General features: G+C 44.4%; 3 protein-coding genes and 1 long non-coding RNA gene across 6 annotated transcripts; 2 read left to right on the top strand and 2 right to left on the bottom strand.

Annotated features, from left to right (window-relative positions):
* Positions 1-28,687: 28,687 nt before the first annotated feature.
* Positions 28,688-28,972, top strand: SMIM36 (small integral membrane protein 36). The gene has a single exon (XM_050981574.1). It carries the CDS (start codon positions 28,688-28,690, stop codon positions 28,970-28,972), a length of 285 nt encoding a protein of 94 aa, XP_050837531.1.
* A 4,069-nt stretch (positions 28,973-33,041) lies between these two features.
* On the bottom strand, positions 33,042-52,461 carry LOC108962672 (uncharacterized). Of its 3 annotated transcripts, none has more exons than XR_007779011.1 (5): positions 51,299-52,461; positions 51,098-51,200; positions 42,632-51,004; positions 39,643-39,852; positions 33,042-35,429 (listed from the first exon to the last, which is right to left on the bottom strand). It is a non-coding gene; the product is annotated as an uncharacterized LOC108962672 (long non-coding RNA). The 3 variants fall into 3 exon arrangements; XR_007779013.1 differs by lacking the exons at positions 33,042-35,429; positions 39,643-39,852 and adding exons at positions 40,044-40,701; positions 41,461-41,650; XR_007779012.1 differs by lacking the exons at positions 33,042-35,429; positions 39,643-39,852 and adding an exon at positions 40,044-41,650.
* A 324-nt stretch (positions 52,462-52,785) lies between these two features.
* Positions 52,786-70,141, top strand: MMD (monocyte to macrophage differentiation associated). Its single transcript, XM_030232901.2, has 7 exons — positions 52,786-52,950; positions 58,970-59,051; positions 65,275-65,435; positions 66,188-66,262; positions 66,662-66,763; positions 67,149-67,218; positions 67,962-70,141. Exons 1-7 carry the CDS (start codon positions 52,922-52,924, stop codon positions 68,160-68,162), a joined length of 720 nt encoding a protein of 239 aa, XP_030088761.1. The 5' UTR covers positions 52,786-52,921; the 3' UTR covers positions 68,163-70,141.
* Positions 70,142-77,807: 7,666 nt separating this feature from the next.
* HLF (HLF transcription factor, PAR bZIP family member) lies at positions 77,808-113,517 on the bottom strand. Its single transcript, XM_009094373.4, has 4 exons — positions 113,201-113,517; positions 111,650-111,985; positions 84,918-85,138; positions 77,808-82,011 (listed from the first exon to the last, which is right to left on the bottom strand). The coding sequence occupies exons 1-4, from the start codon at positions 113,304-113,306 to the stop codon at positions 81,796-81,798; spliced, it is 879 nt and encodes a 292-aa protein (XP_009092621.1). The 5' UTR covers positions 113,307-113,517; the 3' UTR covers positions 77,808-81,795.
* Positions 113,518-118,802: the final 5,285 nt, after the last annotated feature.

Consider the following 118,802-nt stretch of genomic DNA (forward strand, 5'->3'; position numbering starts at 1 on the left):
ATTTGAATGGGCATCTTCTCCCAAGGAGCAAGCATTACCTTGCTTCTCTTGGCCCCTCTTTTTGGAGGAATGGTTTAAAATGTACCTTTTCTGTTCAGGAAGATTTTTCCTTCTTCCTTTGTCTCTCAGTCTCCCATTTGATGCCCTGAATGCAGCAGTGCATGCTTGGCATGCAGTGCCTGCTCTTCGAATCCTTAATGCACATAGGCATTCCTATGGGATGCAGCATTCACTCTGAGATTTGCACCTGGAAGATGTGGAAGATACTTGAAAGTTAAACCCAGTAAGGGGGAAGTGTCTGTGCTCCCTCCTGTGCCACCCATATCTGGTAAGAGATGATTTCTTGGCAGCTCCTGTGTCCCTGGGATTGCCTTCCAGAGCTTCCTTGGGGGCAAAACCAAAGTCCAGGGACCAAAACCAGAAAGGAGGGCAGAGCTGTATCTGGCTACAGCAAACATGGGCCATGGGGTCCCCAGGAACTCAGGTTTTCCTGCTGGGCAGGCTCCTGTACAAAGGGAGGGGCTGAGGCCACTGAGGCCATGCTGTGTGTCACCTGTGCTGCTGCCACACTTCAGCAAAGTGGCTTTAACCCCTGATCTGGGTGACTTTTACTGTCCAGACTGGGGAGTAAGTACTATCTATTCTTGTCTCTCAAGCTCTTCCAGTCTCCTGGGGCAGGTATGTCCCCTCTTAATGCCTGTGCTCACATCCAGAGCCTCGAACCTGCTCTCCTGACTCCCCCAGCCCCTCCAGAGTCCAGGCTGCTTCTATATAATAAATAAATCTCTTTTCTTTTGCCTTGAAAGGAAAAGGGCTGAGGGCTTCCTAAACCCAATTGGGCAAATTGTTTATTGTGCAGATTTCAATAAGGGTTTTTAAAAGGAAGTGGTCTGTAAGCCCTGATAAACATTGTGCAGTAGATAGCAGTGGGGAAGGGTTGTGGTTCCATCTGGATGTACACACAGCCCTGGGCCTCTCCTGGGTCTGTGAGAACAATGAATTATATATATCATGTGCTACAGGGCTGGCTCCTGGGCTGCTGACATCAAATCCCAAAGCCCCTGGTACCAGGGGCTGTTGGGGATGGGTTCTGGGCTGGCAGGACCTGTGTCTGACCTGGGACAGCAAGGATGGCAGCTCTGTTGGTCAGGGGACACACTCAGTGATGCTGTGGCTGGCTCACCCCCAGACTCCTTAACTGTGTGCAAAAAGGTGAGCATTGAGTGGGGAATAAATACAGCCAAATATTGGCCCCCCAGCCCAAGGTGGGTGTGTGTTTCTTGCCCTGCTGCCTGTGCAGGTTCCCTCCTAACACAGTCACAGCAGACTGGGGATCCTCCTTCACAGCTGACAAATCCCAAAGACAATTTATTCTCTTGTTTGCCTGGCCGAGAACTATTTACATAATTATGTGCTTGAAGAGTGGGGTTCCAAATAAAGACATGATTTTGGATATAAACATGCATTATCTTCAGAGCATTAAAAACTCCCACAAAGTAAATTTCTAACTCTAACAGCTTGAGTTACTGTGTGTTTAGAGAATTAATAATCAGTGGAGGCAAGATGGCACAAGTGAAGTTACAGCAGGAAAAGTTCAATATCAAAATTACATAAAATGTTTTCAACAAAAGATTGCCCTTTTTTCTCTTGTTAAGAAGGATCATCAGACTTAGCTTAGTGGTTATATTCCAGGACTAGTAGATGCTTATTTCAACAGTTGGTTTTCTACCAAAACTATTTGTTTCTCATTAAAATATAGGTTATCCTTTGCTTTAACTAGCATCTTAAAAGGAAAAAAAAAAAAACAACATTGAAACAAAAAAAAAAACAAAACAAAACCAACACAAAAAAACCACAGAACTGTTGTGGCCAGAGCAGAAACTCATCTGGAAAATTTATGAGAACCTCATAGGATGTTGACTTGTATTGGCTCTGAAGTCCTTTATGTAATAGTTTCACTCTTGTATTGAAAATTATACATCATCTGTATTCCAGGGTTTTTTCCAAGTTGTCCTGGGGAAATCCCTGGATATTGATCAAGTTCTTTTGACAGATGAGAAAATATCTAGAGTGCTAAGATCTTGATGGGATAGCTTAAACCATGAAGTGCCTGTTCCTGTTAACCCATGTTAAAGTACTGCCCTTCACTGTGTGCAGCCCCACAAATTCTGGTGAAACAGAATGAGCAGAAATTACTGCTGTGAATAAAGCTGGAGTTGGGCACAAGAATTGCTTTTGGAGGAGGCTGAAGGTGTGTCTGATGCAGCTGCCGAGGGTCACGGTGCAGATCACAATGAGCTCATAGGAAGCTCTGTAGTTTCTCTTGGTGCACATGAGAAGTGTTTTTTTAGGAGTGTCCTCTCCAGAGCTGGAGAGCCATGGAGGCAGAATGCTTAACTTGCATTTTGGAGGTAGAGCTACAGCTCTCCCGGGGTAGGGCTGGGAGCACTGCAATCAGGACTCCTGCCCTCAGCGTGATAGAAGAGGCAGAGGGGAATGATTTTCCAAGTCACTCACTCCTAGGAGCTCTGCATTTCCATGTGAGACAGGCAGGCCTGGCAGGTCCTGCTGCCAGAGCGTGGGCTGGAACAGAAACCCCTCCTTAGCCTGTTTTGCAGACAGGAGATGCTGGGTGGCTGCAGGAGCTGCTTCGGGGTGTGACTTTTTCTGCCTCCCAAACCCAGTGTTCTGAGGATGCACAAAATGCCCCACAAAAGCAGTCACAGTCCAGAGATGGGGCAGCACAAGGGCCCAGCCACCACAGTGAGCAAGAACCTGTTAAATGTGAGCATGAAAGAGTGTCCTCTTGTTCAGGGAGTTCACAGGAAAGGTTGAAAAGGTTGGGGAGGAGGTTTCACTGTCACCAATGTACTCATGGAAAAACAGGACTGAGAGACTGAACATCTTACTGGGGAGCAAAGGGAATTATGGGCAAGGGGTGGTTTCTGTGTGCCCTGAGTGCCAGCCCAGCAGCGTGGGCACAGGGCAGCAGCAGAAAGGAGCAGAGCTGTGCCAGCACCGCATCCCAAGCGCCAGGGGTGGCTGCAGCCCCGCTCAGTGTTTGTTGTGGGGTTGCTACTGGAGTCTGTGGTCCAAGGGAGTTTCTCAGGCATGTTGGTGAGTCATCTGATACAGGAGGAGCCTGAGACAGGAGCTCCACGTTGCCCCTCACCCAGCAGTGGATCCTGGCTGGTGGCTGCTATTTAAATCAACAGCAGAAGTGTCAGTGCATCTGAGACATTTTTTTCAAGATGGCTGAGGAGACCAGGAGCTGACAAATGATTCTTCCACTTCTCCTGGCTAATTTTGGATTAGCTGCATTTACAAACAGGTGCAGAAACATCCACAGGTCCCAAAACTCCTCAGTGTGTATCTTTGGGGTTTCCAGCACCCAAACCTGTGGAGGGCAGAGCAGTGAGCTCAGGAGGGCTGGTGCTCCATCCTTTGCAGGCGTGTCACACATCACTGGGTGGGGGTTTCAATCCACATCTAATGATCTTTAGAAGGAAGCAAAGCATCTTCTGCCCTTTTTTGGTGTGAACTGTGGATTTGGCTCAGTTTTGGCCTGGTGCTTTATGGCAAGGTGCCAAATGCAGGCTGGGTTTGTGCTGGCCACAGCAGCACAGCTCCCGGCAGAGCCTGTGGGCACAGAGGAAATGACCCTTGATACAGCCTGTGTCCAGCTGGGGGGAAGCTTGGTGTGGTGAAATGGATTTTACCATGATGAGATGCCCAGGAGCAGGAAATCTTCTGGTACAGACTCACCAGAGCCTGTTGGTCTGCATTTGGTGCCAGGAGAGAGGAGGCCAGCTCCCACTGAGAGGTTGGATGCCCCATCCACAGAGGGCTGTGAGGCTTTGCCCCAGCATGGAGCAGGAGCAGAGCAGCTCAGGGACTTCCAGCTGCTCTGCTGAGGTGTGTCTGAGGGAGGTGCCACATCTGCAGCACTTTCTAAGAGCCTGGTTATCTCTGAGGCATTTCCAAAGAAAATATTCCATTTCCCCGGCTTTGTGCTGGCACAACTTCTGTGGAAAGGGAAAATTAAAAACAAACAGAGCTCCTTCTCAGAGGGCTTGGTGCAGACCACAGTGCTGTCCCATGCTGCTCACGTGGCTGTCACTGCTGGTGGGGACCAGACAGGAGTTACTGAATGGCTGCAGTATAACTTGGGGTTTTTCCCCACTAACTCTGTGCTTTCAGTCCCTACCTGCTTGGGGGAAGAGTTTGGCTTCTTGGCTATCCCTGAACCTCATCTCAAATCACAGAGAAGAAACATAATTTCCTCAGGGATAAGCAGTCTGATAATTTTTCATCTTTTATCATGATTCCCATGGACCCTATTTTTTTGGTAGTTTTTTGAGATTTTAAGTCCCTATAGATCCACAGCACCTGCAGCCTCTTCAGGTTTGTGAGCCCTTTCTCATCAAGGTTGGAGTTCTGAATATCATCTCTTCCCCAGCATCCTCCCTGGGCTCCTGGTGCTCCTCTGTCCCTCAGCACATAGCATGAATTCAGTCCCTGAGTGAATGTCACCAGTGTAAATGGCAGGGAAAGGGTTCTTCAGTGGCTTTTCTCAAGAAATGTAATCTGTGAAATGAGGCACTGTGAGGACACTAATAGAGGGTTTATGCATGTGGTACTGAGGAATGGCTGTTGGTCAGTCTGACCTCCTGTACCTCAGCTGTACATGTGTTTGGGGAAGGCAAAAACCACAAAATACTCTGCAATCAGGTCTAGCCTGAAGCCTCAAGAGTTAATGTTAAGGTGAGGATGTTGACAAGAATTCAGAATTTTGGGGAGAATACAAATGTTTTGTATTCCATTCTTGTTTTCCATACTCCTTTACTGGGTATTGATTGAAGGAGTCTGAAGGGAGCCAGTGCCCTAAAATCAACATGCTGTCAAGTAACAACCCATGAGAACAGAGCTCCTCAGAGCTGCTGCAGGCCTGGGCTGCCCTGGGAACTGTACAAGCCTAAGAAGTCAAAAGTATTGACCTGAATAAGAATGAGACCATTTTTGGCAGCTGAAATTTAATGTGGAGCCTGGATAAAAGACTTTCCAGTTCACTGGGCGTAAATGTGAATAACTTACTGTTTCTTGGCTGAAATCATGGTGTTAAGAGCAGGCAGCAGCATTACACAGCACACTTTTCAGTGCAGATTTCAATTTTGATACAGCCCCAGTGGGACTATAGAAAACTCTGCCCCATTATGTTTCAGAACAATGGGATCACTGCAAAAGAAAGACATCAAGTGTGAACGTGCCAAGCTGATTCCTTTCCAACCTCAGCTTGAGCAAAAACATTCAGGAGCAAACATCCACAGATCTTGAGGTGGGCAGAACCAATATTCAGATCCGTGTGGTGTGACTTTTTTTGGCCTTTCTTTACGTTTGTAACCTAATTTTTGCAAGGATGACACATCACTTTCTTGGCTTCTGGAATGCCATGAATGCCATGACACATCTGCCAGAGCCCTGAGCTGCTGTGTGAGCACCTGCAGCACCCTGGGGAGGGGTTGTGGGCTGGAATACTGATCCATCAGGTCCTGAATCCAGTGGTGGTCACTGTTGTGAAGGTATTAATTAACTTTTAAAAGTTATAAATTAACTTTTATTGATGTTTGGATGAAGATGTGCATTTATACTTCCATGGACTCTTTGTGTCCAGAGCTGATGTCTCACTGCCCTGGCTTCCAATAGCTGAGATGTCACTCAGTGGTAGCCTTGTGACTAAAAGTGAGATTCCTCTTCCTGTATCCATTTTCAGAGAAGTTAACAGTGAACAAACAGGACAGGTACTGTCCTGTACACCAAATAGGAAGGTGTTCAGTAACATTTTGTCATCTGTGAGTTGATCCAGTTGTTGCCACGCTGTCACCTTGGAGTGAGCCACCAGGTGCAGTGACCCCTGGGACAGGTACTTACAGTCTCTGACAGCAGGAGAGAAACCAATGGCAAAGATGTAAAAGCTTTCTGAGTACAAGCCATCCTCACAGGATTATGTCAGGAAGGTAATACATGCTTTGGAGGGGTAAAGCACCAGGGAGAAAAAAACTGTTTAAACAGGGCAACACTGGCACAAGAACAAATAAGTGTAGTTCTTGGGGGAATACTCTTGGGAGAAGATCTCTAACCATCAGAGAGTATTTCTTTCATTCAAGAAGTGTGGGAAAGAAACTGTTGGTTGGGTTTTTTGCCCCCCTAAGATGAAGTTCTAGGTGGATGTGAACAATTATGTCTGCAGTGCTGAGGATCCCTTACAGAGCTGTGCTCCTCTTTCAAAGGATAAAGGCAGATTTTTGTCAGTTAATTTTTGTAAAGAACCCCCTGTGCAGTTCCTTGAAAGCCCAAGTGATAGTAATTCCAGCTTTGGACAAAAGTCTTTTGATTTCCAATAACTTTTTGAGTCTTTTCAGAAGAACTGAGAGCAGCAGCCAGAGAGTGATGTACAGCACATCTAGCAGGGCTCACTGGCATCATTCTGCACTTTGCTTTTCCAGTGCTAACACTAGCAAGTCATTGGAAACTGAAATTTGCAAAGAAAACCATGTCAATAGGTAATAAACTGTGGGGGGGAGAAGGTAGTAAATCTGTCAGGTCTGATCTTTATAAACCAAATGATGAAATCCTCATCAGAGAGCAGTGTGGGTGGTTAACACTCAGAGCTGGCATGGCTCTTGCTTTTCTGAAATGTGAAATTTCATCCCACAACGGGACACAACTCCCAGGTGTGTCCATGTGCTCCAGTTGTACTGGAATGACTCAACAGGAGGCACACAAGAGACAGCTGTCCCTGCTTGCTGTTCTCTTCTCCTCAGTGTTTGCAGAAACTTCTTCCTTCAGCATCATCCTGGAGCTCTGTTCCTCACACGAACAGGACCAAACTCAGCAGACACATCTCAGAAGTTCATGACTCTGTCTCTAGGTCACCTTGTGCTTCACATCCTCCTAGCTCAGGCCCAGGGACACATCCACATCTCCCTGTGGACCAGACTCTTTCTTTCTTGGCTCTTTCTAACCCATAATTCTCTTCCAGGCTTTTGGCAGAGCAGTTGCTAAAGGGGTCTCCCAATGTTCCCTCTGTGCCTTGCCCTGCCTGCCCAGATAACAGCCCAAACATGGCTTGCACTTGTTTTCTCCTCAAAAGATGCCTTTGGACTTAGGCTAGAACAGGCCAGGACTTGGACAAAACTAGTCTTTCATGAGGGGGGGAAAGTTTTCCACTTGCTGAAGCTGAACTTCTGTGCAGGAAAATGCTGTTTCCAACTAAACTTTCACTGTAGCTCTTTGATCCAGAGTGGAATTTCTGGACAAAATTAAAGTTCACGTGAGGCCAGTTCTTTTGTTTTCTTTCCTCAAGATGTTTGGCTCCTTTGAACCCTTTGTTGCATCGTGGAGGCACCACTGTGCCTGGGATCTCTCCTTCAATCTGCTCTCAGCTGCTTTTTCTCTTTCTCTGGCTGGCAGTTCTCATTCCTCTCATTGGGATGAGCTTACCTTTGTCTGAAAGTTTCTTCATACTCTAATCCTTTTAATCTCAGCTTTAGGTAGTACCTGCTTTAAGACAGGGTGAACAAGCAGTGTGGAACAGAGGATGTGGAAACTAAAATGTCTTGAGGTAAAATCACTGATTGCAGACTTCCACCCCAAATACCTCTCTGCTCCATCCTAACCAACTGAGGCTCAGTAGGTTTTCTTCCTCTTTATCTCAGTAACATATTTGGAATTCCCATTAAAGTTCATAATTTCTCTGAATGTACTCCAGCAGCATAACTCTATCAACACCACACAACTATCTAAAGTAAAATTATCAGAAGTACACAAAGAATTGTAAACAGGCAGGTTTAACTTAATTTAAGCAGTCTCTACTCCAGATAACTGAATGTACAAGCCATTGCAAGCTTTCAGGAAGTCTGATACATCGGAAGATATTTTGGTGTGCCTTTACAATCAGATTTCTTCCCACAATGAGACTGATTTTACTTCAACTCCTGCCTCTTTGTATACTTTCTTGTAATGATAAATGACCCAGCCTTGGAGATGTTTACAGTTCTTAGTTCACTGAGGGTGGAACAGATGGCAGCACTCACATCTTCCAGTTGTTCTGAAAATGCTCTTACTGGCTGTGGAGAAACATTGTCAGGAGGGGATCTGTGCTAATAAATGTTTTTAGGATGGAGATGGATTTTAACAAATTTTTGTAGCCATGTTCCCTCTTCCTCTCTCCTTTTATTTTCTTGTTTCTTTTCAAATTTCTTTTTCCAAATGGGCTGAAAGAATAAACCAAAATGCACTATATAAGCTATAAGCACATTGGGAAATGAGCCAGAAAGTGATAGGATAAGTCTGTTATTAAAATCAGGTCATACCCTGAAGGAGATTACAGCAAGATGAGCCAACATAAATATACACTATATTTCTGTCATATGTCTTTGTTACCCTGGGTGGCCTGCAGTCAATTAACAGGGCAAGGAGAGAGAAGTAGAATACATGAGTGTTACAGGATCCTAATCCAGCTGGTTGGAATCCAGTTCTTATTAACCAACTAATTTATATTCTTTCTCTGAAGCAGAGGTTGATGTTAGTCTGCTGTAAATCTGGAGGAACAACTACAATTCTGTGTTTTACTGACTTCAAGTCCCACAGCCATCAGCCCCTTCTCCTCCTCTCTTGTTGAATGTTCCTAATCGCCTAAATAACCAAGGGAGGTTTTCAGTGAAACAAGATAAGAAAAGCCATGTTAAATTCAATGTGAATCTTGCACAGCCCATGTATTTTATGGATTTTAAGACCTTGATCCCTGGAAAACCTATAAAGGAAGGCTCACAGGGTTTTGAAGGCAGATGCAGAATGCTGGGAGACATTAATATATTGGCCACAAGTACAGAGAGTGTTATCTCTTAAGATGTAGAGCCAAATTATGGTTTTCATTAAACTGGTGAAAGTATGGAAAACACTGCTTCCAGTGCCATCACTCACGATTTGCTCTTGATTTAATAAGAAACAGAATTGGTTCCAACATTAAGCCATCAGCCCACTCAGAGTTAAGCTCTGTTGTTAGTCTGTGTTAATGAAAGTGTAAGCCTGAGGTTTGCTTGGGGCAAAAACAAGGGCTGAATGTGATCTCCTCTGTGTGGAAAACTCCAAAGATGTTCCCCCTAATGTGGGACCTTAGAGCATCCTGTGGGAAGCATGCCCCAGCAAGGTTGCTCCAGCACAGGAATAAACCAGGGATGCATCACCCTCTGCAAGGCTGTGTTCCAGCAGCAGCTCAGGGCCAGGCTCTGTGGAACAGCACCACACACCTGGGGATGGCTGCCAGACCTTCTCCAGGAGAGACACTTTGCTTGTCCCAGGGCAGCTCAAATTCAGAAGGGACTTCTCAGTTCAGGGGATTTAGGAGTTGATACCGGAGAGCAGCCTGAGGTGAGCGTGTCCTGCAGGGGGGGTTGGATGCTGACACAAACCAGGGCCTAAAGGGAGCAAAGTCTGGCTTCCCAGAGGGGGGAAACTGCCCTGCAAACGGGGGTATTTTATCTCAGCTTGTAAGTGCTGTGTGGGGTGGGGCTGGGAGCTGCAGCCTGCAGGGTTCCCCTTGAAAGAGGGGGGGAATCACAGCTGTGATGAGAGGTGAAGGCTTCTTTTATCCTCCATTGCAAATGCCAGTATGTTGGCACCACAGTTTCCTGTTTGAATCCTGGCAGATCTGGGAAAAGCGGTTTTAATGAGCCCAGTGAAGGCACAGTAGGAGTTTGGGGCCACAACAAGCCTCATGCACAAGGTGCAGCTCTGTTCTCCCAGGGAATTTACCCTGCTGCTGCCAGCACTGAGGGTTGGCTCTGGAGAGGACAGTGGGCAAGGGGAGGCTCTGCACTCATCCTGCTCCATTCTGTGGCTGTAAAAATAAACACTGGGGTTGGGGGAGAACCCTCCGAAAACATCGCTCTCTTGTTTTGCTTTGCCTATCACAAATCTAAGCACAATATTTTCTCATTCTTGGGCCTGTATGAATTTCTGACAGTACAATTGGGGGCTGGAGCACATTGTCTGGAGGAGCTTACCAAGGAAATCGAGAGTTTGGTCAGCAATTGTAAATATCCTCCCCTAATTGAGTTTGTTTGTCCTGCGGCGTGCACCGGCGTCACGGGCTGTGGGACACCCTGGCACCAGGTTACTGGTGGGAAAGATCCACTGCTCAGATAAGGATGGGAATAAACTCCACCCACAGAAATGCCACAGAAAAATCCGTGATTTATCCATTAATTGCTTTAAGGGATGGTGAGAGTGAGTACAACAATGGGGTATTGACAATAAAGTGCCTCGTTGGCAGGAAAAGGGCTTTCCCCTTGCTCTGAGGCTTTAATGTGCTTGTTCTTTGGAATTACAAATTGTTTGCAAGTCCTGTGCTAGCTCAGGGATGCAGAATGAAAGACAAGCACCCAGCAAAAAAAGCAAATGTTGGAATGGGTGTTTCCTGCTTGGAATGAAGCAAAATCCTCTTCTTGCAGTGAAATGCATCCAGCACCACAGGCTGGGAGTCTGTTTGTCATGGAGTGACACCAGGGATTATTTAGGGGATTTTAAAGTTCTTTTTGTGACCTGCTTCTTATTTGTGATACCCTGGGTATTCAGCACATGGAAAAAATCAGTTTATGAGAGAAAAATCATTTTCAAACCCCAGACACTTTCTAAAAAATTACACATAAAGAGTTTCAGACAGCAAGGGCTGTGGGGAGAGTGGGTCTGGCTGCTCCCCCTTGGGATGCCAAGGAAATGAAGAAACAGTTGGGAACACCTGAGTCACAGTGACTGCTGGGGCTCAAACAAGAACAAGTGCTAAAAAATTGCTTGAGCCTCTTTTGAGTCTTTTGAGAGATGTTCCTCAGTCACAGGGCTTTCACTCCATTCTGTTCTCACACACTTACATGATGCTGTACCCTGTCTGCTGCAGAGGCTGGGAAATTGAGGTATGGTTCAAGATGTCAAAGATCCCAAAGGATCAAAATCCTCAGCAATGGCCAAGTCTTGGGATATAAGTGATCGTGGGCCAGTTAGTGCTGCACTGCTGAAATCCAGGCTGAGCCTGCCTGCTTGGGCATTCCCAACGGCACCTCCTGCTTGTGCTGGCAGCACTGGATTGCTTTACTTGTGGGAGAAAAGGAGCTTTTTTCTGTGCTCTTTGTCTTCAGGTGCTTGCAAAAGATGGGGGTGTTGCAAGGCAGGGCATGCCTGGGGACACTGGCAGCCAGCAAGGAGCCACCTGGCCCCGCACATGGGCAACCCATGGTAGCAAACCCCTCTGTGAAGGGTTTTCTTCCCACAGCCGTGTATAAAAGGTTTCCTTGCTGAGGAATACATTAATAAATCAAACCCAGCTTCAGCAGAGTCACTAAGGAGGACTAGGTGGGATGCACGACAAGAAATATCCCTGGGGCTCTTGGAACTGTGCCATCCCTTTGGGCCCATCAGGGTGGTCCTGCTTCCATGGGCAGGATGTCAGGGCTTTGCATTAAGTCTGAAATGGCTTTTAAAGAGACTTTCTCCATTTCACTGTCAAGCAGAAGATAAAGTTTTCAGTGCTACAGAAGTTGCCCTTTGCATGCAGTGGGTGTCAGGCTGCAGTTCAGTGCTAAGTCACACTGTTTCCACAACCAGGGCAAGAATAAATTGTGCTCAAGAGATGTTTACCTATTGGGAGCTGAATTCAATATATGTTCCCTTGCTGATGAGTCAGAGATCCAAGTCTGTTCCCCATTACACATGAAAGCATGCCAGATGCTAGAAAGCATGCCAGATGCTGCTCTCCAGTAAACCAGGTTATGCTGTGAAAGTGAAGTTGTTCCAAATTTGCCAAATTTGTATAATTGAGAGCAGAATAGGGCCAGGCAGCTGAGCTGGCAGCAGTTGACTCAGTGCATCTTAACCAAGGAGACTGTGAGCAACTGGCTGGGTGTTTTATAGCCCCTGGAAATGTTCTCCACCTGGTGCACAAGGTGACTGGAAGATGCTTCAGCCCTATGGTTTCTTCAAAGCCCTCATGAGGGACTTTGATATGATGTCATGTGCATGTGCTTGATCCCAAAACAGGGATGGGAACCTCTGGAAGTGGAGCTGCAGAAAGCCCTGTAGCCATTGCCACGGGCAGGACTGGCTGGTGAGTTTGCTATGCTCAGAGAGCAAATGTGGAGATACCTCAGCTCTCAAAACCTGCAGCATCCACAGGGTGGGCAGAGGTGCAGGACAGAGCCTGCTCTGCTCCCTGTAGCACTGGTGGGACTCTCACAAACAGGAAATAGATGCTGATGCAGATCTGATACCATGGTGCTGTGCTGAGAGAGATAGCTGAGGGCTGGGGGAGAAGAGGCTGGGCACGTTGTGTATCCACAGTTCCAGAGGCAGGGCTCTATTGTTCTGTGCTCTGCAGAGGCTGCTCCCTGGAGGATATCCTGTCTGGACAACTCTGTGCCAGTCTGCTCTGTGCTGGTGGAGGGGCTGGATGGTCAGCCTGGAAAGAATTCAGTAATGCCTTGTGAAAGAAGTGATTTATCTGCAGCAGTGGTGAGTGAGCAAAGTCTGAGATTTTGCCCCTCTTGCTGGTTTCTATCAGTGTGCTCATTATCCCTCTCTTGGACATCCCTACGGGCTGCCAGGCACTCAGAGTGCAAGGATGTTTCACTGTCAGTGTCCATCCCCACTGCCTCCTGAGGGGAACACAGCCACAGAGGGAAGCACCCAACTGCAGCAGAGTAAGGAACCCCAGCCCAGGGTCTCCCTGAGTTCTGGTGCAATTTGGAAAATGCTCTGGGAAGAGCTGTTTATTCCAATGGAACTGACTTGTGAATACCCTAGCTCTGACTTACCTGTCTGCTTTGCTGGATATGAAAAAAGCCCAGAATATTTAGTATACCATTTAAGATAAATAACACACCCAGTTGTTTTGAACATGGATTTCACAGAAGACTGGATGGTTTTGCTCCTGCTGGCTGCTTCCAACAGTGGTTTCAAGGATGTGCTCTGCTTGTGAGCCAGCATGGTCCTCAGAGAGAGCAGCTGGTGGGACTCTGGGCAATCTGAGCTCCTTGCTGATCCTCTAACTCATCTCTTTGACTCTGGTGCTGCCATTTGTACCAGCAGAGCTGTGTATGAGGGGCTCTGGGGGCTCCCAGTTAGGAGTGATGGTTGGGATGGGATGGGACAGGAACAGACCCTTGTGGGGCAGCAGCCACCAGACTCTTCCCATCAGCTCTCTGTAAACATAGGCAATAGTTTCTCATGCATCTTTTTCCAGTGAAAAGTACAGATTTGTAGATATTAGGATGTTTTCTGAGCCTATGTTGTGTTTTGCTGAAGCCTTTGTTTAGATTTTCAGGTTTTTCTCTAAAAATATCTCCAATGACCTCTGCTAACATTCTCAAAACTAAGGTGGTGCCCCATCTCAGAACAGAGGTGGAAATAGTTTCAGCATTTCTCCAAATGAGAAATTAACTTAAAAAAAAGGAAAAATAGAAACCTCAAAAAATGTGAGAGAAAAAAAAAGGGTTTTTAGCTATAATTTTATAATTTCAGTCAATCAGAAATAAAATATCAATCTTGCCTCTTGTTTTCAAGTGGAGGTGCTGAAACTGCCAGGATGGAGCTGCTGTGGCTGTTGGTGCCAGCAATGCCTCTGGGGTGGGAAGGAGAGGGATGAGCCCTGCCATTTGCAGTTTAAGCCTTGTTTTGTCAGTCAGGTCACCAGGACAGGACAGTGCCCACCACACCATCCCATCTGTCAGCTGTAGAGCTGCAGCCTGCAGGGATTTTGGACCAAGGGCAGCAATTTATCTGCCTTTCCACACCTTCCCAAGTCAGTGGTCATTAAACTCGAGTGACCTGAGCCTGCTCTGTGAGCTGGACTCTGGTTCCTGAGCAACGCCAGGGCACTTGGAGAGGATTTGTTGTATTTGCAGTTATAAATCACAGCCCAGAGCTGAGCTGCCCCACCAGAACTTTCCTTGTGGCTCCTTCCCTTTCCCATCCAGAAAAACAGATGGCCACAGTCCTCCCCTGCGCCTGCAGAGCAGCACAACAAATTACAGGGGGCTGTGAGTGGGGAAGTCAGGCTTGACAAGCTTCCAGATTTTACAAGAATCATCAAGAATTTAGCTTAGACTTCCCACAGAAGGGGAAAAAAATCCATTATTTGCTGCAGTTTGGTGAAAGTAATAGGGGAAGGGGCACATGGGCCAGGGCTGTGATCTTCCCCTGGGGCTGCAGCAAAAAGCATGTTGCTCCCGCAGAAGTTTTAAAAGAAACTGCTTGTTTCACCACTTCATTTGGCTTCAAGTTCCTTTGGAATTGGCTTCTCTGGTTTTTAATGAGCTGAGAAGACTTGAGGTCTTCTGCACATTGGCTTGACACTCACCAGAAGCGCAGCTCTAGTTTGCTGTAAGCATCATGAACAAACCAAAGACGTGAACAGGATTTTAAGTTCCCTGTTGGGAGTTTGATGTTGCAGAGCTGCAGGTCCCATGGGGGACAGTGCTGGGGATGGGCCACTGCTGTGGTCTGAGGAGCAAGGGGACATCTCCTCCCACCTGACATGGCCAGGGTACCACCGGTCCCAGGACTGTGATGAGGCTGCTGCAAGTGCTGACTCATTTGGCAGCTGGACACGGCCCCTGAGTCACCGTGAGTCACATCCACTGCATCCTGGGGTGCTTCACTGCCCGTGGAGCCTGTGGTGTGAGCTGTGATTCCTTGGAAACAGCTTCCCCTAATTAAATCAAAGGAAAAGCATCACTGCATTCAGAACCTCAATTAGCAGGAGAAGCAGACTCTGAGCATGAGAATATCAGCTCATTTCTGGAGCTGATATTTCTGGGGCAGTGAGCTCTGTTCTATGCAACCAGAAGTTTCCAAAAGGCACTGAGTGTGGCAAGTGGCAAGAGGAAACTGATCCCTAAAATTATATCAGTATAGCTTAAAGAATACCAAAGAGGAGCATCCAAGCTCAGCTTCTTCTCACACAGCAGCTCCTCAGGACAGGGCTGCCACAGCCACAGAGGTGTGGTCAGGGAGGGTAACTTGGGACCTGTGCTCTGTCCCAGGGCCCATCCAAGATATTAATCAAAATCCCAGGGCTTCCAACTGGCTTTTGAAGAGACTGCAGACAAGTAAAAATGCTAATTAAGTAATTCAGCACTTAAGCACATACTTGAAGCTAGACAGCTTTTTAAGTGCCTTTATGAGTGGAAGCCAAGACAGCGAGGGAATGCAGCAGATCAGATCATTCTTCCCTGGCCTAAAATCAACTTCAGCACATCCAAGGCAACAGCCATCTTCAGATTCCTGCTCTTCCCTCCCCTCCCATGTGAGCCAGGGAGCCAGAGCCATCAAATTCACTGCACTTGTCACTTCCATGCTGGTGTTGGTGGCACGTTCCTGCCAGCCTGGCCCGGTCACCCTGCTTTTATCCACGCTATTGAATGAATGCATTCATGCATACAGAAAGGAGGGAGTGACACATCTCAGTGAGAAGATAAAAAGAACATTTTCCTTTTGGATATTTAATTATCAATGATTGGTTTCATTGAGAAGAACCTGCACTTGTCCCTCTCAGGTTCTTGACTCAGTGATTTTTTGTTTGAGGTGATGATTTATTTTGCACAGCAGATGCTGGGAGGCAGCAAAGCTGTGAACCCTGCCATAAATCCAGACTGTCCATCTATGGTCTCCAGTTATGAAAACAGAAAAAAAAAAGAATTCATATGCTGGCTGCTTCACTGCCTCCACTTTCCTTCATTTGAAGCAGTTTCCTTGTGCAGTTGAGTGAAGCCTTCCAGGGAGATGGTTGCAGCAAGAGGAGCTGTGCATTAACTGAGATCAGCTCAGACCCTGGCACTTTGTGTATTACAGGGTATTGATTTTAGTACCTTTTTAATCAGAGAGGAAAAGTACATTTAACTGGGAAAGGCTAATTGGTGGCCAAACAACACACACAGGTGACAGTGAATTATCTCCTCCAGCCCATGAGTCAGAACATGCCACAGCTGATTTCTAAAGAAGAGTTTCTTAGGGATGGAGCCCTTGATAAGGGATTTTGCTCCAAAAGGGAATCCAGAATTCCCTTTAAGCTTCTTGTCCTTGGGATATGTGTTGGTTTTGCATGGTCTGGCTTTGATAGGGTGGAAGGGGGGCACAGGGTGGCTTCCATGGGAAGCTGCTGGAAGCTTCCACCATGTCTGGCATTGCCAATCCCTGGTGGCTCTGAAGATGGATGTGCTCCTCGCCAAAGCTGGACCTATTAGGCAGGTTGGAAATACCTCTGTGACAACACATTTGAGAAGAAAATCACATCAAAGTGGGCAAAGATTTTTCCTAGCCAGAGAAGAGCAGGAGATGAAAACATGTGAGGGAAGCAACATGGCAACACCAAGGTCAGTGGAGAAGGAGGGGCAGGAGGTGCTTCAGGGGCCAGAGCCAGGATTTCTCTGCACCTGTGGTGAGACCAGGGTGAGGCAGCTGTGCCCCTGCAGCCCACAGGAATCCACGGGGATGCAGAGATCCACCCCCAGCCTGTGGGGATCCAGGGGGATGCAGAGATCCACCCCAGCCCCTGGGAATCCAAGGGGATGCAGAGATCCACCCCCAGCCTGTGGGGATCCAAGGGGATGCAGAGATCCACCCCCAGCCTGTGGGGATCCAAGGGGATGCAGAGATCCACCCCCAGCCTGTGGGGATCCAAGGGGATGCAGAGATCCACCCCCAGCCTGTGGGGATCCAAGGGGATGCAGAGATCCACCCCCAGCCTGTGGGGATCCAAGGGGATGCAGAGATCCACCCCAACCCCTGGAGGAGGTGCCCATAGAGGTACAGGTGGATGCCTGGAGGGGGCTGTGATCCAGTGGGAGCCCCAGTGGAGGGGGGCCCTGCTCCCAGGCTGGAGCAGCCTGTCCTTGGAGGACTGCACCCCGTGGAACAGTGACCCATCTGCAGCAGTTTTGGGAGGGCTGTGTGCCCCTGGGAGGGACTCACATTGCAGCAGGTGTGGTAGTGCTGCTGCTCTTGAGAGAACATTTATCCTGGGCTCAGGAGAACCCCAGACCCACTTTGGTGAAATCCACTGAACCTCATTACAGGACCAATGCCAAAGCAAAACACTAGCAGGTCTGAGGCTGCCATGCTAACAGCCACTGACATCTTCTCAGGAACAAATATCTGGCCACAGAATACATAATATTTTATGTGTGTGCATGGAATTACCATCAACATAACCATCTTTTTTTTTTTTTTTTGACATTTCCAAATGTTTTTGCGGCCTAATTTGCTGCAAAGTGCTGGTGCTGCAAGTTCAGTCTCTCCGAGGTTACAAGGAATGAGTGCCTTGCACAGGCTTTTGTACTCTCAGTTTGTGGTTGTTGAGTTCAGCATTTTTGGTGTATGTGTTAAAGAGTGATTCACTCATTTTTGCTCAGGGCTAGCTCAGTTTCAGCCAGGAGCAGGCTGGAGGATATGGGTATGGTTTTGCAAAACCTCATCTGTGACTTTCAATTTGCTAATCCAAACCCAGAACTAAAGGGTGGCTGTGGTCCAGCTTGCAATTTATCTAAAATGATTGAAAACCAAATCTGAGGTTTGGGAATCTTCTTTTATCCCTCTCTCACTCCATCATTTTGTCTTTTCTTTGAAAAAAGAATAAGCAGGAGACATTCTAAATGACCATCAAACACTAGAAAACTTTTGATGGCATCTTTTTTGATGACGTGCCCTTTTCCTGATGATTTTTTTCCAGCTGGCTTCACTCTTGCAGAGCTCAGGCAGATATAATTTCTGAAGGTCTCAGCCTGGAGTAGCATCCAGAGCAACACAGGGTCTGTGGTGCTGGTACTGTTTTGTTCTTGCCCAAGGAAGAGCCACGGCTGTCCCAGGGGACAGGAGGGAGCTAATCCAAGCCTAATCCAAGGCCTGCAGCCTCTCCCCAGCCCTGCCCCTGATAAACACAGGATGTAATTGGGCAAAGGGACATTGTCCTGGTTTATGCCTGGGAAAACAAGGCTGAGAGGCAGGAACAGAGTGCCCAAGGGGACGTGGCAGAGCCAAATCCCCAGTTCAGGATTTCTGGCTCTTTCTTTTGGTCTCAGAGCCACAGTTTGGAGAGGCTGGAAGGGAAGGCTGTGATTTCATCCCTGTTCAGTGGCAGGGGAGCAACAGTGTATCCTCTACCCTCCCACACAGGCAGGCAGAGCACAGTGTGATCCTTCTGGCTGTGCTCCCCTTCTCTCCTGGGCACACTCCTGCTGAGCAGAGCCCTCTGTGCAGCCAGCCCTGTGGCAGGGAGCAGCTCAAACAAAAGGGTTCGTGTCAGAGGATTTTATTTCAGCTTCCCAAGAGCCTCCCAAACACAGAGCTGCAGTGTCTGCGAGGGACCAGGAATTGAACATCTGGTAAAGGTTAGGGTCAAACATATAAATGGGGGAAGCACAGCGCATTTCATTAAAATACCCCATCTGTGACGTCAATTGAACTGATCAAGCCCTTCTGCCTTGCAGTTAGGGAACCATTAACTTTATCCAGTGAAGAGTATTTCTATGGAAAATATGAGGCCAGGAAGTCGCTCCTGATTGCGATATTGAGGCTATCAAAGGAGCTCGCTCTCCCTTTTTTACTTTTAATCTCTACATGTTGCTTTTCCACCCTGTTACAGTAACAGCAGCCTCTTGCCTGGCCCCTGTGGGGAGACATTCACCATCCCCTGGCCAGCCAAGCTGCTGCTGCTGCCTTCTGCCTCTGCTGGGCTCAGATGCCACAGGAGCCCCTGGAGCCCCTCTCCCTCGTCCCGTTTTGCACCGAGCTGTGTGAGGCAGCTTCCTACCACACGTGCACAGCTTGGCCACTGTCCAAAGTACACTTGGATGTATTAAGACTAGGAGTGTAATAAAAAAAAATAGCTTCCATGGGAACAAAATTTCTGTTCTTGCAGTTGTTTAAAATGCAGGATTCTCTGTCTGCATGGGCATAAAATGTCAGTGGTTGATGTATGACACCCTGATGTGCTCACAGGACACTTGGAGTTGTGGGGTTCATATATAAAATGAAAGAGTTAATGTTTTTCTCTAGTAATTCTGGTTCTTTCAAGGCCGGATCAGTTCCTGCCAGGCAGGTAGAAATCTTGAACTCTGTGTCTCAGGAACAAAAAGAAGCTGCCATTGAATTACTTGATGACAGGATCTGGTTTTTGGAAATCTGACCAAGGGTATAAAACTGGCAGCATTTGTTTTGTGCCCAGGGAAACCTGCCCCTCTCAGCTTCTCAACATTGCCCTGCAACCCTGCTGTGCTGTGCTTGGGCTGTCCTGGTACCCTGCAGTCAGGCTGGGATTTCACCCTCACAGGGGCTGTGTTCAATCACCCACCCAGACCATGGCTGTGCTGGGGGCTGAGCTTCTCTGCTCTGCACCCACCCATCCATCCATGGCTGTGCAGGAGGCTGAGCTTCTCTGCTCTGCACCCATCCATCTGAAGTTTTGATCTTCTACCCCTATATCCTCCTTGGTTTTTCTGATGGCTGCCTATCAGGAAGGAGATTTTATCCCTTGTCTTAGATCCTGGGTATGTATTTCTGTTGCTGAAGTCTTTTCACAGAATCTCAGAATTAACTAGGTGGGGAAAGACCTTTAAGATTATCTAGTCCAACCTATGACCTAAAATACTCTGATTTCCCAAAATTTCTTTCTTTATCTCTTTCTTTACAGAGATAACCAAATCTCACCCACCTTAGACACCTTGGCAGTGCTAGTCATGGTTCAAGTTAGCCTTGGATTTCTTGCAGAAAAGCTTCCAAATCAAAGTCCCTCATTGGACAAGGGGTCTCCCTGCAAGTGGGGTTTTTTTCTTCTTTCTTCTTTTTAAATTTGAAAGAGCTTTTGTTTAAGTTCTGACCAAGCCCTTTGCTTTCTGTGACCTGATCTCAGGCAAACCAGCTGGGAAAACAAAAGAGCTGTAAAAGCTGCAAAACACATAAAGTATGGACAAAACCATGAGAAATAAATGGGTTTCTTGCCATGCAGCTGGGTGGTCCACATGGAACCTGGGGATTGCACTGAGTCTTGTGAAACTTAACACACCTCTGAGCACAAATATCTTCTCTACAGGATCAGGCACCTCATTCACCTCCTGTTACACCCCGAGATTTTTCTAAAGGCATGTGATGCTGTTTTAAAACTCTGCCCTCTGTGAAGCTGAAGGACAAGTACTGGAGGACAGATACCAATGTCCACCTGAGCTGTGAGAATTGGGGTCTTCTTAAGAAATTTCAGCATTGGATCTGAAAAACACACGTTGGTGTGAATCCAACCCAAAAAAATGGCTTTGTTCTGTCAATCTCTGAAGGCAGCACCTGTGAATATTTCCATGGAAGACTCATGGATGTAACACCCTTTAAATCCTTGCACTGCCAGCCACACTCCCTCCTTGCTGAGGAGCTGTCTGTGTCTGCTGGGGGATTTCTTGCATCTTTGTGGTCCAGGGCCAGGGAGTCAGGACTGGTATGAGCCTGGGATAACACACATGGGTCACTCTAGACCTCTGGATGTCTCCCTTGAAACATCACCACGGGCAGATGGGCAGCCCCTCTTCCCTCACTGCAGCTTGAACATCCATTTAACAGGACAAGGCACAAAGCTCATTTTCAAAAACAAGTATGTGAAGTTCTTGAGGTCGTGATCCAGGATGGGTCAGCCAATGTGCTGTGTTTAAAAAGCATTATGGTATTCAAAATGAAATAATTTTTCTCCTTTGAATCATGGCAGTTAACTGAAGTGCTTCCAGACCAGAGCCAACTGTTTGTAATTGGATATTTAATTTGTTTTGTGTAGTTTAGCACTGAGTCTCCATGTTGTCTGAGCAAGAAAAACCAAAATAAATTTTAAAATCTTTCAAAGTCAAAAGGATTTGCCAAGCCTGAGAATATTATTTTGTACTCTAATTAGCTGATTTGTCAGAATAAGAATGAAAACAACTCTTGACTGCACTCAGTTTATTGAGGCACTGCCCAAACCAGGACAGTGCTGATGGGGAAGTTCCCACTGGTGACTCTCAGGAGGCTCAGCCTTCCCTGCCCAGGTGTAGCCCTGCTGTGAACTGAAGTGTGGGCAGTGAAGTGTGGGCAGTGAAAGGGAGGTTGGCATGGTCCAGTCTCATATGACACAAAGCTTTCTTTTTTGTGTTGGCTGCAGCTGCTGGGCTGCTAGAAAATGTCACTGACTCATGGCCAGAGATGGCACATTGCTGACAATCTGACCAGAACACCTCTGTGCCAAGGGATTATTGATCATTTGAGCATAGCTGTGACAAGAACTGCTGAACATTAGAAAAAGGACAGGTTTGTTATAATAAACTGAAAATAGATGTCCCTGTACAGTCAGGCACTCAGCCCAAGAGCATAAATTGCTGTATCACCCTCCCTTTTCACAGGGTGACACAAATGGTGGTTTAAAGCTTAAACTTTTAACATTTCCTCTTTGGCCACTTTTGCTGCATGAAGGCTGCTGAGCTTCTAAAAATATTGGAACCGTTCTCAGAATATCATGTATTGTGTCAATTTTGCTTCTGATTTGTCCCCAGTGAATGACCCGAGGTATAGTTAAATGCTTACCAGATAGGTAGTTACTTACCTGGAAGCATGAAGTAATTTTATTCCCAAGTTCATCAAGTTGACTGTCTGCTGGGAGACTGGCAAACCTCAGCAGTCATATGGAGACAGAAAACTCATGATTCTCCAGCAAATCATGTAAAACTCTAAGCAGTGCTTGCCTTCAGAACAGAACTGTATTTTGGCAGAGTTCACACAGGTCTGTAGAGCATCTCAGGGGTTTTGGCCAGCTGGGTTCAGCTCATTTCACCTTGTGCTTGTGAACATTTTCATGGGCACCTTCACCCTGGACTTGAGTTCAATTTGGATACACTGGACCAAGATTTCTCTCAGAGAGGCTGAAATACATGGAATGCCTTGACAAGAGCAGAGAGAAACCAGAATGCTGAGACAAGTAATAACAACATGTCCAATGAATGATGTCAAAAATTGACTGAAGCTAAGCCTACAGATACACGCAGAGCCAGCAGACAGATGGGAACCACAGAGGAAGCCAGGAGGGAACAGTGAAGAGATGATAAGACAGTGGCCAGGAAAGAACAATACAAAAATTATTTGGATTAAATTTGCAGCAGAAAACCAAGTCTGGTGCCAGGAAAGAAACCTGAGGAACATGGCAGGACTGAGTGCAGTGCAACTGCTAGGTCTGGACAAGAGGGAGAGCCCAAGTGTCAGAAGGAGGAGATCAGAGGCCTAAATGTCTCCACAGCAGGGGCACATAGTTCCTTCCTGGACAGAGGGGAAAAACTCCCAGGAAAGGCCCTTCCTGCAGGCTGGAGTCCTGCTGCTGCCCAAAGGAACACAAAATAACGGGCATGGAAGGAGCAGAGACAAAACAAAAAACCCTGGTGGTAAACAGAGTGGAAGTGGGTGAGGCAGGGGAGAGGATTCAGCTTGGAGTGACATCAGTTATTTATGACTGTTTGTATCCCCATATCTTTTATCTCCCAAGGAAGGCAGAGGCTTTGTCCTCAGGGGCCAGCTGTCCCCGCCCGAGAGCAGCTGGGCTCCCCTGACAGGGACCATGTCCCTGGGATGGAGCTGGACCACGGTGACCCTGTGCAGGGATGGGGATGGCAGCTTGGGGTGTTGGCATGGGGACAGTCTGCTGTCACATCCCTGGGGGCAGATGAACCAACTCTCAGACATGTGTGTTGACGTGAAGGAGGAAAATCAGAGGTGACAGTGAGAATGAGGTTTGAACACTGTGGCGATGGAACAGTTTAAGAAGTGCATCTCTACTCAACAAAACACTTTGGGATGTGCTCACTTTGGCATTAAACAAGTCCTGTTGCCTTGACTGAGGTTTAGATATAAGCTTTTTCTGTTTTTCTGAATCAAGCCAATGCTGTAAAAACTTTGCAAACTTGAAATCAGGGAGAGCAAAGCCAGTCTTGCTCCATTTTTCATATTTGTTCCCAGAGGCTTGTTGACAAAATTGTGATCTGTACTGTTACAAAAGAACTCTGGGACAGAATTATTTGAATAGAGAGCTATAAGTGATAAAAATCTGTTTATACCACAACATCTCCAGCCAAATAATTGACGTATACATTTCTGTCCTTCCATTGATGTAACTTTTCAATTTCCTGCTGGTGTCTAAGCTTGATTTATTTTTCCATTTATTTGGGTTTTACAAAGAGCACTAAAGAGCTTGGCACTTGGGGCTCTTTTTTTTTTTTTTTCAGTTCATCCTCTTAGTCCTCGATCATTTCATTGTTTCTGCAAACAATGAAAAAGAGAGATGGAAAGAACAGCTGACAACAGCTGGGTTGCTCACCAGGTGTCTGACTGGTATTCAAGTATCTTCTTTTGAGGGAGGCCTGTATTCCCTGAAAACAAAACAAAACACAACAAAACCAAAATTAATTCAGAGTTCACTTTATTTGCTGTCTCCACACATGATGTGACACAAATTTGCAGATCTGAAAGAAGCCTGAAAAAGCAAAACAAACAAGAAAAGCTGCTCCAGGGTTTTGCTCCTTGTAGCATCGAATAGAGCCAGTTCTGGTCCCAAGAGAGCCCTCCAGAAGGAAGCTGAGATAGAAGCAAACAGCAGCACCCCATTTCTGCTTGAACAATCTCAGCTGGGCAGAGGTTTGAGGGCCACATCTCACCTGGAGCCTGAGAAAAAGAAAAAGCAATAGGGAAAGAACTGATCAGCATCTGCCACCTCACAGCAGCTGCTTTAATTTTCGTGAGGACCAGCTCCTCTCCAGCTGAGACTTTTCTAGTAAGCTGATTTGCAATAAAGGAAAGTGGATATAGCTTAGTATGTTTGCCTGCTGGGTACTGGGGGCTGTAAGTGGGAAGAGTTTTCATGGATGTGGTAGCAGTGGTGTCTGAGCTTTTGGGGAGAAGAGTAGAGATCTGTAGGCAAGGTTTGTGAGCTTAATCTAATAAGACCTCAGTCTTTGTTCTGAGCGTCTTTTATTCAGGATGATTCAGGATATGCTTAACCTGAGGTGCCAGCTGTCTCTCTCACAGTCTCAGTCAGACACTTCCCTGACTGATGTGTGTATGGGGTTGGGGTCTCAGGAGGGCACTGAGTACAAACAATTAATCAGACCCATTGTATCCTAAGAACTCCTTTCTATTTTACCTTTTCCTTTTTTTTCTTGAATTCTATAACTTTCTCAAAAGCATCATTTTCATGTCGGGGTACCAGTTGTGGGTTTCTCTGAGTCTGGATTGAAGGCACTTGAGACATAGTTCATGTTTGGACTGAGGTGTTGTCGGTAAAACAGTCTCACTACTGTGAGTTCAGCAGCCTTTCATTAGAGGGCACAAAATGGCCAACAATCTCTTGTTACAAGGTCTTTTAAGACTAAACTATCCAATTAAGAACTGACACCTGGATTATTTTCCCTTTTAACCCAATAATTGATCCCAAAGAGCTGCAAAGACTTTTCTGCCCAATTACAAAATGCCACCCAAACCCTTGGAGAAGAAGGAAGAAGAAGCCCAGGACCACACCCTGTGCCCTCCATCTTGCTTCCATCCACAACATACTAAAAATCCCCAAACCTAAATTTCTCACCAAGTGATACACCTTTACTGCTCTCTATAATCTATTTCACACTTTTGTGGATTCCAGTCTATCTGGAAGTCTGGGAAACTTTCTCCATGAATGAGGGTCAAAGTCAGTGCTCCCCTGGGGATCAGGGCACCCCAGAGCAGACAGAGAAATATTCCCGGTGCTCTGGGTTTGTACATTTTCAGTGCTGTTTTCGGCTGCTGTGGAGATGGAGCACAGAACAACTGCAGCTGTACAGCAGGAAGGAGTTCAACCACCGCGGCATCACTACCCGGAGCGAGCATCGAGCGGGCACCGCGCTGCCCCTGCCGGCGCTGGCAGACGCTCGGCACCACCGAGCAGAAGAGGAATGTTAGAAAGCAGAAGAGGTTAAAAGCAGAGCGGAATGTTAGAAAGCAGAAGAGGCTAAAAGCAGAGCGGAATTTTAGAAAGCAGAAGAGGTTAAAAGCAGAGGTTTCCCTTCAGGCAGGCGCTGCTGGCTCTCGCCGGGGCGTTCGGCGGCAGCGGGGCCTACTCGCGGTGCCCCGGTGCCACCTGCCGGGCCCGGGCGGCCCCGGGATGCTCCATCAGGAAAGCAACAGCTCCAACGTGTGGCCGGCCGGGATCAGGGCTGCGGAACTCTCTAAAAACCCGGGCTGGAAGAGGCCTGCAGGGAAAAGCAGCAAACGCGGCCGTAAAGTCGCGCTGTCACCTTGTTCATTTTGGGTTCTGCGAGTTCAGGTCTCTGGTGCTGCTGGCTGTGCCTCACCTTCTGTTATTTTTTTGTGGTGCTGGTGAATTCCAGCTCCCTTTCCCCAAAGTTCTCAGATCTATTGCGTTGTTCTTGCACTAGGGAAATACACAGGCCATAGAGGACCAGGGAGAGAGTAGAGGAAGGGGTCAGGCGCTTCTAGACCCCGCCAGAGTTTGTGCATGACCTCGGAAGCCCTGGGCTATAACACACACTCATGTATGGCCCTGCTCCAACACCCTGCCCTGCTCTAACAGGCATTTGGGCACCCCAGAGGGTGAGATATCAAAGGCTGGTGAGGGATGGTCAGTGATGGAGTTGAGGTCCCAGGATGGGTAGGAGGGGGCAGTCAAGCAGGGGAGGGCTCCAGGACACTGATCCTGGGAGCAAGGCCAGCTTGTTGGAGTGAGGCTCCTCTATAAAAAGCTCCAGTGTGCCTGTGGGTGAGGTTCCTGAGGTGCTGTGGTGCTCCTCTTGCAACAGGGCTGCTGGCAGATGGTGATAGACCCTGGCAATCCTTGGGCACAGGAATGTCAAATAGAGAACTTCTATGGTTTGCCCTGGACTAGAGCTGGGAGGAGGAAATAAATGGTATTGAAGACAAGTCCCTTCCTAGGCTTCAGTTTTTAGCACACTGACTAGGACTAAGGCTGCTGCGAGCTGCTCCGGCTGAAGGACAGGAATCCTGTGACAAAAGCATAAATGTGAGATTTTGCTGCAAACCAGGCCCTGGGAGGAGGTTTTATCATCTATTTTCATCCTTGAGAGAATGTTTTGAGATGCTGGGGAGATGTAGAAACAAGGAGGCTTTTTTGTCTCCAGGAGACCATGTCTGCAGCAATGCGGGATGTGCTATGGCAATGTAGTACCAGATTTTACATTTTTGAAAAATCCCTCTAAAAGCTGGCATGATGCCTGTCTAAATGAAACACTTTAGGTGTGTATCTCCCTGCTGCAATGTTAGACAGTAATCTGAAACAAAGCTATTGATGTGAAGGACTTTGGAGGAGACAATTCAGGTTTGGAGACCCCATAATTTTTTTTTTTTTTTTTGGTTTTGGGGTTTTTTTGTTTTGTTTTGTGGGGGGTTTTCTTGTTTGTTTTTGTTAGCATAGTGCTAAGTTCAGAACCCAGGCTGCCATTTGAGGAACAGTTTAAAAGACTTAATGTAAAATCCCATCTCTGTCTCAGCATGGAAGCTATATAATATTTATCACCCTGGTACTGATCTTTTGTAGCACAACATAATTGAAATTTAAGGCCATGAAACCCATTGCCCTTCAAATGTGCTAGTGCTTCTGAGAATTTTGGAGGGATTTCCAAAAGACTTTCAGTTTCCCAGCGATCACTGACACCAAATCCCAGCTCCTATCACCATTGCTTTGGATGGGAAGTGCATTGTTGCCAACATATTTTATGAAAAATCCTTTACTTAGGATTTTTCCTTTCCTGGGAGCTGAGAAGCCTTGGAACACTAAACAATTCTTATCTGCTGCTGTGGAATGCCACGGGAAAATCTGTGATTGGCCCCGTCAGACTGTTTCCAATTAAGAGCCTATCCCAATTCACCTGTTCGGCCCATCTCAGGCTGAGAAGACTTCAGTTTACACATTCTTTTCTATTCTTAGCTTAGCCTTCGTAGTGAAACCTTTCTCTTTACTCTTTTAGTATAGTTTCTATATCTTATATATCCTATCATAATAAATCAAAGCCTTCTGATGCATGGAGTCAACGTCTCGTCTCTTCCCTCATCCTAAGACCTCAGAAAACCCGCAGTAATAGTGCATAACTAAGAGCCTGTCTTGAAAAAAATCTCAGCCTCATCTAAGCCACATCTGATGGCCAAATGCTGAGCTTCAGACACAGCATGTGGTGTGTGACAGGCACAGAGGAGCAGGGACACACAAATGTGCATCCCGGGTGCCATGGGGTTCCCTCCCTGTGCCAAAGGTTTCACTGGCAGTGCCAGCCTTGGGATTACTGTGACACAAACTTCTCAGCTAAAGAGCTGTGAGGGCAGATGGTGGGTGGGGGATGCAGCTATGTTGACCTTAAGGCGAGTGGCACGTGCGAGGCCGAGGCGGCAGGATGGCCCCATGAAAGTATTTCTTACAGCTTAGACACACCAGATCATCTAAGATCTGGTTCCTGCTGACATGTAAAGCCCTTTTCCACAGCTCTGGCAGTGCTGAGAGCTGGGACAGCCTAATCTCTCCCTAAAAGCCTCCTGTGCTGTAACCAAAACCTTGGGGTTTTGCATGGAGAGGTGAATGTGCTGATGTAGGGTTTGTGGTGCTCCTTGGCACCATCCCTTTGTGTCTGCCTCCCTGCTGTCCTGGACATCTCTGGCTTCCAGCAGCTGGGGTGGGCTCTCTCCAAGCACTGTGTGGGTGACAAGTGGCAGCTCTCTATGTCCCTACTCCCTTGTCAGCTTCAGAGATATAAATCTGGAAGGTGCAAAAGGCACTTGAAGGATTTGTGCTCAGGAGCCTGGCCCTGCTGTCAGGCACTCACAAACTTCACCCGAGGGTGCACAAACTCAGCCAAGGGTCTACACAGGAAAAGGAAATTGGCAGCACCCTGGCTGCAGAAATGCTGCAGTTTTATTGTACCTTCTCACACGTGGGAGACTCAAACAAGACAGAGAAAGCTGTGGGAAGCAGGATCCTACAGAGGGATTTGTGCAGGGACTGGCTGGGCAGTGTGTGACAGCAGTGTGACGTGTCCTTGTAATACTGACAGCGACCTGGGCAATAAGATCTTTAATTTACTTACAATACTTCTCTAGCACTAGCCCAGGGCAGAAAGAATTTAGTCAACATCAGGATCAGGCTGGTGAGATTTTGAGAAAAGTTACCTTGCAAATGACTTTCTAATTATTTCTGTATTCATTTACTAATTACAGAGCTCTGGTTTTTTCAGCCCATGAGTCCAAACCCACCTGAGGGAGGGTGGCTCTGCAAAATGACCTTAGAGAAAACCCACTTTGGTACCTGCCCACCAAGGAAAAAGGTGGTCCCTGGCCAAGGGGGATGTTTTCCTATCAATATGGCAATCAAATTTAGCTTCTGCCACTGTAGGCAACGTGGCATTAAAAAAAGGAGCTTAAGTTATTAAACTGAGCTGCTTTAATCATCCCATTCAGGGAAATCCATTGCTACAGGAGACCTGAGGATTAGTGTATTTTTACCACAAAGCCAATACATCTATTCTGATCAGTTAGCACTTGCTCATTCATGCATATGAAACTTCATTCTCCAGGTTTGCCCTCTCTAGTATGGGACCAAATGGAGTTTTATTTGGAGATTGACCCCGTTACCTTGAATCTCATCATTCTGGTATCTAGCTATGTCATTTTGCTTCTGGTTTTCCTGATCTCCTGCGTGCTCTATGACTGCAGAGGGAAGGATCCTAGCAAGGAATATGCTCCTGAGGTCCCTGCAGACACCCAGCCCCCGATCCGGCTGGTGGTGATGCAGCAGGGCTCCCCTGGCACTCGCTGGGCAAAGGGGCTCGTCTCTGCCTACGAGAACCCTGCTGATCTGCCTGGGAAAAGGACTACAGTTGTGTGAGGGACCCTGCCTGGAGCTCCAGTCCCTGCCTCTCTGCTATGTTTACTCCCCGTGTGCAGAAGAATCACGCCATCCCCAGGTATGTTCAGATTGATTTGATGTGGAGCCGTTGCTCAGGGGATCATTTGGTGTTGAGCTGTGCTCTGCATCGGTATGAGCTCGCAGTTCTGCCTGCCAGCCATAAAGAGTCTAATTTCCATTGCTGCTGCTGCCTTGCAGCCCACTGGCAACCGGCAGCAGTGACGCTGTTATCCTCTCAGGCTCTGATGAGGGGCCTTCTTTAATCCTGAGTTGTGCCCAGTGCAGTTATTTTGGCAGGGACACAGTGTTGTTCAGAGCATCCCACCCCAATGGGCTGAGCTCTGCTGCCCCACAGCCTCGGCACATCTTCCTCAGCCAGTCGTGCAAATGACCTTGGAAGGCTGTTCCCACCTCCCCAGGGAGAGCAGAAACACCAAGGATTTTCAAAGGATAGAGATAGTGCCTTTCCTGTAGAAGCCAGGTGCTGCTCCCATCAGAATTCAATACTTTCCATGTTGGCTGAGAGCTCCCCGAGGGCAGTGCCAAGCCTGTCTTGGCACTTATTTTCTGTAGGTAGAACACAAGCTGTGCTCTTAGGGAGCACAGCACCCCTTTCCCTGCATGGATCCCCTGGCAGGATACAGTATGCTTCCTAGAAAAGCTGGGTACAATGCCTCCTGCCCAAGGGGAAATGGGAACTGAGGTGAATTCACCAGTAATGTAAAATGTGTGTCATCATTGTCCACTGGAACAGGAATTTCTGAGCCCACATCCTGGATTTTAGTGTCCATCTCCATGTGTCTGACCCTGTCTCTTGTCCTGAGCCTTCCTTCAGCTGTATCAGGTTCCTGCTGGGCCCCATTAAGGCTGTATCTCCAGTAAATCTAATGCTATCTGCCTCAGGTCTTGCTTTTCCCATAATTTCAGAGCTATAAGCTAAAGGCCTTTTTGGTTAACAAGTTTCTTCTGCATCTTGCTGGTTTTCTCCCTCTGAGTGCTCCATGGGATGTTTAACACTAGGTTATTGTGTCCCTCTAAATAGTGCTCACGTTCCTATATGTGATATTATTTAAGTGGATTTTAGCTGGCTATTAAGGGAAAATTAGCACTGGACCCAGACTGTTGCAGGTGCCTGTGCCATAGGCTATTTTAGATCATGTTAATGTGAAGTTCCCACAGAGTCCTACAGAAAGCTTTAGTAAACACAGTGAGATTTATTACCTGTGTCAGGTGTCATGGATGACTCACTGGATGCAGTGGTCCCAATGTCTTCAGGACAGGCATTTTAAATACTTCCAGAAATAAATTGCGGTGAATTCGAACCACAATTGAACAAAGCTGTTGGCTGGATTGCATGGTTTGTACTCCAGCTGGGTAGGAGCAGTCTGCCTGTGCTACATCCCCAGACATGCTGGTTTCTGAATCAGCCACAGAACATCCTGGCTATGGCAAAGAAATCTCAAGAGTACCTTTTATTTAACTGTATTTTAAGAAAATGAGCCAGAATGCTTAGTGGTTTTTCTTTTGGTTTCTAAATTCTTGTGGGTGAACCCAGGTTTTGTTTTCAAGCTGTCCTTTGCACCCTGGGAGTCATGGATATGCCTGGTTTGGGAATTGGAAGGAAGGTTCCTGATGGGTGGGTTTAAACTGGAGTAAAACCCTTGATGATGAAACTGCTTAATCAGAAGTTGGTGCCATAATCCTCTTCCATATATCATGCTTAAATAACTATGTTGAATGTCTTCTTTTGGTTATTTAACACTGAAAAAGTGCAATTCATTGCAACTGCTTTGGCAAAATATGGCAGTGACTGAGCTGCTCATAAGTTATGGCTGCTGTCACCCATGCAGGGTGAGTTATCTCTCCTTGGGCTCTCCCATCTGCCTTCCCTTCAGCCTGTAAGCTCTTTAAAGCTTTTTGTGGGTCCCTGCATCATTTAACATTCTAGGAGCTTTCTTGGTGATAAGGGATCCCTGGCATTCTTTGTTAATTAGGCCTTGGGGGAAGACTAAAAAGAGCTCAAAAATATCACAAAGAGCATGGCACAGCTCGTGTGACACCAAATGCCACAGTGCCAGCAAAGAAGTTGTGGTTCTCTGCTGAAGGTCCTGCAAATAATGTAATGACACCATGTCACCATTTCATTGCCACTGTGTTTGTTTCTGTAGGTAAAACAGACTTGCAAAGCTGTGTTAATAAATACCTTTAGATAGCTAAAATTCTCCAGATATGGAGTTTTGTGTTAATTAACCACAGATCCCTGGCTCCTTGAAGCTTGATGGCAAAGCTGCTGATTTTGCCAGGGTAATTTTTCTGGCTTAAGCCTTAGGAAGTTGTGCCTGGGGAGGCTGCAGGCACAGGAGCAGTTTCCATGGTTCTCTCATGAGGGCATTTGTCAGTTGTGATAGTTGGTGGACTCTGCTCCAAAATGTGGAGGTAAAAGCAGCAAATGATACTTCCCTTCTGATAGCAGAAAGGTAAACATAGGATAAATCCCTTTCTGGAAAATGAAAAACTAAAGTGCATTAGGACTTTGTCTTCCCAACAGGAATAAAATGGCTTTCTTAATTTTGTCTATACAAAACCAATATTGGAGTAATTTGTCTTACTAGGCCAATATTGGAATATTGTTTATACTAGACCAGGATTAGAGAATTGTTAGTGGGAGAGAGTCCTTGAGGATGTAACAAGAATTCCAAGTAATCGAGTCCCTGTGAGTGAAATTACTGCTTTGGGGAGGTCTCTGCTGCCACACTTTACTTAATGACTGTGTCAAGATTGATGCATGCAAATGGGCTTTTATCAGGCCAAGCTTGCCAGAAATCAGCTTCAAAGCTGTGTTCCTTCGAGTGCTTGCAGTCCTCTGCCATGCCATTGGCTTCATGGTGAGAAAACTGGGATGAGTACTCCCACAGCAGGGCTGCTGTTTGTATAAGCTGTGTGTAAAATGTGAATCCCTTGCTGGAATTCACACAGTACAAAACATCCTGAACCAGGCTTTGTTGCTTTCTATCCCAAACTGAGCCTTTGCAGAGGAGCTTTGCAGAGACTGAGCTATCCCTTTGAGACACCTGCAGCATCTTCCAAGCCCTGTCCCACATGGGGAAGCACCAGGATGTGGCTTGGGCATCCATGGATTCAGGGAAAGAGCCCCTGAATCTGACTCTTCCATCCCTGCTCAGTTGAGGATGGGTTTGTGCCTTGCTTAATCCTGCCCGTGCCTATGGAGACATGCTTTGGCCAGAGGATTAGGCAGGATTTTAAGGCCAGGATATCCAGCACAGAAATCCTGTCCTGCAGCAGGTACCCTTTGCAAATGAGTGAGATGTGGGTAAAATTGTATTAACATTTATTCATAAGCAATATGAGTGAAAAGGATTTAGGAAATGTGCTCTATTCCCAGTTCTGCCCTTGGTTTGTGGGGCATCCCTGGGCAGTTCTTGTCTCCTCTGTGCTTTTCTCCATGTGTCTTTGGTTAGTTTTCTCTGCTCTTCTGCCCTCTGCACTGAGATTTCTCTCTTCTTAGTCATTTATGCAGTTCATAAGGGGGTTATCACTACAAAACTGGCACATAGGGGCTGCACTTGAATTTCAGCCCATGGGCTAACTCCGGTAGGATCCAAGAGAACAAAATAAAATATTCTCCCACAGCCACGCAGGTGGATCAGAGAGGTCACTGAACAAGCCACATTAAATCTGGGCAAACCCTGGTCACAGCCTTACAACACTTGCTTTGGGTGAGCTGTGGTCACCATGGCACTCTGATATCTGTAGCTCTGTGATCTGAAACAAGCTCAGGGGTGCTGGGAAGATTTATGGCTGTTCTGCAGGAAGCAGGAATTCAGTCTGCACTGGCTCGCTTACAGTTGGCTTAGTGTGCTTTTAGAGTCACAAATTATAGCTTCTATAAAGCCTTTATTAAAGGATTTTACAGAAACAACAGGAAAAAAGATTTCCAGAGTTCTCCAATATTTATTCAAGTCAAACATGTCATTAAATTCATTGAAAATTCATCTTTCATGTGAGGCTGCTCCACTGTAAACATACTGTCTAAGCCTTCAGATTTCTTTTTAAAATCCCTAATAAGCCACTACATATGAGCAGAGGATTAGTCCAGACAGACTAACCCATATTTGCCAGGGAGAGTTCCTTCCCATGCAGTGGTTGTTTTGAATTTGAAAAGGGGTTAATCTTGTCTCATTTTTATATCAGCACACTTTTTCATCCCCTGGTAGTGCTGAGTGTGGGAGCACATTGACATGTCCAAGTCAAACCCCTTGGCTTGAACATAAGAATAATTTTTACTGCCTAGAGCTGCATCACCTTGAGTCATCAGTCATGCAGCTTGTGTGATGTTGGTGCTTTGGTGGGAATGCCAGGAGATAAGAATTGGTATTGGGAGTTTAATTGGAAGTACTGTTCTTCCAACCATGAGCCAATGCTGCTTTGGGGAGCCCAACTGTCATCTTTTAGAGGGATCAAACCCCACAGCCCCAAGTCTCTTGAGCTGCCTGTGTACCTTTGCTATGGGCAAAGCATTGCCCTCGTGTCCTGGCCCTGCTCCAGCCCAAGTGACTTTGTGGCTGTCCCAAGTGCTTGACTCCCTGTGCAGGATCTGTTCTGTGGGGTGGGCTCTGGGGGTTAAACTGAATCCACGTGTCCTGCTGGGCTCCCTGAGGGGCTCCTGCATGGAATGACAGCTGGAGCCTCAGCAAGGATGTGCATGTGAGCAGGATGGGAAGCATGTACATGTGCTGGAGTCTGCTGGTGGCTGCTCCCCCCAAGGAAAGCAGGTGGACTCCTGGGGCAGCTCTCAGGGCTCTGAGGTGAAGGGCTGGCTCTTCATGCTAGAGTGGTGGAAAGCTAAATTAATTGTTTATAAATAAATTGCTCTGACATCCACAGCAGAAAGCTATCTGAATTAACTAGAGAAAATCATAGCAGAATGATAAAACCAGAAAAATCTGAACAGATGCCTTCTCAAGCTTCTGTTCTGCTCCTGCTTTATTTTCCTTACTTCCTCCTCACATATGCTGGTTTCCTTGGAGACACTGCTCCTCGGTTTCTCTATCTAACACTGACACTGTTTGACATTCATGTTTCAAAGAGGCATTTCCACCCCAATGTGACAAATCAGGGGCAGTTTTTGGAGGCAGATCCTTGTCACAAGGATCCAGAATCTGATGGTTCAGCCCTGGCTGGGGATGGGTCAGTCTCATCCCAGATCTGCAGCAGATGCTCTGTGTGGGCAATGAAGCTGTGCCCTAGTTTCTCCATCTGTTAATGTCAGGAATAATTGTTACAGAAGTGGGGTGTAGGGTTGATTTAATTAATATTTATTAAGGAACATGAGATCCTTTCACGGATAGTGCCATGGAGAAATTGTTAATTATGAATGATTATATATTTGTGTCTCTTCCTGAATGCCTAGAAGATGTGGACATATTGTTTAAGCACTCTCATTTTGCACTCCTTCTGTATTGAAGTTGATTGGGCCCATGGTATAGCTCTTTATTACTCTAAAAATACACTGAATTTAACTGCTATTGGCTTCAGCATGAGCAAGGAATATAGGCTTAGCATCCACCTTTATTTGTAGTAATTATATTGCCTAAGTAATCAATATCCTTTTATCAGTTCATTATGTAATATTCTTCATATTCTATTTTTATCTCTGCTACTTCTTTAATGTAAAATAAGTATACAAATTCAGGTCAATTCTAGGGCTAAACCTTTAAAGAAAGAGGAGGGCAGGGAGGAATTGGGCATATCCACCTTTGCCTTCTTCTAATGACAAACCCCCTGAATTTCTGAGAGATTAATGGGAATTGTCTTAAGTTTATTGCTGGAAGCTGGGCACACATAAAGGGAATATAATGAGCATAAAGGGTGGATTGAAAAAATCTGTGAGTAGCAGCAGATGATGTAATGTATGTAGATGCCCTGTCCATTGGGTACAGCCACTGCACCTCACACCCTCCCCAAAAACAACAACAACCAAAAAAAGACAATACTTGATGGAGGCATATTAATAGTGCTTTTTACAGGTGATTTCTTTCCCATTCTCTGCATTCCTGTTTCAGGAGCATTTTAAGCACAGATTTGATGTAAGTCACACACTTGTTTCCTCAAAAAGAGAAAACCTACCCTTTTTCCTTCCAAAAGAGCAGACAGCAGCAGCCTGGGCTTGCTGAAGGACAAACACCCCACCTGTCCTGAGCCTGAAGGACATGTCCCTTAGTGAGACAGAATCTTCCCAAATTTCAGCTGTGCCCCGTGGGGAGCAGTGCAGGGCTGTGGTTTGCTCTCTGCAGGGTTCTCAGCAATGCTTCTTTAAATCATTTCTCATCAGCCACCAGCAGCTCTGCAATTTCCAGCCCTCCAGGCAAAGCAGGCAGGTCGTCAGGGCAGGGGAGGTGTTATGATCCCAGGGACACTGGAGGGAAAGAAAAGCTTTTTTACTGAGATGGGAATGGTATTTTATCACTTTTCAGGGCTTTAGTTTTAGACTAGGTTTACACTGGAACTAGGGTGGTTTAATAATGGGTGGGTGTTTTTATTACTTGCAAAAACTCTGATGCTGACATGATTACACCAGCAAAAAGTAATTTGACAATAAACCTTATTTTCCTTGCTGAAGCAATGTGTACTAACTTGGCAGATAATCTCATTAATTAATTGAAGCTCTATTTACAGTTGATGGAGAGAGACAGCTTGTTAGGGGCACGCCATCCAGTCTTTTCTGGTGCAGACAAGGCTCTGTAAAGCTGCATTTTTATTTATATACACTTGCTGAATTGAATATTGGGGCATCGCTTGTAAAGCCAAGTGTCCTATCCCTGGAGAAATGAATAGAAGGCAAATCTTTGGCATCAGGAGGCTCCCTGTTTGTTTTGGGAAGGAAAACTGGCAGGGATCCCAATGCTAACTCTGAACATCTGAGGAAAAGGCTGCTGGAAAGAATTATGTCGTGACGCAGACAGGGGAAAGCCAGGAAACTTGAAGCCAGGACAGAGACTCCTACCTTAACTCATTCTGGCATGGAAAAAATTGTGAAGTATTAACACCCCAACTTTGGGATGTGTATTTACAAAAGGTGCTGGTGTTTGAGTTCCCTGGGAGGAGGGAGGTTTTCACCAGTTCTTGGTGGTAGAGATTAGAGAACTGCTGGGACAGGTGGGAGTGTTAAGCCATACTGAAGGAGGAGATAGGGATCATCATTGTCACATCCATGCCTTTTTGTAACTGCCTTGGCAGGTTTATTTGGCCTGGGACGGGACATGCTGCTCCCCCATTATTGCCTCTGGAGAGCTGAAGGGACAAAGGACCCTTTTTATTTCCCCTCCAGCCAACAGTAGGCCATGAGATGCTGAGGCTTCCCTCGTCCTGTGAATTTGTGCTCTCAGTATTACAAAAGTCCATCTGTTTGTTGGGGTGACAGTTAAACTGCCATTAGGAGAGTGTAAGATATTATCATGGGCTGGTTAATGGGAAGCTGTTTTGCAGGTAGACTCACTGCTCTTCCCTTTTGCAAACATAAAATGCTTTGCCTTCTTCAGCTGCTGAAGGTGATTGTGTGCTTTTATTTTGTTGCCTGTTTGCTCTTCATGTACAGTGAAAGGGTTGGTTGGATGCCCCAACCTGGGATAGAGCTCCCAGGGGAGAGGGCAGTCATGCTTGAGGCAAGAAGGCAAAGAACCAGCAGGGAGGTGGGTGAATGGTGCTGTTAAAACTTCCCCAAAGGTGGCCAAAGCCTGGCCCGCAGGGCAGAGCTTCAAAGCACAGTCATGCTGTAGAGCTCCCTTTTCCTGTTTTGTTTAACAGCTGCTAGGGAGGAGATGACCATGTTTTTTCTGTGCCCTCTCTGCTGGGAAGCATTCAGGGTAATCTGGAGTCACAGATGTTACAGAGGCCGGATCATTTCCATATTTTTTTTAACAGAAGAAGCCAAGGCGTAGTTATTGGATGAAATGGATGAAGGCAAAATGCTAAAGCTGTGCTCCTGTCACATGAGGGTGAAGCACCTCTCTTTGTTTCTACACATAGCAAAATCTTGCCCTTACCTGGACTGGAGCAGGGCCAGCCTTTTGCTATGGGTTCTTTCCAGGCAGGTGTGCAGCAGCACTCACCTGCCTGCAATGAGCAGGGTACCCTTGGATTTCGAGGTACTTCCCATCCTGTGCAGATAGCTGGAAGCGGAAGCTGGGTCTCAGCAGCTCCCTGCTATCGTCAGAGGCCAGTTCCCCCAGGATGAGCGCCAGGACCTGGCTGGATGGCAGGAATGCCTGTCCTGAGCTGGGCCAGGTGGGATTTGTGTTACCAGTGCGTAACAGTGCTGTGAGCTCGGGCAGCTCCTGTCACTGCATCTTGTCAGTGCAGAGCTCAAGACCATCCTCTTGGGTCAGAAGCCTTTTGCCACTCTTGTTTGATTGAAGTGCCAGCCAGTCAGATTTGCTCTGCTCCTAGAGGGCACAGCTTTTCTGTCTTAGCAGATAAACCTCTGCTGGCCAGATCACAGCATCTCAACCCCCCAGCACAACCTGCCAGAAGGCACCGAGGGCTCAGAGCAGCCCTGAGTTCAAAGGGGCACTTTGGGCTAAGAGCTCCCAGTGAGCCTGATCATGACTTCAACCTGGGAGATGGGGACAGCAAGTGCCCCAGATGAGCAGAGCAGGGCAAGGCTGCAGAGAGATAATTAGGTTTGTCGGTACAGCCCTGGCTGCTGGCACAGCACAGGCTGCTCCTGTATGTGGTACAGTCAGAAAACACTTTACTGTTTGGATTTTAAAAACTGAAACTATCATAATGCATGTCTCCTAATAAAAGATAATAAAGAATGCAATGATGTAGCAACCCTATTGGCTTCTCTGGTTGCTAGCCCCATATTAATGAATAATGCATGCACACAGCTCCACATGCTGAGACTCGTCTTTGTGCACATAATTACAGGTTCTTGCATAAAGAACCTGTAATTGCTGCAGGTGCTTCTATTTTAACCCTGAACTACAGTGTCTTAAATTCAATACAGAAGTCACCCCAGCTTGATTCTCATTCTTCAGCTCATCTTGGGTCATGCCTTTTCTCCAGAAGCTCAAGAGACAGGGCAGGATATTTGACATTGACATGCAACTGCTGTCCTAAGCATCAGCTTTCTAAAAAGCACATTCTGAGATGCAGTTACAGCACATGACGTGCACTTGGTGTCTCCCCACAAACCAGTGGTCTTTTCATGCTCCAGTTCTTGGATTTGCAGGGGCCAGATTCTGTTACTCTCGAGTGGGATGTGACCCTGGACAGGTCTGAAGGCCATGTGCTGTGCTCTGTTCTCCCTATCCCTGCTGCAGGCAGGAGCTTACTCAAGGTAATTCAACAGGATTTCAGTGGAAATACCTGGGGGTGACACGAGTGCAACTGCAATGCAGGAGAGGGGCCCAAATCTGCATGGGTACAACCATGGTTTCTATTTGGCTGTCATGCTTCAGAGCCTGTCAAGCCACAGTTTGGCTGCTGGATGTGCTGCCCCAGCTTTCTGCCATTCCACCCTGCTTTCAGATCCAGCTGCTCTCTTACTGTTGGTTTTCACACTCATTTTGTCACTCTTTATATGACGTTCCCACTAATTGGTGCAACTAATTAACTGTTAAAAGACAGTGTCTTGGTCTTCAGATCCAACCCATGGATCTGAGCAAAGCTTTCCTGAGGGACAAAGGCAGCTACAGCTCTGACCACCCCAAATTCATGCCATTAGGGCTGCACCTGGGAGATTCAGCTCCTCCCTTTGTTTTCCCTTTGAGGGCCTCAAGCAATGTTTTTTGCTTAGTTGGATGTCAGGATGCCTTTTAGTGGGCAGATGGCATTTTTCAAGTGAAGATGGGATGAATAAAATCAAATATGTGTTTCAATTTGAACAAAAGTAATTTGTCTAATCAGACTGTCTTCCTCTGGCATCTGTCCATGGAAATACAAACTACAAAGCAGCAAGCATCAGCTCTGGATTTTACACTGGAGTGCCTCCCTAAGAGACTGAGTGTCCTGTTCAGTACAGATTTTACTGGGTTCCCAGGGCTTGCTTTCTTTATTTGAGGTTTGGTGCAACAGCAAAAAACTGCTGCTTCATTTCTTTTGAAGACTGTAGAACATTCTTTGAGGAACTCTGAATCTTCAGAACTGGGGTTCTATGAATGTGTCCCCACAAAACCTGCTTTACAGAGGGCATGTATAACACAACTGATGCAGCAGCTCTGGCTGCTCTGTGCCCAGCCAGGACCAGCTGCTGGTAACCAGACCCTTGCTTTTGTCAGCCCAAGACCCCATTTCAGACAGACTTGTGTACAAGCTATAAATCATCACGTCTTTTCTTTCACTTCCTTTTGTATAATGGCAGTCCTACTTTCCTTTGACAGTGCAGTAATTTAGAATTTGATGATGGTTTAATAAAAATCCTGCTGTTCTCCCTGGAATTTGAGAGTCGACATTACAAATAAGTCCTTCCTTGACCTTTCCCTGTTGGCCACTCCTGGAAATTAGTGTCTTCATTTTAATGAGCTCAGAGGATTGGGGAGTTGCAAGAAAAGAAAAATCAACTTCAAAAATACTTAACCTCCTCTTGTGAATATGTCAGGACATGTTTTTAGATGCAGAGTTCTTACCTGAACAGGCTTGTTCTCTCCTCATTCTGTGGCTTCTCCAGCTGAGCTCTTTCCTGGCTCCAGCCTGTGCTTGATGATGCAAGGCCATGTTGACTTTGCATGAGGTCTGTTGCAATGTATAGAGCAGATTTGTAAATCTCCCCAGCCTTTGCTCCCCTCTCTGTCACTTCTGCAGTCCAGTCCAGCTGGCAAACCAGGGCTGACCTGCCTCTGTGTGTGTGTATAAATACATATAAGACTGTATGTAATACATAAGAATATGTAATGATATAAGATGCAATATAAAAACATCTCTGCAAGGCTTCAGGAGCTGTGTCCAACCTGCAGGGCCATCCCAGAAGTGAAGTGGAAGAAAACAGAACTAAACAGAAATGACTGAGAATAGAGAGAGTTCAGGAAATGCTGGGTTTGGGGCTTTCCTCTACTTGACCCTGGGGGTCCCCTTCTTGGCCATGTGGGTCTGAGCTAAGCCCAGTGCAGCACTCACCCTGGATGGGACAGGACTTCTGCCTTAGTGCCAGAGTGATGCTGCTCTGGGAGTGGTTTGGGACTATGTACTCACAGACTGCAGGAGTTTGTAAATGAAAATAAAATATTTGTCAGCAGTTGATGAAACTCAGCTGTATTTTTTTTTTTTTTAAACCAAAAAGCTTTAAAACTGGCCAGGCATTTTGTTGCCTTTCAGGGTATGGAAGAATTTCTTTATGTTACCCTTTTGGTTGGGTGAGATGATTTCTTCCAGAACCAGTGTTGTGGGGTCAATCAGACTGCAAGCCCAAGCTCATGGCTATGGAATTGCTCCTCCTTTACTTAGCTGAGTGCCTGATTAGAAATTCAGTTTTGCTTTCACAACCAAAGGAGAGAGTTGGGTACCTCCAGAGGAAATTCAGCTCTCGGGTGTATTTTGTTTCCCCTGAGGTAAGAAGACATTTCATTTGTGTTCAGTGAAAAAAACCCCAGGTTTGGTCTCTACTGTGCATTTTGGGTTTCTGGTCCCAGAGGTGGTGAAAGCACAGCTGTGGAAGATCCTCTGCAGCTCCATGCCTTAGAACAAGGGTGCTGTGTGAAAAATTAGAATTTGTATAGGTTTGAAAGCTGTATAAATAATAGTGGGTTTTTACTACTACACCAGGCCTATCTTGCATACATATTTATTTAGCAGTAAGACCAAAAGCTTGGAAGAGAACTGTGTTTGCAAAGGGCTGTGATGGCAAAGGTTTCCTTCCCATGTCCGTGTGCAGCTCAAAATGGAAGGAGATATATAATGGAAAATATGTGGGAAAGGTAATTTATTCTATCAATGTCAAATGCTCACAGAAACCAGTCTGGCTTGATATTTCTATTTGCAGAGTTTATCAGCACAAAAAAAAAAAAAAAACAAACCATAGTGAACATAAAACAAAGGACACTGGCATATGGGAAGAGTGTCCCCAAAGCTGTTCTTGCTGCTGCTTCAGTGCATTTATCCAACACAGGATACATGTGTTTTTATCACTCCCAGACCAGCACTGAACAGTTTGGCTTTGAGGTGAGTCAAGGAGGAAATGACAGGGATTGTTGGTTGGGAAATCAGGGTAAAATCTAGATCAGCCATATGTAAACATGGACATGGTTATGTGAAGGATGAATGTGCAAATACAAAATACCCTCAGGCCTTAAATCAGGAGAGCCTTGCAGTGATGCTGCCCCAGGCCAGGATTGCTCTGCAGGGCAGGACCTGCCATTAACCAAGGGCTTCTTTGATTGAGGATGGCTTTTTCCTACACTGGTTTTAGCCCATTATTAATTTAAAAAAAGAGATGAGCTTCACTGCCTCACCTGCAGGACAGCAGAAGACAGGGCTTGCTCCTTCAATGCTGCCTCAAGTCCCAGTGTAAGGAAAGTGACTGCAATTTCCTTGATCCCATAGAAAACGTTTGCTAGAGCTGATGGCTTCTCACTGTGGCCTCTCTAGGGAGCTGGGTGGTATTTTTTCAAGTGGGATGGTTAGTGGATACCAGCTTTGGCACTATAAGATGAGGAAAGCACCTGTAGTTTTTACAGTCAGGTAAATACTGAGCCTGAGCACGGTCATGCCTGAGTAGGGACCTGGTGCTGTGCTCACCTGGCTGTGGCACAGTATAAATTAGCCATGCTCCATCTCCCCAGGGATTTTACAGCTGTGGAGCTGAGGCACATTAATCATCCTGCCATCAAAACAAACCTTGCTCCTGAGGACAAAGCTGCTTCTTGGAGCTGGACTCAGAGCTGGAATAACAGGGGCTGTGTGAGGTCAGGGTGGAGGTGAGCTGGCACAGCTCCCTGGGCAGGCATGCAGAGTGGCTGCCCACATTCCCACAGGCTGAGCTCAGGCTGTGGCCCCTGCTAGCATGTCCATTTTTGACAACAAATATGAGTAGCTTTGCCACCTCCTCTGTGCGACTGTCAGCAGGATGGGCTTTGTCCCATTCCCCTCCAAGCTGGGAACTCTGCAGAAATTCCCAGCTGGAGCAGACACATCTTCATGATGCTGTTCTCCAGCCCTCCCCCAGCAAACCCTTGCTGCAGTGGGTAAATTGTGACCAAAGCAGAGACTCTGAGCTGCTTGGCTTGGGCTTTCACATTTGAGGAAAAAAGCAGGATTTGGGATGTAAAGCTGTGCAGCTAATCAGCTGGAATAAAGGTCCAGAGAGCAGCCCTGGCTGCACTGGAGTCACAGCACCCAAGAGAGGCTGAGGATCTGCCCTCCAAGCCAGTCAGAACAGCTGGGTCATTCCTGCCAGGCTGTGTTCAGTCTAGAGGGCAGGACTGCTTTTGGAGGCAGCCACATTCATCACCCACAACAAAATTTAATGAACAGCCAATCTTTTTTGGCAGCTTTTTATTGCAGGGAGGGCAGAGGGTTTATGTGAACTGGATTTGTGAAGGCAGTTGTACAAATATTTGTTCTCTGCTCCTTAGCAGCAAAGGGATGAGTACAAACAACATACCCATTTAAGGTCCCACTCACTTGTTACAAAAGAATTGATCCAATTTTGGTTGTGTTGGGGGCCTCCAGCTTGGTCTGCAGGTTGTGTAAGGTGTAGCTCAGCCCCATTCCATAGCCTGGAACAGAGGCAAGGTCATGACAGAGCAATGCTGCAAGGATGGAAATCCTCCTGCCTGGGAAGTGGCTGTAAAAAGAGCACCTTTGGGATCTCCAGTCAGTGGTACAATACCATCTATACCTCAGGTTATCTCAAGCATCCATCTGCTCCCTGGGAAGGCAGGATCAAGCCATGGTTGTTTACTCAGTGAGGCAGTGCCCTCCTGCAGGCACTGCAGCAGGTGATTTGATCTTACTGTAGGGAAAGAAAATTCTAAAAAAAAAAAAAAAATCACAGGAAAATTTTAGCATGTGGATTCAGTGCCCAGGTTAGATTAGGGCTGGTCTTTAAATGATTTAAGGATCAGATCAGATTATCAAGACTTGTGTAAGACCTCTCCCTCCTAGCTTGGATTAAACCCTATGCCACACACTGAAAAATGAAATGTTGAATAGCTACTCCCAAAGTGTACATAGTCTATTCAGTTGTGTGATTTTTCCCACAGGAAAAATACTGTTTGATTATGGCATTACATAGTGTGAAATATTAGACAGAGACAGGCTAAGACAGACTTGACTTGAATTTTGGTGCTTCCTAATATTAAGGTCTTTGATTTTGCAACTTCAGTACTACTCTTTTATAAGTAGAGAGATTTTGTGCTTAAAAGTGTTTAATTTTAAACCCCTCCTTATGCTGTGGAGAATAGGTCTCTGCTGTGACTATAGAAAAACTGTAAGAAAAAGAGCAGTTTGAACAAACTACCTTGGATGATTCCAAAACTATTTAGCCTTGATTCCCTTTAGTGATCTCATACTGGACTTTTATCATCCCTGTAATTTGATATTAATACTTTTAAATTAAAGTGCAGGAACATTTCTGACAGTTGTTTTTGGTAGGTTCCCATTAATGTCTACTTAACTGGAGACAGAAGAGTTAAGCACACATTTAATTATAGAGATGTCTGCATGACAGCAAAAAATATCAAATGAAAAAGAAACACTTTTAATATGAATAATCATCAGTCATCTTTAAATAGCAATGTATTGATGACTAAAAGCAGCACTAATGTGTCATGCACTATACAGCCTGGAGTTTAACAACCATTTAGTTTAACCTTCCATGTTGCAGGAGCTCCTAGCGGGGGCACAGCCCATTGCTCAGTTTGTGTGGGATTAATGTCACCATCCAAAAGTTGAGCCTTTGTCCCCCTCAAAACTCAAGAACAAAAGGGAAGAGATTAACTCCTCCAGTGTATTTCCTCTCCTCTGCTAAGGGACATCTTTCCTCAAAGGAAGCATTCTCCTTTTTGTGTCAAAGGGCACTAAGAAGCTTTTAAATGGTTAATGTTAGTGCAAATGTACCCAGTACAGGTCTACTGCCAAAATATGGGAATTTGGACTTCCACTGAAAAACTGCCTTTATAAATTTTGGATGGAGACTTTTGTCATTTTGACTGAACCTCCACAGAGGTTTTTCCAGTGCCAGGTTGCTAATAGCTTTGGGGTTGTTTTCTAGAATTTAAGTAAAATGCTATTACAAGACTCCTGTAAAGTTCCAAAGAATTGGAGGCCGTTCAGAAGCCACCATTCCTATTTCTATCAGATGTGAAGCTGTTTGAAATGAGCCTTGGGCAGCTGGTAGGAGCAGGACAGGGCACAGCTGCCAGCGGGGTCAGCCGAGGGCAGATGCCACCACGGTGGTTTGTCTGCACACAAGCAGCCCTGTGCCCTCTCCAGCCCCACTCTCACACCAGGGCTGTATCTTGCCCTGTCATTTATATAACTGATCCTGCTGAAACCATAGAGAAAGGAGGAGAGTGCTGTGGCCTCAGCCAGGAGGAACAGCCTGAGCACAGCACAGGAATTCCTGGGCTTTGATCCCCTGCCAGCACCGCAGAAGCTACTGAGGAAACAGAGTTTGAAAGCACGGCCTTCCTCCAAGGCTCTGGGTTCTGTTCCCAAAAATGTGGCCTTGCAATTTAGCACCCACAAGCAACAGATAAGAGGTTGTAACACCCAGTGCAGCAGAAAAAGGTTAGACCCTGGTGAGGATCCCCACTCCCCTCTGTGGGCAACCAGAAGCAGCTCAGAAGTGACAGCCCTAGGGAAGGAACAGTTTCTGGAAAGACATGATCTGTGCCTACAATAATCTCTATTTCAGCTCTTCATCAGGGGCATTGTCTGTTTATTTCTTGATTTTCTTCAACCAGCCTCTACTTACAAATATTGCTACTGAGCCTTAAGACCCAGGAATCTAGAGGACAGGAATTTGCTGTCTGAGAGATTTAAAAAACAAGTTGAGTGACTCCTGTGCCCCCTCTGGATTGTTGTTTACCCAAGCGCTTTCCAGACGGCTCCTAAAAACTTCCCAAGTATTAGGGTTTTTTTTCCCCTTTAGTCCTTCCAGCAATTATGTGAGGGGTCATAGTCTCATTTGTGTGAGTCCAATCCCTCAGTAATATCACTGGAATGCTGCAGACTTTCATCCACCACAACAGAAAGAGAAGTTAGGTCAGGGTCTGTCTGAAAATTCATCCCTTCCATCGAAGATAACACAATCTATCACTCTAACTCAAGGACAGACAGAACAAAGTGGATGGTGGATGTAAGGCCTCACAAAGCTTGCCAGCAGCAGTAACACTTGTTTTGCAATCACTGTTTGGAGCAGAGTAGATGAATTTGCACTGAAATCAAACTTCTTGATGTCTCTGTCTCTTGCAAGTCCTCTGACCTCTCAGCAACTTGGCCTGGCCATCAGCAACTAAATGATATATCCCAAGAGTTTCCTGCTGTTCAGAAGGGACGTGGTGAAACAGAAATCCCTTTACTCTTTGTAATGCACCATAACCAAGAAACAGAACACTTTGACTTTTGTTCTTAAAGAACAGAAGTTATTTCTGCAGAAACACTGCAGAAACAGTCTCTAAACTTATCAGGGGAATTGCAAGTCAGACAATCACTCAGATGCTCTTGTCCCTGCCAGGCACTCTGCTCCCTCTTCCCAAGGCTAACAAGCATTATTCAGACTGGGAGATATAGTAGGGACAGTCTGATGTTAGCTGGGCTATATTAAAGAACATGTTCATTTTGCTTCTGAATGATATTTGTAAACATTTACAAGCAATAGAGAAAAATGGATTCATATTTTATTAAATCTGTTTACAAAACCTAGAAGACCTTAGAACAACACTATGTGTTGGAGTACAGATGTTTTCTCCCTCTCCAAATGTATTTAGGAAACCTAAAATAAATAACTCTGAGAGGCTGTCAGCTAGGTGGCAGGAAGGGCAGGGTGAGTTCACAGGCCCTGTGCAGCCCCTGCCTGCGAGGCTGAGCTCCTGTGTAGATGATGCAGGCACCTCTTCAGTTTCACTGACTTACACCCACCTTGATCTTTCTCTCCTATATTTGGGGGTTTTTTTAACTATTGAGAAAACGGAGTATTATTTTAAACTGAGACTATCCAACCAGAGTAACGTTTCAACCGTTTAACAACTGACAAGAAATCAATCTGTTTGCTTTTGCTAAATATGTTTAAAATCTCTAAGCAGTCCAAATGGGATGTAGGAATCATTTCCTCTCAGATGACAAATGACAGGCTAAATTCCACCCACTCTGTTCACTCTGGACTGACCTAGGGCTGATAGGAAACAATGAGAGTCTTTCCGTTAACTTAAATGGATTTTGTTTCAGCCCCATTAAGTAACAGCTTATTTCCCCTCATTGATCATGATGTCAAGATGAGAAACTAAGAGCGATTGGCACATTAAGAGTGGATGGCAGACATTCACAGAGCAAAATCCCAGTGATGGGGAGAAGAAAAGAGGGGAAAAGATTTTGCATGTGATGTTATAAACATCAGTTAAAGATGGTCCACTGTAGACCAGGATTCACAGAACTGCTTTATTTTGGCTTTGGTACAAGGGTGAACATTTTTCATTTACTTCTGAAAGGGAAGAATTTGGATATATTAAAATATTGGGTCCAAAGAGGAATAATTTAGTTCTACCCATTTTTATCACCCAGAAATGGACTCCATTTCTGGGTGCTAAAATCCTACATCTGAAAAAAGGGCAAAAATGGTCTTTTTTTTTTTCCCAAGGATGGGGTACAGATGGGGCTTTTCTTTGCAGGCCACAATAACAAGACAACTGGAGGATAGGGTGAGAGACCTCATCTCTTAGGATCTAATGACACAGAGAGGATATACTGTTACAATACAGTAGAGTAATTCTCTCTTGTAGACTTCCTAAAGGCAGGCTGCAACACAGATCCTCATGACTCTTATCCCTTTGCTTTAAGAAACTAAACTGTGATTTTTCAGGTGTTCCCCAGTCTAAAGCTGAAGGCAATGGCAGCTGCTTAGCTCCTGAGCCAGGTTGTCCTGATCTGGCCTTTCATATAAAATTCTCTTTATGAGTGACTTTTACCTTTAGTAACTCACTCTTTGCCTGTCAGCCAAAATTCCATCCTAATTTCTGTTAGAGAAACTTATAGATGTTCCAAGGGCTATGGGCCACCATCTTTTTTATGGTACAATTACTAAAAGCCAAACCCTTCTCACATTTTTTATTTCTAAAAAAGTCTTCAAATCTGGCACCTTTATGACTAAAGCCTCCCAAAGGAAGCACTACAGAATCAATATCGGAAAGCAGGATGCTTCTGCATTTTTTGAAGTAAAAGTTCTCTGCGGTCATTAACAGACTTGATTCATCTGATGACTCAGATTTTCTGCAGCTGGTCCAAAGCCATTTCAGAGACTGAAAAGTGCTGCTTTTCTCTCCTTCTCTAAATTAGTGATCTTTTCTCAGTTACATGAAGAAGCACCTACTGCCCTCATGTCATCTTCTTCATTTAAGGAGAAGGTTATATTCAGAACATGCAACAGCAAAGAATTTGATTGAAAAGATTAATAAATATAAAATTTTTCCCAAAAAGCATTTTGAAATCTTTGAAATGCCCTTTTGTTTACTGAAAATGCAATACATGGTAGGACCATTGCAATACCCAGGCCAAATAGAAGAATAGACTGTGAAGACAGAACAAACAGAACAGACTGCAAAATAATGTTTCTCCATTATTTTACTGTAATTAAACTTTATTAGTCACATAGATAATCACATTATAATTTCATGTTTGTCTCATGTTTTCAGGCGCTTAATGCTTATTGATTTGAAGTTCCTGAATCAGATACATTCTCCTTACATTTTGGTTCAAGTTTTTTAAATGATCAGAGCTTACATTTTCTATGATGCATTTAAGTTTTATTTTCATGATAAAATTCCAGTCTCATGCCAGATTTTAAATGTTAATAATTCAGCCATTGCTTTTGAAGGGGTTCAGTGGCTCTATTCACTGATGATTTAAATAGTCAATTTTTAATCATCACTCTCTTTTGAGAGTTTATAGCTGTGCTATTCCTTTCCCATTAAATGCTGTCATAGTAAAGATTCTTATCAACTGGAAGTACTTCGATTTTATTCCCCATGGTAACTGTTTATTATCCTCACAAAATCTTGTGGGTTTGTGGGACATAAAAAATACACTTTCCTCAGAAATAGTGACAAACGAGAAACCTTCAGCAGAATTTGACATTTCATTATCCAGACTAATGTAATCTAATACAAGGCCCATCCCTCTAATATCCCTTGTTTCACTTGCAAGTCTTTCTACAATGCGAGTGGCAATGCTGTAATCCTATTTCAGGTTTAGTGCTGGCAGCAAGAGCTGGGACATCAGGTAAATGTTTACATTTCAACATTTCCTGCTGTAAGTGGCTGTCTGTGCCAAGGAGCAAGCCCTTCTTCGATACCTGTGTCACCCTGGAAAAGTCGTCCAGGCCAGAACTAATTCCATTAGTGCTTGGAAAGCTATTTATAGGCCTGCCTTCAGTGGGATGACCTTATTAATTAGATTGGGGGAAGGCTGAGGAAGGGAGAGACGCTCATTTCACAAAACCATTGACATGCATTTCCAGAAGCGATGCCTCTCCTTCACACTATGCTCAAAAAGACTGTCAAATAAAGCTGAAATCTGGGTCAGTTTGTGGCAAGGAAAAAAAGCTATATCCATGCTGTCTGCAGGACACAAAGCATAAACTTTTCACAGGGTAGTTTTGCTGCCACGTGTCCTTGAACATGCTAACAAAGCCCAAACCCTGTGTCCTCTAAATCCAAGAAATGGAAAGACCTTTACTACTAAAGCTTCTAAGTCAAACCTTAATGAAACCACCACTTCCTCCATTATCCTGCACACCCCTAAGACAGGAAGGCTAAATCCTCATATTCTGTTATGAGGTCAAAAGAAAGCAGAAGGGTATTTTTCTCCCCTGTATTTACCCCAAATGGTTGATTTACTCTCCAGTGTAGACTGGGAGTGGAGTTTCACCTGGCAAACCCATTTCCTGTGCCTCACTAAAGCTGTGCTGCTCTGCTCCCTCCCCACTACATTTAATTGGCTCCCTGAGCCATGGTATCCTGCTCTCCTGCCTGAAGCCAGCCCATCACCACTGCCAAAAAGTGAGTAGCTCCAAAAAGTGAGTAGCTGGGAGCATGAGCCGTGTCTTGTCACTGATACATCCATTTTGGCAAGTGAGGAACTGCTTCTCTCTTATCTGTTTAACAAATCATGGGACTGGTTATTGTGCAGGCTTGTAATAAGAACTCATCTGTGCAAAACAGCCAAAAGAAACTCAGCTTTTGTGCAGGATGTTTACTTTATCAATATAACCTCCTGACAGAATCTCATTCACTTCTGGCATCCCAGTGGCAATTATATCTTGGGTGGGGAAAAGGAAGTTTTCAGAGCCTGCCTATTCATTTGATGGATTTGTACAACCCAGATTAATTTTGCAGTGCAGAGAAAACTAAAGACCCTACTTCTGTGTCCCTCTTTGCATAATCCTATACAGATATTCAATGTCTCTTTCAGAATTCAGTATGTCTTTATGTGACAGTTTAATGCTCATCAAAGTTCTCCACCTCTAGACAAGTAGACAGTGCTTGTGAAGGGCAGGCAGGAGATTGTAAGTGGGTACAATTTGACCTAAAAATAATAAGGGCAAACCACACAGCTCACATACTCCTGAGTGTCAAGAGTTGTAATTAGTAACAGATTTGCTATGCAAACACCTATGAGGAAGCAAAGGTTGTCTGGGTTTGCCTGGTTCATTGTGGAAACCCATTTTACAAATACCTTACAGAACGAAAGTCTCTTTGTCCTGTGAAAAAATAATAGGTTAAATGTCTTACTAATCAGCCCTTGGCTGTTCATGCTTAGTGGGTTGCTCCTTCCAAGCACACTACATGACTGGGCCCCACAACTGGGATGCACGCAGTAAGAAAAGTTCCTTCATCCTTCTTGTAACCCTCATTTGTTAAAACGCATTTCTGGCTGAGTGCACAATAACATATTTCTAGTCTTAAGAACGTTTTTAATCAAAACTACTTAAGCTGTTTGAAGGTTCTGTTTTTTCTTACTTTGTAAATAAAAGTAACCAAACTAACAAGGCTTTTGCTTCCTTAATCTTGTATGCTGAATGCCAATTTTTAGGATTTAGACTTAATGGCTCCTTGGTCCATAATAAGTGCTTTCTTTTATTGCTATGTTTTTAGGGCACTCTGATTCATTCTATCATCAAAAACAATTACAGAGATGAGTTCAACAAGAGTCACTGGTATTAAAAATATGTTATTGGTCAGGACTGCTCTAACAATACCTGTGCTGAGTAATTTAGTGCTTTCCTTAATAGACACTGACTTCCAGTAAAAAAATCTTCCAGTTTCATCACCACTGTCATGATGGCTGGGGCATTCTTAACCCGGTTCCACTCAGTCAGGTTTCATGATATAAATGTTTTTATTTTCATTCAAAGTAAACAAGTCTGAACAGTATTTTTTTTTTTTACTGTATTTTGAATTTGTATATATTTTATGTTCCAGCAACAGGAAGTTACACTGGTCTGAGACCTGTGTCTACAGAACAAAGGTGCAAAAACAGGCTTTGAAAACTGTGAGCAGAAAAACTCTGACACATTTGTGAGTAGAGTCTAGATCAAATGTCCAAGGCAGCAGGGAAGGAAATGAAAATGACAGTGGCTTGGGAAAAGGCAGAAGAAAGAGTCAAAGAGGAGCAGAGGGAATGAGAGGAGATGGAGACAAGATGATACACCTCTGTGTGCACCTTTGAAGGTGTCAGTGCACCTTTACAGGAGTCAGCCCAGCTTTTTGCCAGAACCACAAAACAGACAACCTTCCAGTCATGGTGTACACATCACATATTCCAGCACATTTCTACAACCTGAAAATGCAAATTACTGCGGAGTTGCAGAGGAATGCAAGGATGGGCGTGTGGTATTGAGCAGGAAGGCAGCTGCATCACCACAAGCCCTACCTCAATATAAAGCCAGGACACTGGGACACTGCTGGCACTTCAGCTGTTGAAATGCAGCTGTGTGTAAGTCTGGGCTCTTCAGCAGCGTCCTCAAACTTTGCTCCTTTTGGATTAAAAGATAACATAGGCAATATGAAACTTTATTACCAGTGACACTGCAAAACCGGATGACAGATTATACCAACATATTAACAGTGATACCTCACTGAGATTAATGGGAGTATTTCTCAGAGAACTAGCTCGGCTCTGCATTTCAGGAGTTCTCCTTTCCAGCATCAAGCTCTGCCCTCCTTTTTTAGAAAAACTGAGTGGCTGTCTGCAGAAGTCTTCTTGCCCAGCCTCACCTGTCCTAGCAGCAGCCAAGCCCCGGTTGAAGAACAAAATCCGCAATTTGTATTAGAAGAGCTTATTCTTTACTGGAACTACAGAAACTGAGGGGCAAGTCTTGCCACTGCAGTTTACAAAACTGTTACCACCTAATCCTTTGCTCACTGCTGGCACCAGGGAACAGCTGGTAAAGGGGACTGAGAGTCAGATTGGGCCTGACATGCAGCCAAGCCATGACGCTCACTTTTCCCTGTGCTGAAGGTGGTTACCTGGCAGAGGTGACATATTTAGCTTGGGAGATGACTTACAAACCATGGCACAGCTGCCAGCAGATCCTGTCTGCCTCAGTCCTACCATGAAAGATGTTGACATGAGTATGGTTTATTTGTCTAAACCCGTGGATTGCCTTGGTGTGCCTCTACTAATCGCTTTGGTTGAGGGCTGGAACGGTTCAAAATCCCACTGTAAACAATATATTAGATTAGAAAAATAGCATAAATAGAACTCTAGTAGCAATATTAATATTCTCCAAATTAATTCCCCAGTTTGTACTGTACAAGGCAACACCACATTCACCTTACAGAAAAATGCTTGACATAGTCCCTTCACTTACTGAAATAACCCTTGCTTGGCAAAGTTAGGTTTGAGAAGATAAGATTAGGGCATAGAGACGGCAACCCCGCCAGCCAGTTTATCCCCACCAAGCAGTCTGGCCACTGTAATCTCGATTTGGAGCGGAGTTAACGATCCCATGTGCGGGTTTATGTGACAGCAAAGCCACGGCGCTTTGCTGTGCTCTCCTGTGAGAGATGGGCCCCATGGGCGGGTGGGTGAAGTCACCCGGGTCAGTCTGTGCCGAATCGCTGGTACAAAAGCTCCTACAGCTCCCAGACTGGGAAGAGGAAGCGTGTTGCCACCGCCTCCTCTCTGATGAACGAGCTGAGACAATGGCGATTGAACCGCTGTCCCCAACAGCGCCCGGTGCTGCTCCGTGCCCTGCGGGGCCGCGGGACGAGCTGCAGCCGGGCCCTGGGCACCGCCAGCCCCGGCACCGCCGCGGCCGCTGCCACCCGCTGCCGGCCAGATCCCCGGCTCGGCCGGGCCACCCTCGGCAGCCAGGCCGCGGCTCCCGCTCCCATCCCACCTGGGCGCTCCCCCCAGCCCCATTCCCCGCTCCCACCGCGGCGCTCCCCCGGCCCCGTTCCCCGGTGCCCCGGCCCCACCTCGCAGCGGCGATGCCGCGGGTGCCCGCGCCGGGCCGCCTCCTCCCGCGCTCGGCGGCGGGGCCGGGCCGCTGTGGGCGGGCCGGGGCGGGGGCTGCGCGGAGCCAGGGCCGGTTAAAGCGGCCGCCGCCCGCCCGGCCCCGCGCTCAGCCCGCCCGGCGCCCGCCATTCTGCGCGCCGTGGCCGCGCGCTCGCCAATGCGGGCCCGGTGCCCGACCCGAGCCGCCCCCGGAGCCGCCCGCAGCCCCCCGGCCCGATCCCCCGCCCCGGACCCATGCGGCGGCTCCGGGAGCGGTTCCGGAGGTGAGCTGGCCGCGACCCCCGGCGGGGATGGGATCCTCCTTCCTGCCCGAGCCGCTCCCCGCGGGATGGGATCCCCGGGCGGGTTGAGGGGTGGGTGGGGGAGCCGAGGTTTTCTCGCCGGTGCCGGGCGGGGAGGGCAGCGAGGTCCCGAGGGGCGCGAGTGGGCGGGGGTGAGGAGGGTCTTTTGTTTGTGTGTTTATTTGTTCATCGCCGCCGTTAAATGGGTGAAGGTTCGCGCATCCGGCCCTGTGTCACAGCCGCGCATCGCGGCGCTCCCGCGGGGCCCGACCTGTGGCTCCCGGGCCGGGCTGGGTCAGCACCCGCCGGCTCCGTGTGGCTCCTTGTTCTACTGCCTCCGAGGGCTCATTGAGTATCATGGAATCGCAGAATGCTCCGGATTGGAAGCGCCTTAAAGCTCATCTCGTCCCACCTCTCTGCCATGGGCAGGGATACCTTGCATTAGACCAGGTTCCTCCAAGCCCTGTCCAGCTTGGGCTTGTATGCTTCCAGGGATGGGACAGCCGCAGCTTCTCTGTGACAGGGTCTCAGCACCCTCACAGGGAAGCATTTCTTCCTAGTGTCCAATCTTAATCTATGCTTTTTCAGATTAAAACTCAACCCTCATACAGCTTTAAGATGCTGCTTATGTTCACGGGGAGGTTGATTGGGTAACTGCAATCGTGGTTCTTGGGTAAACATCTGTGAGCTTTGGTTCTTCATTGTCCAGAGTCCAGACTAATAACTATTGATGGACTGCCCATCTCCTGGGTGAGGCCATTTCACAGTGCCTTCCCTGACCAGGTTCCTGCCATAGGGCTGCCTTGCTGTCCTTTCACCAACTTGCTCAAGAAACTGAAACTTAAGTATTAAAAGGGAAATAAAACTGAAAGAGAAAAATATGAATGCGGACAGATGTGGTTTCTGTGCTAGCCTGTACCTCGGCTGGCTGGTCCCTTGCCCCTGAGGTCACATGTGCTGCAGCACCTAGGGTGACTTGTGATTGCTCCCACTCTTTGCTTGAATTGTTGCCTTACGTACTTGCCAGAAGGCTGGGGAGGCTTTGGGGAGGTCAGTGGGATGGACAGATGCATTTTTCCATGACACAGCCTATGTATGATAGCAGAGTTGTTTGTGGATTCTCAGAGTATTGCAGGTTTCCTTTTATCTTTAGTATCATGCTGTAAGTACACGAACCTTCACACAGCGTGGGATTTCACTGATATTTCCAAATAAGGGAACTGCTTCTGCACTGATCTGAATTATTCCTGTGCCTCAGATGTTGAGAGATAGTAAAGATTATGTGAGCAGTTATAAGCAACAGCTAGATACTGTCAAATCCAGGAAGGAAGGTGCCAGCTGTGGAGGAAGATGGATCTCCTTTTTACTGAATGAATTTGGTCACAGCCAAATTTGGTCCAAGCAAGCTTTTAATAAATCCTTTCGTTTCTCTTCAAAATCTAATCTGAATGGTCATCAGATCTGTTTTGACCAGCTTGTATTTTTTGTTTGTTTGTTTTCCTCTTGAAAACAAAGAGCTTAGGTAACATCCTAGATACTGAAGCATATATTTAGATAATGAAGCAGTTTTTAACCCCATTTGATGCATGGTACTGCCGGTTTCGTGGAGTTACATCCACATTGTTGCAGTTTCTCATATGCTGTTATTTGTGGTTTATTAGGTCTAAATGGCTTCTCCTGCTGATGGAAAACACAAAGAAAGGCTCAAAAAGAGGGAATGTGCTTTTAAGCTGGTGAAAGGAATTATGAGGTATTTTGAACTGAATAAAGGAAATATACTTCCTGAAAAGACTAAAAAAATACAGATCTTTGAGGCCATTATCAATGCTTGCTGTTTTTACTGACATTTTGCTTCATGCTTAAAACAATAATTCATTCAGCAGATGGGAATCATCAATAGGGCAAAATCTGATTTCCCTTTTGCAGTCTGGGGTCTAAGCTTGTTGTAATACCAGACAAATGCCATACAGATATGTGCAATGGATTTGGGGTTTTGTAATTTATTTTTCTAAGCTGGCTTTGCATGCAGAGCTTTGCTTGCAAAGACAAAGCATTAAGAAGCCTCGGACTTTCCTTCTGCTTTGTCTCCTAAATACTGTCTTCTCTTAATTCTGGAATCTCTGGGAAACATACAGCATCTGTTCCTTGGAAACGAATAGGGGCTTAAGATTAGGGTCTGTCACAAAGGATGGATCCGTCTGTATGTTTAGAATTTAAAATATTTAAAGTATTTCAAGATCAAAGATCAAATAGTGTGCAGGGAGGGGTATGAGTTTCTTCCCTCTTTTTTTAAATTGCTGTATGTCTCTCTCAGTACCTTTTTTCTGCTTATTTTGGGAGTATATCCATCAAAAGTTGTTTGTTTGCTGTGAATCCTGAGTCTTAAACTTCCTTGGCCTTGAGCAGGTTCTGAGCATTGAGAATTTAAATTGTGAAAAAGAACTCACAGCTCAGTTCAATGTGAAAGCATTCTGCTTTCCTGGCTGGCTGCAAGCTGTTCTCAGTCTCTTCATTTCAGAAATATCTTATGCTGGTATTGAAGGCATTAATATTTTATCTTAGATATCTTGGATTGTCAGTATCTTAAATGGAGAAGCATTTGTGCATCCTTCTGAGATGTGCTGTGTATTCTCTGATTAAATTATTCTGGTTTCACCAGATCTCTTATTAAAAAATATATTAGAGATTTGCTAGAGAATCAAACTGGCTTCAGTTAAAAACATTTCCTGTAAACTGTAGTCCAGTTCAGTGGGACTTTATCAGACTGTCCTGCATTTGATAATAACCTTAATGGCTGTGTTATAGAGAGCCTTTGTTTAGGAGTGAACAGCATCTGAATGCTCTCTACTGAGCTTCCACTTTTGGGAAGGTGAGATTATAATTCCCACAGTTATCTTTTCCAGAAGAAGCAAACGTGACCCGTAGATAGGAGGAAGAACAACGTCCCTGTGTTGCTGTATTCACAAGGCAGGAAACAAGCATCCATTGTTGGTGGTGGCATGGGGTTTGTTTGCTTATTTATTTATCTTTAAGAAAGAGCAGAGGTGTTTTCCCTCTAGAATGTGAATAAGCACCCACATTCTTCTGCCTTTGTGTTGCAATATCACATGTGTCTGTAACTGCAGGAGTATATGACTGACGTTAACAGTGTGTGTCAAAATAATTTTCCTGGTTTTGATGAGCACATCAGTAATATCACAGAACAGCTATTTTCAAAATTCACATCTGTTTCTTAAGACATTAAGCCTAAACTGTCAAGCTGGAAATGAAACGAACTTGTGAGAAGCACTGGCTGGCATTATTGCCCTTCCAAGCACCTTGTTTATGATCCTCCCTCTGAAGTTGTTCCTGATAATGTTTATAAATAGTTAATTATCAAAGACAGAGAGGAATAACTGGAAGTTTGCTTTACTAAGACTGCTGCCTGTCAGTAGTGACCTGAGCAAATGCTTTCAAGCATTTGGCGTCGGGGTCTGCAGCCTGTTGGAGGCAATCCCTCTCAGAAGGGAGAGGTGCAGGTCCATCAAATGTGCAGCAAAGTTGGTGCTGGGGCATTGTGAGGCCCATTTCTGCAAGGCAGAGGTAAAACTGAACGCTTCCCCTCCTGCCAAAACACACTGGGGATGTTGGTGTTATTGGTATAAACACTGAGGTGAAGGGGATTGGTGAGGTGTTGTTAATGCTGGAGCTCTGGTGCAGAATATTTGCATCATTCCTGTGCTGCCACAAACAGAACAGGAAAAAAACCCAGCTCTGTGTGTAGGTAACAGAGCAAGGATAGATTTGTTACTGTCTTTCTGTTCTGTTCTACAGCTAATAAATGTCTTTAAATTTGTGACGGTAAGAGGTCCTAATTTCTAAAGTGTTAGTTCATAATTCTAAAATCTACCATTACCTCTAGATCCAATGTGGTTGCTTTAGAAAAATGCAGTGTATTTCCTACTTAAAAAAAAGGAAAAAAAATTAAAAGTAGGGTACTGTTGGATAATAGAAGATCCCATTAGGAGGCATCAATTATTTACAGATTTGTATATGATAATAGCGTCTTACATAGAAATTTGGAACACCGGAAGTTATAAAGCTACTGAAGAGTATAAAATTAGTCCTTTTGGTTCTTCAGGTTTGAGTTTGACTTTATTTTTTTACTTCTTGTGAGACTTCCAAGATACCACCACAGAGAAATGCAATAATATTCTGGATGTGATAAGTGAAAAGTTTCCCGTGACTTTGAATTTATGGTGTTGGACAAGGGCAGTCCAAGCCTGGCCACTCACTGAGCCAACAGATGCTTTTATTTTTAAACATTTTCCTGACTTGGAAGCAGAACTGAGCAAACTGAATGTTCCATCTTTAGAGGATGCAGAGATGGTGTTCAGCAGCTGTTGAAGACATACAAGCACTGGGAATAAAGTAATTTTCCAGATATTCTGTGAACCTTCGTGATGACAGTGTCATTGTCTTCTTGGAGAGGAGAACAAGGTGCCATTTTTCACTGACAAAAGAAATGCCATTTTTAACCATATATTAACTCCTGAAGGGTTATTAATGTGCTAACAACCATTTATGTGCTGTGTCTGTGAATTAAACCCACATTTTTCTTATCTTTATATTAGTACCAATAAAACTGTTTCTTGAAACTGCCATGGTTTGGGGAGGGATCATGACAGTTATTTTCCCAATGCTGCTACATTTTTATCTATCTGTTTACAAAAAATGGTTCACAAGTCACTTAATAAATCAGTCAAGAAAACCAAGTGAAATATCCCAGAAATCTGGAACTGCTTATGCCAACTGTAAGACTTGGGTTGGATTTTTTTAGTTGTTTGTTTGTTTTTCTCTGGTTTGAGGTTGGACAATATTTTATAGATGTCATAAAAATAGGACTCATTTTGATTTAAACCGGGGGGATGTGGGGAAGGACCAAAGTTTGTCTAACAAGCTTGTTGTATAAATCTAGGTAACAAAGTTGCTCTTGGTTCTGAGCATACAAACATGTTCTGTATTTTCTTGAGAAGCTGTTCCTGGCTGCTTGGATACCCGACTAAATGTCAGTGCATAGTTTTAGAATAACCTAGAGTAAACTGGAATCATTGGTGAAAGATAATCACTTTTGTAGGACACTGAGCAGTGCTGGGATAACAAACTGGAGCTGAAGAAGTTCACAGATTTAATTTGACTGTTGCATATAGGTGTGTGCTGTGTTTTACAGGTGTTACTACACAGATTTAAATTGTTGAGTTTCACAGAAACAACTGGAGTGTCTCGGTTTTTTAACACACTTAAGTTAAATGTTTGCATTGGCAAGTTCTTCCAAAACTTTCTCAGGTTTCTTCGTATTCTGTTCAGCTTGTTTGTTTGTTAGAATGTTTGAAAATTCTTAGAAACAAAGGTGGAATGTCTATGGCAAACCTCTTGAAATGTTTCCTCTTCGGAACTGACCATTAGAGTCTCCTTTCATCATCCCCATGTAGGAGATGTTTGGATCTTGGTTACAGACATGGATTGGAAAAATGAGCCACTTCATGCTCCAGTCACAAATGCTGCTTGCTATAGGAGTCAAAAAAATCAGTGTTCAGGTGCTCCAAAATGGAATATTGCTGCAGTTTCAAGAACTTTGTAAAAGAAGAGTAACCCTTTACAGCTGTGATGAACTCCAGTTTTCAAGAATAAATTGCATTCTTGCTGTGTAATTTAAATAGGAAATGTTTTATTCTTCCTCTGACCAAACTGTCAGAAAAGAGGGAGTCTGACTGCTCTATGTGAACTCCTGATTAAGATAACCATCCCTTGCACCAGGCAGTCACAGGAATTTATTTAACATGTGTGTCTGGTAAGAGACTTTACTTGGGAGAACTTGCAATTTAAATCACAGTTACTTTGAACATGTCTGTACTTATAATCCTTAGCACTACCAGGTTGGAAGTATTCCTTCATTTCCTTCATGACACTCAGAGAGATGTTTTAGTAACTTTCCTGAAAGTACTTCTTAATCATTCGACAGGTTCATGAACCACCCAGCTCCAGCCAACAGCCGCTACAAACCCACTTGCTATGAACATGCTGCTAACTGTTACACACATGCAGTAAGTACACTTCTGGATTCTTTTCCTATTCTTTTTTAACCAGATATTTCAATAAATTTTTGTGTGTTTGGATTGCTAAATGCTTACCTTTGCCTCACTGTGTTCATATCTACAGCCTCTCTCTGGTTTTGTTCATATAAGCATTAACTGTAATAGTCCAGAAAATTAGATGTTTGGTAATGTTCCAAATCTCTTAGAGCTCCAGACACTTCATAAGATTCCTTTTCACCAATGTCACAGGTCTTTCCCTCTGTTCCAGTCAAAGGATGCCTGCAGTAAAGGGGGTATAGGCCACTAGTAGACTGCAAGGTGGATTTCCCAGGTCTGCCCTGACATAATATTTGCAAATTGTAAACTAGAAGTATAAGAAAGATTTATCCATGTGAGAAATGGGAAGGCTTCATCAGACTGTCTGTGGGTATGGGCAACAAGAGCTGGAATGTTTTAATTCTGATACCTGCAGACTCTTCAAAAAATCTGCTGTTTTGCAAGAGGCCCTGATAATGCTGACAGCCCTGCTGAAATTTCAAGTCTTTCCTTATTTTTGTAATGTAGGGACTTATTGTAGATTTGAATATATGGTATTCACATAAAAAAGAACAAAAGCAATCCCCTTTGATTTTTTTTTCCTTTTAGTAATTAGGAAGTTTAATTTGCTGTCTGGCACTTTGAAAAGGACTTAAAAATGTGTTTGTTTGCTTTTTAAGATAGCATTTGCCCTTTTATGAAAGCAACTTGTGCATCTCCTCAATGCCTCAACTCCAAACATCTGAAGTATGTTTGACTTTGTCCTCAGTCTCTTATCTTCAGTGTGTCTGAGTGTGCTGCAGATATGAAAGCTCAAAGTAGTGCCCAGGACTCTTCAGTTCTTGAAGGAGCTCTGTTCTTAGGGATTCCGTGTGTGTATTTCGTAAATAACCAACATACAGCTCCGTGGTGCTGGTAAAAACTGAATCACCTTGGTTTTGCATGTAGACATAAAGTTGACTGAAGCTTTGGTGTTCTTAAGCCAAAGGTCTCATGTACAGCATTATGTAAATATATGCTTATTTGCCTAAGGAATGAAGCAACATTCTGTTAGTTAGCACAAATACCTAGTTTATCTCATAATCCTTGTGCAAATCTTGTTTGGTCTGGCCAAATAGTTAGATTTCAAAATATCTGGCAGGTGTTGCTGTGCTCCTTAGCCATTTCAGCTTTCACCTAGTTGAAAAACAGGCATGTTTTACTCCTGCCTTTTAGCAGGATGTGACAGCCAAGGTGGTACGCTGGAGTTTGTGGTGGAGCTGTCTGATTACTTTCTGAACAAACTACCTGCTAAAAACGACAATGAACTGTTAAAATAAATATGCAGTAACTTTTCATCAATATTTAAAGTCTTGAAATGGGAGTCTAAGCTGTGAAAGCACAGAAAAGCTAGGGGGGATGTTTTCATCTTCTTTGTATTGCAGGCTTACTAAATGTTAGATGGTCAAGTGGTTGGGTCTGCTGCTAGATTACAGTGCAAGTTTTCAATTAGACATTGATGATTCTATAGAACAGAATTCAACAATGGTTCTCCAGTATATTTTTATTTCAAACTTTTATTCACAATTCACAAAGCAGTCAGCTTCTACTTTATGAATGTGGCTGTACTTCTCAGTAGGCATCCCATCTGGTTTTGCACTTAAAAATGCACAGGAATCAGTTTGTGGCAGCTACTTAATTAAAAAAAACCCCAAGCAACAAAAAAAATAAGGATAAAGGAGGGTATAGAATCTCAGGTACAATGTTTTGGTACAATACTTAAAAGGTTGTTTTGTGTTGCATAGTAAGGTTTCTTCAAATTTCATACTCATAAGGCTATTTTAAATCTCTTGCTATTTTTTTTTTAGCTTTAAATGAAGCATTGACTTGTCTTCAGGCATTGGTAGAGAAGAATGGCAGCAAAGTAGTTGAAAACAGAAAAAGCTCTTTTCTGTGTCCAGAGGAACAGGAAGGAAACAGTGCATGAGAAAAGCAGGGGTTGTGAGAATTGGAGGGAAGAAATGACTTTCATAACGAAGCTTTCTGGTGTATGTAATATTTATCAGACAAAAGCTAGACCTTGTTGTGTTAAAACCTCAGGATTTAGACATGGCTTGCCTTATACTACTTTCAATGTTTCTTCTAACTGCCTTAAAAGAATTAACTATTCTTAAAATTAATTATAATCTGTATTCCAGGTTGGGTTAGTGAAGTGCATGGAGAAACAGTAGTATAAATATTTAAAAAGGGAGACTTGGAGCATTTAGATGGCCATTTGAGCATGGAAGAAGGGGTGATCAGAATTTCAGAAGGACTCTTCTGATTAAAATGTCTCCGTTCCCACTGACTGGTGTAAGCAGTTTCTCTGCTCTCTGTGTCTTGCACAGCCCAAGTTGCTGGTGGGCCTCCTACTCTGTGTTACTGGTCTCCTAAAATTAGGGGAAAGTTGGGAGAGATGGTAACAAGAGTGCACTTATGGAGTAGGCAGCTGGAGATGGGCACAGCCCTTCATGGCTCCCTCTAAGTGTCCCATTTTTTGAGGGCAGGGCTGGCAGCTTTATTGCTGTTTCTGTTGCCTTCCTTTCCAAAAAGAAGAGCATGGACCATTTTTGTGCCTTTAGTGTTTCCCTCCCAGTGAGAGGCTGGTGAGATTGCAGCAGTAACACCACACTCTGATGCAGTGGCTCGTGCATCAAAGGGCATTGTTGCTGCCTGCATGATGTGCAAGGAGAATAACTTTATTTTCCAGGAATGTTATATACAAGAGCAAAACTTCCAACAGGTTTTTTAATCTCTCTGTGGCAGAGATTATCTGGAGGAATATGGAAAGAATACAGGTAAAATGCTGACCAGTGGAGCAATATCCTAAACAACCCCAGAGAGGTGGAAGGTACTGGGTATTTTGCTGTAAGCTGGTAACCAGAGAGTGTCATTTCACTGAAGTGACCCTGATCAGGTTCACAGCTTATTGTGTCAACCTCTTTCCTTGTGCCTTAAGGGTTTTTACTTGTTGTGGCAGCAGGGTTTGTGGTAGTTGGTTTCCCAAAATACACCACACAGAGGTTGTGCTGAAAACTGTTCTGAAAGATTACCACCTGTAGATGTAAATTAAGATATTTTAATCCATTATCTTCCTCCTTATTGCAAAGGGCTTTTAACTTGATTCTCTCATTTTGTTCTGGCGTTTCTCTAGAAAGCTTAGGAAACTGTTGCCTTCTCTCTTGTTCTGCAGATCTTCCTTCCAGCCCCACTTCTGATGCAGCCAGGATTAATCGCGGTGCTAAAATTAGTAAATTTGCACATCACAGTTCTGGGTTTGCTCACAGTACGTTAAGTTATGGGTTTGATGATATTCACTTGGAAGACTTGCACTCTATGATGAAATAAGCAAAGATTTTTGTGTCTGGTAGCTGGAGTTTTTTTCAAGGAATATTGGCAACTAGGAAATGCTTTGTCCTGCTGTAAAATGACACAGCACAATCCCACTCATTCTGTTAGTTCTGATTCTCTGACTGCTTTTTTGGTAGACTCCCCTCCTTTTAAAGGACTGATTAATGGCTTTTTCATTCTGAAAGCTGGAGATTAAAATGCAATTCTTATGCATGTGATTTTTTTCAAATGAACATGGGAAAATTTGCCCTTTTTTATGAACTGAAGTTTAATATTTATTTTGTAAGATGGGTAAAGCCCATTGTACCATATGTTACCTGTTAGGGCATTGCCATCTGAAGAACTTTAAATCAAGTTGGCTGGAGCAGCAGGGTATCATTTCTGGATTTTGTATTTAATCTAGCTATTTTTGCCCAAAAGAAAAAGAGTAATAAAACATCTCTTGTTTTGTCTGGCTGTTCCCATGGTACCTACCAATCACTGAGAGGAAAATGGTTCCAAAAACAACTTAGAAAAAACAATCAGTCCTTTTCATGGAATACAGTGCTCTTCCCTGTGAGAGGTAGAATTGTTCTTTAAAGCAGGACAAGGCAAAAAGGAGATTAAAGTCTTCATTCATGTGTTGTACTCTTGATTGTGAAGGTGCAAGTGAAGAGGTGATAAGAGAATTGCTTCTTTGTTTTAACTGTATCACTCTATACACAATAATTACTGGAAAGAATGATTGACACTCAACTTTGTTTTGGCCCATTTGTGCATCCCATGTCACAGTTTAGCTTGTGAAATATTTATTTGAGGAGATTAGTAAAAAGCTGGGGTCTCTGTGTAAGAAAGGCAGGTTATTCTGTGTAATAAAATCTAAAAATCTTAAATCTAAAGCCCAAAGAGGGCTCTTTTCCTGTGAAGTGGTGTCTGTCAGAGTCCCTGAGCAGCTCATGCCTAGGCTGTTACAGGAATTAATAGGAATTTGCTGTTTCACCTGGTATTTATAGGTATTTAATCTCTCTGAAACCTTTTAGTTCTCTGTCAAGTTTAGTCAAAACTGGAATTTGCACCAAAAATTGGGAAGGAAACTGAGGACACAGTGGGACTGTACAGCTTAGAGCCATGGCTACACCACCATTTCTGGGACTAGGTATCCTGTCCCCTGCAAAAACTAAATGAAACTTCTGTCACATCTCATCAGTTCCTGGCTGTGCCAGGGGCTTCAGCCACACTTCATTCACACTGTGTGTCATGTGTGGAAAACAGGAGTGACTGATCTCCTGAGGAGTGACACATTTCAACCTTCCCTCAGTTTGGGGGCTATCCAGGATGTGTGCAGGAAACTTAGGTGATAAATGAGAAGCCAGGCTGGCAGACTATTTCTGGCCTTAAAGTGCACCAAGTCGACTTCCATAGTTCCATTACAAAGCTCAGGAAGTGTTTTCATCTCTAGTCCCAGTGCTGTGAATGTATCAATGCCATACTTTTCATTTCCATGGCTCTGGAGCTTTTGGCACAAATACACTGAATTTGGCAAAACATAAGGAAATTGAATAGTAATGAAGCTACAGCTGATATACTTTAAAGTCAGAAGGAGATTGTTATTCTCAGATCCATTCATGTTATTGTTATTCTCAGATCCATTCAGTTTGCTCTGCATCCTCTGCAGTGAGCAGAACCTTGATTTCCTCTGGTCTGTAATTAGATAAAGGACAGATAGGTCAGGCTAGACCAGAATTCTGCAGTCTGAGCTATCAAACATGTAATGCAAAGTGGCCGGATTTGTTTAAACATTGCTTTTTCCTGGCTTTATTGTTTAACATATGAGAGTTGGGTTAAATTAACAAGAATTTAACCCTAAGAAGCTTGTTTGCAATTCAAGGGAACAAATTAGCATCTTACACGTGCTGTAGGGCCTGGAAGGGAATTTGTGCATTGTTTGTAACTTAGAAGGCTGACTTGATAGTGGATGGAGATGGGTAGAAATATCTGAGTCAGTGAGCTCTCTTCTTTAAATATTTGTTGGAACATAGGGTGCTTTTTAGGGGTTTGGGGGTTATTTTCTCCTTTCCCCCCTTTTCTTTTTGCCTTTTCCTGAAGAACATAGAGGTACATCACATAGAGGTATTTTATTCTGGAAGGGAGTGTGGTTTAAAATGCATGCATTTAAAGCCTGCAGTCACTTCTTGGATGCTTCATGCAAGCGTGGTAATTTTATCATGATGTTTGAACAGGGCCTGTTTTGGAAGAAGTGAATTAGGAAGTGCTTGAGAGGGAGGTGGAAAGGAAAACAGAGTTGGATATACTGCTTTAGAAGAACGTCTATGTGCATTAAAAATCTATTCATGAGAGAAGTTTGCAGCTAATTTATTTATGGTAGCTTAAACCCAAGTTCTGCAAAACTGTTGCTTAATTGCAACTGCACTTGGCTAAATGCTTTGTTTTTTCATTTGAGATTCGAGTTTATTTTGGTCTGTCTTGTGCTCCATGTCTATGCACAAGAGGTGGCTTAAATTCAAGCCTAGAGTAAGATCAACTTGGTTTTAGAACATTAGGCAGAATGTGAAAATAAAACCACTGCTAATACTTACAAAATTAGACAAAAGAATTTGCTGTCATAACTAGAGGTGTTGGTAACCTTCCTTGGTACCATGGGGGGAGAAATTTAGCAAAACCAGATCTAACCTATGCCCAAGACATCGATGAATTTCTGGTGCTGATGTGTCAACTTAAAACTGAATGACAAAACTCTCTCTGGCTGGGGCTGGGCTCTCTGCCTGCTGGTGCTGCCCTGTGGGTAGCACCACGGCAGGGACCTGACAATGGCCTTTTGTTTTGGCAGTTCCTGATTGTTCCTGCCATCGTGGGCAGTGCCCTCCTCCATCGGCTCTCTGACGACCGCTGGGAGAAGATCACGGCATGGATGTACGGGGTGGGGCTCTGCGCCCTCTTCATCGTCTCCACCGTCTTCCACATCGTCTCCTGGAAAAAGAGTCACCTCAGGTAGCAGGAGAAAATGCTGCACTTCCTTGGCATGTTTCCCTATTGTGTTTCTCAATCAAAACCAATTTTACAGGAGGTTGGAGTGGGACTTTCTACTGAATCATGATAAAAACACCCTTGATTTTTTTTGAAGAAATAGTGAGCCAAGCTCATGTACCAGTGAACTTGAATGTCTGCTGCCTTGTCACAAAGAAAATGTGTTTTGGTAGGCCCTAGTGGCTCTTAATCCAGAAGCAGAATGAGAAAAACATAATGTAAGTGCTTGATGGCAAATATCCCATTGTGGTCATGAAGACACTGTCTGGGATTATGGCATGCTCAAGTACTTTGAGGAACACAGCTTTTGCCAATGCCCAGCTAACCAGCAGGAAACCTCCTTGGGACCAAGGCAGCAATAGCAAAACTGACATGGGATTTATTATTTTTATTTTATTTTATTTATCCCTTTTATTTTTATTTATTTATCCCTTGTAAGACTCCCTAAATAAATTGGATATAGCCAGTAGTCAGTCAATAGTAACAGTTTCTGGATTAGGCAGAGTTGATGTGACAGGGATGCAAGGTGGGGGTGGAGAAGGGGAGAGGACTGGAGAAGTGCTCAGCTCTTATGTGTCTCAGTTCCTCCACATGGTTGTAAGAGGGATGGAGGTGATTTTCCCCAGAGTAATTCCAAAGCATGTCAAGAAAGTGAGGTGATGCAAAAATCTTCCCAAAACATGTCATGGTGACCTGTTCTGTCTCTCTCTCCCTAGGACAATGGAGCATTGCTTTCACATGTGTGACAGAATGATGATCTATGTCTTCATTGCAGCATCCTACGCACCATGGTAAGAAATGGGGACCACAGCTGCAGAATCAAAGCTTTTCTAAAGTAAACAGTTTGTCATTGCAGCTTTCCAGAATCTATAGATGGCTTCTTGGATGCAATTGACCACATTATGTGTTGTGGCAGACTGTGTAATGCCATCTCCTGGGCCTTGCTGAGCAGAAAGTGATGCTAGAAAACATCAGAAAGTAGTTTATTTATATTCCATATACCTCAGTTTATGCTTTCCACTCATCAATGCTAACAACTTCCTCCTCTCTGTGGGCAGAATGTCCCAGTGTTTGTTTCCCCCATCATTCTGTAGTTAAAGCTCTGAATATTTATTTATTTTTATTAATCCCTACTTCTATTGTGTTACTTTACCCACCACTTTTGTCTCTTGGAACCTTTATGCCTCCAGGTTAAATCTCCGTGAGCTGGGACCTCTGGCATCTCACATGAGATGGTTTATCTGGCTGATGGCTGCTGGAGGAACCCTTTATGTATTTCTCTACCATGAAAAGTAAGAATTATTCTTTGCATTTAACTTTAAACTGAAAATTACCATCAGAGAACAAGACCAAACTTTTTTTGTTTTGAAGATGTGCTACCAAGGTTCTCATCAAACAAGAAAATTTAAGTTGTCTCAGTGTTTTATTCTCACTGGTACTTACTGAAAGTGAAGGTGTCTGGGCAGTATTTAGAGAAGGTGTTGCCTGCAACTCTACAATGCAGAGATAAAAACTAGTTTTAATTTTGTCATAAAACACTGGTTATCTATCTGCATGAAAACTTTTTGTGTAATGACCCAATAGCAACACATAATTTAAAATATTAATTTTTGCTGTTGAAGGAAATGTCCACCCTTTTGTACACCTCCTTAACTTCCTCAAATCATTCCTTTTTAGGTATAAGATTGTTGAACTCTTTTTCTATTTAGCGATGGGATTTTCTCCTGCTCTGGTAGTGACATCCATGGTAAGGAATGTGACTATTAACAGTGCAAACAAACAAAACTTGCCTTTTATAACCAGCTTAAATTCCAGTGCAGCGCTTTCCTCTACAGAGATGTTCATTTTAGTACACTATACCTGTAAATGCTCTTTGCAGAGCACCCAAATACAACCTGGTATAGTTTGGATTTATAGTTCACATTTCAGTGAAATGCTGCCTTGTTTTGTTCAATCTGGGCTGCATTGTGTAGATAAAGAGAGCCTGGGTTTATTGGTGCATCTGAAAAGCATCCTACTCCAAACTTGTTTATAGTTACACATTTTAAGTAATGTTGATTAACCCTCTCTGCTGCTAATATAAATGTGACACATTTTCAAGTTAATGCTTTAACTGGCTGTATCAAAGTCTTTCTAGGAGGAGCTGCATTAAACTCACACTTCCACAGAATAATGTGGTTTTCTTTGTCTCCATGATTGTCTGCTCTGCTGATGAAGCAAACCATCAATCTTGTTTTAGTTCTTGAGTTGTCCCAGTATAACTTCTCTAGTGCTATGGGGACATACTATAAAAAAAACATTATTGTGCATTTCACAAAGTGTAATATAAATACACCACATTTCTCACTTGTCCATCTGTCCCACCCAACATTTTCTGAGTTGTCACAGCCAGCTCCCTTTGCTTGGGGGAGAAAAGCACTGTGTATTTGTCCATAAATACTCTTTGCCCCCTTTTCACCCTGCCCCTGACCTGTCCTTGTTCCCTGGCAGAGCAACACCGAGGGACTGCAGGAGGTGGCCTGGGGAGGTTTGATCTATTGCCTGGGCGTGGTGTTCTTCAAGAGTGATGGAGTGATCCCCTTTGCCCACGCCATCTGGCACATCTTCGTGGCCACAGCAGCTGCTGTCCATTACTATGCCATTTGGAAGTACCTTTACAGAAGTCCTGCAGACATCATTCGTCACTTATGAGATTATACAAAAAAAAATAATCTGCACTTGGCCTCTGTAACAGTATTATTTGACTTAAAGAACTGGGGGGAATTGGAAAAATTGCACAACAAAACTGCACTGACTTTGGTAGTTCTGTGAACACAATTACTGTGAACTGATGTTTGTGTCCTGCCATTTCCCATCACATGGCAAGTGCTGTAAATAACCAAGATACTGTACTGCAGTAACCAAGAGTCCATTCCACGTTAGCAGAACTGGCTACCTGATGTTTACAAACAAATTTTGTATGCTAGTTTAATTTTACAATTTTTAACTACGTGATTTTTTTCTAAATTAGTGATTCAAATGGTGAAGTCAGTGCTATAGTGAAAACGTAATGCTCTTGACATGAAATTGGTTTCTATCACCTTTCCACAAGTCATTTCTTAAACATGAATCAGAGACAACTAATCTACTTTTACCACCCATTATCTTGGTATAATGTGACTTTTATAGAAACTTTTCTGTGTTTTTTGTAAACTTTAAAAGTACATTTATTGAACTGAAGACACACAACTGTCATCTATGCAGTTATTCATGTTGCAAACTCTTGCAAGAAATGGTTACGTTCCACAGCCTGTCCTGAGGAGCAAACATTGTACCTCTTCCGAAGTTTGTGTTGCAGCTGTAATTGTAATAACCACTTTTACAAACTAAAACCTAAACGTGATTCTGCTGAGTTCTAATGTGGCAGCATTCTGCTCATTTACAGCACCACTGAACCAGACCTTAAGTTGGCTTTATTTGTGATGAAGAGCTGTAAAAGGAATAGCTGAGGTGATTTTCTCCTCCACGTTCCCAGCTGTACCCATGCTGCCCAGGGTGGGGGCTTATGTGGAATATCCCCCATCCAAGCCAGGGCCACTCATTTCCCCAGCCCATTTACACACATGTGGCATTGAGACTTGGGTTTCCAAAGGGGCTTGAACTGACTGGTCCCACCAGCTTTTGGGGGATGTTTCTGCTGGGAAACCCAGGTGGGAGCAGCAGGCAGAGCATTGTTGAGCACCTGGAGCTCAGGGTTCTTCACAAGCACAGCCTGGCAGGAAGCAGAGCTTGGACCATGTGGTAGGGTGTCACTTGTCATCCTGGGACTTCACACAGAGTCTAACTGGTCTTTGTTACTGTCTGTCTGTGCAGGAAATCCAGCTGTGGTAGAAGTCATGATTGTAGGAGATGTGCTCAAATGACCAGTGTAGAAGAGCCATTGTAATCCTGTTTGTCCAATAATTGTATCCTGTCCCACTATGTAATGAATGTCTTATATTAAGATTGACTTTATCCTTTTTCTAATTTACTCAGTTTTACATGTCAGTATTTAAAAACAAAACCAAAATGTGTTGCCTTTTTCAGATTTTGTTCTGGATATTGCCTGTCTGCAAACAATAAATAGCAAGATAGGGATGTTTCAAAGGTCCTGTTTCACTCAGATTTGCCAGAGAGCCGCAAGTTTTAGAATATTTACATTTGTATAGGGAATTTACCAGAGGGACAAACTTTAAATTCAAGACATTGAAGAATTGCTCTGTGGTGGTAGCAGGTGATCAGAGAAGTGGCAGCACCACAGCAAACTCAGACTGCCCCAAAAGAGAGCAAAGGGAACAGCTGGGCTGGTGATTCTGCTACAACAGTCTTGCAGATCTGGATGCCTCAGTTTTTTAACATTGTGTCTATTTTAATATTTTCCACTTTTTGTGAGTCCATATATTTTGTTGAAATGCAGTACTGCTAAAACCACTAAAATACATGTAAAGGTTTTCTGTAGTCAAACTATTGCTTGAATATGTTTCTTTTAATTTTAAGTTAATTTTTCATGGCATTTGCTTTTTGGAGTGTTTGAAATGGTTTTTAAAAAAGTTTAATTCGCCAAAAATATTTTGAATTACTGTATTCTAGTCAACATGATATTGAATGTATTAGACTAATAATAAACATTTGGTGCAATTTGGAAACTCTCATTTTCCTGGTGGTGTTTTTTTTTTCCCCTCCATCATTTGGGCAGGGCAGTCAGGGACTGACAGTGTGACCAATCCTGACAAAAGGGATCCTGAGTTGAAGCTTAGGACCCTCATGTCTGCTCAGCCAATGCTTTCTTAAGAAAGCATTGGCTGAGCAGAAAGTAACAAAGACTGTAATCCAAATTATTCAATTTTTAGTATGGAAAAAATATATTTCTGTCTAAATTTTGGTCAATAGTTAGAACTTGCTTTCCCCTTTTTGCTGTTCTGGGATATAAGAATATACTGGGATATTTTTTCAGCTTAGAACATTGAAATACATAATTTTGCTCCTATCCCTGGAGGAGTATCATTGCATAAAATATAGACAAGCTGAACTAAAAATGTGTTTCTGTCTGGAAAGCAAGTATATCAATTAGTCTTCTCTTTTTTTCTCTCCATCTAATTGGAGCTCTCGAGGCTGATTCCTCTCAGGAGTAAGGATAGTGCTTTTTCCAGTAATGCATGCTGCAGTGCAGAGATGGGATTTCTTTGTCTTCCCAAGGCAAATGTTTTTAAAAGCACTTGCTTCTGTATTTTCTATGCCTCTAGGTTTTAGAAGTGCAACAAGTAGGCTGAATCTAAATAAAGCAGAGATAGCAAACACTTCAGATGGACCTTTCCAGAAAATGTCTGGGATGCAGCAGGTACTTTGAATATTGCATATATTCTTAGATCATGTTTTTATAAATACAATATCCTGTGCATCAAAAAGTAATTCTATTAAATGAAGGGCTTCATTTAATCAAAGGGAGTGCTCCTTTGAATTGTATTGGTTTAAAATACACAGCAAGGAGTGTCCAAAGACAATATTAATTTTTCTTCCTGTTAACAAAAAGAGGTCTAAAAGTAAGCTGATGTTCCAATCCCGTCTGCTCCACATTCCTCTTAATTATTTGTGATTATGATAAGGATCTCCCAGTTCTAGGTAAGTAAGGAACTCCTTTCCAAGGGGGCTTGAGTGGCCTTGTGGGTCCCTTCCAACTCAGGATATTCTAAAATATGCACATGGTTGGGGCTGGAATGAGCAAGTTAAAGAGAAGATTCTTCCTTGGTTTTTTTTCTTGCTTAAATGCCCCTCCTGCTCAGAACCTCTACACAATTCTTTACTTGGGTCTGGTGGGTTTAGCCAAAAGATGTCCCTGAAGGCCAAGGCTGTCATGGTCACATCATGTGCTTGACTAAATCTTTTCTCCATGCTTTGCTATTTTTAAAGAGCGCAGGGTGTCGGGCTCTGCTGCTGATTGCCCTCACCCATCAATAGGTGCCATAAGGTTAAAGCTAAAAATAGTTGACAAAAGAGTGATCAGGATGGCACAGCAAAGCTGGCTCCAGGGTGTGGGTGCTTTCTACCTTCCCTTTCTCAGCCTTGCCATTGACCACTGTGCTCTGACAGCCAGAGCTGCTCCTCCATCCTGCTGCTTGGGATTGTTTCTGTCATCATTTGTCTGAATAAATTCACCAACCACTGTCAGAGGGAAGGGAATGGACATAAGGCACCCGAGATGTTCTCATGTGGCTGTTGGAAGTGTTGGGATGCCTTTACCTTGGCATTCCCAGCACTGCCCAAGTGGCACAGGCAGCAGTGGTGTGGTGACACTGTCCCAGGGGCTAAACACCCCCAGGCTGCTCAGCCTTGGGGTTGGTGTGAGCTTTGCAGGCTGCCTGGGGAATTCAGCAGATGCTGTCCCAGGTGCCAGCTGAACACACAAGAGAAGTTCCACTCACAGGTCAAATCCCCAGGGACAGCAGAGCTCTCTTCATAAAAGTTTTCAGATTCCTCTTTGGGTGGTGTTTGGTGGATGGTGTTTTAGTACTGAGCTGGATGTCTCACTGGGCTGTTTGCAGCCCAGGCATCCTCCTGTCTGTGCTGAGCAGTAAGGATGGCAGTGCTTGTCTCCTTTGCAGAGCCAGGGTGCTTGCTCCTAAGGATAAGCTGGGGAAACAAAATCTTGTTGCAAAAGGCTGGCAGAGAGGCCAGTTTCATAACAAAAGTCAGATCATTGGCTAATGAAGCTCATGTGCTCTCAGAGGGATCTGTTCAGCTGTCTCTGTTGCTTAGCAGCCCCAGCCCTGCTGGCATGGATTTGAGAGCCCAAATCCTCTAGGTGCCTTTGCAAATCTCCCTTAAATTTTCAGAGGTGAAAAGCTGTTGGTAGAGACTCACTGAATGAGTGGCTTTAGCTCCAGCAGACCCCTCCTCACTGTTGGGTGGGTGGTGGTGGCTTCCAGGAGAGGCCCAGAGGTGTGACCAGACGTGGCATGTGGCTTCTGTGACACGGCCAGCCAGCAACTGAGCCATCCTCCAAGAGGACATTCAGAGGAGCCCACAGGATGTTTGGATGGACAGCAGTAGTTATTCTGGATGTTGAAACACTGAAACCCACCCCACAACACCTACTGAACAAGGGGAACCTGTGGCCCTTTTGGCTTCAACCAGCAAGGATTTTGTAGCATCTTAAATGCTGGAGGATTGAACGTTGTTGCTGTGGGAACTCAGCTGTCTTCTCTAATCAAAACCCATGAACATGGGAAGCTCAGGATTGGTTCAGGAGGAGAATATAGATTTTTTTTTTTTTAATGTGTCTTAATATATGAATGTGTTTGAACAGAAATGGCTTTTGTCTTGAAGCTGATGGTGGTTCTGAGCAGCTTAATCTGCCTTCTGCTAAAACACTGAAAATAAAGACTGAAGGGACTGAGATATTTTTAGCCCCTCCTCTCCCTGCAGGCAGGATGGATTCTGCCTGTCAGTCCTGACAGGCTTGTTCTAAAAAGCCTCTAATAATGGGGATTTCACAATCCTCCCAGGCAGTTTATTTCAATGTTTCACCCTCTGCCCTCTTGATTTTTGGATTTTTTCTGGCTGCTCAAGCACTGTTTTCTTTGCTGTACTTTAAGCTTGTTGCTCCTCGTCCTGTGTGCAGCAGCTCAGAGAAGAGCCCTTCCAGGCAGGTTTTCTGCAGCTGCAGACTCACTTCTTCCCTTGCTTTCTTCTGCCCTAGACTTAAACAAACTCAGTCCCTTCAATCTTGCTTCCCTGCCACCTTGTTTGACAGAGCCAGCAGGATGTTCCACGCTCCAGACACTTTTCCTAGCTGATGTTATGACACAGGGACATAAGAAATTAGTGACAGTGAAGTAGGAGGGAGAGGTGGAAGCAGGAGCTGTAATCCCATCTTTTGGGAGAGGGTCATCAAGCAAGAAAACCACCCCAAAACCAGCACACACAGCATCCCTTCTTTTCAGTTTTTCCTTCTTTGTAGCAATGAGGAACAAAGACACATGGACCTCTTTCTTGCTTGCTCCAGGGGAAGAGTTTATAGCAAAAAAACCAATTTTTATGCTCTAAACTTAAGCAAAACCAGCAGGCATTGGCTGCCTGCCTCTGTGATGTTGCTGTTCACGTGTCCTTTTACCCAACCATCTTTTTTGATCTCGCAGTGTCCACCTGTCTCCCCAGCCAATCCCTGCCCCACACATGAGGTGACCACACAGCAGTCACACAATTCAACTGTGCTGAACACTGACCTGCAGGTAGAAAGCAAGGTGGCACTGGTATCCAGAGCATCATTTGTATTTCACCCTCATAATCCGAGTCACTAACAGAAGATAACACAAAAAGCCCCAACTTAGTGGTGGAAGACCATCCAATTAACAAGCCATGTTTCCTCCAGGGCCACTGGGACCTCAGAATGGGGCAACCAGTTCATCTGCAAGGTGGGCCCAGGGCTGAGACACGCTGAGCAGGGTGCTGTGTCTGTCTGGAGGCTGCAGAGGTGGAGAGGGAAAGCAGGGAATGAAATACAGGTTAGAGGAATCCGGGTGCTGGGCCAAAGTCCTGGTTACAATAAATTACCTCTATCCCAGGTGAAACCTGGCTCTTGGGCACTGCCTGCAGGTTGAGCTAATTTTCACATTTCAATTAAAATTGGGAATGTGCAAAATGATTGAGCATCATCCATTTAAGCCCAAGTGTGTTTGACACTTGCAGACAGCAGCTGGAGCTTCCAGCCCCCCGAAACTCTCCCAGGGGGTCGGGCAGAGCAGTGGCACTGGTGAGGTGACCCTGTGTTTGTCCCTGCCCACCGGTGACAGATCTTCACAGGATCTCACCTGCAGCAGCCGTACCGAGGGAGAAGCACCCGAGGGAGGATCAGGGGATTTAAAGAGGAAAAGCTGGCGGTGTTTTGGAGCAGCTCGTGGCTCTTGTGTGACCTCTTGTGTTGGCTCGGAGGGGATCTCAGCATTCCCACCATGGATCCCTCCCATTTCCCCACCCACATTTGCATTTAGAGAGCGATTACATATTTTTTAAAAACCACAATATGCTGCAGAAACACACCGGTCACACTCACAGTGACAAATCCTATTTATTCCTCTTAAATGTAATATCAAGGATTCGTTTTTTGCCATCCAGATTTGCCAGGAGTATGGCTGTGTCTTTATTTGGCTCCAGATTAATTTCTTTTAAGCAGCTGGGCAAGGTGATAGAGGATTTAAAGCATCTCAAAGATTCTTAAGTTCTCTCAGGTTCCATGAAAATTGGGACTTGGGTGAAAGGAGTTAAAAAGAAACAGCAAACTCAGCCCTAAGGCTGGGGCTGTGCCTGGCCAAGGAACACCTGAGAACTTTTCCAGACTTTTTTTTTTTAACTCATGGATTTTCTGGGATAATTTCATCCATGAATGATCCCAGAAACGTTAAATCCACCAAATTTACCCTGAAGTCAAAGTAGGTGGGTTAAAATAAAAGCGCGAGGACCCCAAAGTGGCAAACGCTCTGGAAAACTACCCCAAAATAGACCCTTGGTTCCTCATAAAGATGTGTTTGGGATGTTCCTCCTGGGCTTGGGGTGGAGAGGAGATGGTTTATTTTAAATACTTACATATTAATGTACATTTATGCTACTAGCTATGCTGCATTAATTTCACTTAAATTTCTCTGGATATGTAAACGTGTACTAATAAATACCTCATCAAAATCCTGTCATATAAAGTAAATAAGAAATAAAACACCTCCAAAAAACATGTTTTATGTATTATCTGTTCTATACTTTATATAGAAATATAATAATAAAAAGGCTTGACACAGAAGCAGTCAAGGACATCTTGTGTGTTTCTGCATGATAACTATATTTTGTACATAATAAATAACATATATGGCAAATATAATCTTTGTAGCAATAAAATGTGGATACAAAAAGCTCTAAATCCACATTAATGAAGAAAATGCTGTTGAGTAGGCATTTTGAAATATAATTATTAAGTTTCTCTAGTTGTGTGCATGTAAAGATAAATGTGCACAAACACCTAGACAGGACGAATGTATTAGAAGAAACACATCTTGTGTCCCATATAACATTTATTAACCTTCATCATAATAAAATCTACTTAATATATTTTTGAAAAAAAATCAAAAATATAAATCTAGCCTTTGAAAACAATATGAAAATATAAATTTTAACCTTTAAATCACATTGTTTTATACACTTGTCTCTGGGTAAAAAATCCCTTTTGTTTAAACCTGTGCCGAGTGTGTACATGGAATCCTGTGACAGAGAGGGCTGAGCATGAGAGCCACAGGAAGTGTTTCTGGGTTATTAAAACACATTTTGGTGCTCAACATATACTGAATATCTATACTCAGATCTTTACCTGTCAGTGATGAAAATTTTTAGATTAATCTTCATGCAAAAATATTAGAAACCTTATTAATTATTTTCCATATGCTTTGGAAGATAATTTTATTTATTTTTTATTTTATGGAAATAAAATTATTACATTTCTGTCTGACTAGACAGTGAGAGGGAGTGCACACATGTGTGCCTGTGCATAATATAGAATGTGTAGTAAAACCAGACTTGTATAGTAATAAAACACATAATTTGAAATATAAAAACATTAACCTAGATTATTAAATTCTGCTAAGTATGCTGTATGAAAATATAACTGAGTTTATATTAGTGTATACAACAGAATATGGACATACTACACATATATATATATATGTAGAGTATATATATATATATGTAGAGTATATATATACATATAGATCTAAATATCTGTATATAAACACTCTCTCTCTCTCTCTCTCTCTCTCTCTCTCTCTCTCTCTCTCTCTCTCTATATATATATATATATATATATATATATAGTTTATAGACACTGAGAGCTATATGGGCACACAGGTGAGTGTGGAAATGTGCATGTATCAGGACAACTCTTGTGCATAATTCAGACCTTTCTAACAATAAAATATTTTCCGTGTGTATTAAAAAGTTTTATTCTAGTAGTGAATTGTGGTAGCCTAAATTAGAGCCAGTTATTAAACTTGTAAATATATAAAACATAGAAAGAGCTACAAGGATGTGTGTGCCCACACTGTGTTTGTGTATTGTAGCAATTATAGTTTGTGCATAACATATATGGCAAAACCATCCTTTATAGCAATAAAATATATATATATTTTTTAAAAAGTTATAAAGGTTTATTAATAAAATAAGTGCTGTTAAATATTCACTATGAAAGTATAATTAGCCAATGTATAGCTCTGTGGATGCACAGAGATTTATGTTTTTGTGCAGGTGCACATATGTATGTGGCTATGAGATCAAATACACTCTCTGTCTCATTAAAAACTTTTGTATTAATAAAGCTATTGATATATTTATAAATGTATATAAAATTAGGGAGCTAAAAGCAATTATTAGAAACATGGCATATAAAAATGAAATTTTAATTTATAAATTTATAGATTTATATACACACATATCTTTAAATGTGTAGTAAAATATATTAATTTATATTATAGCTATATATTTTAAACTAATGAAAGCATCCGCACACACACAGAGGGGAGACTGAGACAGTGTATTATTAAAACATACATTTTCTGCATAATAGGTGCTGTGTATATTAAAATGCAGGCTTTTATAGTTATGTGTGCCTATATATCACATGCTCTCTGCCCAGCTATAAATATACAAATACCCATATGTACCCATATTTAATAACTTGTATACAGGAAGGGTTAGTCCTGAGCTATAGTTTTTTTCTCTCAGGCTTTTAGAGATCTAATAAATTAGATATCTGAAAGCCTATAGTATGTATTATCTGTCATGTGGTCCATATAAAATATTAGCTATAATGGAGATCAAAATTAGTAAGTTATGTTGCATACTATAATAAAAATTACTCCTTGATATGCAGAATTTTTATTAATTTACTGTATAAATTTACAGTGAATTAACACATGATCACATCTCATGATATATAAAGTGTGTAATGTATATATGGAAATGGTGCTTCCACTGTACCACTTTATTACTGATATATATATATATATATATATATATATATATATATATATATATATATATATATATATATAAAATAATATTTCTGTTAAAATAGTAAATAGCACTAATCATAGTATAATTTGAAATGTAAATACACAATTGCTGTGGTTATACCCAACCCTTGTGGCAGCTGGGAAGTTTGGGGGATATGTACCCCCCCCCCCAAATTAGCTGGGATCCATCCCCTGGTGGGACAGACCAGAGGATAGGGAGAAAAATTCCCTCCTAAAAGCCCCATGCCCTGATACACCAAAACAAGCACACAGCTGAGAGAAGAAAAATTTAAAAGTTTATTAAACATTAAGAATAACAGACAAAAAAAAAAAAAAAAATATTTGGGCTGAACAGCATACAGGATGCAAACCATTTCTTGTCATACAGATAATTTGATCTATTTGTTAAACTTGTGTTTAATTCTGTCTTGTGGTGTTGCCAGAAATACGATGGTTGATCACATATAAGTTTTAATATAATTTTTTTTTCTTCACATAAAAAAGTCAACAAAACAAAAATAAACTCCACATCTCTATTGTAAAATTTCCGGCAAAAATAATTTTAAAGCAATAATTGGGGGTATTACAAACCCACAGAGGCAAGATATTCAAATGAGAGGGGTCTGAACTGATCCCATCCCTGGTGCCTGCCCTGGCTCCTCCCCTGCACTCTGAATTTCTTGCTTTTGTGGATTCAAGTCAGAACTTATTTCCATGGTGCTGGTTTAGTGATTTCAGCACCACTCGAAACACAAAAAGAAATACCCCCCCTCCTCTGCCACGGGCTTTCCCACAGAGAGCCCCAAGGTGCTCAGATGCACAAATCCATCTCCAGTCCCACTGATTTCTAGAGGGCATTCTTTTGTAAAAAGAAAAAATCCACTTCTAAGGTTCAGCAAAAAATGAAAGAGAAGACAAGCATTTTACCAATGCTTATAGTGTAATAGAGGTCAGTGAATTATTTAGATAAGCTATTAATTATTATGCAAATATATAAATTTCTATTTTTATAAAATTACAATTTCTTATACCTAAAAGCTCCTTCATGAGCAACGAAGCCATCAGAGGTGTGATGAGCCCAGCTGAGCTATCCTTGGGAACTGAAAATGAGCTGAACTTCCATTTATTTATTTTCATTGTTATTTCAGGGAGACAACCTGGATAGTGAACTTGGGGATTTTCCAAGTTTTAAGCCCACAACACATTCTGCCTTTTTTTTCCTGTTTTTTTTTTTTTTTTTTTTTCCCAGGTGAGCTTTTCAGAGCAGCCAGAGTGCCAAAGTCCCACAGGAACTGGGGAGAGCCCGAGTCCCACAGGCTCCTCAGAAAGTCCCCAGCCCAGAGGAGAGGCTGCAGCTGTGACATTCCCAGGGCTGGGATGGGACAAGGAGGCACCAAAGTGGCTCTGGGACTGCTGGGCAAGGCAGAGCCAGGAACCCCCATGCTTCTCTGTGGCCCTGCCTCAATAAACCTGATATCTAGCCTTCAACCACTTCCCACCCCTTCCCTGCCCAAAGAAACAAAAGAATTCTCTTTTTCCTTTCCCAAGCTGCCTTTTGCATGTTACACAAAGTTTTGTGGTCACAACCCGCCCTAGCAGTGGCACCACTGACCTCACCCTGCTCTTGGGTCCCCCCAAAAATCCCCTTTGTGGGGGTGGTTAGAGACTGCTGCAATTTGCTGTGCTGCTGTTAAGGATGTGTCTGCAGCAGCTCCCAGCTCTGCTTCTCCCAGAGGGAAAACCAGGGGCGTTCCCAAGGGGCTGCAGCAGAGACCCCAACTGTGCCAGACCCTCCTGGCCCCTGCAGTGCCTTCTGCCCACCTTTAGGGAATAACTCACTGCACTTCAGACCTCCTGTAGCACGTGGAAACTCTGCTGAACAAATGGTCCACAGGCAAGCACTGCACCTTACAGGACACCGACAAGCCAGGTATGTTTGTGGAAAAACACTGGAGAAATGCCATCCATGCAAGGGTGCTTTTAATGCTGACCAAAATGCTGAGTTCTTTGCAGCCATCTCCTGAAGCATGAATAATGATTTAATGGAATGAACAACGATTTTATTTGAAAATAATGTCAGAAGGCTTAGAAAACTGTGAGCAAGACGTAGCACCGTATTTTCCTCCCGTTACCAACTGGATGCAGTACACAGAGCTGTGTACAGGATCTGAGCTGTTTATAACAAAAAAATTCAGCTGGAAACAGATTCTAGCAGCAGCAGCAGCAGATTGGAAATTACGATGAGTGGTTTTGTATTATATATTATTTTTCTGCCATTACAAAATGTTGTAATGTCCAATCCATAGTTGACTAAAATCCATGTTGTGCTTTGTCCCTGTTAAACAGTTTCTTTTATGTGTTTCTGATGAAAAATAAACAATATCTCTTTTTCAGTAATATGGAAAATCCTGGAAAGCCATATTACTTCCATTAAAATTTAATTTAAAGCACAGAACATGCCAGTGTGCCAGGCTTAAAATGATGGATTTAAAAAAAAAAGAAAAAAACAACAACCAACAAACCCCTAAGCATTTCCTTTCTATACAATAATGGAGAATATATATCTTTGCTATATATTTTAAACATGGAATAGCTTTTTCTTTTTGCTATATATATGTCTTTCAAAATACATTGTCAGTATTTGTACTTGAAAAATACTGTACAAAACAAACATACTATAATTATTCTGTATAAACTTTATACATTTTATAACATCTATCCTTTTGGTCTAAAGTAAACACTTAGATTGATTGGATTAACCACAGTATATGACAACACCATCCCCTTCTGAAATACACCAGTGTCTCTTACATTCATTTCTCAGAAGTCCACTTTATATTAGAACATACATGTTCAAAAGCAGAGAGTTTAAAACAATGAAGTTCAGAACCATCAGTTCATGTCACACTCAAAACAACAATCACTAGGAAAAAATGGGCTTTGCAAACCAGTGACTTCTTCTAACTGAATAAAAGTGATTTTGTTTTTAAACAGCAAGATATAATCCACAGAAAATATATTACAAAACGTGGGGAAAAAAACAACTGAATTTAGGTATTTATTCAACTTTTAATCACAAAATGGAGTAACTAACTGAAAACAGAAAAGCCCCTCTGATTTCAACATCAGATCTGATTTGACGCTATTTAATTTTGTTCTCATTTTCAACTAACGATCCTGCTCCTTACACATGCGCTCCCCCACGGCAGGGACACAGCCAGCATGCTCATGGGAACATGTCTGGGACTTTTTGGAACTCCTTGTTAAAGACATGGAGACTGCTGTTGGGTAGGGAACCATCCCACGTCCACTGGGAACATCCGGGCAGCATGCACGCAGGATTATTGCTTCAGGTACAGGCAGTGCAAGGTACACACTCTGTGCTCTACCAACAACTCCTACCTACCTACCTGGGGTCCGTGGAGAGAAAAGGAACCTTAGGAGCTACAGAGAAGCCATTATGGGATCTATCATGGGTATAGCTAAACTCAGTCTAACAGCACTTTTAAATCTGAAGACAATTATTACCAAAACTTAAAAATACAACAAAAGCGATCTATAAATTAATAGTTCTGCAGTGTAGTACTAAATTGTTATTTGTTCACTGTATTAGCATGTTAACTTTTCTGATTAGACAGACTTAAAACGATAGCTTGTTACTCTCCAAAAAAAAACTGAGATCTACCTTTTTTTTCTTTTTTCTTTTTTTTTTTCCTTTTTTTTTTTTTTGTAATTTATGCTGGGATCTTTCCAAGTAAATCAGGAGGATGGAACTGATTACGAGAGCATAAAACCCCTACTCTGAAGCAGCACTGAAGGAAAAAAAAAAAAAATATATATAATAAAAAGCTTACTATGGCGGTTTTCAACAGTCCAGGTAAAAATGTGGCACCCTTTGAAGAGGGCTGATAAAAATGGGAAGTGCTGAGATGCACACGCACACGCACAGCCACGCACATGCATACCCACAGACACAGACCTGGGCACACACGTGTGCACACACACACGCAAGGACACGTACACGCAAACAAAAAGAAAAAAAACAAAAAAAAACAAACAACAAAAAACCAACATTAAGTCAGTTTTGTTTCTGCTTCTGGTAAAGTGCTGAAGACAGAAAGGTTGGTTTGGGTGTGGTGCTATCAAACAGGAAACACATTGTCCATCTAGTCAAATGCCAACCCGCAACAAAGAAAACAAAAAAGAAAAAGAAAAGAAAAAAGAAAAAAACCCCAAAACACCCCACCTCCCCCGCCTGGGATTTACAGGGGGCCGTGCCGAGCTTCGTACTTGGCCAGGACATTCTTGCACTTGCCCAGCTCTTTCCGCAGGTCGGCCACCTCCTGGCGCAGGGCCGAGTTCTCCTTCTCCAGGAAGGAGGCGCGGATGGCAATCTGGTTCTCCTTCAGCCGCCGCGCGTCCCGTGAGCGCTTCGCTGCCATGTTGTTCTTTCTGCGCCTGGCCCAGTATTTGTCGTCCTGCTCGTGAGACACACAGAGAGGCAAACAAAGGTGTTACATGGGAGAAGCAGAGCTGCCCACAGGGAGCCGCTCCCCGCAGCCGCCTCCGGACTGCGGGTGGCTGCAGCGTCACCCGTGGCACGGCAGGACCGGAGTTACGGCTTTGCGTGGCACAATCCGCCCTGGCAGTGCAGATGCCCTCACATGTTTCTGTCAAAATGTTTACACTAACCCCCTCATCCTCCTGGCAGGGAATCCCTCCAAGGAAAAGTGAAGCAACGTTCCGGAGGTACGATCCATCTCCCATCTGGGCAGACCTAGTTAGCACATCCACCTTCATGTGCCATGACTCACCCTGAACAGCCACTGCAGCAGCACCAGTTACCTCTGGCCCTGCTCAGCGCTGTCAGTCAACACCTGGTTCACTCTGCTATGCCCCAATTCATCTACTGCTCTGCTCTTTTTTAATGTTCAAAGCACTCTACAGAGCCCCAGGATGTTCCTATCTGCACCACTGTCACTACAAAAGGATTCCTTGACACAGTGATCATGGCTGCTCTGGGACCAACTACAGAGATTAGTGCAATAGGCTTTGGCTATGGAAAAAAAAAACATTGGACAGAAATAGGTTTGCTACTCCCTGAGGTTTCATAAGCTAACACATTCCCAAAGTGTCATCCCTGAAGACTTGCCTCTAGATCACCTTACTGCATTGGTGTATTAAAGACTCAAAGTAACTACTGAAATTCACCTGATTTTTCCACTCTTCCAATGAAGTGGCCTTCAGCAAAATGGCAGTTTTCATGTTGCCTCATAACTGAATTAAGTTCTAGAACATTGGAACAACTCAGGAACTACAAAGCAGGTAGAATCTCTTGTGAAAAGTGAAATTCTGGCCCCCTGCTGAGCACGAGTGATGGAGCCACTCAACCCTCAAACTCTGCCTTGCCAAGTCACAGACCTCAAACTCCCTCTTTCTTCATCTTAACATGCTTCCATTTCCCTGTGCAGCTCCCAAGAACCAGCACAGGGCAGGAGACCCAGCTGCTCCTATGCTGCACCAAGCAAATATCCACCACTCCTCAGTCCTTCTGCCCAACTTAATCCTGCTCCTCTGCACCTTCTGCTGCTGCACACGGCAAAGCAGGAGCAAAACAACTGCTGGCAGGAGGGCTCTTGAACTGCTTTCTATCAGTTTGGCTCAACAAAGTGTGCAGGAATGCCCATCTGGAGCCAGCATTATCTCTAAATGGCTCTTCACCTGTATGTAGATGGGCCCCCGCAAAATCCTCCAAAAAACAAGCATGCAGCAAAAAGCTATGACCCAAATCTTGTTTATAATTTCCCATCTCAATTCACTCCATAAAAATCAGGTTTAAGCAATTTATTAGTGTGCCACCTAGGCTTCATCCCTCTTTATTTTAACAAATTGCTATGGCAAATCCCTTAATCCAGGCCTGAAAGAGGTAAGGCTGGCATTTCCAAATCACATGCAGCCCAGAGACGATTGACTGGTCTAATCTGCTTACCCTCCCCCAAAACCCAGAGGCTGCTCCACATGCCAGGGCAGGAGCAGCACTTGGGTCAAGTGCTCTGAAATGAGTCAAGGGCAAGTAATGGGATGATCCCAGGGGAATGAGAAACCCTGAGCTCCTGCTTCACTCCTGTGCTGCACTGCTGGGCTCCACCTCTGGCCAACAGGACCTTTGCCAAAAGCTTGCTTTGATGAATAGGGGTACCTGGGAGATGTGACAAATGGAGAAACTCCAGCCATTCCTGCAGCAAGTACCTCTCCCTTGGGCACTGCAACCCAACAGGGCATCACAGGCAGAAGAACTTGCCCAGGTAAGCAACAAGGTGCAGGCAAACCTTTGCAAAGGAAAGCTGAGTGACAGCAACCTGAACACTACTGCAATTGTGATTTCTGTGCTTTTAACTTGCCACAGCATGCGTAGGGATAAAAATAGCTTCTTTCCCTAATGCTATCAATCTGGTGCAAACACATGGCATCTCAGGCTCCCTGCACATGCAGCCAGGGATTCCCACTGACTCCAACAGGCTCTCAGGCTGTGTCTCTTGGGGGCAGTAGCAACAGCAGAATGAAATTCTGCCCTGACTGCCTCTGATAAAAGAGATCCTCTTGGAAAGCACATACCGGGAAAACAATTTTGCAATTAATATTCAGAGTGTTTGATAACCTGCATCAGTTGATCAGTTTTCCTGCTATCTTCATGCACTTTGCTCTTCACATCTCAGAAGCAGTGAGTGGCACAGAGTCTTTCTTCTAAAATATTGATGTCATATTGCATTTTGCAATTTTTATATAGTATTAAAACACACCTCTCAGAAGAAAAATTCTGTTTTCTTCTGTTTTCCTACCACTTGTCTAGATTCTTTCACCTGGATTAGTGAATATATTAGTGAAATTGCTTTTACTATAGTGTTCTCATTCATTATTAAACACAGAACTACAGAAACTTCTGAATAAGACATAATATACTTCAGTATGTCATCAGGGTCCTCCATTCTCCTTGAAGGATTCACAGCCTGAATAGACAGAGGATGGAGAAAAAAGAAACATGAACAGACAGGATGAAGAAAAAGGAAACATGATCAGGCTGTTTCATAAGTGGGAAATACGGGACAAAGCAAGCTTGTCCAAGGTCAAGCAGGAAGTTTCTGGCATACAAAGGAAATGAATACTGAGCTCATGAATTTCAACTGTTGCGTAACTAATAAGGGACATGGACATCCTCCGTTCAGTCTCATCCAGAACCCTGAACAGTTTAATTCCACAGCAAAGTCAGATCTACATGGCAAGATTTACCTTACATGACAAAACAGATCCATGCTCCAAATCTGTACCTCAGTGAGCAACTGTCAGAGACCCTGTAGGAATTACCTTGTCACCAGTTCCAAATTACCTTCAGGTCATCTGGGATGAAGACTTTGCGAGCTTTCTTAATCATGGGCTGGGGTTTCAGCTCCTCTTCGGAGAACTTGCGCTTGCGAGGATCGAACATCTCCTGGCCAGGAATGCTGGACAGAGCAAGATCTGCAGGGTCAGGTTCATAGCCCACAGGAACTTGGATAGTCTCAGGATCAATGGGGCTTGGTGTGTTCCGGTTTGCTGGCAAGATCTGACCTACAGAAAGACAGGATAAATACAGCTGGGTTAGAAAAAATATGTTAATTTTAGCAAAAGTTTTTAGAAGATCTCTACATATTTTACCAGCAATAATTCTTTCAGCTTTCCCTTCAGATTTGGTATCTATGCTCACTAAATATTAGATTGTCTGTTCTGCAAGGTGCATATTCTGACCCAGACATGCTCATGGCCTTTATATTCAGAATCTGTTCCTAACTCTGGTTGCTAATCTTGGACTCCAACATAACATCACTGACTCCAGCACTGAGTTGCACTGGACTGCAGGCAGAAGATATATTGCTCCAATCTGTACCACTTCATTAGGATCCCCCCATCCTCAGGAACAGATCATAAGTACTGTCCTTTACTTCAGATCTATCAAGCAGGCTGTAACCCCTCACAGTTATACCTCTGAGGGTATGTTTATTTTACAATCAAACAATGTACCGTACATGCCACAAATAGCAGCTTATGAAAGTGTACTTTCAGCTGTGCTGAGGCACTCCAAGGAGACTGCTATTTATTCTTTATGATATCCTACCAGGGATATTCTAAAAGACAGTGAAGGAAATCAGTGACATGAAAAGCTACAATGATTCCTTAAAGATGCTCTGCAAAAATTAAAAAGACACTTATGGATGCTGCATTTCTCTTTTATGGTATGTAAAATCTAATAAAAAGGAGCATATCCCCAGAAAATGAGTGATATACCTCCCATTTTTCTCTTTTTGATTTTAGATAAAGCCTTCAAGATTCTACAGCACCAATTTGGGCACCATTCCCACTAAAAATCCAATTTAAAATCTCAACCAAAGGCTCCAAAAATAGGATCCTGAAGTCAGCTGCCTAAACATGGACTATCCCCGGGGGCAGAATTTTCAGAAGTTTTCACATGCCTCAGAAGTAGAAGCCTCACAGACTTCAGAGGGAGGCCTTCTGATTGAAGCAGATATTCTTTTATCATTTTGGCTATTTGCTAATTCACTTTTGACTGCAGCGATAGGACGGCTTTTATGATAACTACAAAAACATCCTGTGGCTGTGTAATATTTCCTTACTTGTGCCCATGTCCGCAATATTTAGGGTGTAAAACAGTAAACATTACATGTCATTTTTAATTCCAAGGCCAGCATTAACAATGTAGTTTTTATTTTAATAATATGGGAACTGCATGGAAAATGCACCGGGGGAATTGCATTGCGCAGGGCTTGCTAAGGGAGAGCTTTTGTAACTCCTATTTTAGAGCTGATAAAATCAGCTTCCAGGAAAGGCTGCTGAGGGCCGGGGAGAGGAGAAAAGGAGGATCAAAGTTATCAAAATATAGATGCGGCTGTAGGAGAAGGAGCGAGAGCAAAGGATGCTGCTGCACGCATCGTGCCACTGCGGAGCGCTGCCGCCCTGGCTCGGGACGCGCTGCTGGGAGCGCGGCGCTGCCCGCTGTCCCTCATTAATGCAGCCGGGAACTGGCGGTGCTAGCGGCTGCTCTCCGCTCTCGGGGCTAGGAATGTGGCGTTTCCAGCTGTTACCCCGTTAACACAGCCGGGAAGCAGCGGCGGCAGCGGTGTTTCCCCGGTCCGCCTGCCGCGGGCGCCGGGCGCGCGTTCCCGGCGCAGCGCTCCGAGATAACCGGGACAGCCGCGGGGAGGCTCGGCCCGCACGGCCGTGGCCGCGGAGCTGCTTCCCACAAGCTTCATCCCTCCTGGAGACGGCGGTGCCGGGTTAGAGTCACCTCACCACCCGGTGTCACCTCCCGTCAAGGGACGCGCACCCGGCCGTGGGGGCCGATCCATCGCGGATGGATGGATGGATGGATGGATGGATGGATGGATGGATGGATGGATGGATGGATGGATGGATGGATGGATGGATGGATGGATGGATGGATGGATGGATGGATGGATGGATGGATGGATGGATGGATGGATGGATGGATGGATGGATGGATGGATGGATGGGCTGCCACGGCCTAGTTTGAAGGACAAAACACAGGAAAAGCTCCTTGGGTGAGTGCCTGTTCCGCAGCAGCCAGATATTCCTTACTGCAGACAAATACATAGATGTATGCACCTACAAAAGGTGCACTTTCTGTAATACTGATAAAAATGAAGCAAGACACGAGCTCTGAGTACTTTTATAATATTTCTGGTGAGCCTGCAGGGTGTTTCTAAAAGTAAAATAGATTGTGAAATCTGGCCCAGCTTTCTAATTGTCCCATGTGAGAGCCAGTATTTAAATACTGCTGAAGTTCTTGATATACAGGATCAGTTTGCATATTATAATTTATCTGTAACGTGCCATATTACACAATTACCTGAGCTCTGTAGTCACTAGCCTCAAGAAATTTTACAGTATCACCCTAAAAACAGGGCAAAAATGCTTCTTTTAGACACAGGAAATTGAGGCACTGCATCTTAGCAATACAAGAGCAAAACAAAGAGCAATGCACCTCCAGAGCAGTGTGGGAGAAGACAATGGCAGTCAAGGTCCTGCCTTGCTCCCTCCACACACACGTTTCCTCTCCCCTGCTTTAGGAAGCTCTCATGACTACAGACCTGGCCCTTCAGCAAACACAAGATAGTGCCAGTGAGAAGCTTGTTCAAGGAGAATGCTGTTCACTAAAGCCTGAACAAACCGTGTGTCTAAACACTGTCATGAGGAGCCCCAAGAGTGCTGCCCTGTGAGATATCCTACACCCACATGGCACACACACCTCTGCCAGTCTCTGTTCTGTTATGCTCCTGCAAATGATCAGCAATTCCATCAAGAAGAACAGACTTAAGAAGGGTATCTCAAGCCCCAGGCAGAAAAAACAGAAATGCTTTGTCCAGCATTTTACGTTGGGCAACTCCTGGCACCTGGGACCTTTTTATTTATTCTATCAAGTTTTGCCAATAGTGCAAGCCAGGAACCTGTCTTCGTTAGTTTGCTGGCGAGTGGCCAGGACATCTCTGTGGTGCTGGAACTTGTCATAATCCAGGAGGACAGCGTGGGCTGTGCTGGCCTTGGCTCTGCTGTCGCTGCGGGAGCGCAGAGCGCGGCCTCGCCTTACATTGCTCCCTGGGCTCCTCTCCCCGGGTGTGCTTGGCACTTTCCCTCTGAATCCTCCTGCCAAATTTGTTTGGGGTGTTATTTTTATGCACTGAATTCCTCGCAATCAGAGGTAGGTCAAATAAGCACAGCAATCTGAATGTCATGTGCCCAGCAGCCGACTAATCCTTGCATCAGCAAGTTTCCCAGCTGTCACAACAGCCACAAAAGGGCTGCTCAGAGGCTCTGATGCACAAGGAATTGGCCAAGGAGGAAACCCACTCTGCAAGGTAAGGCCCCTCAGTGCCCAGCACCGGGAGCCAGATGCCTCTGCCAGGCACTGCATTATTTAAACACTCTGCACTCACAACAGCAGCCAAATTTTCACAACAGTGAAGTGGCTGGACTGTTTAATGTGCTTAAGCTTTGTTCTCAATGGGGGCTGATGACTGCCAAGTGTTTTGGAAAGAACTTAGCCCCTCTGTTTAAGTTGCTGAAACGAGAACTCTTGAGCATTAAGCTCTTTTGGAAATCCAGCTGTAGAGCTCCACGGTGGTGGTGGTGGTGGTGGTGGAAGCAAGCCGGGAACAATTGTTAATGGAAACTTCCCCTCATACCACCCTAGTGATGTGTCTCAACCATGGCCTGGAGAGACCACAACTGTGTCAACACTGGCCTTTTGTCTGGAGCCTTTCCCACTTAAGAACTCCACTCAAGCAAGAAGTAGTATGCCAGGACAGACACAGCTCCAGTTGTCTCCTGGCAAACGGACCAGCAGGTTTTAACAACCCCAGCAATTCTGCTGCCCTAACATCTTGCCTCTGCTAGTGCTTTTGGTGTTGCTCTGGCAGATATTAGCATAGTGGAAAAATTTCCATAAAAAAGGACTTGAAAGAAAGTTTGCTGTTCTAATCCTTTCAGTTGTGTCCTCCTCCTCCCAGCAGAGACTGCCAGTGAGAAGTCCAATGTAATGGCAATATTTTCAGTGTGGTTCCTTTTTCAGAGAGAAGTGGACTGAGGCCATTCACTTGTGTCATCTAGGTGACCAAACTGCTGGTAAAAAAAAAAAAATAGAAGCTTTAAATTCCTTACAAGAATTAAAATTCACCCTTCAAAAGGATAGCAGCATTTTTGTATACCTACAAAACCCCAAATGCTGATCTGGTGTCATGGGGAGTTCAATCACCACATCCTGACTCTTAATTTCCCCTTTTTGAAACATCCCACCTACCAGCTGTGCCCAGGAGAGTGAAGACGGAAATAACCTCTTCAGCTGCACTACTGCTTGGCAGACTTCTTATCTGTACTGCGAGAGATCCCTGGGAAATTATGTGGAACACAATTCTGAATCATTCAACTCCCGTAGAAATGTGTCTGATTTTTAGAAAATCTCCCTTCTCAGAGCCCTTCTACACTCCTCATCAGCTCAACAGCTGGCTGGAGAACAGCACCGAGAGGAAGAAAAGGGAGTGAAAATGTTCTAATCAAAATATTTTTCCCTCTTTTTCACACACATTGGAGGGAAATAAAAGAGGAGTTTCCTACTCAATTTATTAGCAGCTCAGAGATAAAACATATGTTTGCTAATCATTTTTCTTTATATAAACAGAAGGCACTTTGTATGTGTCAGTCAGGCTCTGCAGCACAGTGGTTAAACTGACAGATAATCCTCACCCAGAGCTACTCCAGAGCCCTCCCTGTATGTTTTCCAAGCCATCCATCCCCTTGGCAGCTGGCCAGCTATTTGGGATAGTTCCCTTACTCCAAATCACAGCCTGTCCTGGACTAATCTCTCATCCAGCTCTGCATTAACTCCTTCAGCCTCCAGGAAAGTTGTCTCACCACAGAACCCACAGCAAGAGCGCAGGGATCAAGACAAGCAAAAATCCCCACAGGAAGCAAAGTAAAAGGGGTATTCTGGAGGTCAAGATTTATCTAAGGACAGCATCATGTCATGTAATCATTCCTCACCTACAATATTATAAGCAACCTTTTATCTATCCTGTCTTATTCTATGTAATTTCCCTGCTATTAGGATTGTAGTTGTTTTCCAGAGACCAAACCATTTAGGTGGATAGGACTAAAGCCACATGCTGGAATCCTCCTACCCTCAACTGGAGGGACAAACCCAACCACTCTCTGCCTTGGGGTGAAGAAGCTGGGTGTGTTTATGCAAGCAATTATAGGAGCTTTATTTTCTCCTCAAGCAACAGGAGATCTGTGTATTTTGACCAGGGCTCCAAGCTGGCACGGTCATTCCCCTATTCCTTATCTTACATAAACTTGGTTCTGCTGAACATGGGGTGACTGCAAACACTTCCTGCAGAAAGAAGGATCTCAACCCAGTGCAACCACAACATAATTCACTGGTTTTAACACACACTATAGGACTGGTACACAAAAGGGTTTTTTAAATGTGTACTTTTTGAAGATATCAGCATTGTTTACAAACCTTGTGCATTTAATTATGAAAGAATTGTCATCTCCCCTCTCAGCATTGTGTGCCTCCTGCTCCAGGCCTCTACAGTATTATTCCAGGCAGGACTGGTAGTCTTATTAAGACTGTCTAACACTTCCCATTAGAGGATGCTGTCTTCAGTTTCTTCAGCCTTCACCAGATTTCAACCACTCTGTTTGGATTTCTTGTGGGCCAACTGCTTCTGCCAAAATGCTTCTACAGTTTCACTAAATAGGTTCCACAAAAAATACTTTGTTTTGAACCTGTTAAAAATTTCTGGCAGACTTCTCACTGCAGTGTGCTTGTGGCCTGTGCACTGGGAGAGAGGGCAGCTCCTGGGTCAGTGTTACTTCAGAGAACCACAGAACAGTTCAAATTGGAAAAGGCCTCCAAGATCACTGAGTCCAAGCATAAACTCAGCACTGCCAACTCCACCACAAAACTATGTCTTCAGTGCCACATCTACATGTTTTTTAAAAACCTCCAGAGCTGTGATGCAACCACTTCCCTGGGCAGCATGTTCCAGCTGTGGGCAGGCTCAAGCTGGAGGAGAAGGGGAGGATTTCTTTGAGTGATTAGGACCCAAAGCTGAGAAGGTGGTAAGGAGGTGAGGAAGGCGAGGATGGCAGACTGGCAGAAAGATGAGAGGGAGAGAGCCTGGAAGGGGAAGGCTGTTCCAGCAAAGGCTGTGATGAATGCACTCAGTAGAAGAGCACTGTTGAAGGGAACAGGGCAGGATGAGCCTGTGCTGATGGTACAAACACAACCCCAAATTCCCAAGTGCCACAGATTCTCTTCAACAAACAAAACACTGGCAAACCTCCCTGTCCTCCTTCAGCTCCTTATAGAGAGGGTCAGCTGGCATCCTCTACTCAGTCCCACCAGCAGGACACTGTGGGGTGCTGTCAGATCCATTTCTAGTAATTTCCAGTGTGCCTGTTGTAGAGTGGGACATGAGAAAGTCTAGATTGTCTTTTCAATTTGTTTTTAAAATTAAGTGTGAGAGCTGTGTAAGAAGTACAGTCATGGTTGCAACAATCTTCCAAGTTTCACATACTATCTTTACTGGGATTCTCTCCTCCTTAAGGAGACACTTGTTTCACTCATTTTGATTTACCCAAATAAATCCATAAAACATTTGCTATAAATTATTGCAACCTCCTGTAGAGAAACAATTTCAGGAGTTCCCTCTGGCACTGACAACTACTGCACCTGTGTGCTTCAGAAACAGCTTCTTCCCCACAGGACTCCCATGAAAGAAAGGACAACACTTCTCTTTGCAGATGAAGAAGTACAGATATTTTAAATCAAATCATCATTCTCTCAGGCTAGCAAATGTTGTAGGCATTGGCTGGATTTCAGATGGGACTCTCAAGGGCTTCTGCAGCTGTGGGGCACAGGTGAGAGCTACCCAAGGTGTCACACTGGCCTCCTCACAGAAAGGGAAGCAAATACATGGTGTGACACGTCCACAAAATCAAATTAATTGTTTGTAAGTCTGCTGAAACTTTAAGCAAAGTCCAGTCTCTCCAGACAAAATGCTTCAGTCCTTCCTGCCAAATTTTCCCTTCTCCTCCTGCTGTTCCCTGCATCTCTCACATCTGCAGTAAATGAGGTCAAGATCCAAGATCCTACAGACAACCACTTCCTTCCTGAAATGGCCCAGATTCAGCCCAGAGCTGGTCTGAGCTCTGCAGGCAAAATGGGAAAAGGGGGAAGAAGAGGATAAAGAAGAGGATATAATGTAATTAAAGCCTGCATTTCCAAGGACAGAGTTTGCTATCCAAGGCTGCACATGCAGCCTTCAGTTGTGTGCCTGCAGATCTTTGAGGGACTCACCTGCATGTCCTGCCTGTGGTTACCATGGAGTGCATGGAATACCCTTTGCCTGCTGGCCCAGCAACGTTCTGCCCTTCAAAACAATAAACAAACAATAGGAGGCACCAGCAGGTAAAATCTTCCTCTACATCTCGCGGACTTCAGGCTCATCTCCTGTAAGATCCATACTCTGAAAGCCCTTCCTCAGATTTAGCCTGTGTGAAGGCAGCACCTATGAGCTCAATGAGGCCTCATCTCTGAAAACAACCAGGAAATCCAATTTTTATTCCCTTCCAAATATCCCTGCAAGATGCCTGACAGGAATTGCTCCTGCTCTCAACTCCTGCCTGAGCCAGGCTACATGGAGGAACAGAGGGTTTGATTCTGCTCCCAGGACACCGAACAGGGATTTTTAAATTCTTGAAAAGCATGACATTCACAGCATTCCTAAATGCCTTTCTGATTTTTCTGTAGGATGCTGCCTTCCTTAGATCAGCCAAGATGGAATTCAGTGGGGACAGGGCCTGAAGAAGAGCTGCAGGGAAGAACATTCACACCGGTATTTAATTTTAATTTACACTGGGCTTAGAAGCATGTCTCAGTTCAAGATGCTTATGTTCTCTGGTACCTTGGAGCTTCTTGACATCCTTTGGCATATTTTTGTTACCTGGCAATTCACATATAGCAAGATTCCTCAAAAAATACAATAATTCTTTCCTTAAAGGGAAGATTCCAGAGAAGCATCAGAATTGTCAACCTGTTCTGAAGGAGACAAAACCATCCATTTTCCTTTCCTTGGACAATTATGTACCCAACTTTAATGAACCAGTAGATTTTAGACAGAGCCCTGGTTTTAGGTAACAGCCTCATATAGCACAGTCACAGAATCACAGAGTTTGGAAAAGGTCTCCAAGATCATTGAGTCCAACCTGTGCCAAATCCCCTCCTTGTCACCAGTGCAGAGCAGGAGTGCCACTCCAGGCCTTCCTTGGAACTCCTCCAGGGTCTGGGACTCCAAACCTCCCTAGGCAGCCCCTTCCAATGCTAAACCACCCTCTCAATGAAGAAATTCTTCTGGCATACATCAAGAACCTCCCCTGGTTCAGCTTGAGGCTGTTTCCTCTTGCCTTGTCCCTTGTTCCCTGGGAGACCCTCACCTTGCCACAACCTCACCATCCATAAACGTGCCCTCATGAGAAATTCTGCTCCAAACAAAGACAACACTTGTCCCCAGGATGTGTCTGTGCCACTGCCAATGTGCTTTTCAACGCTCCAGACCAAGTCAGTCCCTCTCCCATTGTTCTGTTTATTTGTCTATCTAGAACAGCATGCTCTCAGTAAACAGGTCTTGCAAAAAGCCCTCCTGTAGTTCTGACAGCATATGCCACCCATGACTCATGGATCTATTAGCCAGTTCTGGTACCCAAGCCCTGCTTGCCTGGGTGTGTTATCAAAACACAGCCAAGGGAGATTTCAGCTGGCATGGAAAAGCCACGTGAAACAGGTACATTTCCTCTGCCTCCCAATCAGCAGCTAATGGGAAGCCCGAGAGACAGACAACAGATGCTATCAGCAGCACTGGAATACATCCCTGAAGGAAAAGAGGTCACTGGGCAGAGTTACAGAACTTGAAAATCTCCTCTTCTCTTTTGATCTGCTCCATGCACACAAATCTGAACTATCTGTTGCAGTCACTTTTTACTTTTTTTACATTTCACTAAAACAAAGCACACTTTTTATGTGACAATTTATTGAGGGTGATTTGTATAAAATAATCACGTTTTAAGAATTACAGCTGCCAGAAAGGGAACACACTGTTCCCATAATCTAAGGAAGGATGAGTACATTTTATTTTCTCTCTGCCTTAAATTAGGATCCTCTAATATGTTTGGGGAAAAAATTTCCAAACAAACAGCAAAACCCAAAAAATTATACTTGGGTTGTTACAGACCAATAACTGCAGAGGTATAACTTGCTTTTATATGCTAGCTTTATTGCCAAGGAGCACACATAAAGTGTGTATGATTGTAGAATTTTCTCTGTTGATGCATTTATCTCCATTTATAAACCATACAGAGGCATCAAGCCTGGGGGGGCCAGAGGAAGGAAGGACACTTAGGGAAAATTCCAGGAAAAGAGGCTGTTGAATATTGACACCAGCCCTGTGTCTGCAACTACTTCTTTACAGCTGCTGCATAAAACAAGTTTTGGTGGCACATCAGACACAGGAAAATCAGGTAACTTCAAAAAGCAAGCCTAATTAAAATCTATTACAGCACTGAACACTGGGCACTGATAAATTCACTTCTAAATGTGAGGGAGTCACTGACCATCAGAAAATGGCAAGAAACTGCTTTGTTGAGGAGCCTCCAAACCCAAACTAATACCTGCAGATACTTCTTGGCCTCATAACAGTACTCACATGGACCAGTCGAAGCAATATGCACCAAAACCTTCCCAGAGGCAGTGAAAAAGGTTGGTGATGGACTATCACTTGAAAAAATCCTGGAATTCTAATACTTACATTCCTTCTTGTGACCTCTGCAAACTGCCCACAGCCCTGAACTAAGCCTCTGAACATACTACTATGCATGTTCTCAATGCAACAGGCATGCTGAACCTGTGAAGATTGTGACCGATGTCAAAAACTAAATTAAAATGCCCCAAGACACAAAAATCAAAGCTGCCTTCATTTATTGTGCAGTGCATTTAATGTGATGCCTTCAGGAGGCATGTCAGCAAAAGGGATCCGTATGAGATTCCCCTTTCTTCTAAACACTCTTCCCCCAATCCACAAGTAATACAGATTTTACTCTTGCTATCACACACAGACTGCATGACTCTCCACTGCCAATTAATGACAAAAAAAAATTGTGTTAAGTCAATATATTTTTTAAATTTCAATATTTAAAAAATAATATATTTTAATGTATTGGGGTCAGCATGTACTGGCAAATCATTGACCAACTCTCTGCAATAGGAGCTTTTAAACATGGGAGTTGGCATTTTATAAACAGAGAGGTATGGAGAACCACTGTTTGGGAGGGGGGGAAGTGCCCTTATCCCTGAGACCTTCTGTGTCTAAAACACTTAACAATTCACATTAAACATACCAGTGCTTTACAAGCTGAGGTGCACAGAAGCAAATCGACTGCTTGGCTTCCTTTTTACACTGGTGTTTGTGTAATTCTCTGTAGAGACAGCACAGGCCTTACAATATTCTGTTATCTGGGGCTTTTTGGAGGATTTGGGGGGAGGACAGAACAGGACAGAACAAAATCCTTCATTGTCTTTCCCTCCTATTTCTAGGTCACCTGCAGAATTCCCACGGTGTGCCCCTGCTCTACACAGGATGGGGTCTGCAGGAGTTGGCCATGTGTGCACATGGAAGGAGAAGCAGTGGACAGCTGGAAAGCACTGCAGGCTGAGGGCAGCAGCAATTCATGGGCTTGGAAAATTATGTGGGCTTTACCTTTTACACTCCTGTTAACTCTGATTTTCATGAAGTAGGTGGTGTTGCTACAGCAACTGTCGTATCACATCATTTCTGCTGTCTCTGTCACAAGGATCATCTTATTTTATCTTAAACTCAGATATGCAGCTTTTCTTCATCTATTCTAAAGCCCTCTGTATTTTGGATATGAAAAAATTATACAAAATAGAGCTGTGTCATATAAATGTGTTTTTTTGGTTTTTTTAATGTAGCAAAGCTTATGGAACATTTTTATTTGTTCTCCTTTTACAAATGCAGAAGGAATAAAGAAAATGGCACTGGCAGATTTATGGTGCTCAAAATTTTCAGAAATAAATGAAGAGAAGGTCTCACAATGAAGATGTTTCATGCCACCTTTAATGTTCTCTCTACAAAAGATAACCCTGAGCTCCTGTGCACCTCAGCAGAAGTAACTCATCTATTCACAGGTGAAAACATTTTGCTTCCTCATGCCCAGGCTATTTATGCACCTGCATTCCACAGAACTCACACCCAGCTCAGATGCTGCTGCCCACCCACAACACAACCCCAGCCCTCACCTGCTTGACCTGCAGCCTGGAAGAAGCACCTCCTGAAGCTTAAGTCCCAACCCACCCTTCCCTGGTTCAGAGGGTTTGTCCAGGCTGCTGGGATGAGGTGGTCACCCAGCTTTGCCTTGCTCAGTAACCTCAGAATTTGGCTCTACCTCTTTGGCCTCCATTTTGCTGCCTGGAAAATGTCTTTGAGGTTCAATGCACAAGCAAAATTCAGTAAAATCCTGATGATGGAAAGGGTCTTTTCCATTTTTGTTATTAACATGCATTCCAATGTGTGCAGTCACAGATCTTCCTTTTAAAAATATAAAAAGCAATGTGGAACAGTAATAAATAGTCAGTTACACCCCTGGGCTACTCAGGAAACAAAAGAAAAGCCCTACCTATTGTCAGAGGTTATTTCATAGACCCCCTCAGCCAGCACAGCTCAGACATGCAGATCAAGCTCTGCCACAGCCTAAGCTAAAGAGTATTTAGATCTGCTTCTTCCTGAGCATTTCCAGCCACTTCCTAAACAATCAGTGCAGTCACCAAACTACACTTCAGCGCTCCATACAGGTTCTAGACAGACAAAAATCTGCCACTGTGGATCCCACCTGTGGGCAAGGCCTGTATCTAGTACACCTGGTTAATGGCCATGCAGAGAATTACAATATCAAACAGCCTTCAGTTCCTTTAATTGCTCTGCAAACTTCATTTCAGTGCCCCGGGTACTTGACAACTGTTCTTGAGCTGATTTCTGATAAATGAGTTTCTGCAGTCCTGCTGTGCCCGTCTGACCAGCCCCCTCCCAAAAGCTTGGGAAATTGTTGGCCAATTTTCAGCAAATTTGGCAGCAAGGCATCCACACATACCACCAACAAGCTTTGTGAAAACAATGTCAATGAAAGAAACTCTTCCCTCCATGGCTGCAGGAGCCTCCTTACACATTAGAGGACCCTCAGAGGTTGTGCTGCTCATGGAGCCTCCTTGGGCAGGCGGTAGGAAGGAAAAAAAAATATTCACCAAGTTACTGTTTGTTAATGGCAGTCAGGAAAGCCATTTCATCCTCTTGTTCTCTACTGGAATTGAGAATATCTCTTCACTTTATCCTAGCTACTCATTCTCTATTTTCAGTAATCAAGAGCAAAATCATTTGTTTCACAACCGCACTGTCACTTGACAATCCCTCTGAATTCCAAGTAGACACATCTGGTATTGATAGCCAGCAAGCAGCCATGCACATGGTCTGTCTTAAAAATCAATGCAGAAGACAGTCAGATGTGGACAACCCAGCTGTCTGCTATCATCTGAGCATTTATTTATTCTTATAATATGTACTGAAAACCAGAACTCTACTAGAAAGAGCTTTTTTATATTATCCCCAATACTTATTAAGCAAGCAATTTAAGCCTTCCAACCAAGACACAGTAGGAGTGTTTGGGAATCAACAAATTTGCTATGGCAGCAATGTAACATTCATTACTGGCTTTGAAGTAAGGAGGGGTTTGGTTGGAGAGGGGAATTTCTTTTATTTTTCCTAAGAGTATGTTAAAATGTGGACAAAATGCTGGTTGAGGTACGCTGGGTGGGACTCAGCTAAGAGTCAGAATGCTGTAGATTTCTGCTGGAAGCTGCCTATCTGTCCCAGCTGAGGGATGCAATCCTGGTGTGTTTTTAGTGTGTAAGAAATCCCCTCTGCCCCTCTCCCCCTGGACTCTGACTGCTGCGTTACACACCCACAACTACTCAAGCCTGGGGAAGAACGGGTTAAACCTAGCAAAGAAAAAAAAACACAAGCAAGAGAAACACCTTTCCTCTTTCTGCTTAACTGGATAATTGGTGAGCAGGAACCTGCTTGATGAGTTTCAGCAGCTCCTCGAGATCAGCCAGGGCTGTTTCTGAGAGTGGCTCAAGCTGCCAACTGGATAAACACCTACAGGGCACCCCTTGCTATGGCTTTTGATAAATAAAAATTTCCACTGCAATGAAGCAGTTTGTATTCCTAAGATCTGTCCAAACCCAGTAACAGCAGGGAGCTGAAAAGGCAGACTATTTTATAGATGCTATACATATAAAGCTGTCTTACAGTGAAAATAAACAGATGAGTTTAAAAGAAAAAGAAGGACTAAATAATTTCTACTGCAGTGGAGAGAGTGCAACAGTAAAATTCAAATGAATAAATTAACAGGTTCTGTCCTAAGAATTTAAGGGGCCAAGAAAATTCTAGTCCTGCTCTGTACAATCCTCTGGGCTTATAACTTGATACCATTTATCTATGATGCAAAGACTTTATTCAAGTACTTAGTGATTTTGAGTCCAGCTGGATGAAATAAAAGCACACAAGGATTGATTTTCTCATAAGGATTATCTTGTCCAACCTGCATCAGATGTGTGTACAAGCACGTGAGTTAAAAAAACCAAAAACAAACAAAACCAAGCCCTAGTAAAATCTTGCTGTAATTTCAAACCAGTCCCACTGTACAATCACCAAAGCAGCCCCTATGGCAATCACTGTCCATATTATCATCTTCATTTCTATTTATTCACATCAGTGTTTCAATTAACTCAACACTACAACTGGCAAATAGGCATTTAGACATGCTGGGTCTTAAGATCAAGACCCAAAGCTCTCCATTGCTGAAGCTCTGCCAGTTGACTCCAGATGAAAACCTCACCACTGGGCTTTCTCCCAGGTTCCCTCCTCTCTGAGGATGCAGGAGAGACTAAGAGGAAGCAAAAATATATTTATATCCTAAACAACAACATACAGATTTGGGAAAAAGTATTTCAGCTTTGCCAGTGTTGATCTGTTCAGACACAGCTCAAAGTTTTTGATAAAGTAACCAAAACCCCACAATTCAAGGCTCAATACCACCCATCTAAACCAAACCAATCAAACTCCTCCACAAACACTGGAGGAGCAGTGTTCCTTTGGAAGATGACAGGAACAGCCCCTCAAACACTGCCCCTTGCCCTCATGTTTTTACCCCTTCCCCAGGCATTATGTCTTTTTGTACTGCTTTTTCATAAAAGGGTGCCCTTGGAGATGTTGGGTTTTCCAACCCAGAGCCAACTTTCCAAAACACACTGTATTTTGAAAAGCCCGTTTTTGTTTCACAGAGAAATAAAGGAGCTTGCATCATAAAGCCTTTATTCCCTCCCCCCAAACTCAAAGCTTCCCATACAGTTAAAAATCAAATCCAGCTTTATTTTCCTACATGAGTCAGGCTGCATGCAAACAGCTTCTGAAGAAGGCAGTTTGGGGGGGAGAACTGAAGGAAGAAATCCAGAGAAAAGAAATTCTTCTAACAGCACACTTCTATTTTCCCAGGACATTCGTGAGTATTTTCATTTTAAAGCTAGAGGAAAGCCACCCCCTTCCACCCCAAAAGAAGTTTTAAATATTATAAAGACACACAAGGACACACTTTATTATTTTAACAATTACTGCTATTTTCAGGGCTCCAGCACAGTTACTTCCTTCCATAATTGGACTTCAATCAAACTCTAGTGAAGCTTTTGATCTTGGAAAGAGTAACAACACAGCTCTGTTATCAGCACAGAGGGGGAAAAGAGTAGGACATCCAGCATTTTTCAATAAAAGAAAGTTAATTGCTTTGACTTATATTTATCAAAGGTCACAGCTACAAGTTCTGAGTGCACACACATAACAGTGCACACTGACAAATCTCATACAGACTGGACAAAGTGTTGGGATTATACTATCTGCGTGCATTAAAAAAAAAAAGAAGAAAAGAAAAGAAAGAAGAAAAAAGCAGCAAAACAATGCTAGATTACTATCCAAATATACCCCAGTGGATGTCCTGCCAAAGAGCAAATATGTGGCTGTAAGCTCCAAACTGAAATAAAAGCTTGGCCAGCAGCCCAGAGCTTCACTGTATTTTGCTCAGCCAGCCATAATCTGGCAGAACAGAGTGAACACATTTGCAGCCACCTGATGGAGAAGCTAGTCGGGCCAAGCTGATTTCCTTGTGTTGGTTAAATGTGATCTTCAGACTGTACACACCAGCAGCTTGGGGAAACGTGAGAAAGTGGAAAACAACCAGCCCCGGGCTGGAAACTGAAGGGAAGCAGAAAAAATTACTTGAAGAGTTTGCTTAAAGGTTTGGGTTGCCAGTGGTGAATTTTAATGAGGTGCCAACTGGGTTCCCAGGGCTGAGCACCCAGTTCAGCTGGAGCTCCACTGGAGTTACACACCAGCAGCTCCTGCAAGGATGCAGATCCTGAGAGAACCTGGTTTGGAAAAGGCACTGGAAATTTGTTGTTGGGACAGGATTGAGAGCTACGCATCAGTTTCAAAAATGCAAAATGCTGGGTGGTTTTGAAGTCCACACTGAGGAGACTCAGAGGTGTCAGGCCTGCCAGGATGTGGCCCAGGACAGATAGTGCACATCCCCCAGAGTTCAGACTGTGCAGACACCCCTTGATCAGCTACTTCTCAACACAGAGAAACAGCCACGAAGTGAGACAGAACCTGGCCAAAGGATTCAACCTGAAAAACATAACAGCTGCCCCCGTGATCAGGTATTATATTTTGATACTAGTGATAATAATGTTTTTAAATAAATGACTTATGGACAGAAAAACAGCATCCCGGGCCAGTGTCAGAGCTGCACGTGATCCCTGAGAGCAGATTATGTGTGGATGCAGAAAGAAAAGCCCCCAGACACAAGACCTCAGAAGTACATCCCTGCTGCAGATAAGAGCAACTTGGCTGAAGCAACCACCAGAGTACGTAAGAAAAGTGAGATTTGTTTACTTTCTAACAGAAATAAATTGATAAACCAGACACGTGCAGCACCTGGTGAAATCAGAGACGCACACGAGTTGACAATTACACTTCCAGCTCTTTCCTTCTCCTTGGCTAATGACTCCTTTTCACGTGTTCAGAACTGCTTCCAGACAGAGACTACCACAATTTTCAACAATGACATCAACTGTATCGCACTGAGAAAATTGAGCAGATAAGAGACTCTGGAAAAGTGCTTCTTAAACCTGGTGATGAGCATGGTCCAACTGAAAAATCAGCCTTTCTGAGAGCAGCCACGTGATTATGGATGGATCAACATCAGGCCTTGCAGCCTGGACAATCCATGCCCTGATTTTTGAAGTGCCAAGGCACCCACAGGCAAGGTGTTTCAAGCAGATACCCAAACCACAGCTGTCCCACATGTGTTACTGAAGGCTTGTGGTTTAACCCCCACAGAAGGCAGAATGCAGATTAACTTTAAATATGCTGCACTCTTCCCTAATTCTCTCATGTAAAAGTTGAGAGATGCAGGTGTTCACAAGGTCAGCTTCCTGCTCCCTTTTACTCAATTGGTGTTGCTCTCAAAAAATGCTCTATCATTCCAGAAACAATTCAAAGAATGTTCTACCACTCCAGAAACACCTTCACCTGGTGAGCAAGCCCTGTGGCTTCTTGCCTTTGTGACCTACTAGAGTAAAACACATCAGCAACACATGGCTGAGGAGCATGACACAATCCAGATATGGGATTTATTAACCTGATCTGTTATTTACACTCTTCTCTTCCAAGAGAATCAATCTTCACTATGGGCAGAGACATAACTCCACAGTTTTCAGTGTACAGCTCTTGATACAGAGGGCAGGCCCCTGCTGGTGACAAAGGCCATGCTATGGTCAGTCCCTCATGACTGACCTGCTTAGATGGCTCAAGTTCCTGGAAAATTCTGGAAAACCAGAAGAGGAATTAAACAACAGTGCCCCAAGGTATGTGTAGTTTCACATTCTTTATTAATCAGAGCAGTGATCACCCAGCTGGACAGGGTTGTGATTCTATCCGCCCTTTTTTAGTACTCCACCCTCACCCAGCAATAAGCAGAGAGAATTGGGCTGTCTCACAGGGCAAGGCCAGTGTATAAAAAGGACACACCAAATCAAATTATCCAGGATGAATGCAACACCAAAAACTAAACAAAAACAAAAAACCAAAACCATTGAGCAAACATATACTACTGTGAAAATTTTACTTTGACATTGATATGCTGCTGCGGTATACTTCAAACAACAGTGAGCTCAGCACTTGCAGTTATTTCAGATCTGTATCTGCTTTTTCACTCTTCGAATAAAAAAGGCAGACAAAAAAAACCTGCAGCATTTCCCACTAAACTTTCTCCAATTTAATCCTGAGGAAGCAGGAAGAAACTCTTTAGAGTATTTTAAACAATTTTTTTCTTTTTTAGAGACATTTAATATTGCATATGCCACAGCCAGACCAAACAGCTTCTTAGAACTCAGGTAAGTGTTATCTTACCAGAAATGGTACTAATAAGTCTTCATGCCATGCTGGAAAGAGAATTCAGGGACACAGAGAGGTTCTCTCAGCTTTGTAAATGCCCTACCAAGGATCTACTGGAGGAGAGAAAGCAGGGAAGTCCACCCAGCAGTGCTGCATTACACCGACAGCAGCTTGTGTCACTACAGCTCTATCCGACACACCCATATTTTACAGCACAAAATGTACTGTACAATTCACAATGCCAAGAAACTCAACATATCTAATCTGGCAGAAAAACAAAGTCAAATCAGGTTAATCCAATTCTTAAATTGCACAACTTTGAAAAGCCAATAGCAAAACAAATCTTCCTCCTCACTTGTGCTCCCCCAGCCCTCTTCCCAGTGCGCATACCCTGCACGACCTACTTTTCCTCTTTGATCCCTCAACATTTTTAGCCCACTCTCACTCTCCTCTGTTCTTCTCTGACTCCTGACCTTGCTGCAGCCCAAACCCCGGTGGCAGGGTGGAAAATTTCCCAGATTAGAGCCAGCTGCCTGTGCCACAGCTACGTGTGCAGTGCAGGATGAGCGGTGGGATGCGCGCACAAGGTCACCTGGACGCCCACCCGCATGTGACACTGCAATAATTGTGATAAGAGCCATCAGATCTGAACTTAGATCACTGCAAGGTAGTTTCAAACGAGCAGCAGAGCTAGGGCAACTCTGCTGCACAAGAGGAAAAGGATACAGCAAGTTAAAGTTGAGAAATTTTTTCAGTAAAGTAACTGTGCTTGGCTTTGGAGAGGATCCAGATCATTCCATTGTGTGAGACCAGAACTTTCAAGATCTTGCTTACAAACCTTACAGCTCGTTTTCTAAATCCTCTTTATAAATGAAACAACAGTGTCTCATCTAATCACAGAACCTGAGAAGCTGAGAAGTTCCAAGAAAGAAGAATGGCAGAAAAAGTTTGACTGCCCTCCCTCCAACACACACTAAACCAATTAAATTTGGTTTCTTGCAGATTCTTTTCTCAAAGTGAATTGACATTTCATGGTGCCTAAAAGGGTGTCAGCTTTTTTAGAAGCATTTCACAGAGATCAGGCATTTCAAAGGTCTTATTTACCTTTTCTGATGGAGAAAATGCACATTTGCATTACTCTTCCTGCTCAGCAACACATTCCCATCCTATATCCCATCACACATCCACTAATTTATTTTAATGAAATTTTAGGACTGTAATCAACTCTTAAAAATCACAACTTTCTTAATACATCTGATTCATATAAAAATGGTAACAAAAAAATACCCCAATGCTCATCTCTCACAGCAAGCAAATGCTGCAGGAGTTAGGTGCCTAGAAGGGCCAGTGCCCCACCAAAGGGCCGCAACTGCAGGAACTGCAGACGTCACCAACATCCATATTTCCACTATGCAGCACAAAGAGAGGCAGCAGTTGAGGGCTGATTGCTGCAGGGCCCTTCAAATTCAGTTTAACCCTCTCTGCTGTGATGAGGAAGAGGATTTGGGTTTGAGTGCTTATTTCCTACTTAATAAGCATTACTAAGGCAAGAATGCAGCTGTTTTTTTAAAACAGATTTATTGGTGGAATAAGACAAATTTCTAAATGTTGCAATGGTGAGTTGGTTAAAATGAGTGAATTGTTTAAAGTCATCTCTGCTTCAATGCAAGCCCTGAGCCTGTGCTTTATGTTCTGCAGTCTTGCACAATGTGGTCTTCTACAAGAAGGTCTGGTGCTGTTATTTCAATCATCTTGCTGTCCTAAAAATATTGATTGCTGCATTAAACACATTCCTGCAGTATTTTGTGTTTTGAAGTTTCACATTACTGTTCCTCCATTTTTTCCACGTGCAATTTACAGTTTCCTTCCTCTCCACATTTAATTTCTGTTGGAGTGCTTTCACCTGTGCCATGAGTGCTGCATGACCAGCTCACCTCAAAGACACCAGCAGCCACACAGACATTAAGTAAGCTGGAAGGCCTTGCAAGTGTTTTAAATAAAACTTAAGATTCAATCACTGCCACACAAATTAATTGACCTTGCTGTGGACAGAGAACCCTGTTCATTCATTTGTTTTTTTAAATTCAGGAGAACCAACCAGTTCTGTAATGAATTACTTAATCTTTGACCTATTGTCCATAGTCATGTTCCAGAACAAAGAATTTACAGCAAGCTGAGCTCCCTAAGGCTAATTGGAAAAGAATGCTTTTTTTTATACCATTCTTTCTTCATCTTCAACAAATCTTTGCTAAACTCTGTATTTTTGCCTCTCTGCTTTCAACTACATATTTAAGGATGACATTTGGTTACAGGTGAGTTATTGCACCAGTTCACTGTAGCTTCTGCTTGAAGGAAACACATACTAATGAACCCATCTGTGGGTTCCTGTTTTGAGTAGTAATCTATATTTGTGTTCAAGTTGACAAGGAGCTGAGTTTTCTAGAACCCTAATGCAATTTAGATTTTTTTATTTCCTCCTACATCAGCCATAGACCAAAACAAAGAGCTCCAAGATGCTCAGTGCCTGTTTTCATTAAATTGCAAGTAATACGAACAACAGAATAATGCCAGTGGGATGAAGAGCTGGAGTTGTTTCTCTCCAAGTTAAGCAGAGAACCCTGAAGCAAGAGCTTGCCACATCAGAGGAGCTAAGCAATGACGTTGGGAGGGTGCACAACAAAAATCTGGCCCAAATTTAGCCCTGGCAAAACTTAGTTGAGAGAATGGAGCGGGGAAGCAGAACTGTACCACAGCTTCAAACGTGTCAGAAATGTGAGAGGCCGAACAATATTTTGCATTTGTTTAAAACTTGATGGATAGCAACTCAGTCATGCAAAGCTGAAGTGCTGTGAAGAGCACCAGAATAAAAGAAAGAAAAAAATGTTGCGACACATGCTGCCTTACACACCTGTGTTAGCTCTCCACACTGCAGCTCTCAAGTTCTCAGGACCACATTCAGCTTTGTGATAAACACAGAACTTCTTTGTCACCATTTGTTAATAAAAAAAAAAAAATTATACAAGCTACAAAAAAACCCGTTTGCCATAAATTCATTTTGACACAGTTGTGCATTTTACACTCATTTTCTATACCAAGTGATTATGTATAACTTAGTCCATTAAGTGAAATATATTTGAGGTTTAAATGTTTTTTACAGAGCTTTCATTATCTACTTAAGATCAACCCACAGTTTTTCTTGAAAATAACTTAGCTGAAATATTTTTTTCTGATTGCCAGTCTTCTGTGAAATTCAGACAAAATTTTGAAAATATATTTTATTTGTTATGAAAGAAAGACTAAACAAAAGAAAAAAAAAAAGAAACCTATGCTCAAGTTTTGTGTGATATAAATACTAAACAGCTCCATAGAGTACTGCCAGGCAACCAAACAATTTCATAATGCACTAAAGTCCTTTTTACTGATGGTGACTAAGTCCTTTCATCCTGTGAAAACTCCACTGGCCACTGAGAGTTGTTACCCCCCTTAAAAAAATTCCAGAAAGATGAATGACAAGAGAGTGAATGGTGACATTTTGCTGCTCCACCTGGGAGGTGACGGAGAGCAGTCAACAAGCTGCCTACCTGCTGAGCAATAGAGAAATCAGGGAGACCACATGAGGAGCAAAGTACTTATTGCTGAGATTAATTGGCAGAATCTGGCCATTGCAGCTTCCACAATTGCCAATTTGCTGTCATAAAAATATGTAGAGATTGAACAATTTAACATGTTTCCTAGTAGCTTCATCTAATCAGACAATAGTAGAGTATTTGTATACATCTCCTAATGAGGTCTTCTCTCTTGACTATATTATATTGTTTTATGAGAGACTTCAGGGTGTACTCACTCCTTAAAAAAAAATCAAATCACTGCATTGAGAACCAGTCACTCCGCGATGCACTTTGAGATGGGAAGCAAAGCTCTGAAAAATACATTGTAGTTTTCTAAGTAATTGTAACAAGCTTGACACTCAAGACATCCTTAAAATATCTTTAAGGGGACAAAAAACCCTCCAATCCTAGGTCTTCCCTATGCTCTCTTCCTAAGTCTGGACAGCCCTTCCTCGCACAAGGAGCTCTCAGCCTAACACCCAACATTATTTCATGCTGTTTACTGTTTGAACTCTGAACTAACTTCAAGTTCTTTCATGCAGTCAAGCAATTATTTAACCAATAATCAACATTTAACTGCGAATATTAAAATCAGCTCTCTTGAAGGAGACACAGTGTTCTTGCTTCCAGCATGAACAAGCCTGTGCGTTCAGCACTTTTTTCCCCCTTGGTATCATGTGACAGGCTATTTTTAATATTTGACTGAACATATTTTGCATCTTCCTTTGATCCAGAGAGCAGTTTTGCGAGGCTTGCCCGCAGATTGCACTTCCTTGGCAGTGGCAGCAGCGGTGAAGGGCGCAGCTTTTCCATCTTGGTGCGGTTTGGGCCCGCGCTGGCGGTGGCAGGAGTGGAGCTGGGCTGAGCTGGGCTGCACAGGGCAGGGACACGTGCCTGGAGCACATGGTCCTGCAGGCAGCCCGAGCCTCACGTGAGGCTCAATGTGAAGAGCAGCTCCTGGTACCAGCCTGGCCATGGTGGAGCTGCTCATTCCCATCTTCACGTGGGAGGCCAAAGGTCAGGAAATTCCCGCGGAGAGCCCTTGGCCTCTGGAAGAGAAGGGGTTCCTGCAACACCCGGGGACGACTTGTAAACAATGATTAAAGCTTAGGAGAGGATTCCACGAGCAGGCTGGCAGCTGGGAATGCTGCCCTTCGCTCTGCCAAACGGTGCTGGAGGAGGGGATCACGTTAAGAAACGCAGGGGAAGGAAGGCTGCAATACAGGGAGTGCTGCACACACACCCTTTGGGGCTGCCCCGGCAGCACCTCACCCTGCAGTGAGCTGCATGGAGCAAGAACAAGCCTCTCCCAGCTGGCTGCAGTGCCTAGCACAAACAGTAGCTCCAAAAAACACTGAAACCCACCCAGTGGTGCCTGCTGTCAGTCACTGCAGCTCAGTGCCTGCGCAAAAAACCAGAGGTAATGGATACTGTGCTCTAGACAGAATATCTGGACTGAGCAAATATACCACAGCACTTCATAAAAATCTTTGGGGGGTGAGAGGTGTAAGTGCACTTCACGTGGAAAAAATTCTCAGCTTTTTGATTAATGTGCCTCTAATTTAACTTTTGTTAAGTGAAGACTTGCAGATATTGCACAAAGGTATATTTCCGCAGTGGATTACAAAGCTTGTTTTTCTTTCTTTTTTTTTTTTTTCCTTAAATAATCTTTGGCAAGTAGTCTAAGGCACACAGCCATGCAGGCAACACAGACAGAAAACCATCATCAGAGAACACAAAGAGGGAGCTCTCTCAGAGCCGTGAACAGCCCTGGTCTCCTTTGGAGCAAGGCAGAAACAACTGGTTAGCAGCATCCCTGTGACACAGCCCCACATCCAAGGCTTTTTGGTGGCAAACAGAAAATTCAGATCTAAACCACAAAATCCCAAAAACCTTCTAGTTAGGATTCTCTGCCAGATCTAGCTGATGCTTCCCTAATTCACACCAGGGGGGAAAGAGCCAGGCGGGAAAAGCAACAACCAACTAGTTACCTGCAAAACATGCACCCTCCCTTTACATACAAACAGCTAAAAATTACTCTAAATTTCCTTAAGGACTCTGCATTTAAATGGAGATTGACATTTCACTGAAAGAATACATAAGGTGCAGAACATGAAGAACCACAAAAATGTCTTTGCAGTAATGGGTTACTTTGAAAGCTTCATAAAAATCTGAAAACCTTTTTCTGAGGAGACTACAGATTTCAGCCAACCTGCCAGCATCCAATACCAACACAAACCAGAAGTTTTACATGCATCTACGCATGACAGTGAATGCTGGTCCGCAATGCTAAAAATAAACCAAAACACTATTTTTTTTAACAAAATCAGCACTGTGAAAGATAAATATGTGGTTTCACTCCTGCAAGTCGTTACCCTCTGTCCCTCATCAAAACAAAGCCAGAAATTTCTGTAACTACATTCCCTGAACAGAAATGTATGGGAAGTAGGTGGTCATTTTGTTCTTTGCAGATGATAAACTGGTGAGCCTAAACATCTTTCCATTGACCAGACAATCTGAGCTGAAAATATAGAATTCTTTTTGTTGCCATTACATTTTTTGGCAGGGAGAAAGAAAATCCGTGAGGATTTTGGTAATGTCACGTCCACAATCAGGGTCAACACAGCTTTGCTGAGCCTGATGACACTCAGGGAACGCCAGTGTAGATCTTTAGATCTCTTCCAGACACGGCACAAAACACGTCTAGGCAACACCACTCACTCCTACAGACAGATGAGGCTTGTGCTGGAACACATGCACAAAATTAAATCTCCTCATGCTGCTCTCCCACGGACCATCCCTGACCCAGGTGTGTCCCTGAGTCCCAGAGTCACAGTCGGGGCTCCACGTGCAGGGGGATGTCCCCCCCGAGGGATGTTCCCCCCCCAGCAGGGCACAGCCAGGCTGGCAGCTGTGAACCCCAGTGCCAAAACCCAGAGCCACTGAAAGAGGGACAGGAGCAGCACAGGACTGGACCCTTCCTCTAGGCCCACATGCTAAAACAGGCTCAATCTGCCCACTGCAAGGCAAAATTCAGAATACAGACCTGTGAAATATTTTTAGAATTACTATCACCTAAAACATTCCATTTTCCTGGAAGTAGTAGGATCACATGGAATTAATCTGTATTGAAATTGTATACTTCCTACAACTTGTTCTTTGCTTTATTACAGTAACACAAATCACAACACTATACTGTAATGATAGCTCACGCCAACGAAAACCCTTTCTTTATGTGGAAATTAAAAAAAATGTATTTTATATTTTAAATGTTTTAAGATATATTAAGCAACAGGCTCCATTACAATGATTTTAACATTTACCTCCCTATTTCATGCAGCACATTTGCCTTGGCCCTTTTATGGCAACTCTTAAATGCTCATTTTTACTTTTACTAAATTAAAAAAAAAAAAAAAACCCATGCTCCTATATTCTCAAACTAGCTCAAATGATAAACTGTGAGATGGTCTTCTCTTCAGTACTGATTGTCAAAGAAAGATTTTCACATGACAGCACATAAAAAATTTAACAACCTGATGATAAACCAGACTACTGTTAATTAAGCCACATTTCCTATCTGTAACGGGGGACAAGAAAATATTATTTAATATGTGAAATGAGCTCCCTTAAAAAAACCCCAAAATATTTAACAAAAAAAATCTATTCTTGCTAAGGCAATATGGTGTTGGGAAAAATACCTGCAAATTTAGATGCTTTATCCTACTCCAAGAGCCATAATGTCCTTTACAACAGTAAAAAAGTTCACTGTGAGATAAGTTTGTAACCCCGAGCTGCAAAGGGCTCAGGATAAACTGAAAAAAATCAATGAGTTGAAAAGTCACACAGATAGCTGATTATAAATAAATTCTGACAGGTGATCATTAAAAGCCTGGCTCACTACTAGGCTCCACTGGAAAAAAGAGAGAATGGGCACAGATTATCTACTTTTAATTTTGTGTGTGCATAAATGACAGAAAGCAATGTAGCTCATATGCACTATTTTTAAAGCTGGCTCAGAAAAAGCAAGGGGTTTCAAGTTCTGCTCTTGCCTACTCCAAATATATTTTAACTTTGAACACCCTTATAAGTTATTAGTTAACCATGAAAAGCCTTGAAACTGAAACACAAAGCAAAGTCAAATCCACACAAAGTAAAAGTAAATGAAATCCATGACTAAACACACAGTTCTGATGGGGGAGTCAAGGAGTATGTTGACAGGTTTGGGGAGCTTTGGGGGGATATTTTATTTCTTTTTAACGAGACAGGAACATTGCAGACTTGTAAGACATTTCCATTTCATCCTGCTCCACAACTTTTGCCTCTCTATTTATTTATTTTGCCTCCTTATCAGATGATTCTGACAATGACTTCGCACACTGAGCATGGCAAATGATCAAGCAGAAGGGAGAGGAGTGGTTTCCTGCTGCCAAAAGCACACTTTGCTCCAGCACACCTCATGTGAGCAGAAGAGCACAATAAATAAGTCACTCTCTGTATTTTATTTTTTTTAAGGAAAAAGGCAAAGCTCCATGTTTCCCAAACTTCAATGCTGACACTCTTCCACTGCCCATGATCTCAGCCATGCTGGTGTCAAGCCAGAGGAGTTACTCTGGATTCAAACTGGTGTCTCTAAAGGGATGATCTCAAGTGCTAATAAAATAATAAAAGACTTCCACTGACATCAGACAGGCTGGAATTGTGCATTACAACCAGGCCTTGGACTCCATGGTGTTTTCTTAAGCATAAGGTGACTACAGATGCAAGTTATGAACTCAGGTCAGAGTTACACTCAGTTTATGCCAATTTAAGTGAGATTATTATGTTGTTCCAAAACTCAGTTCCTGTGGCAAATTTTATTTTGCTCAGTAGAGAGTAAGATTATGGCCAAAATTTCAAGTAAGAAGCATTAACCTTTAACTCCAGAATAAATGCCCACTCCTGTGTCTCATATCAAATATTGGCTGAGGGAATAGTCTCTTTCACAGTCCTTTTCCCTGCTCTTTTAACACTGTGGCATCTATGCCATTCTGTCTGTGGTCTTTTTACTTGCTAACAGCTAAGACACCAACTAAGATAGGCAAGTTTCCATGGAATTCCCAGAGCCTTCCTTCAATAATTTAAACAAAAATCCTGGTGGAGCAGCCTAGTAATAACTGGAGCTATTGTTTTTATTTGCTGGAGTGTGAGTGACAGGAATCCTCTGGGCTCTAAGCTGCCTGTCAGCTGCACAGGGAGAAGCAGTGATTTACAGTGGGGAGGAGGGGTTCATGCCAAATTCCACAGGGAAGTTCTGAGGGCTGATTTACCTGGTCTGACTGGGCTCTGCATGCAGTTCTGCGACACCATGCCTGGATGGACTGAAGTAGAAGCCCTGCTGCTGAGGTCCATGACAGAAGGTGATGCTGAGGTAGCTTGCTGGAGACCTGACTGGTGTGGGCTAGGCTCATGCTGGTTTGGGCTGGGTGGAATGCCATTTTCTGAGAGGAATTCTTCCAGGTCCATGTATTCCAACTGGAAAGTGTCTCCATCATATGGCAGTGTCTTGTCCCATAATGTTGGACCCAAGAAAGCTGACTGAGGGACTGTGGTACCAGTGCTGTCATCATCTAACTTCTTCTCTTTGTCTTTTTCTTTACCGAATGCTTAAACAAAACCACATAACAAACATGTAAGAATTCAGTAATTAAAACATTAACTTATACTACTTCCATTATTTCTGCTGTACTCTCAGGTGTAAGAAAGGAATATTCCCTTCAAAAAAAGAACTCCTTTGACTCACTCTACTTGGAAGAGAATTGAGGGGTCATGTCACTGAGCACCTTTGTGGAAACCAACCACATTTTTGAGATTGCCCTTTGTTTTTAGTCAACAGCTCCACTCCATGCACAGCTTTGAATGTTAGCATCAAAAAGTACTCAACAGACCTAAAAGTGAACATTTAAGTATTCCAGCAAACTGGAAGCTATTGATACATTCTGTTGAAAAGGAACAGTCTTAGCCTGAAATCCCTGGGATCCTGTCATTCTTCTAAACTAAGAATGGTCACAATCTTGCTAGTCCTGGCACAAGCAAAATAGTCCTCAAATTCTGCACTTCTAAATGTTACGAACATACAGTGGCAAGGGCTGACAGAACACAGTTTTGATGTGCAGAAGAGACAACAAAATATTCAAAGGTAGAAGCAAAAAAAATAAAAAAAGCTTAACTGAGGCTTCCTCATTTCTACAGCCCCCAGTGATTTCAATGCACGTCTTTTAAGGGAAACGCCTGATTTCTCTGCATGATCTGCAAGAATCTGAACTCCTAAAGCTTCCTGTCAGCTACCAAGCCTTCGCAGCGTTTTATTTTTAACCTCCTACAACAGCCCCGGTGAAATCCTGCGAGTCGCTTGGCAGTGGAACTCGGAAAAAACGAGGAGACGGGAACTGCAAGACCTTCCCTCGGTTTCTGCTTTTCGTGCGCGCCTGATCCGTTCGCCATACGCGGTACGGATATTCCCAAGCTGCCTCCGCTTCCCGGGGAAGCCGCAACTTTCTCCCGATAAACCGGGGGACGCGGGGCCGGGAGCGGTTTGTAGTGGGGCCTGGGATGGGGATGCCGGCCCCTTTCACCCGAGGCACCGAGCGCCTCTGGCGTCCATCCACCGGGGCCGGAGATAGGAACACCGAGCGCGTCCCGTTAGATCGAGCCGGGGCGGCCGCCACTTCCGCAGAGCGCCCCGAGCGAGCCGTACCGGGGCTCCATCGCCGGGGGAGCACCCGGGGGTAGGGGGGGTGGGGGGGGCGGGCACATGCCGTGGCCCTCGAGTGCCAGCGGGAGACCGGGGCGCACTGCGAGGGGTCCCGGGGAAGCCTCACCGTCTTCGTGAGCGAGCGGCAGCTTGAGCGGGTTTTCCAGCAGGGACTTCAGCACACCGTAGGTGGGAGGGAGGAACGGGGGATTCAGCGGGAGCGGCCGCGACATGGTCGGTGGGGGCTGCCCGCGGCGGCGGGGAGGGGGCAGCTGCGCGGCGAGCGGTTCCTTTCCCCTTGCTGTAGCCGCTGTCGCGGCGCGGGTGAGCCGGGCCGAGCGCAGGTGGCGAGGGGCGCTGGGGCCGCGGTACAGGGCGCGGACCGGGCGCGGGTCAGGCCGCTCCGCCGCGCAGCTGCTCCGCCGCCGCCGCTCCCGCCGCCCGCTCTGCGCCGCTCTGCGCCCGCCCGCCCCGCGCCCACGTGCAGCCGCCGCCGCCGCTGACGTCACGCCCGATAGCGGCCCCGCCATTGGCGCGCCGGTCACGCCCCTCCCCGGTACCGGCCACGCCCCCCGTGCGCCCCGCCCCGGCACGCGTGCGGACGGTGCCGGGGGGGAAAGGGGGGGGGGGCGCAGCCGCGGGACACCCGCCCCAAACCCCCCCGCGGGGCCGCTGCGCCTCCCCGGTAACCGGGAGGAATGTGTTAATGAGATGTTAATGAGCCTGAACATTTGACCCTGCTCGGGGCATCCGAGCGTGGCGGCTTCCCCGGGGCAGCGGGACCCGGCGCTGCCGCGGTCCGAGGGGTCCGGGCTGCGGGGCACGGCGGGCGGGGGTCCCAGCCGTGTCTAAGGGAACCGGACGTGGGCTCTGCGAGCGTTTCCTACCGAGCTCCCTCTGCCTCTCTACCAGGTGTCACCCGGGGGTGACAGCGCTGTCACCAGCACGAGCAGGGCTCTCACCACCACGCAGCACCTTCGGGCTGGAAGGGACCTCTTGAGATCACCCAATCCCACTCCCCTGCCCAGGCAGGGTCACCGGGGCAGGTGGCACAGGAACGTATCCAGGTGGGTTTGGAACATCTCCAGAGAGGGAGACTCCGCAGCCTCCCTGAGCAGCTGTTCCAGGGCTCTGCCACCCTCCATGGAAAGAAGCTTTTCCTCACATTGAGGTGGAACATTTTATGTTTTAGTTTATAGCCATTTTTTTAGTTTATGGCCATTTTTCGTCATCCTGTCACTGGGCACCACCAAGAAGAGTCTGGACCCATCCTCCTGGTACCTGCCCTAGAGATACTTACATGAATTGATGAGATTCCCTCTCAGTCTTCTCTTCTCCAGACCAAAGAGGCCCAGCTCCCTTGAGACTCTTCTTGTAAGAGATGCTTCAGACCCCGAACCATCTTTGGGCCTGAACCCTCTCCAGCAGCTCCTTGTCTCTCTTGTCTTGAGCAACCCAGGATGAGACGCAACTGCAGATGTGCCTCATCAGGGTTGAGCAGAAGCAGAGGTCACACTCTTCCTAATGCACCCCAGGATCCCACTGCCCTCCTGGCCTCCAGGGCACATTGCCAGCTCATGGTCAACTCATCATCCACTAAGACTCCCAGGACCCGTTTTTGCTCAAATGGGACTTTCCTCCCCACTCACCATGGTCCTCATTCAAGCACGGTTGACTTTCCATCTGCTCTGGTCTTCAGCCCATGCAGGCTGTGCAAGAACTCCATTAGTCCCAGAGTAAATTCACCCTTCAGGTGTCTGTGCCTCCCTTATTCTCATTTGGGTTTTCTTTTGGATCGCATTTTGCAAAGTTATACCATCTGTGTTTATTTGTGATTCTTTCTTCAAAAGTCAGCATTTAACCTTCAACAAATATAAATAATCATAAATATTCTCTAGAAGCAAATAAGTTACGTGCATAAACTACCCAGAATTTAGAAATATAAGCTGCCTGAGGAACAGTTATGTTCTCCCCTTGTGTATCTACTGTACCTATTACATGTGTGACCAGGAACAGGACTCAGGAATGGCTGGAGCTGTGTCAGGGAGGGTTGGGCTGTATATCAGGAAAAGGTTCTTCCCCCGGAGGGTGCTGGGCACTGCCCAGGCTCCCCAGGGAACTGGCACAGCCCCAAGGTTGCCAGAGCTCCAGGAGCCTTTGGGCAATTCTCTCAGGGATGCACAGGGTGGGATTGTTGGGGTGTCTGTGCAGAGCCAGGGGTTGGACTCAATGATCCTTGTCAGTCCCTTCCAACTCAGGATATTCTATAATTCTATCATCTATTATTAGGTGTCTTCTTAAATGAACTGCCTAAAACAAGCAACTGATGAAAGTCCAAAGTACACTCAAATCAATGAAATTGCACTGGCACAACCAAATGGGGATTGTAACCATCAGGCCCCGCAGAACCAGCAGCAAGTGGCAGGAACAGACTCAGGGCATGGCTGAGCAGGGCTTGGGAGAACCTTGGGATGCCACAGATGCCACATGGTTCACAACTGGAGCAGGGGTGTGATAGCAACAGCACAGCTGTTTTTAAGTGTCACCTAAGCAAGGAAAAAAGTCTGGATTATTAAATGACTGTACACGTACCAACATTGCCTCAGACGGCCAAATTGCTGGTTAGTGGAAACCTTTAATTACAGAGGTACAGATGAGTGACACAAAGATGAGGGTGATTGCCAATCCATATGCAGATGTGGTACAGAATGTTTTTTCTATGCTGTCTAAAGAAAAATAGAGATATGATTTACATTTAGGAGATACGATAAGCAGCAAAGAAGAGTAAATAGAACAGAAGATGTAAAAGTAATGGGGATACTGGGGATACACCAGTAACAAGATTAGTTTCCGGTGGAAGCTCAACTTCAGCACAACTACTTGTGTTTTTATGATTATTGACCCAACTCAACAGAAAGAAAGAGCATTTTCAACACCACAGAAGGACAGGAAACCTTCACTGCTTGACACTGAATGGGGTAAATTATAGGTAGGTCAGTGCAAATGTAGAACCAAAGGAAGGCTCTCTGAGCACTGTGTGTAGTTACAGACCCTGCATTCCCAACACACAGGAGCTGGGAATTTCCTGGATGTGAAAGCCAAAATAACTCCTCCTGATTTATAGACCAGCCAGCAAAGCAGAGCAGAGTACCTGAGCAGGGTACTGCAGCTGTTATTTTCGGTCTCACACAACAGGAATGGCAATTTAACTCCAGCCATGCTACACAGGCAGATTTCATCCCAATTAACCTAAATTCCAGGCTGTCAGGACACCATGTTGTTGTCTGTACATACAAATTACTGATTTTTACTTGCTTCACTTTTCCAAAGGTGGCCCCTAATTCCTTTGTGCTGTTTTGACCACTGGCTGACCCCACATGGTGCACACCAGGTAGAACCAATCAAGACAAAACAGAGCTAATGATACACTGCCTGAATTTCTCCATTTTCCAATTTCAATACAATTTCTGGCAAGTGTTCTTAGCTTAGCATTCACCCATAAAATGTCTATTTTATGGCTTATGAAAGACTATGCAGCTGCTTAGTTTTTGTATTGAAAATATCTTGATGGGTGCCCTATTAAAAAAAATTATTTCAACCAATATTTATATTTCTCAAGGTTGTTTCCATCACTGGAATCAGTTATATGAAAAATCTGATTCTTTTCAAACCACGTACCCAGTGGTTAATGTACTGTAAGATTTTTATTTTTTTTTTTTTTAGTGTGATTATTTTCTTTAGCAAAGACAATCTACAAGGCCATTTTAAAGTCGGAAACTCTTTATACTTTTCAAGGGTCCTTCTACCAAAGTGCATATGGTGATCACCGCTCTAGACGATCCCACCCGGGGTCGCCGAGCACCCACGGGCACCGCCGGCTGCTGCGGGGCGGGGTCGGGGGTTGCTCAGCCGGAGCCCCATGGGCAGAGGCCGGTTTGGACCGCGGGGCGGCCACCGGGGGAGCCCGGGCACCCCGACACCTGCAGAGCGCTGGCCCGTTGCCGGAAGCTGGGCGGGGGAGGCACCGATGGGTCCGTGAGGGAAGGACAGAGAGAGGGAGACAGCGACGAGAACAAGGACACGACCCCGGTCCCCTCACGGTGCCCCCGGCCCCGCCCGCCGGTCACGCGGCGCGGGGGGCAGCGCGCGCGGGGCCGTCACGTGAGCCCGCGCGCGGGCCGTGACCTACTTTGGGCTAATGGCGGGGCCGCGGGCGGGTGCGCGCACAGCCCCCTCAGCGTCCCCCGCGCCGCCCCCGCCACGGACAAGCAGGGGTGTCCGTGTGGGAAAACAGGTGTCCGTGTGGGAAAAGGGGTGTCCCGGTGGCACGAGTCCTGCTGAGGGATGTTGTCCTGCCGAGGGGTGGGGATCCGGCCGGGCAGGGGTGTTAGCGGTGTCATGCAGGAGGAAAAGAGAGTGTCCAGGCTGGGAGGTTGCCCTGCCCGGGGCTGTTGTCCTGCCCGGGGCTGTTTCCCTGCCGTGCCGTGTGTTCCTGCCGCCGAGATCCCGTCATCGCCCCCCTGTGCCCCCACCTCCCGCCCGCCGCCGTGTCCCCGTGTCCGGCCCCGGGGTACCGTGCGGGATGAGCCCTCGCTAGGGCAGAAGCTCCCCCGGGCCCCCGAGAGCTCCGACGGCCGCTGCCGCTCGGAGCTGCTCCCGTTGGAGCCGCGCACGGAGCTCTGCGGGTCAGACGTGGCTCGGGTCGTGACTACGGGGATAGGGGGAGCGCGGATGTCGCGTTTGGGTAACTCTTGGCCTGGCCTGCACTCGGTCGTGCCCTTAGGTCTGAATCTGTTCGTGCCCCTTTGCTGAAGGCTCAGTAAACACCCCCACCCCACTCCAAGTTATTTTAAACTCGTTTTACAAAGGATGGACTGCAGGTTTTAGGTAAAAATCTCCAGCACGGTTCATGAGATTCATTTTCTCCACTGTTTTGCAGCAGCTTCCATTCACTTATACATTGCCTTGGCATAGCCTGTAATGGAAATTGGGAATTCTGTTCTGAAATATCTCCTGGAAACAGGACTGCAGGGTTTTTTTCAGCATAGAGAAAGCTGGAGTAAAAGTGGGTTTTTTAGGAATCCAGCTGACCAGTATGTTCCAAGGCACCTACCTGTATTTTCTCCATAAACATGGATAAAAGTGGGGCAGGAAGACGATGCAGTAATCATGGCTCAGCAGAATTATGGTCACTGATAGATGGAGAGACACCCACTCCCATGCTGGGAGAGGGTATTGTACAGTCAAGCTTGTGATCTAGAACTTTGTGTGTATTTAAATATATACTGGTCTGAAGAATTCAGGATTTTCTCTTTCTGTCTCAGTGTTCAATGGGAACCAGTACTGTATGTGCAGTGAGAGATTTCTCAAACCTGAAAGATCAAAGCTTCTAGTCAGGTATCAGCTGTATGGTCACAGCTGAACTGCTACTGTCACTTCATTCCTCTGTTAAATATGTTCTGTCTGGAGAAAAGAGTTGCAAAAGTAGGCGGGCAGAGAACAAGCTGCAAGATGGAGAGGATAAATAATGCAGAACAAGTGTTCAGGTCAAGGCACAGGACAGACTGAAAAAGCAAATGGTTTACAGTACCTTAAATACCCAGTGGTTCATCCACTGAGTGGATCTCCACTTCAGCCCTTTGGGAGCCATAATAATGGATGAAAGGATTGAGTGAGATGCTCAAAAAAACCCCCCAAAACCAACAGAAAACCAACCAACCAAAAAAAAA

The sequence above is a fragment of the Serinus canaria genome, chromosome 18, assembly GCF_022539315.1.
Source record: "Serinus canaria isolate serCan28SL12 chromosome 18, serCan2020, whole genome shotgun sequence".
Taxonomy (NCBI): Eukaryota; Metazoa; Chordata; class Aves; order Passeriformes; family Fringillidae; genus Serinus; species Serinus canaria.

Excerpts from the sequence above, each read along its gene's own strand:
- SMIM36 (XM_050981574.1), top strand. The coding sequence starts at position 28,688 with ATGGAGTTTTATTTGGAGATTGACCCCGTTACCTTGAATCTCATCATT.
- MMD (XM_030232901.2), top strand. The coding sequence starts at position 52,922 with ATGCGGCGGCTCCGGGAGCGGTTCCGGAG. Across the intron at positions 66,764-67,148 it reads GTATTTCTCTACCATGAAAA|GTATAAGATTGTTGAACTCT; the intron begins GTAAGAATTATT and ends ATTCCTTTTTAG. Across the intron at positions 67,219-67,961 it reads CTCTGGTAGTGACATCCATG|AGCAACACCGAGGGACTGCA; the intron begins GTAAGGAATGTG and ends GTTCCCTGGCAG.
- HLF (XM_009094373.4), bottom strand. The coding sequence starts at position 113,306 with ATGTCGCGGCCGCTCCCGCTGAATCCCCCGTTCCTCCCTCCCACCTAC. Across the intron at positions 111,986-113,200 it reads GCCGCTCGCTCACGAAGACG|CATTCGGTAAAGAAAAAGAC; the intron begins GTGAGGCTTCCC and ends GTTTTGTTTAAG. Across the intron at positions 82,012-84,917 it reads TCATCCCAGATGACCTGAAG|GACGACAAATACTGGGCCAG; the intron begins GTAATTTGGAAC and ends TCTCACGAGCAG.